Source organism: Carettochelys insculpta, chromosome 25, assembly GCF_033958435.1.
Source record: "Carettochelys insculpta isolate YL-2023 chromosome 25, ASM3395843v1, whole genome shotgun sequence".
Taxonomy (NCBI): Eukaryota; Metazoa; Chordata; order Testudines; family Carettochelyidae; genus Carettochelys; species Carettochelys insculpta.
This window is the reverse complement of record NC_134161.1, coordinates 12969494-13099837: the sequence shown is the minus strand read 5'-3', so window position 1 is coordinate 13099837 and position 130344 is coordinate 12969494. Positions and strand designations below refer to the sequence as shown.

Here is a 130344-nt window from a genome sequence, read left to right as displayed (position 1 = left end):
ATCAGCCTGAGAGTGAGCACGTTCCAGGAATGCTCTACCTACTTATCTCTCACACATTCTGGTTTTACATCCATTTAGAACAACTGCAACAGGAGTTTGATTCACCACTGCCTTGCATGTTGCGTTGCCATTTAGACCTCTGCAAAGCAGGAGTGAAGCTTTCCCATGCCAATGTGGTAGCATTACATGAAGACCCCACTGCACCAGGGCTGCTAGAACAGTTTTTATTGCGGGGGTGCTGAGAGTTGTTGAACCATACTGGAAACCCTGTATATAATGGAAACCACTTTAAGCTAGAGAGTGCTGCAGTACCTCCTGCACCCCTAGTTCTAGCACATATGTGCTTGCACACTTTGAGCCTAAGCCTCCTCTCGACAACGCCCTTGAAAATGGGGATGTGGCAAACATGGAAATGCTATGAATTAATCAGACAATGCTGTAATTATGAATTTTACAGATGACTTGCTCAGTGAGGCAAATATACTATGTAACTGCATTGGATTATTAGGCTTTCCTATATGATGAATATATTGATCGAGCTCAGGGGTGAGCAAAGTGGGGGAGTATCTTGGGAAGGGTCAAGAAATTTCTTAAGGGGGTGAAGGGTGATTGGCTGCTTGGTCTCAGATTCATCCATCTCATTAAAGATATTGAACTGTGTACTGTTTTTATGTCTAGGTATTCATATGTATATGCTGATTAATAATGGTTTTACATTCTACACACTTACTTTCTAACACTTGTCAAAAGGGTTTTTTTTTTTGTATGCACATAACCAATGTTTCCATCAGTTTGGGTTACATTAGAGCGGGTTGGGGGGGACCCTGCTTATTGCAGGGACAAAAAGGCAGGCCCGACATAAAAAGTTTGCTTACCCCAATAATAGGAAGGTGTTGGCAACACAAGCACATAGTTGAAAGACAATGGGGAAAGTTGTTAGTTTTAGGGTTCTATATCCTGTATCCAATAAAGGAACAAGCTATATTTTGCCACTGTGGGGAGGAAGAGGTCACAGCAACACCAGATACTCAAAAGAGCACACTGGAGAGCGAAGAGCAGGGACCGGAGGATGCCATTCTTGGTGAGAACAGATTGAGTTGAAAGAGAAACCAGGGTCCAGAAATAAAGTCTGAAGAGCAACTCAGGCTTTGTGGCTTCCAGGGAATGGTGAGCCTTAGGGAAAGACAGGCACACATGTAGCTGTCCACCAATGAGACTGCTATGGTTGTGTTGATCCCTGGATATAAGAGAGACAAGGTAATATCTTCTATAGCTCCAATTTCTATGGGTGGAATGTATCCCCCAAAACCCAAATATGAGGGTTTAAGACCTGTTTTCTATGAAATGCTTTTGTTCTGAATAATTAAGTACCGCTGCTCCCAGAGGAAACAGAACTGCAGGTACTGAACCTCAGTCAGTAGCCAGGCTGACAGTGGAATGCAAAAGATCTTACCTCAGTATGGGATCTTCCACCCAAAGCCCACTGAAAAAGGCTATACACCATTAAACAAAGACACTTGGTAGTGTGTGGCTTGAGTTACAGAATAAAGCAGTGCCTGAAAGATACATGCATGGCAAGTGGATGAAACATGCTAGTTAGAAGGCCATAACAACGAGAAAATAAAAATCCTAGGAGAAAGAAAAAGGTACATCTTCAGGTGATGTTATATATCAGCCAGAGTGTTATTGATGTGTGGGGACTCATGAAGGAAAGCTCAGATAGGAGAATCTGTAGATAAGTTTCTCATGACAATAGTAGCTATGGGAGAAGGCTAATGAAGTTTAGCTCTATCACCCATAATGAGAGGCAGGTTCAACTCTGGTGGTCAGATAAACTGAAATATATCCAGTGTTCCCTGTCAGCTGTGTGCTTGTGCAGCTGCTCAGGAGGGATTCAGATTCCCAGCAGCTGACAGAAGTCTGCACAGCTAGGTTTTTGGTTTCTATTGGTGGTGCACATCACACCAGCCTCAGTGCACATAAATTTTATTTCATACATGTATGGAAAAGATTAGTGTGCATATTGGCTATAACCTGTGCCAACAGTGGCACAGATTTCTGCTCTGCTGGGATAAACATGTTCCAGCTAAGTACTGTGGCAGTGGTAGAAGTGCTGCAATGGGGTGAGTGACTTGCAAATAGACAAGTGAGACTTGTCACAACTGAACTGACCAGAGGAGCACTTTGAGCAGTAGCCCACAGCCAGCTGGCTACTTCCGTGACAAAGGAACAAAATTCCAGTAGAGTAGCATTTGCATCTGTCCTTGTTTGTACCTACACAGGTTGGCAGCAGGCTATTACATTCATTACAGAAACAGTGCCCTGTCACTGCATGATGAAACAGCCATTGACAAAATTACTGTTTGCTTTACACACTATAGAGTGGGAAAAAAAGACACCTGGCAGGCTGAACCAGGCACTTACAAACATCTAGCAAAGGGCAGCTTCAGTCCCAGATGGTACAATGCATGTGACTGCAGGTGATGAGTTGTGCTGTTATAAGATGAGGCACAGGAAATGACAATGGATAACAACTGTGGGCGAGAGCCTCAGTGGGTGTAAGTGAGCTTGCTTCCACTGAAGTCAACAGAGCTGTGTTATTTTACACCATCTGAGGACCTGACCCTGTTCTTCTAGGTACTCCATTCTGTACGTGGTAGGGAGGAGCGTGCATTAGCTAAGCCTTGATTCAGCAAACTTTTTTCCTCCCCTGAGCAGACCCTTGCATTCATGTGAGGAATGACAACTCATGGGTGTAAGCAGCTGTGGGATCAGAAGTTCAGTTTTCTGTGGAAAGCAAAGTGCACTTACACAGAGAACTCCATGATGGTGATTAGAACCCTCAGCTGGAGTAACTCAACCCACTGTAGCACTTGCCTGAACTCTGCCAGCTCCATTGGAATGGCCCTCTGACCCTACGCAGTTCAGCAGGACCTGCCAATTGCATCACCCCTTCTGCTGCATTTTTTCAAGTCACATTTTTAGTTCTGTTTTCCCAGCCCTCACTGATTCATTTGCTCAGTCTTTGGCAGCTGGTTAGGACTGAAGCAAAGTGAAGTCATTAGCTTAACATGCACGCAGATGCCAAGCTGCACAGGTTTTAGCAGTGTGACATGGTTGCTTGGTATTTACCACGCAGTCATATGGGGACATGACCGGGGAATGCAGTAATTCATATGTCTCTGTCAGCTTCAGCCCCTCCAAGGGAGCCAGCCTGGTTGGGAAACAGGCAGGTCAGTGTGGTTTTTGCTCATCCTCCCCTGCCCCCACCATGTTGTTCTTTCCACACAAACTTGCTCTCTACGAGAAAGACTTCAGATGACTTGATTTTTGTTCTTTCAAGTTCGCTTTCTTGTTCTTGGAGACTCCTGAAATGGCCCTCTGCCACAAAGGCCCCTTGGTGCCAGTTGCCAAAGGGGCACACCTGCTCTCACACAAGCATGCCTCTGGCACCTGTATGCCACCACATCACTGGTCCCAAAGTTGTGTTCAGTAAGCAGGGAGGGGGTAGAGAAAGTCAGACCCTTAAGAAGCAATCCAACAGTGATGAAACCAGCAGGGGTGTCCAGAAATGTAATAGTGCTTTTGTGGCAGGCTGCCTGTCCTTCACTCCTAGGTGACCCATGGTGGTGCAGAAAAGCAATGGTTCTACAGTTATTCTCAGTAGTTCTCCTTTGACAAGGGGACCTTTTCCCAGGGAGGCTGTGTCAAGCAGCACATGATCTAGGAACACATCAAACAAAAGGATCTTCTGCTCCTCCTGGTCTCCTCATTCACTTGGCACTTGCATACTTACTTTCTGGCCAGTCAACTCCTGCTCAAACCACTGGCCTTTCCTAGGAGTCCTTTCCCCAGGATGGGTCAATCTACCCAGAGGCAACTTTCTTCCTGAGTCCACCACAAGAGCCATCTTCTCTCCTGCTACACTTTCACTACCAGGCCAAACACAGGAAACAACTCCTCTCATTTCCTGGCCAACACTCCCAGCCTTTTATAGCAATCACCCACTTTTCCCCAGCTGGGCCTGATAATTCAATAGCACCACCTGATAACTGAATGGATCAGGATTAGCTGGCTGGGGAGGTTGACCTGATCTGCCACAGGTGAGGGAGAGCCAAACTCCCCAGGAGGTCAGCCAGCATCAGTGTTCCCTGTAAGCTGAGAACGTGGTTGGCTGTCTAGGAGACATTCAAATGCTGCCCAGCTGATTAGCAGAGCCTCCACAGCCGCTAACAGCTGTCAGCCTGTGTTTCTATTGGTGGGGCAGATCAGCACATGCCTTGTTGCACATAACAAAATTTATTCCAGCCAGGGCTGGAAAAAATTAGAGGGAACACTGGCCAGCATGCGACAGTTCTCTAAATATTACTCAAAACTCCCACTGCATTAACAGGGAATGATCTCCTTTCTCTGAACTATCCTATTTCCATCTTGTAGCAGGGCTCTCATTTGTGTTTCATTTCCACAGGATGGTTAAAGAAAGCCCATGGGAAAAACAATCATTTTCTATAGAACTTTTCCATAGAGGCTGAACCTTACTTTGGTCTTATTTTATAACTTTTTGAGACTAATTTTGAGCTCCTTTAATTTGTACATCTGAAGTAACGGCCCTGAAGTTGAAATCAACAGAATTTCACGGGTATGAATTGGACTGTGAGAAGGAGAACTACACTCCATTTTTTCAAAGGCACTGAAGTAGCGTCACAACCAAAATCCTGTTGACCTTCAGAGGAACTTAGGTTCCTCAGGGCCTGAGTCCTGCATGTCTCACCCAGGGGCCCATGGCCCCTAGAGGGTGATGAGCAGGTTTCAGAGGCATCCCCCAAAAGAAACCAGAAGGCTGGGTGGTTGTTAGACTTGCAGGGCAGAGCCCAGTGCAGCGAGACAGAGCCTGAGCCCTGCTGCCCGCCACTGAAGCCCAGCCAATATGAACACTGACCTTGACAAGTGTTTGTGCCTGTCACAGCCACCTCCATGGCTTGACAGAATTGCTGTTGCCCCGCCAGTTTCACGCTGCGTCTATAAAACTAAAATAACACTCAGGTTTTTTTTTTTTTTTTTTTTGTCCATATAGTCTCCTTTTTATATAGACTTCGGGGTATAACTAGCCATTAAATACAGCTTTTAATCTACTGGGTAGGAGAGTTGTGGAACAGCTGGGCCATGGTTTTTTTATAGCATGTTATGGGCAGGGACTCAGAAAGAACAAAACTGAGTTCTCCTCCCTGATTTAGTCCCCACGTGGAAGTGAGACACAGGTGCTTTAGAAAGTGTTACCCTCAGACTCAGAGGCCTGGAGCCACACAGGAGCCAGGTGGGGCCATGGCTCCGTAGGGAGCTGGTGGCAGCCAGAGTGTGAATGGGGCTTGATGTGGCATGGGAGAGAGATGCAAACAGCAAGAGGCAATCAAGGGTAAATTTTCTCCCACCCCCGCCACAGTGAAGGGCTTCATACACAGTCTGTCTCCACCAATATTCCCTTTAAATCTTTTCTTTCCCTGTGCAGATTTTTTTCCCCCACCAATGTGTGGAATAATTTTTTGTGCTGTAGGGCTCTGCTAACCAACTGGGTGGCATTTCAACCTCTTCTGAGTGGCTGCACAAGTACACAGCTTACAAGGGACACTGGTTCTCACCCATAGTGCCTTACATCCCCGGCAGCATGCTCAAGCAGAAAGAGGGGCTCGCCACGGGAACACCTCCTCCAGCAGGCAAAGGAACCCTATTGGGTCTGTCTTCTCCCTCTTTGTGGAACACACTGGTGCCCAGGCAGAAGACAGGTGTTTGGAAGTTTAGAGCAAGGCAGCACTACTTGTGGGTAGAGGCAGAAACATAGGTCCCAAGAGAATTTTTCACCCTGAATAGTAGAACTGGAAGGGACCTCGAGAGGTTATCAAATCCAGGCCCTGCCCTCATAGCAGAGCCAAACTCCATCTAGCGCATCCCTGACAGGTGTTTGTCTAACCTGCTCTTACAAATCTCCAACAATGGCGATCTAACAACCTCCCTAGGCACTTTAGTCCAGCACTTAACCACACCGATGGGAAGTTTTTCCTAATGTCCAATATAAACTTCCCTTTTCTGCCATGAAAGGCCATTGCTTCTAGTCCCAATGTAACTGCCCACAGGCAGATTCCAGCCCGGGACCTCTGGAACTTAGTGCATGACTCACTACGGTTTGGACTAAAAGTCAGCTCTTTCTCAGACAAGGCTGTCAAAGAGACTCATTCTTTCTCTCTGTAAGTGGCCGAGGTGCCACTAATGGAACAGTGAACCACACCCCATACATGCATGGGGGTACATTAACATCAGAGGTTAAGTGGAGTAATTTTTTCCCTCCTCCTTGCAGCAACCTTTTACGTGGGTGAAAGCTGTTATCATGTCACAGAATCACAGAATCATAGGGCTGGAAGGGACCTCAGGAGGTCATCTAGTCTATGTCCCCTCTTGGTCTTCTCTTTTCCACACTACACAAATCCAGTTCTTTCAGTCTTGCCCTGTTTCCTAGACCTTGAATCACTCTTGTTGCTCTTCTCTGGACCCTCTTCAATTTCTCCACCTCTTTCCTGAAATGTGGTGCCCAGAACTGGACACAGTACTCCAGCTGAGGCCTAATCAGCACAGACCAGAATGTTAGCTGGCAGCTGAGTGGGAGTTTTGTGAGTTGCTGTGATGCCTCCAACTGGGGTTTAGGTGGCTAAATATCTTTGCAGCTCTGTGTCAGAGTCCCATATGACAGTTATGATATGGGCTGTTGATGCTTTGGTACCTTGCCCTTGGGGCAATCATATATTCTTGTGCAAAACTCTACTGGCAGTGTAAGGCGGTAGAGAATTCTGACCTGGTAACATTTTACGTCATGTTCCAGTCCCTTTGCACGCAAGCGATTATTTGTCATTTAAATTATTTCTTTGCAGATCCAACCAGCCTGTGTTGTGCACTGCCAGAAAGCCTCCACCTTGCCTTGCCAAGTGGACCGACCCAGCAGGCAGATACCCAACTTTCCAGGATGCTGGTTTCAAATGCGTAGAGATTGTGCTGGACTTTACCTACCCTCCCTATGTAGTTGGCAGGAATGCTAATAACTTATCTTCCCGCAGAGCCTTTATCGGGAGTCACTGCGCTCACAGTGTAAAGATGTGAGAACTTTTGCCTTCAGTTTCCCTGAAAGTGTGGTGCAACTCTCGGGCCAGTTATCAAAGCTGTCTTGTGTCACTTTTAGCAGCTTGTCACCCTTCACTCGGCTTCCTGTGGAATGTGTGTGGCTTTGGCTCAGAGCAAACATTCCGCACTGCAAAGCCAGGCAGCTGATTTGTTTTTCCAGGGTGATGGGTAAGAAGGTGGGTTTGACTGGGCTGCATCAGCCACTTCACTCGTGGTGACACTTAAAGCCTTCACCCCCCAGCTATGTCATTCTGGTTTCCTCTCCATGCGAAAGACACTTAGGTGTATCTGTTGGCCCTTACCACACCGGGTGTGCTGTGATTGCATTTCTGACATCAAGGATTGGAGCTGATGACTAATTTTTCTCAAGCAGAACATGGATAAGCCAGAGCTGTGATTGATTGATCGCTGCACGCTGAGATCTCTTTTCCCCTCCTGGGCTATTTCCTTCCGCAGCAATCCAGTTCTTCCAACCTGCCAACATTTCTCATACTGGAAATATTTTTGACCTTGGGTGTTTGGAGCTGCGTTTTTAGGGAAAGAGCTTTCGTATGCTTACAGGGCTTATTCCACCAGGATGTCACTGTTGCACCTGCTATGTGTCCTGGGGCTGCTTCTTCCTCAGAGAATTTGCAATGCATGCAAAACTTTCTCCCCACTTCCCTATATTTTCCCCTAGGGCCTAGAAGATCTCAAAGCACACTATAGAATATGCACTGAGCTTAAGAACTCTTGACACATTTTGTGTTATGTCCTGCTTTTCACAGATAGGGAAACTAAAGGGCAGAGGGGTTGAGCGTTGCCCTTTGCGAGGAGCCCTTTTGGCTCAAAATCTCACGCTGTACCCCAAGAGGACATTGCCGGTCCCTGGATTGTTCACTGGGCCCAAGAAATTGGAATGTGTCACTCCTGTTCTGGTAGGGGATGGTGGGCTCATCTCATAAATTAGTCTCATGAGCAGCCACTTGTAGTCAATGTGACATTGTCCATTAACTTCAATGAGTCTTGGATGTGCAGCTTTTCCCACTTCAATTCAGGTTCTCTGGCATATTTGGGTCCTGTACATCACCTCCTACCCAGGAACCAAGTCAAATCCTGCGCATACGACACACAGCACAAGCTGTTTCCCTGCCATGCTTATTCAACCTCATTAATCTGGGTAGTTCCCAAGGGAAACCCTTTTGCTGTTACCCTCAAAGGATTGCTGTCTTTTCCTTGATTTAGCCCTAAAGCTCTTAAGGCTGCATCATGGTTCTCTGAGTTACCTCCTCTCTCCTGCCCATATTAATCTTTAAAGGGCCATTAACTAACTTTAACTCAAGTCCACTGACTTGGTTGCTCAGCAACTGCCATTGTTTTTCTCCAGGTCTGTTTTATTTGGTTTTATCGCATGCGTTACCTGGCAGGTTGTTTCCGTGAAGGATGCTCCGAAAACGTAACTGACTAATCCAAAGGGAACACAATTCAGGTACCAGTGCCCTGCTGCAAAAGCCACTCTGCAGCTATGAATGCACTTGATAGTGCCTAAGGGCCTGATCCTGAGAACGCTGAGGGCCTCAGCTGCCATTGAGTCACAGGATCGGGGCCGTAGTTGGCATTCAATAAAGCAAAAATAAGAGGTAAAAGTCAGGGAAACCCAGGATGAATTGTTGAATGGTTTGGAAGTGGGGGGTGGGTGGGTGGGAAGGAGTGTGTAAAAATCCTATCAGAAGAGGGTGACTGGCATTTAATCCCTGTTAGGAATGGCCTCCATCCACAAGAGCTCTTTGTTGGGCTCTCAGGCTGTTCTTGGGAGACACGATCTCCTTGAGAGTGAGCTTGTGGGAATGAAAGAGCCACTTGCCTGAGGACTGTCCAATTGCCATGGAGTTCTGATTGGCTTTCAAGGAAGCAAGGGTGAGAACGAACTATGTTTGGCTCAGGCCAATTGCTCTCAATTGCTACGTGGTGAGAACAGCTCCTGCAAGAGAGGCCCATGGCTCAGCTGCCACAGACTTCGCTGCTGCCCCTTGCAGCATTGCTTGCCCTGAATAGGATTCACTCAGGGTATTAAGTGTCGCCAAAAAAAGGTCCTTCCTCTATCTCTGAAATTCAGCAGCACTAAACTGACCAATACTTGGTCCATGCCCATGCCCAGAGCTAAGCCACTTTTTATTTGAAAAAAGAACAAACAAACAAACAAACAAACCGGGCTTTTAAATGAGCTGGAAGACAGGACCCAGCTGCACAGGGGGTGAGAGAAGTTGTCTAAAATTAATGCTAACAGATGGTTATTAATAGGGCTTTGCACATTTCCGTGCCTATTAACACAGTGAGATGTTGCAGCATCTGCTCCCATGCACTGTCCGTGGTGGTGGATTAACCCTCTCTCTTCGCCAGGGCTGCAGTCAAAAAGAGCAGAACTATTTGCCCAGTCTGTTATGGAGAAGGAAGAAAAAGCAATTGCGCCCATACGCCAGCCCTCGCTAGGACTGCAGTCACACAGTTCCGCGATGAGGCACCACTTCTGGCACACCCAGAAAAGCCCAGCCAGGAGCAGGGGGGGCCCAGAACAATGCGCTATGCAGAGTCCCCAGCTGTTGAATCCAAGGGCCAGCTCATGGGCTAATCCCAGGCACTGGGTGTTTTGTGGCTAACTTCAGTGGAGTCGGGTTTGGGCCTTACGTGATTGATGAACATCCCAGGGGTGATAAGGGAAGCTGTGCCCCATTCTCCTTACAGCCCCAGCCCCAGCCCCACTGGGGTAATGCAACTGTCAGCCCGCCATTCACTGCAGACTTTGGGCTCTGATACAAGGAGCCAACACTGGAATCACTTCCTTCACTCAGCTGCTCCTGAGCCTTTGCTGCATTTTGGCTGGCCTATGCTGCTTTGATGGGCCCAAGAACTGAAGCAGCCTTTTCAGGAGTCATTCCCCATGCTGGGCAGCTTCCTTGAAGGGTACAGATGCATTGTAGTAACCCCTGTGCCATCCACTCCACCAGCCATGGGACATGTGTGGGGGAAGGCAGTGTGTCCCATGAGGGCCCCATCAGTATTTAACTTGAACCAAGGTGCAAATGGGCACCAGGGTTAAGCCTAACATGGCTTAAAGCAACCTTTCAGCCCCATTCTCACAGAATCCTAGGGCTGGAAGGCACCTCAGGAGGTCATCTAGTCCAGCCCCCTGCTTCAAGTAGGATCAACCCCCACTAAGTCATCCCAGCCAGGACCTTGTCAAGTTGGACTTGAAAACCTCAGGGGATGGAGAATCCATCACCTCTCTAGGCAACGCATTCCAATGCTTCATCACCCGCCTGGTGAAGTAGTTTTTCCTAATATCTAACCTACACCCCTCCCTCTTCAACTTCAGACCATTACTCCTTGTTCTGCCATCTGACACCACTGAGAACAGTTTCTCACCCTCCTTTTTAGCACTCCCCTTCAGGAAGTTGAAGGCTGCTATTAAATTACCCCTAAGTCTTCTCTTCTGTAAACTAAACAAGCCCAAATCCCTCAACCTCTCCTCATAGGTCTTGTGCTCCAGCCCCTTACTAATTTTTGTTGCCCTCCGCTGAACCTGCTCCAGCAAATCCACATCCTTTTATACTGGGGGGCCAAAAGCTGGACACAATATCTCAGATGTGGCCTCACCAGTGCCAAATAGAGGGGAACAACCACTTCTCTAGATCTGCTCAAAATGCCCCTGCTAATGCACCCTAGTATGCCGTTAGCCTTCTTGGCTACAAGGGGACACTGTTTACTCATATTCTCCTGAGCTGCACTGGCCCAACGGCAAAAGAGACCCAACAACCCCTATCCTCACCAGTGGTCCTTCTAATTTTTCCATCCACGGGCAGGATAATTTTTTATGTGCACCAAAGCCTGCACAGATGTGCACCACCAATAGAACCATAGGGCTGTGCCCTGCTGATCATCTGGTGGCTCCTGGACAGCTGTCCAAGTGCTCAGCTTACAGGGAACACTGGCCTCCACCCCATCCAGCCCGTCTCTGCACAGGAGCTTTGTTGGCCAAGAAGCTAGAGCCGAGAAGGATGCAAAGACAGAAGCCGTTTCACAGGTGCTCACTCTGCTTTGGGAGCAGAATTTTCTATTCAAATTCACTTTTGTATTTCAATCCCAAGGCTTTGTGTCTTACCAGCCAAGTTCTAAGCTTGCAGTGAACAGAGTTTTCAGGAAGGCTATGTTTGAATGTACTGTATGTGCTGGTTTTATTTTACCTTCCAGGGATGGCACGTCAACTGTCCTTATGACTGGGCTCTGGGTATAAACAGAACAACAGATGAGCAATCAGGTCATACAAAGAAGATAAACTGTAGCCTCTGTAGGATGCACAGTTGTGCTTTTGCAGAAGGCTTCTGGTGACAGCACTGACTATAGAAACGAAGCTGGTGTGAACCAACCATGGAATCAGGAAAATCCAAGTTGAATGCAAGTTGAGTAACGAGTCAATTTCTGCTCAGAGACAGTGGTGTAAAGCAACAGCAACTCCACTGAAGTCAGTGGATTTAGTGTTTAATGCTCCTAGGATAAATTCAGAAGGGATCTATATGATGGAAGGGCAGATATTATGCATTGCCAAGTCAATAGGAATCTAAGGCATGAAAATTAAGTATGTGCTTACTTTAAGTCCGCACTGAAGAGATTTGTTGACACGGAGATGGAAAAAGTAACCAAAAAGTTACTAACATAAAAGTGCAGCTGCTTAGGGGGTGGGGCATACTTAAGTACAAGTCACTGTTTTCCCTGGGGAAAGCTACTTGAGTAGAAGTACACACACACACATTCTCTCTCTCTCTCGGGGTACTTTTCCCACCTCTGCTTAAGGGAATGTAGGAGTGCCACTAACTTTTGCTTTGAGGAAGGCAGATGATCTATATTCTATGAAGTGAGATACCCTCTAAACTCAGGGCAGTGGTCCCTACTGTTTGCCACCTAATACGTGCCAGACTTTAGCAGCTACATTTTTGTTTTTTATGACAATAAAGACCAAATTCTGCTCTCATTGACACCCATATAAATACAGAGTAATCCACTTCAGGAACAGAGTTAAATGAAGAACCCAGTGGTCCTGGTATTTTAACCAATAGACATTATTTCTTCTCATGTCATATAAGTCATGGAGTTTTGTAGTGCCTACTAACACAGTCTGAGCAACCTATAAAATGTAAAACTTCAAAATTTCTCACTGATTTTTGATGGCCTTCTATTGGAATGTTTTGTTTCATTATTTTAAAACCCAGAGAGACGTTTCTGAAAAGTTATGGGCTTATCTACCCTCCCACAGAAGAGCGACCTGCACAGGATCATCTTCCAGAGCTGTCAGAGTAACAGCTGAGCTCTGTACTCCTCAGAAGATGTGAGGAGTAAGGAAGGTTGAAGGGAGAGAAACTCATGTCAACTTTCCCCTTTTAAGACAGACAAGTTAGCTGAACAGATATGTCGATTTTATCTATGCAAGTGGCATAGCTAAATCACATATCTGCGGTTGAATTCCACATCTAGTATAGACATAGCCTATGTGGAGGGAAAAAAGGAAAGGAAAAAGGGGGATCAGAAATAAGGCTTCTTTGTGGGACATATAAAACTCACAGAGGAAAGTATTGCTGAAACCAAATCTATCTAGTGAAAAACAAAACGGACAGTGTGGCTATTTCCAGGAAGTCCTTTATTAAAAGCTAAAGGCTAGCATTACGATTATCCATTACCAAAAGGTTAACAAAACAAAACCCAGGATAAAACAGGAAAATATTCTGTGGTTTAAATAAAATTAGAATGTTTATTGCTACTGGCTTGTTAGGATTACAAAGCTTGATTGGAAATCGCGTCCTGATTTGCACACCAAAGAGCAGTGAGACACCAGTTGTGTAATTAAGCAGTTAGAAAGATTAGTGCGATTCCCTCCCCTACAACACCACTGTGGGTGTAGGATGGGGAGAGGGGGAAACACAGCAGCATGTTTAAACACAAATGGTTACCCCTCCCTTTCAGACAGCGACTGTACAAAACAAAAATTCATAATAAATATCTTACATAAGAGGCTCAGTACACTGCTACAATCCTTCACTGAAGGGAAACATATATACATATTTCTCTCTATATATATCCTGTATATAACTTATTTGATGTACATCCCCATGATTGCTACATGTTCTAAGAGAAGGATAGGTCAGGAATTCCAAAATAATCAGCATCAATGAAATGTATGCATGTCTGCAGTGAAATGCCTGGGATCAGAACATGCCACAAAGATGTTCTGATCCTGATCCAGATTTTGTGCTGAGAGTGAATTTCTAGTATCTACAGTCACTGGGAACGTGAGAACAAGAAACCAAAAAGGTCTGCTTAAAATAGACTGAATTGCCACGGGCATGAATGGAGAACTGGCAGGTTTCCTGCCCTTGTCACCTGGAAGTGAGTTTTACTTCTCCGTGGTCATCACTAGACCTCACGTGTTAGCATCACGCTATTAACCCTCAGTAGCACGAATGCAGCTGCTGTAAAGAATTCCCACTTCAAGCGTAGAGATATGGGCCTGTGCCGAATAAAGTATAAGACAGCAGAGTGCGAAGGCTTGCTACAGTCACACTGCAGTATCAAGGACCAATAGAGCACACCTCGACAGCATGGTTTTGACCATTTTACAGCCCACTGATGCATTCTCCCCTTCAGTGGCATGATCCAGTGAAATACTTAATCTCCCACTTAACTTTAAACTCATTGATGTCTCGGGGACTACTCCCATGTTTAAAGCTGGATGTATTATTCAGGACCTTGTGAAATTGTGGCCAAATTGTCCTCTTAGACACTACTAGGATTAAGGGGAATACAAGTGGAGCTAGAAAGCAATAGGGAGATCATTGAAAATATCATACTGATTGGGATTGGTCGGTAACAGGGAACTTGCATGTGCAAGAAGTTTTAGCTAAAGAACTTCACCATGAACATATGCAGATGGAGGAGGCCTATTTGCTTGCTTAACTTCATAGTTAGCATGTGTTTTCCTTCACACATTCTTGGGGAAAGCAGAGTTGAAAATGCTGGCCAGAGTGGTCATACTGGGGAACTGTGGGACACCTCCAGGAGGCCACGAATGTCAACTTTCACAGGGCTGTGTCTGTGCTACCCAAAAGTCAATCATGCAAGGTTGAATTTAGCATTACTCCTTGTGAAAAACAGAAATACTGAAATTGACCTTAACACCCCTTAAAGCCTGCGGAACAGGCTTGGTTGTATGGATTCATTGTTAAGAAAATCAGCCTAATGTGCCTAACTTTGACCTAAATTCCTAGTGTAGACCAGGCCTATGACTTCAATGTTTGACTTATCTCAGACAGGTGCAACAACTTTGGAGAAAAGACACACCATTGCTTTTGAGTTAAACACATGCACACGTGAAGGAGACTGTAGCAAAGCAAGAAAGCACAGCTTCAGCACTCAACTATGGGTTGAAGCGTGCGACAGCGTTTAAATACCTGGAGCTAGAGTGGTGCGTATTCATTAGAGAGGGGCCTGACCTGCACCCCAAACTCTGGGGAAATCCGGCATTGGCTTCACACTCTGCAGCTGTCCATTTTTTCCATCAAGGGGCCTACTAGAAATTCCTGATCTCCAACCCCGTGAATTTTTTGGAAGCCTGGATCCCGCTGTGCACCCTCTGGCTTAGGTTCACTTGTTTTATACACCACGTGACATAATGCAGAAGGACGCTATTGAGTTCACACCCTGCTCCGCACACGATTTTCAGATCACAAAGTCCCATGTCTGAAAGAATTTCCCGAGATGTTTGCGAGAGGGCAAACTTGAAATTCAGTGGTTTGATTAAAGGAAAGAATCAGATCAGCAGGGATTTTCTAGTCTCTCCAGCCAACTTCCAGGATAAGAATAAGTTCAGTTGGCTTCTGTGGGAGTTATCCATATCCTGCTGGAAGAAGATCAGGGCTTGAATGTCCTTCTTACTCCACCTTCACGTAAGAGTTCAAAGTTCAAACCGCTCTCTGTAAGGAAGTATCAGCGTTCTTAAACTATGTTCCACAGAACACTGGTGTTCCGTCAGCAACTCACAGGTGCGCCGTGAGTGTTGGATGCTTTTTTGATGTCACGCACTGATGGTACATATTTTCTGTTATTAAAATCAGATACAATGTCACTTCTTCATTGCTTTGATACCTTATTAAATTACTTCATTTCGGTGTTGCTGCTTATGTTGCTGTTTGGTTTTTTTTGGTCTGACAAAAATTTTGTAAAGAAAATGTTCATAGGTGTTCTGCATAAAACACATTCCTGTTTGGCGTTCCATGGTCTCAAAAAGTTTAAGAAACACTGATCCAGATCCAAACACCAATCTTGACTAGGCCACACATTCTGATGTGGATTTTGAACCCCTAAATCATGAGCTTTCAGAGCTGGGATTTTCATTCAGCCCCGTATTAAGACACTGGTTGAGGTATTCAAAAGCAACCAGAGGATTGGGCCACCCAGCTTCTACCTAGGTCTCTAGATTATGCAAAAGAATTATTTTAGCACTTCCCCTGTTCCTTACATTAAATACACAGCAGCCATCGGGCAGACTTTTCTTATTTTCGGGATGAACAAAAACAGGCTGCTCTTTCACTGTCCCTCCTCCATTCCAAGGTGGGTCAATCCTCTTTCCTCTTTCTTTGGTATGTCTGTTTAATGGGGCCTTAGGCAAGGATCTCCCATTTATGCAGACCAAGCTAGCGAACTGTTAACATTAGTCTTTGCAGTGAGTGGGTAAAGGCCAGGGAGCCCCTTAGCAGCAGCACATGTAGCATCATTTGTTTGAAAAAATCACTGACCACAGGAAAAAGGGTGACCCTATCACGGATGTCGTCTTAGGACCCTGCCCCTAACGAAGTCCCAGAGCACATTCTACCCTGAGTGCTAGCCCCAGGAAGAGCAGCTAGTCAAAGATGCAGGACTCAGTTTCTGGAATAACGTTAACTGTAGCCCCAGTTTCTCTGAGGTCAGAAAGCACAAAGCCAGGCATAGAATCCAGGATTTCTGCCTCCTAGTAACCTGCTCTGCCCACTGTTCTGAAAGGGAAACACTGCCATGCCCCTCCGTAGAGTACAGACTTTGGTTTAGCGAGGAAAGCCTAGAAGTGAATACAAGGAAAAGAGAGTCACTAGGTCTGAGAACGCCCCCTCCTTACCGAGTAGTTTTCAACGATCGTAGGCTCTTATTCAGAAGGAGGGTCATGCAACCCTGCTTAAGAGCCACACGAGAAGCTTAAAGAAACAGACAGACATTTGGAGACCCTCTTAGTTCTCTGTGGTTTGTTGCAAACAATTCCATGGAAGCTGCACACAAGAGAGAGACAAGCTGAGCGCCTCAAAGAGGTGAAACATGTTTAAGCGTCCCCAAGGTAGCGAAAAGGGAATGTCTGGGTAAGATGAGCCTCCCCTGTTGAGAAATGTAAAAATTGGAAATTTTTTCCTGCAGAAGCACAAAGAAGCTTCTGGTCAGTCTCACTGCACAAGTAGCAAAGGGAGTTTGCTTCAAAAAGTCAACGTTCAAAGACTGGCCAGGCTTCTGCACTAGGGACAGATAATTGGGTAGAAGAGAAAAGATCGGGCCATGTTACTCAGCTCTTGCAGCAGCTGGAGAATAAAAACTCTAGTCTTGGGAGAAGATGTTTTAGATGTAGTCAGGACTGGTCAGGTGGGGGACAATACCAGGGCAAAGTGATGGCATCATGAAAGGACATGTGAAAAGGCCTGAACCAGAACTTCACAAGCCTCCTCAAATATTGTGGGGCTCAGAATCCAGATGCAGACCTGACTTTAGCAAATGCACCATGTCTTCAGTAGGGGTTGACCCAAACCCCATCGGTCTCGAGTTTCGGGGAGGCTTGGACTCTAGATCAGTGTCTTCTCTGATATTTTCCATCCATGGGCAGAATCAGTTTTGTTATGTGCACCACTGATAGAAACACATGTTGCCAGCGGTGCGCACTCTGTGAATCAGCTGGGCAGCACTCGAATCTCTCCTGGGTGGCTGCCCAAGTGCTCAAATTACAGGGAACACTGCCCTAGACCCAAGTTTGTGGATTACCTGCAGAACTAAACATGCAGCTGATAAATTACTCAATTGACAGAAAACCAAGGAGGGCCTCTCGGCAAGGAAACACTAGCTCGCACCCAAGTGGAGAGAGAACATAACTGAGATGCAGCATCCCTTATACTATGTAATACACGCGACTCTTCACTTCCAAAGCACTGCACTAACCTTAGCTAATCCCCAGGACAGCCTCATTTTACAGAGGGGGAATCTGAGGTTCAGTGACTCACCTAAGGCTGCCTACAGGCATTTGTGCCCTTTAGACTTGGCCCCTGCTCACAACCCTCTGCCTCCTGTGACAGGTCCCTGGCTGCCTGTGCAGGCTAACACGGAGAGCCGGCAGAGCCATTCACCTCTGCATGCACAATGCTGGATTTGACTTCACAGGCTGACTCTTCACTGGGCATCTGTGCATGACTGAGGGGCCCACTTTGACCCCTTTCCCTCCATTTGTCAAGTGGCTGGCTGGCTAGATGTAACCAGCTGGCCCTGAACAAGTCCCCTGGCGCCAAAAACCCCAAACTTTGGGATAAAGAGGGCTGAAATCCGAGCCACAACCTACATCCAAAGTTTTGCGAAGGGGCCCAGCTTCAGTCGGGCTGAACCAAAGCCCCCGCTCTGAACACCGCTGAAATCAAGAGCAGGCACAGGGGCCAGATTGTGCAGACTAAGCCCCTCTGCACTAATGAACCCTACTGGAATTTACCAAATTAGTAGAAGGTCGTGTTTAAAGCTTCTGGTCCCGTCCATCTTTTCTGTAGAGCAGGGGCGTTCTAGCTGTGTAATGGCAGTGAGATCAGGCCCTTCACCCCAGACAGGTTGCAGAAAATACCTGCATCAAATTCAGGGCTGCTGGAATGATTTGTGTGGGGGCTGGGTGGTGCTGAGAGGCACTGAACTAAACTATGAACCCTGGATGCCATGGAAACCACTCGGCGTTGGGGCGAGGGAGCGCAGCACCGCCAGCGCCCCGAGTTCCAGCACCGAGGGTTGAACTTCTGAATTAGGAAGCCACCCCACTAACCTACCCCTCAGCCTCCTTGCTGAGGCATCTCCGAGGTGACAGATGGTGTCTCCTGAAGGAGACTTGGGGGGTGTGGCTGAAACTCAGGTTGTCTTTTTTGGAAATGGCCTAGAAGAGGATTGAACCTTAAATTGAAGTTCATCTGCTATTGGCCAGTCCAAATAAATCACATGACTCCTCCTGTCCCCCATGCTATCCCCCCCACCTTCCTTTGAGGTAGATGGCTTTGGGCGGGGGATGAAACCAGTAATGAGCAGTTGTTGCGTAACCTCTGTTGGCCTTCCAGGCAGGTCTGCCCCACGAGGCCTACTCAGGTCAGTTAGTGCACATCCACCCTTGAACCCTACACCCTGCTTGACTGGCCAAGCTGGTCTGGACTGGTTAGTAGCAGGCTGCGTTACACGTCTCTGGTGCACCAGCTGAGGCGTGGCTCAGCATTCTTGCAGCATGCACATGGTGGTGGCTGCCTGGGGCGGGGGAGCGCTGCATTTCTCGCGGTCTACAATCTTCCCCGCGTAGTCAATGCAAGTGGCACTCCGCGTCTGTGCTCCCTCGCCGCAAGTTCGGGAGCATGGCGACCAGGGGCCCAGCCGCCATATGGGGCACGGGAGGTCACTGCAGGGCTTGATGTCCTCAGGCTTCAGAGCTTTGTCACAGGTGGCAGAGGCCTGGCCCTCCACATCCCGGCACTCCACCGTTCGCCTCTGCCAGCCAGAGCCACAGGTTTTGGAGCAGGCAGACCAGTCTCCCATAACCCACTGCGAGGTCACCATGGGCTGGATGACATTGGCTGACTTCCTCTCCTTGACCTTCTGCTTGCTAAAGGGCACCTCCTTGGGGATGAAGAAAGAATACTTCACCTTGGGTGGGAAGACCTCACTGGAGACAGTCAACAGCTGGACAGTGAGAGATTCTGGAAGCTGCTGGAAGCTCTGAAGCCGCTCCAGCGTCGTCAGAGAGCCACTGTACTTCAGGATAGTCCCCTTCAGCAGGATGTCTTGCTCCATGGCTGAAATGGCAAAGTCTCCATTCAGGAGGTACCTGCCGTCCAGGGTTCTCAGAGCCAGGTAGTTTCCATCGTGACGGACCCCCCGGTGGCTGCGTTGTTTGATATCAATGTTGGTAGCTCCAGCAGGGATGGTGACGATGTCATTATAGCCATACCTGCGCAAAGCCAGAGGAGATGGTTGTCATCCCAAAACGACAAGCAAACCAAATTAGCACAGGGATGGGACATGGGGTCAGGGCCAGATAAAAGGTAAGTGGGAGACTTTTTCTGAACGAGAGGTGTAAATAAGCAGTACAATCCATCCCTTGTTTATTTTGATAGGAAATTGCCTGTATGTTACACAGTCCCTAACTTTTTACATTGCAGTGGAGCTTCAGAGTTTTGTACTGGAAGCTGGCGTCTGCGCTGGTGCCTCAACATGGGCACAGACACAAACCTTTGAAGGTATGAGGCAGCGGGGGCTTTTGGTATCTGGGAGGTCTCCGTGACAGTTTAGAACTGGAGGGTAAGAATGCTTGTTGGATGCTTCTGCTAAGATAACCAGCAGTTAAGCAGTTAGCGATATTGGTGTTTATATTGCCCTCATTAGGTTTCTGAGTTAATATCTCCTGTGAGATGAATGGGGAAATTCACACTTCTTTTTTTTTTGCAGTCTTTTTCCCAGCTGCCTGCAGATGCAGGCAGAAACCTCTGCATTGGCTGCACTTGGCTCAGGTTTGCAAGGTTTTCAGCCCAACCATAAGAGCTAGAAATGGAATCAGATTCTGGAGCACCAAGTTTCTGCTGGGGTGGATTCCAGAGCAAACTGTGTTGCTGTAGAAACATGGAGTATGCAGGGGAGGTAGGGGCTGCAGTGCGAGCACTGAGTCATGGCTGTGGAATTAAAGGCTTTTAAATCAGGGACTGTCTTTCTGCCTTGTTCGTTGTGTGCTCTGAGCAAACAATTACGACAATTTCTGACAGGTGTGAGGCAGCACACTAGACTCCAGCATCTGGTACAAGTCAGCACCTGTAGCTGACAGGAAGATTTACACACAGCGTTTCAAGGGCTTGTGCTGTGGCTGGCCATTATGTGTAGAGTATTTTGGAACAAAGCCATAGGGTCAAATACTGCTCCCAGACCAAAGTCACGCTCACATCCTGAACTGTGATCTTAATAGGATCTCTTGTACAGTGGACTCTTTCATATCCAGCAGCCCCAGGACCAGGAGGTTGCTGGATAGTCAAATACTCTGGATGACAGAGAGGAATACGTAGCAATGCAAAACACGAAAGAAAAACAGGATTCAATATTAAGAAACAAAAATGTATGCAGAGCATTGTATTTGCCAACAGTAGTACTGTACACTGTCAACTTATCCTGTATTTGCTGCATGTATTTGCATTTACTTTCACTATACTGTACTTACGGAAAACTTAATTCAAATTTACTTATGGTTAAAATGCCAGCTATTTGAGAGTTCCAGATGATAGAATGCTGGGTATGAAAGAGTTTACTATATATTAAATCCTCTGGGCTGTCGTTACCACATTAATCTCTCTTTAGCAAACCACAAACAATTTATTGGTGAATGGACGTTCCATTCATTGCACTCCCTGGAAGGAAACCATTTAGGGAATCTAATTTAATCTTCCCTCCCCGAGTAATCTCTTCACATGGAATTTGATATCTCAGCCCTTTGTTACTCTCTTTCCAAGAAGCCTTTTATATCAGCTTCTGATGGCTAGCATTGCTCTGCTTGAAGTGTAACCCTTCAACACAAAGGGACAACTCTCCAGCTGGTGTCATTTGCCACAGATCTGCTGAGGTCACAGAATCACAGGGCTGGAAGGGACCTCAGGAGGTCATCTAGTCTAGCCCTCTGCTTCAAGGATGATCAACCCCCAAGAAGTCATCCCAGCCAGGACCTTGTCCAGCCGGGACTTAAAAACCTCAAGAGATGGAGAATCCACCACCTCTCTAGGCAACGGATTCCAATGCTTCACCACCTGCCTGGTGAAGAAGTTTTTCCTAATATCTAACCTACACCTCTCCCTCTTCAACTTCAGACCATTACTCCTTGTTCTGCCATCTGACACCACTGAGAACAGTTTCTCACCCTCCTTTTTAGAGCTCCCCTTCAGGAAGTTGAAGGCTGCTATTAAATCACCCCTAAGTCTTCTCTTCTGTAAACTAAACAAGCCCAAATCCCTCAGCCTATCCTCATAGGTCTTGTGCTCCAGCCCCTTAATGATTTTTGTTGCCCTCTGCTGAACGTGCTCCAGCAAATCCACATCCTTTTTATACTGGGGGGCCAAAAGCTGGACACCATGTCCCAGATGTGGCCCCACCAGTGCCGAATAGAGGGGAACAACCACTTCTCTAGATCTGCTCAAAATGCCCCTGCTAATGCACCCAAGTATGCCGTTAGCCTTCTTGGCTACAAGGGCACACAGTTTACTCATATCCAGCCTTTTATCCGCCATAACCCCTCGGTCCCTTTCCATCGTACTGCTGCTGAGCCAGTCGGTCCCCAGCCCGTAACAATGCTTGGGATTCTTCCACCCCAGGTGCAGGACTCTACACTTCTCCGTATTGAACCACATCAGATTTCTTTTGGCCCAGTCCTCCAATTTATCCAGGTCACTCTGGATTCTCTCTCTACCCTCCAACGTATCTACCTCTCCCCCTAGTTTTGTGTCATCTGCAAACTTGCTGAGGGTACAATCCAGTCCCTCATCCAGGTCATCAATAAAGATGTTGAATAACACCGGCCTCAGAACAGAGCCTTGCGGCACTCTGCTTGAAACAGATCGCCATCCAGATATTGAGCCATTGACCACTACCCGTTGGGCCCGACCATCAAGCCAGCTTTCTATCCATCTTATTGTCCAAGGATCCGATCCATATTTCCTTAACTTATGGATAAGAATGTTGTGGGAGACCATGTCAAAAGCCTTGCTGAAGTCAAGGTATATCACATCCACTATGTCAGTGGCGCTATGCTGATTTAGGTCTCGACAATAAATCTCACCCATGTTTCGGGTCTCTGAACCATTTCTGTTGGACTTATACTCTCAGAATAAGTACCGCGTGGGTCTTGTGGTAGTTCTATGCACGTGGGTTAAATTCAGCCTTTTGCTTAGGTTGTAAAAACCTCGACACACGGACTCATTTTTTTTCTTTTTTTAAATTTGTGCTTGGTCGGGCACCGAGCACAGCATAGCAGCACCAAATGACATTTAACGCAACAGGCATTGCTTGGGTTACATAGTGTTGCGCAGAGACAAACTTTGCAAAAGTTTTGTGGAATTTGGGGCAAAGATAAACATCAGAGGAGCACTTGGCTGGATTCTGAGCTCATTTACGCTAGTCTAAATCTAGGTTAACGCTATGGAAGCCAACAGAGTTTCATCAGATTTATAGTGGGGCAAACCAGATCAGAATCTTCCTGCCTGACAGGCAGTTTAGATTCTCACCTTCTCTGCCTGGCTGCGGGGGAATTGTTTCAATAAACTTTCAGGTTTTCATGATATTTTTAAACAGTTGACATTCAGAGGTATTATTTTTTAAAGAAAACAAGAAGGGTTTTCCTGGTGTTGCTGCCACTACAATGCAGCACTTGGACAGTACAGAAAGCGTTAACGAGTAAGAGACAAAACGTGAGACTGTCCGGTCTGGGTTTGCCATCCAAGCCGATTCAAGAGTACAAATTCAAACAAATGGGGAAGAATAGCCAAGATCAGTGTTTCTTAAACTATGCTCCCTGGAACACCAATGTTTTGTGGATGGCTCGCAGGAGTGCGTGAGTGTTTGGAAAAAACCACACTGATGGTCTATATTTTCCGTTATTAAAACTAGATACAGCAGTGAAGAAGTAACACTGTGTTACCTGATTAAATGACTTTTTTTTAGAAAACATATGTTATTTCATTTTTATGGTGTGACAACAATTTTTGGAAGAAGATTTTCACAGGTCTTCCGCATAAAAAATATTATTGTTTGTGTTGCGTGGTCTCCAAAGCTTGAGAAACACTGGCTTAGATGTTTAAAATTACTTCCCATTTCATAACCTGACTTGCTGCTAGTTGTGTGGGTAAAGAACTATGCTTTTAGTAACGTGTCCATGGGGATTCTTCCCTCAGCGATAGCCTGTGTGAATGCTTTAACTTCAGAGAGGCTGCAGAGCGAGGAATGGGTTCCACAGGCTGAATTCTGAGCTGCTGTACATTAAGGGAGTTCCACCAAAGTCCTATCTCTGGGTTGCCCCTGGGAAAAAGTGACTATGTATTGTAATTAAACTCCTTTTCTCTCTGGGCTTGAGCCTGCTCCCATAGAAGTGAGGTAGCACACCTGTCCGGGGTAGACCCTGAAAGGAGCTGAGTGAGGATCAGCTCCATAATGAGGTGAAAGCAACTTCCCTACGAACAGTCCCAAGAGAGACAAACCTCTCTCACTCTGTGCCCCTCTTATGCTATGACGACCACCTGTTGCCGCCCGGGATTCCAGGAGATGGCTTAGACCTCCAGACTTACTTGGACCTGTTGAGTGAGCCGGATATTTTCCTGCATGTGGAACCATTGCCACCGCACACGCCGCACTTGTCCAGCTTCTTGGAGGAACCAATGACGTGGTCGCAGCCAGCCTTGATGCACTGACCATGGACACAGATGGAGAGGCTCTCGGGCCCACACAATGTCCCGTCGATCACCTGGGCCATAAGGAGCAGACAACAATGAGACAGTTCCGTGACCCCGGCTGGAGCATTTCACTCACTTACAGTCCAGGCAAGGACAAGAGGAATAATTAAAGACAAGTGGCTTACTTTGGCCTCAAATACTTTGAATTCACTCCTCCCTTTGGCTCGGCAAAAGAGCTTGCAGCGGTCCCGGGGGGACACCCCTGAGTACTTGGGGACCCATTCCAGCAGCTTCCCATCCAAGTCAGTGAAGTTGTAGCTGTTGTACTTTTCGCACTGCTGCTCTCTAAAGCTCTTCCCTGAAAGGAAAGGAAAACATGACCCCGCAGCTCCCAGGCAGTCGCTCCCCTGCAAACAGTGTTCCCTGTAAGCTGAGTGTGTGGGCGGCCTCCCAGGAGAGCATCAGATGCCACCCATCTGATTAGCAGAGCACCCACCAGCAGCAGCATGTGTTTTTATTGGTGGTGCACATCTGCCCATGCCTTGGTGCACACAAAAATTATTCCACCCTGGATGGCAAAAATTAGAGGGACTGCTGTCCGCAACCCAAGAGCGGCAAATCATTTGCCTGAAATCTTACAACGGGCACTTGGTCCATGAGCCACCCTTGCTGCTTGGCCATGCATGCCCCCTGCGAGTGGCACTGCTCGCCCCTGGGGCTGGGTGGACCCCCCTTCCAGAAGGCTGTAGCCGATTACCCTGCCAGTGGCTTTTGGGGCAAGGGTGACTGGCTGAACAGGCTGGCTGGTGGCCCTTGGGGAAAGGTGGTTTTGGGGAAAAGGCTTACTGGTACACTTGGGATGGGAAGCCATGTGCTGCAGGCACCCAGAAGCCGGGTGATGGATGTGCTGGTTGCCTCAGCATCAGACAGAGCCCTCCCTTGTCTCCCTAACATTCCGCCACACACTGCCCGGCAGGCAGATCTCTGCAGACAGGCTGCAGCCCTCCCTAATGCCTCGTAAATTACATCGATAGCTGCACAATGGCTCCTTTCATGTCCAGCTGAGCTCCCCCGCTGGGAAACCTGGCCGTTCTCGCCGGAGCATCTGCAGCCAGGGCCAGGGCATTGTGCAGAGGGAGGTGTGGTTTGCAAAGAGACAGTTACCGTCTGGGGGGCATTCCTCTGTGCGGCATGACTGATATTTGGCTCTCTGACCCTCGCAGTATTTTCCTCCGTGCTGAGGTGCTGGGTCATTGCAGCCGCGGTACGAGAAGTGCACTCCTCCTCCACATGTCCTGGAGCAGGCTCCCCATGGGCTCCAGGGGCCCCAGTTCCCATCTACCACCAGCTGCAAAACATCATGGAAGGCCCTCATTAAAGCAATGAAATAAAATCAGTAATAACCTTTAGCTCTTACCTAGTGCCTTTCAGCAGTAGATCTCAAAGCGCCTAACAAGGCAGCTCAGTATCATTATCCTGTGATGGGGTTCGGGGTCCCCCAAGCTCTGCACTGGTCCGCAGGCAGGAGTGACTCTCACTCAGCAGGAGAACAGCGGGTTTATTAGCCGACAGGACGCAGCATTGTATGGAGGAGTCAGTACAGCCCGCAGAGACAGCCAGTCAAATCCATGTTGGGGAGAGGAGGCCCCGAGGGGCCGCCAGAGCTGGGGCCATGCCCCCTCCTTGGTCTTGCTCTCTCTCAGCCCAGACTAACTGCTTCCCAAATCCCAGTTCCAATTCAAACCCCTCAGGCTCCACCTCCCCCTTTGTCTCCAGTACCCCCACCCTCTGTGAGCCACTCACACACACACACACAGGTATCCCCCACTGCATCACATATCCTCTCAGGGAAACTGAGGCACAGGGGAGGGGAGGGACTTGCCCAAGCATTAGGCCATTGACCACACTGGGAATGAAGTGAGGTCTCCTGAGTCCCAGTCTGGTGCACTGCCCACTAGAGCTGTTCAGACTGAGGCTTGCCAGCAGCCTAATGGACACAAGGAGAAATATTTCCAAGGTACACATGGCAGCTAGGAGCCCAGCTGCCAATAGGCGTTAGGCTTCAACTGCTGTTTGTGCCCCTTTGCCCCACTGGAATGAGTGGGAGCTGGGCACACAAGTCTCCAGGTTGACTTTGCAAATTTCAGCCTTAAGCTTGACACCCAGGTCACCTCCCTCACCGCTTCACCAGCAGTTATGCCAGGCGGGGGGGCATCGCTTGTGGCTCTGGATGGGGGTGTGTGTTAAATTTTTCACAGCCAGTGGTAGGGCTGGTGCAGGGAAAAGTTCTCACCTCCAGAGCCCTTGCCAGCTCACCACAGCCCAGCTTTGTGGTGCTACTGAACCACAACATTCCACGCCAGAAGAAAAGCCAGTGGTCTGCTGTAACAGCAGCCCCTGACTGGACATGGAGCAGGCCAGGGACTAACATCAGGGCCTGAACCAGAGGCCTGGACCACCCCTAGAGCTGGACAGAGAATAGAAGCGGCAACTCCTGTCCTTCAGGCAGCTGTCATTATACCTTTCAACCTCACACAGGATCAGGGCCTGGCTCTCAGAGGGGATGAGCACCTAGTGACATCAGGGGCCAAAGTCCTGGCCCCACGGGTGTCACTGTGCGTTCTGCTGAAGGCCAGGATTTCATCCCATGGGAGCTGGGAGAGAGGCAGGGACAGTAAGTCTTGGCCAGGCTTTGAGTTTGTTTTGCAATAGGGATTGACCTGCGGATGGGGGTGGGCTGTTAATGAGCCTAGGGGTTACATTACAACCTGTTTGTCCATCAGTCAGTGTAATGTAACAGGGGCCGCACTGGTAGGTTTCATTTCTAAATAGGGAAATGTGGCAAAAAGGCATTTGACAAAACCCGATGGAGGTAGAAATATTTTATAAAAGACACGCAGCCAAGCCATGCCGTCAGATTGTGGTTTAAACATGTCCTGTGGGGATTGCAACCCAAACCTTGCAGCATCGCAGGAGAACCAGACTGGAAACAAACCGATGGTGCCCAAGTGAAATCTTTACTTCCCTTGTGCTAGCCGACTGAAGTGCAGGGAACAAACAGTGAGCAGCAAGAGGGAAACACAATTTTGACTGCTTGCGTGGTGACTGGTTCCCAGACCCTGTGCTCAGGAGCAAGGTCAGGAAGCTGGAGGAATCCCACCAGAAGAAAACTCTTGTGAATTGTGATTCAGTCTCGTGATTTTTATCCTGACATTGATCCTGTTTTGTAAATATGACGGGTAAGTAAAGGACTAAAGCACCGGTAAAATGACCTCCTAACGGTGACTGAGGGCTCTGATCTACCAGAACACTTATGCACATGCTTATCTTTAACAACCATCAACTTTAATGAACCGATTCTTGTGCTTACAGTGAAGCGTGTGTTTCAATACTTTGCTGGCCTGGGGCCTGAATCGGAAGTAGCTGATCTCCAGGTACATTCCCAGCAGGGCAAGAGAATGACTCAAGGGCACAATGACAGTCTGCTCAGTCTAGTTCAGACTAGCAGAACCCCTGAAGAAATCAGTGCAGGGTTAATCAAGGAGCTGGCCTGGTCCAGCCCAGGCAGCAATAAAAACTACTGCAGGGTAAAATGTGACCAAAAATAGACTCACAAGCAAATCAGACCAAATAAAAAGATATGGGCCCTTCCTGGATGCCGGTTAAAATGGACTCAGATAAACCCCTGGCCCTCCAATTTCGTCCTATGAGGAGCTTCGTTTATAAATCGCTGGACATGCAAGAGTCCAGTTCTAATTGGCATAATCCTGAACCACAGACTGGACTGCAGGATCCACCAGTTAACACTCACATCTAGACTATTTGCTCAGCTTGTCTCTTTCTTGGGAGCAGGGCAGGAATTGTTTGGTGTTTGAGTTCGTTGCTCTTGGACGTAGGCAATGAGGAAGCAGGGTCTGAACAAGAGGCTGGGAGTCAGGACTTCTAGGTTTTATTCCCGTCTCTGCTAGAGACTTCTCAAGGGGCCTTGTGCAAGTTTCTTTGTCTCCCTACCTCAGTTTTCCCATCTGGGTTGATGACACTTCCCTTGCCCTCAGGGGGAATCATGAAGGTTAAGCAGTGTATGTAAGAGCAAAGTACTGATGCTACTTGGATTTCAAGCTATTTGTGACAGACGCTGTGTTTGTACAGCACCTAGCACAGTGAGGTTGTGGGTCACAACTAGGGCTCCTAGTGCTACCATAAGATACATAATAAAAAAACAACAATGGTAATATGGCCTTCAAGGCTGCGCAACACCTAAACCTCACCTCCTTTTTAGAGAGAATGGCTGATAAGAAGATCACGGCAGACACCAGAGGACACAGCTCATCAGCCTCATTCTTGCAGAACAGCCCTTTCTCCCAGGTGGAGATAGATTGGCTGATGGGAGAAAGATGTTCTGTTACCTGGGGCTTCCTTGTGTCTCGTGCCACACAGCTGCCATCCCAGCACAGCCTGCCGGCTCCACAGGGGGTACCGTCTGCCCACGGCAAGCTGCCATTTTTGGTGTGACACAGGGGCTCCTTGGTGTCCATTCTACACCACAGCTGCGCACAGATGTCCTCGTCCGTGGTGTTGGGGCAGTGCCGGAACTCTTTGCCGAAGATCTGCTGGCACTGGCGGTCCAGGTCGTACAGGGCGAGTTGGCCTGGAAGGTCTGTGGGGAGCGCGATGGGTTCGGCCGGGGCATCAAGCAGACAGTCACCTGGTCAGAGAAGAGAGCAAAGCAAAGTGAGGCTGGAAGAAGAGCTGACTGTTCGCCGAAACCATGTCCCTGGGCTCCATTCTCCTGCTGTCTGGCAGGGCTAATTCTACTACCCTGACATTGTCACTGATCAGTGGGCATCGAGTTTATGCCATCAGCATCCTCCGGTGAAGCAATTCCTCAGCAGCCACTGGCTGTGTGAACCTGCCCCAGCCCCGCTTGTTCCCTAGCATGGCCCCTGCAGTGCGGGCTGTTAAAGAGAGGTGAGCACTGAGGAAAGCGCATGGGGAACGCTCCAGCCCACGGTGTTTGCGGCGGAGAGTTTACAGGCTGAGCAGGTGGGTAAAAGACTGACACGAGAGCCTGCAGGCCTCTGACCTTCTCAGGCTTTGCCTGGCTAGGATATCAACTAGGGCCCACGGCGTCCCTTTCCCAGCTTGTCTGTTCAAACTTGCCGTGGCACTTGGCCTGGCCAAGGCTCCGTTAGAGATGGCGTCAGTGCACCCAGCTGAAGAGGAAGCAGGGTTATCAGCAGGGCATTGTTGCCAATGGCTTATAGGTGCCTACAGATGCAGGGAAGCTCACAGTGGATTTTCACAAGCACCTCAGCAGGTTAGTGGCATAAATACGTCTGAAAGTCTGCCCCCAGGTGACCCATCCTGGCAGGAGACCCAGGGTTTGGAGCAACCACTGGGTACTGAACTGATTCCTACCATGGCCCCCATCCAGAAACTCTGTGAGGTACATGGCGCTGCAGGGGGACCAGGGCAAGGTCTTGTTCAAGTGCACGAAGAGGGGAGCCATCATGTGGTGCTTTCCAAGGGGCCCAAAGAGCCGCTCGCAGGTCTTGGAGTCATCGTGGGGCATGCTTAGCACGTGTCCTGGGAGAGGAGAGAGCCTGAAAGTTAGCACACCATCTCCCTCCCCCGCCATCCTCAGCAGCCTACCTCTTCTGCGAATGCACCCTGACTGGCCTGCGAATCTTCCCACCCTTCGCAGGCTGACAGCCTCGCTGCGGGTTGAACCTTAAATGGGGAATGCCCACTGGCACGCACAGGGATCCCATGGGGAGCACCTCCCCTACGACAGGTGTAAGCCAGGTGTGAGCAAAACCTGGCGTGTCCAGAAAAGGGGATGTCCAGTGAGATGCAAGGGGGAGATCCCATGACCTGCAGCTCAGCCCATTAGCTTAGAGTTCCCCTGTATTTGCTTGTGTCTGCAAGGCTGCTCTCCCAGTAGCGATGGATCCAAACATCACATCCCACACGGCGGAGTGTGATCCATCAGGCTCAGTAACAAAGCCTATCAATACCGCCTTCCTCCCGCGTGTTTGAATTACAACACACGAGATCGGCTCCCACGGGACAGAGTTGTAAAAATAAACACACGCCAGTGAAAAAGGGAAAGGGCCTTGGACTCCTTGGGCCAGAGCCTCGCCACGTGAAAATCGTCAGAGCTTGACTGAAGAGGGAAAAGAGGACATTCGGTGTCATCATCTTGTTCTCCCTGCTTAGGTGTGCTGCCCCTGCCTCACACTGGCTCTGCCTTGTCTATTTAGCTGACGAGCTCTGTGGGACAGGGCCACAACTGGGCCACGATCTTGACTGGCCCTTCGACGCTAATGCAGTAAACATGATTTAGAACAGCGGTGGGAAAAGTACCCACAAAGTTACTTGAGTAAAAGCACAGCTGCTTGGGGGATGGGGCGTGTGTGCTTAAGTACAAGTCACTGGTGTCCCTTTGGAAAACTTCTTGAGTAAAAGTCCACATTCCCCCACCCCCACCCCCACTCACATCTTGATTCTCACTCTAGTATCCAGTTGCAAAAGCAGCTCCACTTTAATCCAAGTAACTCTGGGGGTACTTTTCCCACCTCTGATTTATAAAAACAATTGCAGTCGATGGAGCTACACCAACTTACGATGGAGTGGTGCTGGTTTACACCAGGGGAGGTGCTAGCCCTCCCAGCTAAACTGACCCCCCAACTCAAGAGAGACTCCAGTGCCGAGACGCTGGAGCTACAAAGGCCCTGCCATGGATTCTGCCGTGGTGGCCAGGCTGGCTGCCCCGGAGTACATGCTGTACAAAATGAGTCACCTAGCTCGTGAGCCAGGGTGTAGGCAGCCTGCAGACCCTCATCTTCAATCACGGAGCAGCTTTTGTTGGGGTCGCACATGGTGCCGATGTCAGCCACGCCCAGGGTGTCACAGCTCTGGTGCCCACAGAAGTCCTGTGTTGGAAAATGGTGCCAGGTGAAATGGAGTAAAAGAGAGCTTGGGTCCCTATGCACTTGCTTCCTCACTTTGCGACACAGACTCGTAGCCTGTTGACATTTGTAGGGATCACGTAACAGGCCTGAGGCCTACTCTAACTTCTAATTTGCCCTCCATGTCAGCCTGTGTCTTCCTGCATAGGTTGTTGAAAGACCGGTCTACATCTCTCTTCTCGTGCCAGCAGGTGGTACTAAATGGTAGGGTGCATCTAGACTACATAGAAGATTGACTGGGTCAGGGCCGATCTTCTGGAGTTTGATTTTGCGTGCCTGGTAGAGACGTGCAAAATCAAACTGTCTGGGGTTGGCAGTCGACTCCTATATGCCTCATTATCGTGACCTCCTTCTGTGAAGATGGCCAGGTAAGTCGATTGCAGATAAGTCGATTCTAGCTACACAATACCTGCAACTGACTTACCTGTCTAGCGTAAACCAAGCCTTAGATTCAAATCTACCAAACACTCTCCTGCTCGAGGCCAAGACAAAATACACTTCTCGATCTTTGCTGTCTATACATCCTATGGTTCTGTGATTGGAAAACAAAGAAGGCAAGATGAGGGCTATTGACTGACTGCTTTGAGGTTACTGGAGCAGCTGGCTCTCTGAAATTCCCTGCTATGGGATTGGCATGACAGGGGGTTTCCAAGCAGTTTTCACCTCTTCCTTTTCTCTAATGTTCTGATTCTCTAATGTTTGCTGGGCACTGGATGATGGACCAGAAAGAAAATACTTCCTGGAGAGGAGAGATAGACTCACGGGTGTGTGTGGAGTGGGAATAAGGAGACCTAGTGAAAAATTTTCAGTTGTGTCTTGGGATCCCTGTGATAGGTTGGACAACATCATGTCAGCTCTCCCTATCACTGACATGGGGATAATAGTCTGCATTCTCTTTACAAGATAACAGCTGTGGGGCAGGTGCCATCTCTGAGTAGGGTATGTACAGCACCTAGCACTCTTAGAACATTGGACCAGAGGAGTAGAATTCTGCCCCCTCCTCATCTCCCTCTATGCTCCAGTCCACACCCAGGGTAAATCCCAAGAAGATTCTGGTCCCTCAGCAGCTGAGGCTACAGACCTGTCTGGTCAGCAGGACAGCAGTGTCATAGTGTTCCGGGTGACGGTCACTAGCAGGGTTAAAGCTCTGTTGCCAGTTGCAGAAGTTGCGCAGGGTGAGCCCTCCATTATCGGACACTTCTGGCCCAGCCTTCTCATCTTCCACCACCAGCACCTTCACCACCACCAAGCTGACCGAGTTCTTCAGGCTGGGGTGCTTGTAGATCTGCGCAGCCACTGACATCAGGGTCAGAATGTGGTTCTGAAAGGAGACAGGCAACCAAAGGGATAAACCTCACTGAAGAAAGGCTCAGGGCTTAAAGCTTACAGTGTGAACCCTGCCACTTTCCCTTCCCCCTCAGGGACACCAGTGAGGGTTCTGCTGAATCATGGGCACTAGGGTGGAGCAACGTCACCCTCATGCAGGGCCAATTGGAGGGGCCAGGAGCCCACATGGCCTGGGCCTCAGATTCAAAGGGGGCCTCAAATTCAGACTCTTATTAAATTGGGGGCATTTGAGAAGTTTTGCAACTTGTTTTTATGCACAGTCCTCAGGAATTAGTGCGTTTACACAGCAAAAGGCTAGGCAGGCTTTGGCTAAACAAACATCTGGCTGCATTCTGCCCTCTCTTTTTTTAGTGCCTTATTTGGTACTCATCTTGCTTTCTTTCCGTCTCTCTTTTTAATGGCTTAGGGGCTCAAAAGCTGGAAGTGGCCCCAGGCCTGTCTGGACTTCTGAGAAGTTCTGCCTTCACAGTCACTTCCTCACCATCTAAAGTATGCTGGGGACTTAGCTCCATCCCCAATACTACCCAGGGGCAGAATCTGCCATTGTCCTGCACCTTGGGCCTGAAATGCTTACACTTACTGGTGTAAATGACACACCAAGGTTCAAGAGAGGGAAAAGCAGATCCTCTAGACATACGTGTAGATCAGCCTATGACCGTATTGCCTTTGGTTTGGCTTGGAGCACTGCTGATCTGCTGTACAGCAAACACCACACTGCTGTCTGCAGGGGCTCAGGAGAAGGGTGTTGATGGCAGGAGGGGTTATGTTTGTGTGTTCTCATTGGCCGCATGAGCCACACCCTCATTTTCTAACCCCAGCGCGCTGAAGCCAGGAGCCAACCCTGGGACCCACTTCCACTACGTATTTTCCATCTCAGTGCTGTGTTTATAACCCCCACGGATCCGTCTGACACCAAAGCCTGCGGCTCCAAACTACAGGCCTCTGCTTGGGGACGTACAGCAAGAACATTAACTAGCTGCAGTAACAGGTTGTTAACCTCTGTGTCAGCGGTGGGCGACTTGTGGCCCATGGGCTGCATGAGGCACACTGGGGTTCCCCCTGGCTATCCCCCAACACCCGCACCAGTTGGTGGCTGTCCAAGCTCTGCAAGGAGCAGGGACAGAGTGTGACTCAGCAGATGCGTTGTGCTCTGAAAGGGCTGGGGAGGCGTAAGTGTGGGGCCCCGGCACAGAAGAGGCGCATGGGGGGAGCGGGACAGAAAGGGGGTACATGGGCCACATGCAGCCTACTGAGATGGAGGAGGGCCATTCCTGCCGCCCGCTTACTAATGGTGGTTGCCCATCGGTGCTCCATGTGGACCTGCCCCTACAGGAGGCGTGACATGTGCTCCATAAGCAGGGCAAAGACACATCCAGCAATGCAGATGCTGTACGACTGCAGCAGGTAAATCAATGTACTTCTGTCCATTTCAGTGAAAAACACCCATTTTCACTAGCTGAGAATCTGGCCCCCCAGGCCTCACTCTGCTGCTGGCCTTTATACTCAGCTCCAAATATGTGCTCTTTAAACATGTTCTCCACTCCTGAAGGGTGGTCGGCACTCCTGGCCCCCGGATGCGAGTGCCGCAGGAAATAGCTGAGTTCCTTCCAGCAAGCACCGAGTGCTGCTGCTTCAGTCCAAGCCGCATGTGGGCGTTATACGCCGGTGTTATTATTTGTGAATGGGATTTGTTCCTATAGCACTTGTACAAGCTGCCAAGTGTTCACTCTGGAGTTCCTTCTGCTTGGGCGAACAGGAGAGCCAGAGGTTACTTAATACGTCAAACACTCCAGCAACGTTTAGGTCGATGTAAACATCTTATCAGTGCGTTGAAATTCCTCCTCTCTTTGGCACCGTCTCACGTAATCAGATTCATGAGAAAAAAATGCAGTCATTACACAACAGCCTGAGCCCTGGGAAAGAGACCTCTGGTGGCTCCTGCGTCTCTCCCCCACGCACATGCCATCTCACCTCCGCGACTTTAGCATAATGATCGAATTAGGTGAGATTGAGACTGAAGCCCTGAGTTCTGCCCTCTCTTACACCAGCACCCATCCAGAGCCGCTCTGAAGTCAGCGGAGCTGCTGCAGATTTACACCAGCACCTGAGACCAGAATTTGGCACTGCGAGTTTAACAGCCTCAGCTCTGAGTGCTTGGGCGACCGCCCAGGAGAGAGTCAGGTGCTACCCAGCTGGTTAGCAGAGCACCCACAGAGGGCAGCGTGTATTTCGACTGGTGGTGCACATGCCTTGGTGCATTTAAAATCGTTAACACCTATGGATGGAAAACATTAGAGGTTTGTAGTACAGAATGCATCAAGAGCTTTGCCTCAGGGGAGAACAAACAGCTTGCAAGGCTCACAGCCTTTCCTGGGCCAGTGGTTTGCATGGGATTAGCCTAAGCACCATTTGCTTAGAAAAACAGTAAGACTCACCAACACACACACGTAAATCAGTGGGCGTGATGGGAATCTTGCTTGCATCCCGGCATCCAGCGGCTCAGAGGTCTTGTCACTACCCAGAGCCTTTGCTGCCCTTTGCAATGTCCATATGTAAATAATGTAGCCAATGAGTTTCATCACTCAGGATTGCAAGGCCCTTCACAAAGGCCATGTCTATGCTACAAAAATAACTTTGAAGTAACAGATTTCGAAGTTAAGCGTCTACGTGCACCCTACTTTGAAGTAGGGCACTACTCCATTTCTGGGAATGGAGTAAAGATGTCGAAGTTGGGCTCCCTTACTTCCAATTTAACTTCAAAGTAAGGGAAAATGTGTGTAGACTCTCTGCTGGCTACTTCAAAATAGCTGTTAACATCAAAGTTAGTTCCTAGTGTAGACAGACCCAGACTGTGTGGGGAGGTCAGCCAATGCTGATAATGCAGCCACTTCTGGGGTGGAACGAGAGTGCTGTTTAACAGCCACAGTTCCCAATACCTAAGGACATGAAGCAAAGAATACCACAACCAACTGAAACCTCAAGGGTGGCAAGATTTGGGAGGTGGAATTTAATTAACTAAATGGAAATTTGGCTGACACGCTGGAGTCAGCAGATCCCTATTCGTATGAGAAGTGCCACTCCTAATTAGCGAAATGTGGGCAGGAGCATGGACGCATGTCTCATCTGAAAACCTGGTTCATTGGGGCCCTCTTGAACCACTACTATATAAGCAAGATGTTCCTTTAGCCATTCGGCAACATTTAGTTTATCACAGATTAGCCATGTGAACATGTGCCTAATTTTAGTCAAATTCATTCCATAACGTTACAGCAGATACCAGAATGAGTGAGGGGCACGTTCCCTAGCCTTGTTTATTCAGACTGGCCCGAGTTCCGTAACGTGCCATGCACTCAAGCACACAGCAGATTTAGCAAAAAATTCGGCGTCAAAGTGAGGAACAGGCACTCAGCCGCGCCAGTGTTCCCAGCAAGTTGAGCGCTTCCATGGCCACCCAGGAAGATTCTGGTGCCGCCCAGCTGATTTGCAGAACACCCGCAGCTGCTGGCAGCTTCTATTGATGGTGCACATCTGCACATGCCTTGGAGCACGTTACAAAATTTATTCTACTCATGGATAGAAAAAATTAGAGGGAGCACTAGTCTGCAGTGACCTACTGTCATTGTTCCAGGTGAAATATGGGAATTCTTTATCTCTGCCTCAAGGTAAAGTCAAAGCGGACACCCGAACAAAGCTGTGGAATAATGGATCAGAAAGAGGCATGGATATTTCACAATCTGGGGTTGAAGTTGGCATAACATTTCTTAATTTAAAGCAGAAAGCTCCCGAAAGCACTTCAATGCGTATGCGAACCACCCAGGGGTTCAGAACACCCACCACTGAAATGCAGCCGTCTCTGAGGTGCAACATGGTAGCTGCTCAGTAAAATACTGCAGTGATTTGAGAGCTGCAGTAACAAGGGAGACTGGAAGCACAATGAGAATTTTGAAGGGTCTAAAAATAATTACTTCTATGAAATATGGCCCAGACATCTCAGTTCCTGCAAACAGGGCTAAGAGATCTTTTCCGAGTTCAAAGGCCCAGGATATGGGAGCATAGTGTGCTGGGGTAGGCTGTGTGGAAGAAGGCTAGAGTTAAGTTCTCATTTCCTCCCTGTATCTGCAAACACAGGACAGAACTGGAAGGCGAAGATGGGAAGGGAACTGAACAAACAGCTATTTAGTGAAGATTAAAAGGTCAAATTCACTTGTTCCACCATCTGGTGTCTATTTATACCCATGCTCAGCCTTTGCAGCCACACATACAGTTTCGGCATGCAAGCAAAGGTTTCAGCTGGCCTGGGTTAGGAATCTAGCTGCTCTTGGGGAAAAAAGGAAGCCACCTGCATAAAGTCCATTTGGCTGCCAGAGCCAGTGCAAAAACCCACTGCAGTCGGAGGGAGTCCACAGAGGCTGATCGCTGCATTTTCTCAGTTGAAAGCTACATTTGGAGTTGTTGGAGCCTGCTTATCTGCCTCCCTTTCCATCACCTCTAACCCTTCCAGTCTCAGTGTTAATGAAGAAATCCAAGGTGAGGTTTAGCTTCTCTTGATCATTAGCGCTCCATGAATTCCCCTTCACGGTGTCTAAGAGGGAGGCAGTGTTAGATTCAGAACATGGGTGGGATCAACCTTCAGGGATGAGATCTCATGAGGTTAAAGTCTTGTGAGCCAATCGTTGCCCTCTGGGATGGCTTTTGGGGATCGGGAGCATTCTTGTGAGATTTCCACCAGCTTGCTCAAAATCCTGCTCTCATGGTTTCACTCACATCTTTAACAAAAGCCACACAGCTGGTCCTTTCTGAACCTGGCTCTGACGGAGAATTAAATCTGGAGGGGCAGGTCCCAACCTGGCAAGATGAATTTGGATCACTATCAAATTCTCAGGGGAAAGAGAGAGGGCTCTTCCCTCCCCCAGGGCATTGGTTCAGTAGCCTGGCTGGACAGGTGCAGCAAGATTTGGCCCATACCACGATACAGAGAACACTGCAAAGTTGAAAGTTTCATGCTGCCCAGCAGTGGTTGTGGAGCTGTGACCACCCACTCACTGCAACTGAGAGCAAAACAAATTCCATCCAAGCCACTCAAAGGAGAAAGAGACTGAATTGTATTCAGCGATGCTCACTTGAAAACACACCAGACTTAAGATGTTACATGGTGCCTCGGTTCCCCTGTGGGAATGAAGTTTCTTTAGATTCCTACTGATGTGCTTGGAGGTCTCTGGCTGACATACTGCAGACGCATAGATACAGATTATTACTAGCTATAACTTTTATACTTGGGTAGTATTAACAACGCCTGCTCAGCTGAGGTACAAAGCACACAAACTGCCTTTCCAGTGAGGAATGCAAGTGACTTATTGGTCATGTCAGCAGCTCTGCAGCTGACTCACGTGAAAAGCACAAACCATTACAGATCATGAGATTGCTACCAGGGTACAGCACGCCACGGGGGAAGGAGCTGAGATGCGAGATAACAATGCAAGTGGGTGTAGTTAATTTGTTCACATGTCAGGGTTTCATCTGACTAAGAATTCTTGCAAAACTCCTCTGCACACATATCTGCAAAATCTTCTAAGTATTATTTGCGGGTAAGAGTAAAAAGCTGAGTAACGCCATGCGCACTCATCTCCTGTAAAGTTGTGGGAGGTCATGCACACACTGCACCTGATTTGTTATGGCTGGGTTATTTTTACAGGACACATCCTCTCCAATCCATTTGGTTATTGTAGGACCTACGCTCTGAGCTGCTGTCGGAGGGCTGCTTTTTAGGCCAAACAGCCAAACTCCAGTTTATAATCACAGGGTTTACTGGCAATGATTCTTCTTCTAAGATGACAGCATTGGATGGGAAATAAGCACGGGGAATTGGGTCTCCAAAGAGAAAATGGGAAGAACACAGACGGCTGGTTTTTAGTGCTGACAAACCTGGAAAGAACCTTTAAAAGCCGAGTGTAGCATCTTCCCCCCCAGGAGTAAGCGACAATGTGCAATTATGCAGAGAGGAATTTGTATGGAACTTGCTCCCCACCATTTGTCCCTACTGCTGTGAAGCAAAAGTTGCTTCCTGCTGCTGTTGGTGCATTAACTGTTTGGCCTGTTTCTCAGTTAGTTGTGGCACTGCAGTGGAGCTCCGTGGCAGATGGCTCAGCTCCTGCTCTGCAGCACTGAGGGCTGGCAGGAACCAAGAGGACATTCCAGCCCAGCTGGAATCCCTGGTGGGTGGGGAACCGGGCAGCCTCCTCTATGTTTAACAAAGTCCCTGGGAGCTCCTGCCAGGGCCTTGGCACCTGGCTCTCACACAGCACCTCCTTTGGTGGTTTGATGGCCAGGCCTGGAATTTCCTGGTACAAAGCCAGGCCATGCTCAGTCAGTAGTGAGCGGCGTGTGGGGAGAAGGAAAGTGAACCCTGGTCAGGGCTCCTCTTTGCTGCTCTGCTCATATTCCTCTCAGCCCTCTTGGTCCTGCACATGCTTTCCCATTTCCCTGTCCTCCCCCTCAGCTCTGTCTCTCTGCCCTCCTCGTCCTCTTTTCCCTCATTCCACAGAATCACAGAAGCCTAGAATTGGAAGGAACCTCAAGACAACATCAAGTCCAGTTTCCTGCCCTCATGGCAGGACCTCGCACCACCAAGCTCATCCCTGTTAGATATTCATCTAACCGGCTCTTAAATATCTCCAGTGATGGAGATTCTACAACCCCCTCAGGTAATTTATTCCAGTGTTTAACTACCCGAGAGTTAGGCAGTTGTTCCTAATGTCCAACTTAAACCTCCCTCACTGAAAATTAAGCCCATTGCTTCTCATCCTAGACTCAGAGGCTAAGGAGAATAATTTTTCTCCTTCCTCCTCGTAATACCCTTGAGGTACTTGAAAGCTGCTGTCACATCCCCTGCCAGCCTTCTCCTTTCCAAACAAACCCAGTTTTTTCAGTCTTCCCTCATAGGTCATATTTTCTAGACCTGTAATCATTTTCGTTGCTCTTCTCTGGACCCCCTCCAATTTCTCCCTTTCCTTTCCTATTCTCGCTCTCCTTCCCCTTCCCGTCTCTCCTTGCTGAATGTTGCACACTTAAGGAGCTGAGGAGGCTGGTAGTGTACTCTCTTCACATGGGGCCCAACTATAACCTGACCAAATGCCCTTGGTGAAGTGGCACATTTCTGTACAGGTAGACCGGAAATCCAACCTGCTTTCCTTCTCCTTTGAGATGACAGCATTTCAGTTCCCATGGCCCTCTCCTGATCAAGCCGACTCACTATGCAGCCCAGCAAGGTGGGCAAATATCATTACACCCATTTCACAAATGGGCAAACTGAGGCACAGCAGGGTTGAAGTTACTTGTCGCAGCTTGATGGTGACAGAAGTAGGAACAGAACCCAGGTGTTCCGTCTCCATAGTTCTTTGCTCTCACTACAGGTTGAGCCTCTCTAGTCCTGCACTCTTGGGACCTGACCTGTGCCAGACAAGAGAATTTGCCGAACCGTGGGAGGTCTACATTGTCTAGCAGCATTACCAACACTTCCACTGCTTACTGAGCTCTGAGAAGACATTAAGGGGTAAATTACAACTATATAACTGCAGACAACACAGAGCCAGGACTGGTGGCGGGAAACAAACTTTACAGGATTGCGGGAAACTTGGCCACACACATGATCAATGGTCATCTGGCTAATTAAAATCATGCTGGATTACGGATGCTGCCGGACAAGAGTTCTGGAGTAGAGAGGTTCAACCTATACACTAACCAAGGAAACCCGACACCTTGTCCTACCTTCTAACCTGCGAGACACACCACATCGCTGAGATGAAGCAATGTCTCTTTTCCGATGGCACTTTAGACAGGACCACAGTCATGTTTATTTCGTCTTTTGCCCTCACGGTGATTGTTCCAGGCTAGGCTGTTTTCTCAGCATGTGGGAGTAATGGCACACATCCTGAAGCCTGAGACTCAGAGTAACAACAACGAGGGCTTCCAGTGTGCCTTTCATACCAAAGTGCTTTATAATCCACGCTCCCTTTGCCAGCAGCCAGCACAGGGGTCAGCTGTGGCAGATGTTTAACATTATGCTGCAATTCAGGGAGGGGAGAGGGGAAGAATCCCACATCTAGTGGGGAGAAATTGGGGTGTGTGTGCAAAATGTATTGGCTCCCTCGGGTTGCCAAAGTTACCCCACTTCCATTCGCAGCATAAATACCACCCAGAGTGAAAAGGCCAATGCAGTGAAGTACTCAACCACCCGCTTCTTCTGCTCTTTGCTTTCCTCTAGGGCGGGCAATGAAAAGCAGCCGGAAACAGCCTGTGTTAACTGAACCTCCCAGGTTGCAGAATACCCGCTTTATCCAGCTTGACTCTGCAATTAGATAAGGAGAACTGGCTCCTTTTGTCAAGGGATTAATTGAACCCTATTGTGCAAACTGTGAAAAATCCTGCCATCAGCACCAGAGAGACAGATCTTAGCTCCATCTGAATCACATCTGGAGCCGTTCGCTGTCCCAGCCAGAGAGCACAGCATGGCAGGGAAGCAAATACTCCTCTTTGGAGTGATGCAACACATCCCCTGCACCAGAAAGGTGTCCAGGGGTGACATCTGCAAAGCCACCTAGGGGTTCAGACATCAAGATCCCATTGGAATCAGTGGAATCTCATTCCCCAGGGAGACAGGAAATTTCACCCTAAACTTTAGGGGACACAGACAGTTCAGCAGAGCCACTTGGTAGAGGGGCACTGCTAGAGGCAACTCTACCAGCAAAATCTGGTTGGCTTTAGCTCCCCTGCACGGTCATTTTGAAGGTTGCTTTTCATATCTAGAAAGCTGTGTCCAACCTGTCTGCAACAGATGGGACTTTTGATTGTGACCTGATGCAATAAAGCCTTGTTCCGCAAACTGGGACAGCAGTTTAGCTACAAGCTATTCTCAAACAAACTTGATGATGACAGCCCCCTAATGTGGCTTTTGTGAAGGCCCTGAGCGTATGGAAAAAATTGTACAGTTAGGGCAGATCTCAGGACTTATTCAGCACAACTGATTTTATGGGGAGTCTTGTGATAGTTGGTACTTTTTCTAGCTGCTGGAGTCAGGGGATTCCAAGCAAGTCCCAGTGTTCTTTGATAAGAACAAAGGAAGTGTCTAGTCCTCATTATTAAAGAGAAATGCTTGGAGAAATCACCCCAGTATACCCTGAAAGCTCAGACACCAGATGGCAAAGAAAACGGGCCCAATTTGAAATCTCATTATTTTGGAAGCCTTGAGGATTTGGTAATGCTAGACCCAAAATCCTTACTCCAACCAAGCCAGCTGAGCTCCCTCTGAATCAAATGTTCCCATTAATTTTTCCATCCATATGCAAAATAAATTGTATTATGTGCACCACTGCATGTGTGGCTGTGCCCCACCAGTAAAAACACCCGCTGCCAGCTGTGGGCACTCTGCTCATCAGCTGGGTGGCATTTGCATCTCTCCTGGGTGGCCACCCAAGTGTTCAGCTTACAGGGAACCCTGCTCCCAAGCATGCTGATGATCTGAGCCCTGGCCTCATCACTACAAGCTGTACTACCTTACATAAGTGAAAGAGGCCAGCATTTTCAAACACACCTTTTGCATGGGGGGGCGGGGGGTCTCACGCCATTTCCCTTAAGCCTAATTTTCGGACACCCCGTCAAAGTGAGTGGGCATTGTGAGCGCTCAGCATCTCTGAATGAGGCCCTAGTCCTTTCCAAGCCTCTGTTTCTTCTACTGTTAAATAAAGGCCTCTCTTGTGCTAGTGATGTTTACCCACCCTTGCAAAGTGCTGGGGGATCTCTAGAGGAGACATGCAGAGCAGCGTGTGCCCAGTGCAGGTACTTCTGAATCCATCCCTGTAGGATCAAGTCTCCATTTGTCACTGTTAAGACCCTCCTGCGAGGCCTGAGCACTTCCAGAGAGCTGCTAAGCCCTGCTGAGATGAGCATGTTCAGGAGGTGCTCAGCACCTCTCAGGAACAAGCCCATAGCTGCAACGGCAAGTGCCCTGGGAATAATTTGAGCCAGAGACATGACGAAAAGTAGATAGCCAAAGGGCCTGGTTCTGCAGTTGCCTCTCTCATGGACATCACCGTTATTCCTGATTTACACCAGTGTGAAGTGGGAGCAGAGTCAGACCCATGCTGTTTGAGTTGGGCTACCTTGTGGAAGGGTGGAGCAAATGGAACAGAATGAATAAAACCAAATAATTTATAGATGTCCTTAATGGCAGTATAAAATGGATTGCAACTTAGGCGTTCTGACTCTCCTCTTATGCATACCCAAGGCCTGACCTGTTTTAGCTACGTAAGAAAATAGCTCGTACTGTAAACAATGCTTTCGGCCTTTAATAAATATTTGGGAATTAAGTGTTGTTACAGGAAGAAAAGTAACTATGTAAATATGATCCCCTCTGGTTCAAGATTTCTGCTCCCCCCCGTACATCTTCCAGTCAGATGTGCTGCTCCCACACAAACAAGTTTGCCTTCCCATTCTCTCCGCAATGCCAGTTGTGCTTTGGGAGCGTGAGCTGGATTCTGATCTGTCTCACGCATCACTCGGTGAGTTTCAGCTGCGGAACTCTCGTTGCTGATCGCGTAAGAAGCTGAACTATTTCAGGTGTACTGGACCATTTTGGGCATTTTTAATAACTGACCTGGCCTGTGTATGCTCAGCACTAGAACTGACTGGGATTTTTTTTCCAAAGGTTGATATATATCTATATCTATATCTATCTATCTATATATATATTCTAAGTATTGTTGAGTGAGGGGGAAAAAAAAAGAATATCAATCTGTCTTCATCCTCCCTCAAATAAACTATTTGGGAACAAGGAGACTGCCTTTCCCTCCCTGTTTTGGGATGAAGCAGAGAAATCAGTAGGAAGGGGAAGAGGGTGGGGCAGGATGAGTAACTGAGTGAGGATCGCTGAGTCACGCTCTACCCCAGATGTGCTCTGAGTTATAGTTTTCAATCCCAAAGAGCTCCTCCGAAATCTGTGGGCTCCATTGTGGCTCCAGAAAAGACAATGAGCCAGACTCCAGCCTCAGCTGCAGAAAAGGGAGTTATTCCCTATCCATCCTGAGAATCCTGGGTGCTTATATACCATTCCCGCTACTTGGGAACTTCCAATACCCGATGGTACTCTCAGGCCTAAATGGCCGGGGATCTCTTGGCTGACAAGAGTCTGTTTACATGGCCCTCTGGTGTGGCATCATATTCCTTTTAACCAGAGTAACTGGTGCTGGATTTGTCCCACAGACACAGCTTTGGCATGCTGGTGTCACTCAGAGCTGGCCCGTGATTTCTCCAGTGCGTAAACCCACCAGGACTGTTATTTGATTTCAACCATAAACAGCTATGCAAAGCTTCAGTAACCAGCCGGGGACAAATCCTGAGAATTATTGGTGTTTTCAAGCCACTTGGTGCCCATCTGAAAGCAGAAATTAGGACATGGAAGATGCAAAATCTCATTATTACTACTCTAGCCTGCATCGACGGTCCCTCTAAGGGCGGGGACTGGGAGTGCAATGGTGGGATGACATTCTTGTCCAAGACCAAATGTTTTGACATTGACACAGCTTCTTGCAATCTGAACTCTCCCTGACTTTGCCTGATGAGGTTTGGAGTAAACCAGTTAGGACCAGTGTTCACTGTAAACTGAGAACTTGGGCAGCTGCCCAGGAGAGAGTCAGATGCCATGCACCTGATTAGCAGAGCTCCCACAGCCACCCACCATTGGTAGCGCATATTTCTATTGGTGGTTCACATACACACATGCATTGGTGCACTTAACAAACTTTATTCTACCCATGCATGCGTAAAAATTAGAGGGACCCTGATAAGAACTTTAGGAGCTGGGTCACAATGTTGCATCGAACAGGACTTGTTCTACTGCTATCTTTGGGGGCATGGACTTTGCCCATCAGTACAGCACAGAGCACCCTACTGGAGTTCGAGAAATAACCAGTGTTGCTGAGCACACTCACGTGCCTGAGAAGCCAGGGGGAGCTGGAGTGCTCAGACTTCTTCGAATTCAGCCCCAGCTGATGAGAACAGGAATGAGAATGTGAGGACAAAGCTGCTCATATACAGACCCAACCTTAACACTCTGGCTGCTGCTTGCTTGGGTCAAAATGCATCACCTGGTTCACCTGTCCCGTATCCCATTGCTTCAATCTGAACTCAGTACATAGAACTACTTCCCCTCTCCTGTCTCTTGCCCATCCTCCATTCAGTCTCACATACACTCCAGTATATGCGTCTACACACACACACACTGCTTGTGGAGCATTCACCATTTGGTATCAAATGCTGCTGGCCTGCAAATTTCAGTGCGTAACTTGCTGGTGCCAGTCTCCTGCACTGTCTGTCACTCTGGTGGATGAAAGCATGAGTGGATCATTCCAAACACACTCCAGCCTTCAGGGCCAGATCCACCCTCCACTGCAGAAGACATGCCACCAAAACATTAGCAAACCTCTGCACAAGCAAACAGCAAGGTAATGGACTGAGTGGCGTGGATTCCATTCCGTGCCAGACTGACTGGGATGTAGTCGCCACTTGAGGTGTGGTATAGTTTCTCCCTATACTGGGTCAAGTCATGTCCCTTGTGCCTCACTTTACCCACCTGTAAAAAATGGGGAGAGGACTACTGATCCCCTTCGCAAAAAAAGCTAGAAGCTCTTTAGAGAAAAAGCGCTGCAAGCCCTACGGATTGTTGATAAGATGCTAATGGAAGTTACAGAGGGATTCCATGGGGTGCATTGAGATCTGCTGGTCGATTTCATGCTTACACTTGTACAGCTGCCGATGGTGCACTGGATGTTTGGGAAGATGAGTAGGTGTTGGGTTTGTGCAGAGATTAAAGGCTCCGGGTTTTATGAAAGTGACAGTGCAGGTGGGAGGGACCCAGACAGCCCTGGAGACATGCTGTGCGAAGAGGGCAGGCTCGGCAGGGCATCAGCCCCAAGCTGCAAGAGGAGAGGGGAATTCAACCTCCAATTCAGTCCTTGGCCTCTCCCTTCAGACTGAACATGGGTGGGGGAGGAAGGGAGAGGCAAACGGTGCCACTGGTTTGGTGCTGTGGACCTGGGCCAAGGAAACCTCTTCTAACATCTCCCAGGGCCGAAGCCTGAGGCATGCATGCATTCATGTGCAGCGAGGAGCTGCACTAGCTGTTAGCAGGTGGCTAACCCCAAGCAGGCCAGTGCATTACTCACCGGCTAAATTGCCAAGAGGGAATTCAGTTAATCCCCTTGCTTTGCACTTTCTCCAGCAAGCCAAGAGAGGAAGATACCACTTCCTTCCCACCCCTCCAAACCCTGTCCTCAGAACCAAAAGCACAGTCTCCTGGGTCAGGCGCACCCATCAGTCTAGGGGCCAGAGACACTTTCTCCACCTCTCTTCACCACAGCGCTGCTCCCTTCCTGGACTAGCTCTGTAGCCACCTATCCCTCACTGTGCTCTTTGTGAGGGTCTCATCTCCCACACAGTGGGCAGCTGGTGTCACCTGCCTGGATGGCCTCATTCCGCCACCGCCCCAAAGCAACGCTGCAAGCCTTTAGCACTGCCGGGTGAATAAATGACCCCATAGCTAGTACCACTCCTGGCTTGGTTAAGGTCCAGGGCCAATTCATTGCTAGCGGATCTATGCAGCTGCTCAGAACAATCTCACGCGTCCTCCTCTCAGGCTGAAACTGAACCATTTGTCTGCTCAACTGCAACAAACTTTCTGAAAGTGTCATCAAACCCCATTCAGCTGCCTTCCAACGGCTCGGCTGGGAAAAATACCAGTGGCCCGATTGGAACACCCCAAAGCACCATTCTCTGCGTGCAGCCACCGCTTAGCACTAGCTGAGTTTTAAACGTGGCACACTGGGGAACAGTCACTAGCAGGGTGGGCGGGGGCTGAGAGCCACTGAACAAGCTACAACCACCGCACCTCAGCGAGGGAGGTACGAGCTGAGAAAAGCCCATGCTCACTACAGGCGTGACAGCCCCCAGTTACAGATGCTGGAGATCAACTGGGCATCACCAGGCGTGGAAACGGGCGCCCAGGGGAGGAGTCCCTGTTCTGTTTATTCCCCAGGGAGAGCTGATCCTCACAACACAGGACACTTTGGTCTGACCCAGTGTCAGCCTTTAAGAGTCGCCTCTTCAGCTGCATAAGCGCCACCGGCTCGCCCCCACTGAGGCTCTGGAAGCACCTTGGGAACATGACTCAACGGGCCTTAAAAGCCAGGGGAAGTCCCGCGGCACCTGCTGCAGGAGCAGGTTTGGAGCATAAGCTCCGGTGGGCCAAGGCCGCTTGGGCAGAACATCTGGTAGCCTCGCAGGTGCCAGGGGACGTCTCGCTGTTGGTGCGGACACAGACCCACACGGGGACCCCTCGGGTGCTGAACTGGCCTCGTGGCAGCAGCACAGGGGGCCGGGCAGAAAGCCGCACGCGTGGCCGGGGGGCGAGCGGACCGCGCTGTGGTGGCTCCCAGGAATCTATCGCTGCTGCGGGGCAAGAGAGGCGCAGGCAGGGCCGTTTCGCTGTGTCTCGACCTGTGCCCCGCGGAACACTGGTGTGCCCCGACCACCCCCAGGCGTGCCTCGGCGGCAGCACCGACCCGGCACCTGACGGCGCCTCTCGCTGCTGCGGCTAACGGGGGCACAGGGCGAGCCGAGCCCGGCTGGGACCCCGCGCACGCCGCACGCCGCTCCTTGTGTCGGCGGTCCCGGCCCGGGGCGGAGGTTTCGCTGCACCGCCCCGTGGGACCCCGGGGCTCCCTCCGCACCTGCCGCCCGCTGCGGGTGTCGGAGCCAGGACCCAGCGCTCCCCCCTTCCCCCTGCAGGAGGGAGCGGGGCGCGGCTGCGGCTGCTCCCCCCGGGCGCCAGCCCCTGTCCGGGGGCGACGCTGCCCCTCCAGCCCCCGCCCGGGCACACGCGCCCCCTTACCTTCAGCTCCGCCCCGTAGAAGCGGACCATGGAGGCGTCCGCCACCAGCAGCGTCTCCACGAAGCGGGCCTCGGACACGAAGCGCCGGGCGCGGCCGCCGGCGGACTCGCCGCCCACCCCGGCCCCTGCCCCGGGCCCCCGCCCCCGCCTCTGCAGCAGGTGCGGCCGGCGCAGGGGCTGGCCGGGCCCGGGGGCCGCGGGCTGCACCACGTACTCGTCCCCGTCCAGCAGGAAGGCGCCGCGGAGGCCCCCGCACAGGCTGACGGCCGCCAGCGAGCCGCGCCGCGCGTTCACCGTGCCCGAGTAGAAGCAGCGCCGCAGCCCCGCGCCGGCCCCCGCGGCCCGCGCCCCGCCCAGGTGCTGGATCTTCAGCCCGGGGGCCAGGAAGCTGGCGTCGGGCTCCAGCCGCAGCACGAAGCGGCGCCCGAAGGCGGAGAGGCCGATGGAGACCCGCTCCCCGCCGCGCGCAGGCGGGAGCCGCACCGGCACCACCTCCTGGGTGTCCCCCGGGGGGCCGGGCCGCACCGGCCCGAGCAGCAGCAGCAGCAGCAGCAGGAGCCAGGCAGGGGCCGGCCCCGCTCGGGGCAAGGACATGGGGCCGGCGGGGGGAGCCCGGCCCGGGGAGAAGCCGGAGGGCGCGATGGGCCCCGCCTGCTCTCAGGGGCAGGAAGCGACCGAGGGCGGCGGGTGCCGCCGCAGCCGGGCCGGGGTCTCGAACCCGCGGAGCGCTGCAGCCAGTCCGTGCGCGCGGCGCACCTCGTTCCTTCCCTCGCTCCCTCCCGCGCGCAGCGCCTCGCAGCCCCCAGCCGGGCGCCGCTATTTATACGTTCTGCCCCCGGCTTTGCCGCACGAGGCTTATTTCGGAGCTCGCGCTGCGCCGCTGCCCCCTCCCCCGGGAGCCGGCGCAGGGACAAGGGGGGGAAGTTTGGGAGGGGAGCGGAGGCCAATCAGGAGCCAGCAGGACCCGCCTCTCCTGGGGAAGTGTCAGCGCCAGCGCGTTCTCCCCTCCACTCGCCCCGGGTTAACCCCTTCGGCCCGCAGGGGGCTCGAGGCGAGGCGAGGCGAGAGAGGTACCGCTCTCCTGCCCAGCTCGCCCCAGCGCGCAGCGTTCCCCGAGAGAGACTGTGGCGCATAAGCGGCGCTGGGTGGAGCATCTGACAAAGCGGCTCTCTGCCCACCAAAGCTGATGCTGCAAAAATCTGTTAGTCCGTCAGGTGCCACAAGACTGCTTGTTGTTCTCGGAGCTGCAGACGAAGCCGGCTACCTCTGTGGTCCAGAGGGCACCCCGCCAGCTCACCTCCGTAGCACAGGAACGCAACCTGAGTGGGTAGAGGCAGCTACAGGCACCCTGCCGCTCAGGGGCCTCCTCTTTTTTGAAAGGTAACCCCAATGCTCCTGATAGCCAGACCAGAGCCAGGCCTTGGGGGCTGCATCCACACCCATCAATGCCAGGGAGACCCCCATAGGGCCCACTGAGGCCAGATTCGCACCCTTCCCTTGAAGGTGGCGTTTTCCTCGGGGCTGAAGGCAAGCCTCCTGCTGTAGTCCCCCATACCTCTGCGTGGGCCAGCCCCACTTCACCCTGTGGTCCAGCAGCAAATGCTGGCCCCCAGGGAGTGGCAGCTCTGACCAGAACATCAGACAGCAGGAGCCCAAGGAGCCAAACAAAACATCAGGCTTTTCTGACTAGCTGGTAAAACAGATTCCTGGGCACACCTAAGAGAATAAAATGACCCAAACTCCCTTATTCCTCCTCCTGTCTTGTTGGGGGTGGTGGTCATTGTCCCCCTTCATTTCTCCATCTAGGGGCAGAATCCATTTTCTTATGTGCACCACCACTAGAAACATGCTGCCAGCTGTGGGTGCTCTGCTAATCAGCTGGGAAGCCCCTGAATCTTTTCTGGGCGGCCGCTCAAGTGCTCAGCTTAGAGGAAACCCCAGGATAGGATAATTTCTAGGATAACTTCTCTCTCTCACAATTGAGAAATACCCATCCACGGTGGCTGGATGCAGGAGCATCTTTCCGGGGTATGGAACTCTTAGCTCTGAAAGCTGCAGAGCCAAGTCAGTCATCTCCAGGTATTTGCTCCGTAAGCAGCATGCAAAACGCAGGGATTCACAGAAAGCAAATGCTCTTAGCTGGGAAAGTTTGTAGAACCAGGGAGCAGCTGCTGTAAAAGCCAGGAGGAAATCAGTCATCCCCTGAATGGATTAGAGTCCTTTCCCTCTACACCCTCTTTGCCACCTTGCTCCAAGACAGGAGAACTTTGCCTCTCTTCCCATCCTGTGCAACAGCAGCTTTCATGCTCCTTCTGCAACCAGCCCACACTGACCCGGTTTGCAAAGTGCCTCATCAATGCTCATGAGCATCAGTGGAATGGCAGGTGCTCAGGACTGGGACCAGATGTCCCCCCTGCCCCCACCCGCAGGATCAGCCCCTCTAACCTGTGCTTAAAAGCCCGAGTACTTGAAGTATTGGAAAGGCTAAAGCAGCTCTGAGGCTGTAAAATCAGTTTTATGGCTAAGACTTGGGAGAAGGGGCAGGATCTCTGTTTAAAGGCTCTTTGCAGCCCAAACCTCTGAATGAGTATTTACATCTGCCCCTCTCTAGGATTGTACCTATTTAAAAAATAACCACATCACTACCTATATAGCCAACACAGAGCAGTGTCTGTAAATAGCAGAGTGCTACCCAGGGGCCAAGTTTCTAGTTACCGCTTGCCTTTGTGGAGGGAGCTTGCAGCTATGAGAACAGGATGGGGATCCTGCTGTCTCAGTAGCCAATGTGCTCGGTTTACAAATAACTCCCCCCCCCATGCTGGCTCACCCTAGGATCTGACAGTGGAAATGGGGCCCCAGCCATCAGCATCTGTAATAAAGAGACTGTTGCTGAATCTCAGCTGCGAACCCCATTGCTTATGACCTGTGACCCGTGTTTCCTGTATGGTGAGTGCTTGGGCGCACCAGATATTCAGGTGCCACCCAGCTGATTAGCAGAGTGCCCACAGCAAGCTGGCAGTAGGTGTTTCAACTGGTGGTGCCCATCTACACATGCTTTGGTGCACATAAAATTTATTCTGGCCGTGGAGGGAACCCTGTCTGGGAGTGAGAACAGATTCCACTGCACTTTTGCTGTGCCAGGGACAGAGAACTAAGACATACACTGTATTTAGTTTGTAATTAAAGCCTGTAGGCTTCACATGGCTCGGCGGTATTAGGAGCCATTTTTACATAGTGGCTTTTCCTGGAAGAACATCAGTTCAAGAATCTCTGAAGGCTGGGCACAGTGGTAGAAAGTGAACACATGTGGCCACTCAGGAGAAAGTCAAGTGATGCCCAGCTGATTAGCAGAGTACCCACAGCTGGACTTTTTGCTTCCATGGGTGGTGCACATGCCTCAGTGCACTGAAGAAAAGTTAATCTGCACCTGGATGGAAAAAATCCACGTGTGGAAAAGATTAGCAGGAACATTGCTTCACATCACTATTTTTTGGAGTTACTTTAAGAAAACGTCACACCTAGAGCACAACCCTTCTGCAGTGCCTTTCATCCACAAACAGCACCCGCTCACTCTTGCCTTACAATCCCGTTCTGTGAGGTGGCTATTACCACGTCCCTTTTAGAGATAGGGAAACTGAGGCACGGGTGATGCCACTTGGGCAGGGTCATGCCCTCACTGCCCTAGCATTCATCTGCAGACTGAACAGAAACAAATTTGGCTCGGGTTTGGTAGAAGGGAGTTTGGGAATAACATAATATAAATTATGCCCCCCCAGTAAAATTGACTATGGCAGTAATGTCTACGCAAAGCACAAGGGACACATCTGTTCAACAGGATGCAGCTCATTTTTCATTCTCCTCTTCCCTAGCACACCACTGGTGACCTATGAGGCCACATTTATGTCTTAGATTTTAGGCAGCCCTGGTTTTCATTAGTGGTTTTGTCTGCAAACAGTAGCTCGTCGTTTCCTGTAGCAGCCACAAGCCTCCCAGGACCTGAATTCCAAGGAGCACTGGGAGATAACAACCAAACCTGGTTTTCGCCTCTGGGTTTAGGCATTGACCTTTCATGGATCTGAGGAGCCAATGAGAAAAGAACCCACTGAACTCTCTGGAGCATTTGCTTCTCTTTGTAACCCTGTCTGATCCACTTTCCCAACCACCAGTCCACACATCAGAGGAGAACTGGGGGTTAGCATTCAATGCTGTTCTCACTGAAGTCAATAGCAAAGTTCCCTTTGATTTCAGTGGTGGCAGGGTTAGAGCCAGGGATCCCTGTAAGATGAGCACTTGGGTGACTGACCAGCAAAGATTCAGATGCTGCCTGGCTGATTAGCAGAGCACCCACAGCTGCTCACAGCTGGCAGCCTGTGCCTCTATTGATGATAGACATCTGCACGTGCCTTGGTGCATGTAACAAAATGTATTCTGCCCATGGATGGAAAACAGAGGGAATACTGGTTACAGCCCTAATTTCCCTGGGGCGAGGGACCATTTAAAACCATCTTGCTATTACTCACTGTCAGTCGAAAGACCCTTTGATCAAACTGTGTTCCCTTCCTCACTTCAAATACCCGATTATCGCTGCACTGAGCCAGGAAACTAAGAAACACCAGGGAGGCCACTCTTCCTAAGGCGCTGGCTCCTGAGAGAGTTTTCTACCCAGGACTGGGTCCATTTCACATTCTCCCGTGATTGTGTAGCCATGAAAAGCCTCCAATAGCTACTGATCACTTTCACCTCTCGCCTATGAAATATCACGTTGAGTCACCCGCCTGGTTGGGAGATTCTCTTTTTTTGGCAGCACCGATGCACGACATTTGTGACTTTGTTTAATTTGCACTCAGTCCTCTTCATTCCCTGTGCTGTCTCATGAGAGCATCCTGAATAAAGCAGTGCACAGGTCATACCACTCCAAAGACAGCCACTAGATGTCAGTGCTGCTTGTTCTCTATTTTACTAGGGCAGCTAATGAACTCCCAGCAAGGGGAATATTCAGTGTCTTGGGTTCTCTCATCACACAGATTGTTGTAAAAGGGATTGTGGTGGTGTGCGTGCATGCCTGTGTTTGTCAGTTGAGGTCACTATTGATCCATCCACAGTTAGACGTGGATCAGCTGGTTGCAATCCAGGTTAAGTTACCTTCCCCTGAGAATTTCACTGATTTAAACACAGAGGGGTAATACTTCCCAAAGACTGGGAAGTGTGTTCTCCATTCTATTCTCCGTTGGCAGCTGTCAGAGTATAGTCCATTCATGTAACTATGTCAGTTTCCATAAAAAAAAGATAGCAGAAAGATCAGCTCCAGGACAGTTTGAACAGGGGGGACAATTTGAACAGGCCTACCACTGTAAATATTAGCTCTGGCTGCCTTGAACCATGTGAGGTTGTGTGTGTTGAATCCAAAGTTTTCATTCAAGCCTGTTGCTGAGCATGAAGTTTGCAAGTGAGGAAGAGACAGCGAATGCTTTGTGTATACAAGGCCTGACTCTTAGCACAGTGGCACTGGGGTAAGCCCAGAGGACCTCAACTGAAGCTATCAGAGTAACAGAATTTGGCCCAACCTCTGTAAATAGTTTATTTCTTGAGACTGAAATAATACATTTGATTTGTTTTTCCTTTTAAACAAAACCCAATGGGTGGGAACAAATCCTTAAGAAAAGCACCTGCAATTCCAAGTAAGTGGACTCTTTCTCAAGAAATTATTTTCTAGTGATCTCAGTGAAAAACCTCAGTGATCACAAAGCTCTGAAACTATGATTTGGGTGAATATTTATAGCCGAGCATTTTCTTTAGCTAACTTGTGAAAGAGTGCTGTCATAACCCTAAGAGGGGCTTGGCACCCGTACAGGCAGTATTAAATGGGTGAGTATCAAATACCAATATATATCATTGTATGATATCATCCATATACAGTAAGGCTGCATCTGCACTAGTAAGTTTTTGGAAAATCCAGCCCTTTTTTGAAAGAGCACATGAAGCATCTACAGACAAAATGTTGTACAAAATGTAGTCTTTCGAGCTGAAACTGAAAGAATGCAGCTCTTCTTCTGGAAGACCTCTTCTGCTTCTGGATCAGAAGGAGTGCCTCCTTTCAAAAGCTTCCTTAAAACAGAAAACACTACACCTGTAGGTGCTCTGTGGGCCCTTTTTCCAAAAGAGCAGTCCTCATGGCACTGGATTTTCTGATCCCTGGCCCTTTCCTTCAAAAGAGCGGGGGCCGTGTGGATGCTCTCTATGTAACAAGCTGCTAGATCTTTCAATCTGCTTTTTTGTGTGTGGATGTGCTATTTGGAAAAAGAAAATCTCCTGGAAGAAGAGATCTGTCGAAGGACTGCTGAAGTGTAGATGCAGCCTAAGTATATTCAATACTCAGTCTTGTAAACGTGGCCACCAGAGGTCACCCTTGATTTATAAGTGCTGTTAATTTAGTCCATATACTCTAATCACATAAAACCCTGCACTACCATGAAAAAATAAAAATCCTGATTTCTCTTCACTAAAATGTTTTGCTCTATTTCTATAGAAACCAGTTTAGAGACTTGAAATTTAAGTTTGTTAGTTTCTAAAAGTACCTTTGTCAGGAATGCCAGAGCTAAGGATGACTCTTCCCCCCAGAGGGTAGTCTTGACCGACTGCAATTTCAGATCATTTTCACACCCATGGTCCAGTCAGTGGTACCCTGACACACTGCTATGTGAGCAAGCTCTAAGGAGGAGAGAAAGACCAGCTAAACCCATGATGTCCAACCAGTAACCACATAGCAAACCAGCCACATTATTCTGAAATATACACTTATTTGTCAAGCCAACTAGCCTGACAGCCACTTGTGGCTAGTGTGTTGGACACCACGGAACTAAACAATAGTCCCATCATTCCAGCTCAGTTAATCACTGAAGAGGACACATGCGAAGAAAACATTTGATGAATCTTGCGGTTTCAGCACCGGCCAGCACCTCTGGAAACATGGGCTCAAGTCCCACTACTGCAACCTTTGGCAAATGAGTTTAATTGTTGTGTCTCAGTTTCCCCTCTATGAAATGGGAAAAATTCCTTTTTGCTGCCTTTTGTTGTCAGGCTTGCCTGATTAGACCACAAATTATTTGTATTATGGCAGTGCCTTATGACCCCATTGCACTTAGCTCTACGCACACCGAATAAGAGGATGCAAGCTCTTTTGGGAGGAGCTATAGTGTGTCTGGCACAACAGGTTCCCCTTTTGGAGCACTCTTCATGCCTATAAGTTACACCGATACATTCCTACATATCTGGACACAAAGATACAACCTGCATTTGCCCTCAGAACACCCCTAGGAGCAGAGATGTGCTAAAGTCCATTTTTCTAAGGGGAAACTCGCTAAAAATCTGCTTTACCACCCTGGGCCTCCATTTCTCCAGTCTGTAAAATGGGGTTAATAATAGTGCCCTCCTTTGGGGTGCACTCTGAGCTCTGTGAATGAACTGAGTTAAGTCCCATCCTTAGGGGAGTGGGAGGGGTGTGGCTGGGCTGCTAGCTAAGGATGTAGGACATCTGGTTCAAGTCCCCACTCTATGCTTCACTTTTCATCTCTTCCCTAGCAGGGGAAGTCAGTCTATTCATAATGTGGAGATAAACAGCATTGCCATGCACCATTGGGGTGTAGTGAGGCTAAATTCATGAAAAATTTGGAGGTGCTCCTCTAGTACCCTGGTGACAGGTAAGTAGTGTTGACAGATTAAATCTAGCTATCACTTCCTCCCATACTTCCCCAGTGCTACTTTCTGCATAAGCAGCTGTTGCAGGGATTGTGCATGTTTCTGGAGGGAAAAAGAGGTGGGCTGTATGCAGCCAGATGGGTGGGATCTCTGATACAAGCATTTACAGAAGAGGTATGGTTAATTTTCCATGAGATCTGGGTTCTTTCCTGGCTCTGCCACAGGCTTCCTGGGTGATTCTGAACAAGTTCAAGGCCACTGTCACTCAGTTGTCCTTGGCTTCCTAGGACCACATGGTGGCTTGAATGCTATGGAAAAGCATCCTAATCCCTGTGCTAACTATAATGGTTTATAAGCCGACTAGAAAAATGATTTGCATAAAGAAATTTGCTCAGGTCGTGTGTGTTTTTGCTATTGAGTTTCATAATACCCATGACAGGTATTCAGGTTTATTCCAGAACTGTAAACTTGGGGCAACCTTTGGCACTTTTGCAAAGCTACTGAGCTGGGAGTTTGTGAGCATTCACATGTTTGATTTTGTTTTGAACCTGCCCTGCACTCTACACCTCTTCCCAGTCAGGACACCCTGCAGAAGGCTTATTTGTGTGGCATGACCCCTCCATAAAAACAAGTCCACACTGCTTAAGGTGCAAGACTTACAGCCCATTAGGGCTCCAGGGCAGAGCCCACCCTGTGGATGCATTTTACATGCATGCATGATATGCTGCAGCTGCTTTGTTGGGAGGTATGTGTAACTGGCTTTATGGGACCAAGGGAAAGGCAGCTGGGGTGTAATGGTCTGGGATGGCAGTCTGGAGGGAACGTGGGCAAGAGTGGCAGAGAAATCAGCTGGGCTACTTTACATGCACTAACCCTTCCATTACCTTTGGATCTGAACTTCCTACACTGCACCATATTTATCATACTACCCTGGGAGGCAGGGAGTGCTGGTAGTCTGCAAATGGGAAACTGAGGCACAGAGCTTGTGTGGCTCCACCAAGGACTCAAAGCTTGTGACAGAACCAGGGATGGACAGGGGCCTCTGGAGCCCCTGGCTAGAGCCTTAGGAGACTTTGCCTCTCTGGAAAGCGTTGGACCAGAGGAGTCAGAATGGAAAAGCACCTACCTACCAAGGGTACCAGTTGAATTGGAAGGACAGTTCACCCATGAATGGCTCTTCTCATCACCAAAGGAGTTTGCCAACCAAGCCTACTGGAGAATCTAAACGTGGTGTGCCCGCACACTGAAACTGGATGCTTTGCTGAAGCTCAGTTGACCTACATGCAGCCCTCACCCTTGAAAGCTGGGCTTGGGGGTGTGGTAAGAACTGAACTGTAGGTTGCAAAGTGTTTCCAGCTGGAAGACCAGGCAGGGCAGGAGTGACAGAAGAGGACCTCTATGCAGTGCTGTAGCCTTGTCCATCCCAAGATACTAGGGATAGGGTGGGTGAGAGAAATTCCTTCTCTCACCAACAGAAGTTGGTCCAAGACAGCAGCTTGAGCTGCATGGCGTTCTGCTTCCTAAGTAGGAAACGTGCCTGGAGCAGCACAGCTCAATGCCCCTTTGAGCAAGGTTTAGCATCACTGGTTAACACATTTCAAGGCTCCATTCAGGGAGAAGTGGTTAGAGAATCATAGGGAAGGAAGAGACTCAGGAAGTCATCAAGTCCAACGCCCTGCTTAAAGCAGGGCCAACCCCCACTTCATCATCCCAGTCAGGACTTTGTCAAGCCAGGACTTAACCTGTGAGGCTGGAGATCCACCACCTCCCTAGGTAACCCATTCTCAGCCTTCACAGCTGCCTATAGAAATGCCCCCCCACCACATATCCAGATTTGGCCTCCCCCACTGGACCTTGAGACCTTTGCTCCTTGTTCTGTCATTTGTCTCTACAGAGACCAGCCTCTTTGGATCACTCCATCAGGTAGCTGAAGACTGATCAAAGCCCCCCACCTCTTCTGCAGGCTAAATAAACCCAAATCCCTCAGACTCTCCTCAAGTCATGTGCTCCAGCCCCCTGATAATTTTTGCTGTCCTCCACTGGACTCTCCCCCACATCTTTTCTACAACTGGGGGCCCCCCGGAAGTGGATGCAATACTCCAGCTGTCATCTCCACAGCGCCAAATAGAGGGGAATAGTCATTTCCTTAGATCTGCAGGCACTGTTCCTAACATACCCCAATATGCTGCTAGCTTTCTTGACTACCCCAATATGCTGCTAGCCTTCTTGACTACAAGGGCATTGTGGTAGCTGTACTTGGACAGTCACAGAGCCCCACAGAAATAAGGCACCATGCAAGTCAGGGACCAGAGCATGGGGCACAGAAAGTCAGTTTAAAAAACACACACACACACACACACACACACACACAGCTACTTTGCTTGTCCATACAAAGGGGACCCAGAAGGGGAACTGGCTGCCTTAAGACTTTGGTACACCAGAGAATTCTGGCATGGCTGTGACTTCACCAGTGCAAACTCCAGCTGTAGATGTGCTACATGCCAAGTGTGACTAATATTCATGCAATTTTCCCCCACTTTTTACACCAGTGGGGTGCATTGGCACTAGGGGTTTGCACTGGTGCAGCTACAAGTGTGTGAAGATTCTCCCCCCCCCCCCCAAAAAAAAAAAAAGAGTCAAAGACAGGCCCTGAAAGGTACATTGCCCATGTTTAAGCCACAAGTGAGTAAGGCTTACTTGCTAACTAGGAATAAGGTGGCTTCTGCAGGTTTGTCATCTGGGCACTGCGCAGTGATTACACTTACACTCTATTCTCCAGATGTTTTTCTGCAGCTTTCTTATACAGCCAGATAGTTTCAGGGTATGCATAGGTCTCTCCCTCAACTGCAGCATCCAAGCACCTCACAGTCAGTGTACTAAGACACTCAAGAGCAGGACAGTGCTGTTACTGCCATGGCACAGGGAGACTGAGCACGAAATTGCTCCAAGTTTCCCATGCTCTAGGCTAGTCACCTAACTGCCACACCAGCATTATTTGGCAACTGTCATCCTCCCACCCCCTGGAATTCCAGCAGGGATGGGTTTGGCTGTTGTACACAACATCCTCCAGGCATTCAGATCTCCATCACCCATTTCCTCCAGTGATCCAGCCAGATTTTCCACATCAGTCTTGGGTGACAGGGGATGGATCACTGATTATTACCTGGGCTGTTCATCCCTCTGAAGCTGCTGACATTGGCCACATGGACCTTTGGTCTGGCCCAACATGGCCATTCTTATATATTCCCCAAAAGCAGCCTAATAGCTTTAGTCGACTCGTCCTCCGTCTCTGGAGAGGGTTACTCCTTACTGAGCAGGTGGTCTGGACTGAACTCCCAGCTCACACAGCAGGGAAAGCAGTTTGTTCTGTTGGGCTGCAGTCCAGCTCCTGGTGCAACCAGCGTGACAAGCAGTGCAATAACAAAGCCAGCATTTCCTCCCTAGAACCATTCCCCACTCCTTCCAGCTCTGAGCTCTCAACAGGGTATTTTAAACTTCTTTTGGAACTGCAACATATAGGAGACATGCTGGACAAGTCTGACTTTGCAACATGAAAGAGAGACAAAACAAAGACTCTCTGCCTTTGGAAATGCATGCAAAGAAAGCAGAGTGAGCTGGGACAGCATCTGGATCCAGAGCAGATTTCAAAGTCCACATTAGGCTGGGATTTCGTATTTAAATCAGGGATGGGGTGTATCTTTGGGTCCAGTGCTGCTCAGATCTCATTACTTGTTCTTGGGAGAGAGTATAGCCTCCTCTCAATCTCATCTGCAAAGCTTCCGAGTCTGGGTACAGGCTGAATCTCTCTAACCTGCAACTCTCTCATCCAGCAAGACTTTAGTTAGCCAGATGGTCACTTGCCAAGTGTGCACCCAGGTTTCCCCACAATCCCATAACATTTTTTTCCAGCCACCAGTCAAAGCTCTCAGTGTTCTGTGCTGTTACTTAGCTACAATTTACCCCTAAAGTGTTTTTTAAGAGCCCAGCAAGCATCAGAAACGTTGGTAATGCTGCTGGACACTGACCCCCTAGGGTCAGGCAAATTGTCTCATCCAACACCAGTCAGGTCCCACAGTGCCTAATTGCAAAGGTTGAACCTCTCTAATCTATTTTAAGTAGTAACATTCCCACTTCAATGGGAGTCAGCCCTGAATTGTGAGAATGGAATTTCTGAAGTGTAAAGCAGCAAAATCCATGCAATACAGTCAAGAGGGCCACCTCTCTCCCCAGTTTCTTGTCTTAGCTGATTCAGATTCCAATATAAAGGGGAACAGTGTTTGCAGTTCACCTAACCACCAAGCATTAGATGCCATTTCAATGTCTGTTTACTGCACCTCCCCACAGAGCCAGTCCCTTGCTTCCAGGCCTGCCTGTCCTGGTTCCTCCCTCACACCTCAGCAGAAGCTGCCTATGACTTAAAAGCCCCCCACACCTCTAGCCCACCCTCCAAACTACTTTGCCCAGTACCCATCATCTACTGGCCACTCACCTTCAGATTTCCTGCATTTTCTCCCACTGACAACTCACTGCTGTTTCTAATGCTCCAGGCCTAAAAGCAACTTTCACCCAACTTCTTCCTCACCTCAGCTCTAGCACAAGCTCAGGCCTTTTATACGGGCCCCAGTGCCCTCTCTGGAGCCCAGTTGGGCAGCAGCTGACCAGTCACAGGTGCAACAGAGCCCAGTTTCTCTTAAAAGGCTAGCTGTCCCATTGATGCCAATTGGGGAAGTGCTCACTGTTTTTTCACACGCAGCTCCTGTCTGAATCCTGACAAACCTGCTACATCTAATACAGCACTTTGATAGTATTTATCCTTGAAGGGCAGCATTTGAAGGCTCTTCCAAAAGCCTGTGTCTTATCAATACTCATAATCACCATGAAATGCACCTAGGGGTAATATTTAGGGAACAATGGAACCACACTTTTCCATCCACATGCTGATTTTTTTCATTCACACGTAGAATAAATATTTTATGTGCACCACTGGCAGGAACTGAAAACCTAGCTGTGGGTGCTCTGCCAATCAGCGTTTGAATCTCCCTGAGCGTCTGCATGAGTGTACAGCTTACAGGGAGTGCTGCTTAGAACTATGCTTTGTGTGTTGGAGTAAAACTTAGTGGCCATCATCAAAAGGAACTGCAAACAATCAAACCTATTTGGAGGTAAATAGAATATTACTGCAGATGGTGATCACCCTATCTGTGAATAAAGATGGATTTGGTATATCACATGGTGAAGAAAGACACCCTGCAGCCCTTCATGGAGGACTCCTCTTACTGAGCAGGGCTGTGTCATGAAAGAGTGGGCGCCCTGGCTCTGTGGGGCTAGCAAGCACTGCAAAAGAATAAACTTTGGGGCATGTGTGGGAGGTCTACTCTGCTAACTAGGAAGGGTGACTGATAGGAAGCACAGGCCCTAGTTTGCATTATATGATTTTGTGATGAGTGTACCTATGTGTTTCCAGCATGTATGCTGGTCTATGTTTGAATTTCTCTTCCTTCTGAAATGAAATGCCCTGGGGTTTCACCAGGACAGAACATGCCTGCTGTGTGTGGGACAAGAGCAGGAGGCTGAGGGAAAAGTGGTAAGCTGAGGCATACTGCTCCTTTGGGAACAGAGGATCTGGGGGATTTCTGTGGGAGTCTCAGGCTGAGGGGCTGGATACCACATGAGACACATTGAATGGGCTCAGAGGTTAGGCTGCATCTATTGTTACCCCACAGGGCTGGATCAGAGAGGAGTCCTTAAGCAGCTGATGAGTTGGCATTGTGTTAGAGCCAGGGCACAGCTGGCACAGGCAAGATCGTCAGACTGCAGGCAGGTGGCAGCTCAGTGACTCTCAGCCCTGAGAAGTCACCTACTGGAGAAGGTGGTGGCGGGGGGAAGCTGTTTAAACTAAAGGCACAAGAACAAATGAAGTAAACTGGCCATGGAAAAACTGAGACTGGATATTAGGAGCTAGTTTCTAACACCTCAGTGGGAGTATTGTGTCCAGTTCTGGGCACCACATTTCAGGAAAGATGTGGAGAAACTGGAGAAGGTCCCAAGAAGAGCAACAACGTCTAAAGAACACGAGCTATGAGGGAAGACTGAAACAACTGGGCTTGTTTAGTTTAGAGAAGAGAAGACTGAGAGGAGACATGACAGTGTTGTCAAGTACCTCAAAGAGTGTTACAAGGAGGAGGGAGAAAAATTGTTCTCCTCGGCCTCTGAGGATAGGACAAGGAGCAATGAACTTAAAAACAGCAGCAAGGTGGGGGTTTTGGTTGGACATTAGGAAAAACTTCCAAACTGTCTAGGTGGTATGGCAAAGGCCTCTCTTTCCCAGACCACCATTTGATCAGTCTCTCGCCCCTTTCCCCCGGGGGCCGTGGTTTTGCATGGTGCCACTGTGGTAGACAGCCTAGCTGCTCCTCCTGGGAGTCCCTCTCTGCTGTCTCTCTAAGCGGGAGGTGGTCTGACTGCCACTCTGGCTTCTGCTCTGCTCTGCATCTCTCCTACAACTTTCCTTCCACCAGTGGAGGGTTTTTTAAAGGCCTTCATCCAGCCAGCAATAGAGTCAGCTGGCCCCAGTTGGCCTGAGCCATCTCCCTTCCAGCTGCTTGTAACTGCCCTGCTGCCCTGTGCTTGGATTTAGTAGGTCTTTCTCCCCTTGTGGGCTGCCTTTTTCTTACTCTGCTGGAGGCCTCTGGCCTGAACCTGCCACAGTGGTTAAACACTGGAGTAAATTGCCTCGGGAGGTTGTGGAATGTCCATCACTGGAGATATTTAAGAGTGTTAGGTAGACACCTATCAGGGATGGTCTAAAAGGTGTTTCATCGTGCCGCAAGGACAGGGGACTGGACTCAATGAGCTTTCGAGGTCTGTTCCAGTTCTAGTGTTCTATGATTCTCCCAGAGCAGGGCTCAGAGGCAGCTTCCCAAAGGAAGCAGTCAGCAAAGAAATTGAGCTAGCTTTCAGATGGATCTCGCTATGTTTACGGGCGAGGTTTCATGGCAGAGTTGCCTGGGACAGCAGGAGACGGGACTCTGTGACCAAAGAGATTCTCCCCCACAAACATTCCCGTAAAATGGGCTCAGTAGAAGTCCAGCCAGGGCTGTTGGGATGCCGTGGTCAGAAACCAGTGCTGGACACTAGCTCAGTCCATCCCACATTTTACACACAGAGAAAATCCAGGTTGGGAGTTGAGTCACACATTAAAAGAACAGGCTTTTACTTTCTGTAACCACGTGGATAAACAGAGCGGGAGGGTTAGATTAGAACACCAGCAACAAAAAGGACAAGTTCAAAACAAGGTGCTCTGCTTGGGAGTGTTGAGTCGTGGGTTTTCTGACTGGTGTGGATCGCCAGTCACAGAGCCATGGCACGAGAGAACTGGGTTGGGGTGTTGCCTCTCCATTCCTGCTGTCAGAGGCTGGGATCATGTAGTGGGATGATTCCCTGTGTGTCAAGGGGAGGAAGGACAATGTGATGAAAAGGCTGATTTTTAAAGGGTGGTGGGTACCCCCCTGGTTTCTGTTCTCTGGATGACTCACACTCCATCATTGGCACTGAATTACGGATCAAAGGCCTTGGAATCCAGCTCAAGTGGGATTTAGCTGGTCGCTCGCACTGGCCCTCTGCACCAGAGTTCCTTGTAAGTGTTCCACCCAGAAGAGACGCAACTGCCGCACAGCTGATGTGCCCAGCACCCACAGCTGGCAGCGTGTGTTTCTGTTGGTGGCACACGTCCACACATGCCTTGGTACATACAATGAAATTTATTCTGCCCAGGGATGGAAAAAGACAGAGGGAACATTGCTCTGCACTGGTGTGAATTTCACCCATGGTGATTTCTGTTTCCAGATGGGATGTGTGATGTTAGGCTCCTGAGAAGGTTCATCCCTTCAAATACCAGGGGAAGAGCCAGCGACGTGGAGAGCATCCCCTCTCCCTCATCCAGCGTGGGTGTCAGACTGGGAGATCTGACCTGAATGATTAAATGGTCGTGTGGGAAAGAGAGGCCCTTGCCTCACCGCTTTGACAGTTTGGAAGTTCTTCCTAATGTCCAACCTAAGCCCCCGCCTTGCTGCTGTTTTTAAGTTCATTGCTTCTTGTCCTGTCCTCAGAGGCCAAGTCTGCCCAATGGAGCTGATTGTTGTTTATATTGCACTCATCCTTACCGGTGTTAGCCAGGTCAGGGCTTTGTTGTGCGGTATGCTGCACAGCACCGAACTGCTAAGCTCCAGAGCCCAAAGGCTTGTTTCAGTCCATCATACTGAGAGGCATCCAGTGCCATGTTCAGATCTGAATTCAGATTCCGAGCATCCCCCAACTTTGAGAGCATTTGGACCTGGGGGTTGGTTCTGGCTCACCTCTACAGCACTGGGTCCCTGGTGCTGGCTTGAGTTGCTTGTACTTAAGTCTGGTCTTTTTCCTCTTGCACATTCATTATCTGCATTTGTGAATCCATCTCACAACACGTCACAGGGTGAGATCCTCTGAGGAGTTCCCTCCTCTGTTCCTTACATTCTGACCACAGGGTGTAAAAAAGAAACTTTGGATTGGAACCCAAGTTGGCCAGGCTCTCAGCATGAAGGAGGGACTCTGCTTAGCTGGGTTAACGCCTCCGAGCAGTTCAGAAGGTCTGACATGAGACATGCGGTATGAATTCCCAGCTGAACCCAAGCGAGCCACTGTTGTATTTTGGCTGGTGTTCAAACGGAATTGGATTCATTAAAGTCCCTGAGTTCATTAGCAAAATGTATGGGCTCACTGAGACTGATATTTGAATCACAAATTCAGCTTTACGGTAGTTTAGAGGGTGACCTGATGGGGAATCCAGCCAGTGGTCGAATCCTGGGGCTAGGACAGGCAGGACTGCCAGCTGCCTCACTCTCTGTCTCCCTTAGGCAGCACTGTTGGTTTATGTTTTGGAAATGCATAAAATTCTTCTGCTGCTGTCATGTCCCTGCCATATCCTTTAAGTCACATCAAAACCACCGTGTCTCCACAGCCATCTTAATTTACCATTAAATCAACTTGGGGGAGGAAAAACAAGCCTTTGCTTTGAATATGTGACTTCTGCATAAACTGCTAACTGTAGAGCATTATTTAAATGCATGTGTCTAATTCAAGCATAAAATGTGTGGAGAACAGAAAAGCCAAAGATGGAAAATAAAACAAAACCAAACAAAAAACCCTCAAACCATTTGGTCACCTTGTGAATCTTTCCCGATTACCAGTCCTTTGGCATCTGACAAAGACACTGCAGGCCCAGATTCTCAAAGGATCAGTGGAAGTTAGGAGCTAAAATACATTTGAGGCTCTGGGCCCATTGGCACTAACACACACAGAACCAGAGACACCCAAAGAAACATTGCCTCTCTGGAAGCCCTTCCCACCTGAGTGAGGGTTTCAGGATCAGTCCCAAACTGACTAGGTTACACATGGAATGTCAAAGCCTCAGCAGGTGGTAACTTTAGTGGAGTTTTGTCTGATCTACACAGGTTTGTGATGTGACTCACTTTCTATACATCCATTTTCACATGTAGGTGCTCAGATGTACAGACATAACCACAGGTTTACACCCACAGACCTTTGTCACAGATACACTCCAGGAATAGCATGTGCCCTTACACCACGGACACACAGAGCCTCGCCCACCCAGAGATATCGCAGTCCCATCCACATAAACACATCATATGCACTTACACACCCAGCGATGGGTATATACACATCCACACATGTGTGCACACAACAGCCCCCCAGCTACCGTTCCATACATCTACTGATGCTCCTCCCATGCAGAATGGCCCAGAAGCAAGTAAATAACTTTAAGCATGCAAGCAGGGTTATTAAAGTCCAGGAGACTACACATGTGCTTAAGCACCTTGTTGAATCAAAGCCAATGTGCTCCTTACTGCAATAGCTTAATTATTACTCCCAAAGACTCCAGACAGGATCCTCTAGCTCTTCCATCCATGAGTGGACTAAATTTTGTTATGTGCACTGAGGCATGTGTGGATGTGCACTACACAGAGAAAAACTTGTGGATGCTGTGGGTGCTCTGCTAATCAGCTTGGTGGCACGTGGATCTCTTGTGGGTGGTCACCCAAAGGCTTGGCTTACAGAGAATATGGAGCAGGGCCCCATTGTGCTGGTGCTGTACAGCACAGAGTAAGAAACAGGTCTTGCTCCAAAAGACTGCAGCTTGATGCAAGTAGAGAAGCAATAAACATGAGTAACAATAGGAGGGAAATAGGGAATGAGGTACTGGAATTACAACACCAGACGAATAGCCTAAGGATTGCAGTCTCCTCCTTATATTGGGACATACCCAGAAAATATGTGTGCTAAAGGGCTTGTCTGGGGTGGTTACGGTCCGAGGCTGAGATCTGCAAAACGGCGCAGGGAGTTTAGCAACACGTCTCCCAAGCAATTAAACCCTGCTTTGAAGATCTCTGCAGTCTTCATCATGGGCCAAATTCTGCCACCTTGATTATCAGGCTAAAGTTCCCAAACTGCTTTCCACGGAACGCTGGTATTGCACATGATGTGAATAGGTGTTCTGTGAAAAAATGTTGATGCCAGCAATATGTTTTAGAAGGAAAAATTAAATATGAAATTATAAGTGAAGCAAAATACTAAGGTATTTGAATGGTGTTTAGATTGTAGGTATATTAATATTTACAATACATTCAGAATAGTATATTATTATGCGACTCATATGGAAACAGAGTAGATTCAGATTGTTTTGGAACAAGACAAGTTCGGAGAAACCACATGATGCTGCACCTATATAAGGATCCAACTCTCCAGCATCATTCCTCATATTAAGTGGATTTGTGATCAAAAGATGCCAAAACACTCTGTCCATTAAAAACCTGTCAAATGTTATTTATTTTTATTTTCCAGTTGTTTGCTGTAAAAACACAAAATTTAAAAATATTTTTCCATACCTAATTTGTTTTGCATTTTTTTTCTTAAAAATGTTTTTAAGCTTTAGGGAAGAAGAGTCCTTTTTTGAACAATATTGTCCTTTCAATTTTTGTACAAAAGAATGACGCTAACTATCCTTCTTTCGGTTGTTATACTGATGTTTTGTTTTGGGTTTGTATTTTATTTTTAATTTTTATATTTAATGATAGGGTTGCTAACCATCCTCCAGCAGAAGGACTTTAGCTGTCTATTCAGATTCAGTTATCTATTCCTCTTGTTATTTTTTCTCTTTGTAAAATAAAAGACACCTAAAAAAACTAACTCTTTCAAATGAACTTTTGATCATTATGTGCAGCAATTTCTCAGCATGAAATCCTCTGTCGTGCCAAACCAATCCCAACCAGCATGTATGTGTTCCGTCAACATATTCCAAGGCTAAGAGTGCTCCATGGCCAAATTAGGTTGGGAAATGCTGGGCTAAAGTGTCACTGGGACAGCACATAATGCATCAGAGTAGGAGGGAATAAGAGGGAATAAGAGCCCCTTTTATGCCCCATGGAGGCAACCCAGACCTTGAACCTGAATATCTGAGAGTAAACAGGGCCAAATGCTAAGGTAAGGTAAGATTTCCCAGCACTCTGCATTCAATGTACCAGGCTGTTTTGAAAAACAAACAACAATCCATATAGATAAAGCCATACCTATCTCATAGAACTGGAAGGGACCCTCAGAGGTCATGAAGTCCAACCCCCTTGCCCCACATTCCCAAAGGTTCCCCTCCAGGATTTAGCTCACATCCCTGGGCTGAGCTGGCCAACGTTCAAAGCACTGAGCTATCCCTCCCTCCGAACGCAGATTACACCTCTCAAAACTGGGACTTCCTGGTCCAGACACATTCTTGGTCCTGTGATGGGGGAGGGAAAGGCTAGGCAGGAAATTGGTTTCCTGTCTGGCAAGAATTTTCCAATTTTTGTTCAAAAAGATTTTCTTGTCCAAAATTGGGCCAAAAAAAATCCAAATCTTGAAAATGTTCGTGAGCCAACAATTTATTTATTTATTTACAATTGGGGCCAATTAAATGAGGGAGGATTTGATCACAAACTTCAACTAGCTGAAGCTGGGGATCCAAAGAGGACAGAGCCAGGCACCACTCTGTGGTGGCAGATGACAGGACAAGGAACAATGATCTCAAGTTTTTTCTAATTTCACTAGGAGGGTGGTGAAGCACTGGACTCTTCATCCTAAGAAGTTCTTCAGTCCCAGCTCGACAAAGCTTAGGCTGGAATGACTTAGTGAAGGTTGGTCCTGCTTTGAGCAGGGGGTTGGACTTGATGACCTCCTGAGATCTCTTCTAACCCTTTGAGTCTAAGAAATCTTTCACTCTGGTCCCTTCGAAAGATCTAAATTTGATTCTGCCTCTTAGCTTTTCCTTAACTTGTTTTGTTTGTTTGTTTGTAGAAACGAAATTTCAGAGAAGACAACAGTTGGTTTGGAGCGCAAACCCCAAAGAGTTTCCTTTTGACCACCTTCAAAGCTAATTGTTTTTCAATAGCACTGTAAGTCAGGGATTTTCTCCAAACCAAATTGTGTAACAGGTCCAGCTGTCCATCTATAGGACAGTTTGGAGAGGCCACCCTGGGCCCCATGCTCTGGGGGGCACCCTGCAGGGCCCAGAGTGGCCTGGGGGGTTACTTGGGGGCCTGGAGCTGGCAGCAGGGGTCAGGCCATCTCTGCATTCAGCAGCAGTGGTGAGAAGTGAGGGAAGCGGAATGACCCAGATGGTGTACTTCACTTCTCCCTGCCATCTCCCAGCCAGGTCACTCCCCCAGACAATGTGTCTGGGATCTGGACTCAGCAGAGTGCTTTGGGCCACGGCTGGGACCCTCCACTGAAGTGAGTGCAGTGGGGGCCCGATGCCAGGAATCACTCACACCACTTCCCTCCAGGAGGCTGGAGGGAAGAGGTGGAACTGGGGCCAACTAGGGATCAGAAGAACTGGGATGGGACAGGGCTTGGGAGAAGGGATAGACTGGGAGCAGGTTAAGGATGGGAAGAAGGTCCTGGGCTGGAGAGAGGGGGTGCCTTGGGCCCTATACCCATGCAGGGAGGTGCTGGTGACAGATCACTTGGGTTCCCTGTTCTGTTCATCCCTGCTGGGGCACCTGGTATTGGCCACCACCAGAAGACAAGATCCTGGCTTTGATGGACCTTTGGTCTGACGCAGTATGGCCCTTCTGATGTTCTTTCCTCTTTCCCCAGCAACAGTCTGGGCTTTGACATATTGATGTTTTTCAGTGGAAAAAAAATTGTGGCCAAACTTGGTGCCAGTTGACCCTGTGATTCTATGAGCCAACTTTCCTTTGTTGGGGGTTCCTTGGGGTGACAGTTACATGCCTTGTCCTTGTGAAGAAAGCTACCCCACTGATTTCATCAGGACCACTACCAGTTTCAGGCCTAACTCAGCCAGAGCAGGGAAAGAAAGATCAGGCACTGGTAAGCAGAACTGCAGATAACACTAATTTTAAAGTAGTAACAGAGAGAAAGCCGTGCTAGTCTATATACTATCAAAACAAAAAAGCAGTAAAAGAGCATTTTAAAGACTAACAAAATAATTTATTAGGTGCGTTGATCTGAAGAAGTGGGTCTGTCCCACAAAAGCTCATCACCTAATACATTATTTTGCTAGTCTTTAAAGTGCTACGTGACTGCTTTTTTGTTTGACCAATTTTAAAGGAAATCTCGGAACGGCAACGTCTAGGACAGAAAGGTTGCTGGTTTTAAAGAACCTCTTCTTGCAACCTGCAGTGGGCACTGAAGCTTAAAAGCTTCTCAGCAGGTTAAAGCTGGCACTAACTGGGAGAAGGCAGACAAAGCAGTGATAGGCATCCTTTTTCGGACCATCGAGTGCAGCGGTTCCCAGCCTGGGGTCCATGGGCCCCAGGGGTCCATGAACAAAATAAAAGATAAATAACAATGATCACAGAAAATAAGTTTTAAACGAATTGCAAAGTTACAATCGATTGCTATTTTTAAGTTACGTATCATCCAACTATGTTATGAATTGTGGTTGGAAAATCTCTGCTGTGGTTTCCTTTTTCGTTTCATCAAGCGTCCAGAGCTGCTAGAATTGGCTCTAATGGGGGTCTGTGAATGGTTTGGGGATAGTTGGGGGTCCACAAACAGTTTGGGGGGTGATTGGGAGTCTGTAAATGGTTTGTGGGTGAATGGGGGGGTCCATGAATGGTTTGGGAGCGACTGGGGTCTGCAGATGGTTTGGGGGTGATTTGGGAATCGGCAGATGGTTTGGGGGTTATTGGGGGGACTGTGAATGGTTTGGTGGTTATTGAGGGGTCCGTGAATGGTTTGGAGGTGATCGTGTGTCCGTGAATGGTTTGGGGGTTATTGAGGGGTCCGTGAATGGTTTGGGGGGTGCCGTGAATGGATTGGAGTGATGGGGGCCCCTCGAGCGCATGTCCTAGCTAGTCCTTTTCCGGAGCATGCCCTCGGCAGCTGGCACCTCTTCTGGGGCTGCCAGCGCTCGGGGGCGGGTGCAGCGGCCCCGAACACACACAGCAACAGGCCGGCCAAGGCTTTTACAAGCTCCGCCGCCCCCAGCAGAACGCCCCACGCCGCCGAAGCGGCCCCCGAGCGGCGCGGCAGGGGAGGCGCCGGGGAGCAGCGAGCGAGCGGGACACCCGCCGCTGCGCAGCGCGCCGCTCGGGCGCTTTAAAACCCGCCGCCCGCCGCGGGGCTCTCGCGTCTGGAGCGCTGCAAGTGGCTGAGGGCAGGTCCAATAAGCGCCCTGCGCACCTCCCTCCCCGCAGACTCGCTCACGGACCTGGCGCGCGGGCCGGCGAGGTATATAAAGCCCCGGGCGCGCAGATGCGCTGGGAAAGCCGGTAGCGGGGGGCCCCGGGCAGCGCAGCGCAGCCGAGCTGAGCCGAGCCGCGAGTGACGCGCGGCGCCATGCGACTGCTGCGGGGCATCCTCGGGCTGTGCCTGGCGGCCCTGGCCGCGCTCGGCTCCCCGCTGGAGAGCCAGCTGGTGACCCCGCTCCGCTTGGACCCGGACCTCAACGGCCGCCAGTACTTCCGCCGGGGCCCGGAGGAGCCGGCCGGCCCGCAGGGGGTGATCTTCCAGATCAGCGCTTTCCAGGAGGACTTCTACCTGCACCTGGCGCCCGACGCGCACTTCATCGCGCCCGCCTTCGCCGTGCAGTACCTGGGCGCAGCGCGCGGCGCGGCCAAGGAGCGCCCGGACCTGCGGCGCTGCTTCTACTCGGGCGACGTCAACTCGGACCGGGAGTCCTTCGCGGCGCTGAGCCTCTGCGGGGGGCTGCAGGGGGCGTTCGGCTACCGGGGGGCTGAGTATTTCATCCGCCCGCTGCGCAACGGCACGGCCGGCGGGGCGCTGCGCAACAGCCAGGGGGAGCACCTCCTGGAGCGCCGCCGCGCGCCCAGCCGCGCCGGAGCCGCCACCTCCAGGTGCGGCGTGGGCTCGGGCTTGAACCCGGCCGTCCTGCACGCCCTGGAGCGGTACAAGGGCTCCCGGGAGCAGCGCAAGAAGCAGCCCAACGAGCCCCGGGCGCCCAGGAAGAGCGGCCGCTCCAAGCGCTTCGTCTCCGTCCCGCGCTACGTGGAGACGCTGGTGGTGGCCGACGAGTCCATGGTGAAGTTCCACGGCGCGGACCTGAAGCACTACCTGCTGACGCTCATGGCCACGGCCGCCCGGCTCTACCAGCACCCCAGCATCCTCAACCCCATCCACATCGTGGTGGTCAAGTTCCTGCTCATCGGCCAGGACGACAAGGGGCCCAAGGTGACGGGCAACGCGGCGCTCACCCTGCGCAACTTCTGCGCCTGGCAGAAGAAGTGGAACAAAGGGAGCGACAAGCACCCGGAGTACTGGGACACCGCCATCCTCTTCACCAAGCAGGTGGGGCCGGGGGCGGCGGGGGCCGCAGCGCCCAGCTGGGGGGAGGTGGCGAAGGGGAGAGCCGGGGGGCCCGAGCAGAGGCAGGCCATGCGCAAAAGCGCAGCCTGGATGCTGCCAGGGCAGCCGGACTTCCCTGCTGGTTGCACCTGCCGCTCATGCCCGGTCCCTTTCGCTCTGGAGCGGCGGGCGCGCCTGGCGGCCAGTAGGAGGCGCGCTAACGATGACCTGGAAAGCAGCTCCGGGGAGTCCCGCTGAGCGCTGCCTGTGGAGCCAGTGGGTGCTGGGACAGTGCGTAAGGAGGGGTGCCCAGAGCCACTGAATCAAACTGCAGACCCTGGGCAGGATGGAAGCCCCTTCCGCTCCCCGCGTGCCAGCACCCTAGCCCGAGTCGCACATCCACAGGCCGGGAGAGCACTGAATCGCATCCCTCCCTGCACAGCCCCTGAGGGGTTTCTTCCAGTGCCTGTACGTCGGGGGTGGGCCGGTCAGGAGCAGGGGGTGGGCAGAGACTCGAACTGGAGGGACAGGGCAGCTTCTGCCAATGGCCTGGCATGCAGGGAACGCCTTCTGAACAAGTGCCCAGAAAGATCCCGCTCGCCGATGGAGCGAGGCCAGGAAACCGTGCAGGGTAAATAACTTTTCCAGGATCCAGAAACCTGGAGGTTCCAGTTTGTCTGATAAAGTCCCTTCAGGAAGGAAACGCCCCACCCCGCAGTACTAGCATCTCTCACAGCTGCTGATTCTGGGCTGCAGAACAGCAGCTGCACAGTACCATTGTCACACAGGGGCTCCCAAGAGGGCACTGGAATTTGCTGCTCTTTGCACCCTGTCTGAGTCCAGCCTGAGAAGCAGAGCATGTGTCCGGCCTTGTTTTTCCGAGCCGTTCTCAGCGGGGGCTAGCTGGATAGCTCAGCTCTGGAGCTGGTGCTGCGCACTGCACCTGCCAAAGCAAGAGCCTCTCCCAGCTTTGCGCTTCCTCTGACTCATTCTCCTGAAGAGCCCCATGAGAACCCGGAACTCGCTCTCCTCCCTTCTCCATTCGGTGGTTCTGAGTGCATTTACTGCTGGTGAAGGGCTCAGAGCTCAGCAGGCGAGAGTTTCCTCTCTCTCCCCAGAACAAGGGTGTGGAGATGGCTTCCCCAGAGCACCTCTGCTGGTGTGGTCTGGAGGGAGACCTCCCCAGGCTCAGATCTGATCTGTTTCCAGCTCTTTCTTTTTGCCCCTTTCAGTCCTTGGACTCAGGTCATGCTGCTGCCAGTGGCGCCAATCAGTGCTGTTTGGGAGAGTTACTTTGCCATGCAATGGGGTCGAGACTCTCAGCTCACTTCTCGTGGTCTTCTAAACAGCCACCAGATGGGAACAAGTGGCTTTCAGTCACTGCCTGCCTGGACTGGATGCAAACAGATGGCAGGCTTGAAATTTCCTTGGGAAAGCTCTGCCACACACCACCAGCCTTTGGGCCCCTGACTGGCCTGGATCCCTGGTAGGAATCCCACTTCTACCCATGGGAAGTGCTTGCATACACCGTGTTAGAGGTTTGCCCCTTGAAATACTTGGAATATTTCACTCCAACTCATTAAAGCACTTTGGGGTTTGCATTGCCTTTCCCTCTGCTGCTGGTTGCTGGCTCACAGCACATTGCTGCTCCTGTGTCTGTTGAAGCTTTCTCCTTTCTGCTATGCTGATGAGTGCTACTGATGGATTCAGCCTCCAGTTACCTGCCTGGTCTTCAGGTGATGCGATGCCAGACTGATGCAGGCTAGAGTGTACTTCCAGCTCTCCCTCTGCAGTGGGTGGTGTCCACTGGGTATAAACCAGGACAAAATCTGGCCCAGTGGACCACATCCTCCTCCTCTGGAAAGCAGTGGAAACTCTGCCACAGACCTGGGTTGGAACAGGCGTCAGTGACTGACACAGTGGGGCTGTAGATATTAATGCAGTGAGATGCTCCGTGCTGAATTGGGAAGTCACTGATGGAAGGTGTCAGGCTAGTCAAGAGAGAGGCAGTGGCTACAGCCACACAATATCCTGGCAATCAGCTAGGGTGGGTTGGCCAATGGGAAAAGCACATAGAATAAATGACTGCAAGTCTTGAATTTACTGGTCTCTACCTTCTCCTACCTCATTCTCTTTGTGCTGGGGGTTTAGATCTCACGGCGAGTCGGTAACCTCATCGGAAGCTGTGGGGGCATTTGTGTGACTTGTGTCCCTGTAAGGCACCCAGGAAGGAAAAGATATTGATCACAGCAAGACTTAATGATCAACATGATCTGAGTCCCCCAACCTGTGATAACCTCTAATCAGCTCTGAATGGTGGCAGCCTAACCAGTGACTGTTTCAGTGATGGAAACTCAGATCCGCAGACCATGTCCTTTAGCTGGGTGTAAATCTTTTTAAAGGGGAACACAGACATAGAGCATGAGCCGAAGCCCACCGAACTCAGTCAGCTGGGCTTTGCTTCAGGCCCAGTCTGGTTTACGGTTGGTGCAAGAACAGGCACAGGCTGACCCTGTCCCCTAATGGGACAGGTTCACCCTTGACCTAAACCTACTGAGGTCAGTGGAGTTACACAAGGGATGAGTTTAGCCTTAAATCTGCATGTGCTGCCACCCTGGCTGCATTTTTTTCACACATGACAAAACCACCCATTCCTGAAACCCCAACACAAGCTCAAGGAAAGATCACATGATCAGCGGAGACATCTGCCTTTCCCGAACTCGGCCCTCTGTGGTCCCCTGGTACCCGAGGGTCTATCTCCCTGCCAAGACGCTCTTGCACAAACCCTTAACTTTTATATCGTTTAAAGGCCAATTGATGGGCAGTTTCCAGTTGTAGTCAGCAAGTCACTGATAGATGGAATTTTTCTTCCTTGCCTTGGCAGCTGATGCTCCTGCTCAGCCTGGTTCTCTGTGATGTAAGTCGCTCTGGGTTCCAGATATGCCCTTAGTGAATTCATTTGGCAGATCCAGCCAAGTCGAGTTGGTCAAACAAGCGTGAGCTTGATCTTAGCTGGATGATTGAACAGGGGGTTCTTGGTGTATAGAGCATTAAGGTGCACTTGTGCAGCACCTGCTGAGTACAGAATGGTTCTGCCAGCTGTGGCTGGTTGCTTGGCTGCATTGACAACCGCCTTGAAACTGAGCTGCTGCACCTTTGCCCGGACTGACATTGGCCAACCATGACCAAGGGCATGGAACATGGTCTGCCCTGGTTCTTGGAACATGCACTGCCCTGTTGGCAAAAGGACAGCTTTGCCAAACAGCTGCTCTCATTACTGCCATGCACCAGAGGTGGGGGAGGGTATAGAATTCCCTTACCCACAGACTCCAGTGTGAGGAGCTTAGAAACCACACAGCTGATGGTGGAAAGCCCTTGCAGCTTTGTGTCAGGCTGACCCAGTTGTGTGTGGCCGACACACCTGCTGCAAGGTTACCTGTAGCCAGTCTGCAAAGCATCTCCAGAAATTGACCAGGGAAGACACGTTAGGAATCCCTGGGAAGGCAGCCAGGCTAGGAAGGAGAATGGTTGAATACTCCTGAGTTGCTCTAGTGTGGATAAGGAGGAATCTGAGTCTCACCTGGGATTTTGGAGCCCACAGAAGATGGGACTACAGTTACCATGCTTGGCTGGTGTGAGGTGCTGGCTCAGGCCCCACATGGAAATGGTGGCATCTCAGTGAGCCTGCCAAGCTGCGGCTGTGACATCTCACACAGGCTGTTCTCAGGCACGCACACAGTGGTGGGGGACAAAAGGGGTGGGGTAGAAAGAAGTGGATAAATACCCCTTCTTAGAAGGTGAACACCTTCTGGTACAGAGCCACCCCCTCTGAAGGGAGGCAGAGGAGGAATTCATCTTCTATGCTCTAACACATGCTCTGTTCTGGAGCTATTGCATGAAGACAGTGCCACACCTCTGCTGCCCTGTCCATCATCTCACAGCGTCTAGGCTCCCTGGCAATGCTCTGGTCCGTTTTGGAGAGGAGTGTGGTAGCCGCATCTGTTTCACTTTCCACTAAGGCAGCTTAGCGAGGTCAGAGAACGGTCTGGAGGTTGGAGCAGGGAAGCACAGGCTCTCTTGCCACGCTCTGCCCATGACTCCGTCACCCCAGATGAGTTACTTCCTCTCTCACAGCTTCCTTGTGAAGCAGCTGGGAAAGATGACATTCCAGTGAAGTTGCATTCCTGATGTCCTCGGATGAGAGGGCTACATTGAAGCAAAGTATTACCACCTTGGAAAGGAGCAGTGGACATTGCCAGATCAGCAGAGCTGTGTGTGGATCAGGCAGGGAGCCAGCAAATCCTTTCCTGGTACAAGTAGAATGTTCAGCATAGCCAAGACAAAGTGAAATAATGAGCCTGAGTTATCTGGGAACATTCTGCAAATCCCATTGGACGCAGCAGCTGGAATGGGGCTGTTTCCACCTTCCACCCTTTCCCACCATAGCCAGAGCTGCGAGGATTTGAAATGGGTGACAATTGCGTATGCAGTTAGCATTTTCCTGGCTTCCAGGGGGCTGGGAAAAGTCTAATCCAGGCTGGGATGCTGTCTAAAGTTCTGGTGGAGTCATGTTGCATGATTTAAGGCTGGAATCTCTGATTCTCTGGCCTTGCCCGATGTGGAAGGGCAGATTCGATGTGCCTAAAGGATCTTTTAGCTTTAATTGGTGAAAATTCAGACAGGAAAGGAGACTGGTTTGGGGAAGGAATAAGGTTTGTTTGCCTCTCGCATGAGGTTCTTCCTGCTTCTGCTCCCTTTCTGTGGTGTCCATAAATTGCCTTTGCTATCGTACATAGCTCCTGCATTTTCCCCATGTGCTAATAACAAACTGCCCTTCTGCAAAATCTTCCTGCGCTCAGGGATAAGCTTCACCTAGCCACACATTTTGGGCTTGATCTCCTGTCCTGCACCTGTGCACAATGGGTGCAAAACACTGCTAGGCCAGGAGTGTCCCCTCGGTTACACCAATGGTGCAATTTCACACCCACATTGCACGAGTGTGAATGTTGACAAGAATGGCCAGAGAGAAGCTGGCTCTTTGCACTGCATACTCAAGCTTGCTCCTTTGTTCTTCTCATATCTTCCCCCCTATCCTCCCTTCCTCCTCGCTTTCTGTAGTCGTGTCTCCCACCCCCCACAGAGGCGATGCTGGCCTATTGTTATGTCTGGGGGCTCCTAGAATATTCTCTAATGGCAGTTTCTGGAATCTTTTTGCTCTTATGATTTCTCATTGCAGCTCCCCTCCCTCTGTGCCCCTTCCCTGACCTTTCTGAGTCAGTTGTGGGAGATACCTGGCCGTCTGGTGGGCTGGAGGAGGGATTCTTGGAGGGACACATCAGGTGGGGCGGGGCAGCTAGTTGGCATTTCAGAGGGCCGTGGCAGGAGGAGGCTGAAGTTCAGATTTGAACCCAGGCCCGCAAGTTAGAGGAGGGCTGGGTGAGAGCTGCTTGTTAATCTGTCCCTGCTGTCAGTGGACAAGGTTCACAGCTGTAAGTGGGTCAGTGTGTCAGTGCAGGTGTTCGGCAGGGAGCCAAGAGTGCTTTCAGCCAGCAAGGAGGCAGGAACTCTTAAAAGAGCAACGAGCAAGGAAACGCCCCCAGCCAGCTTCTGCCTGGTGTGTCCCCACACATCTCTCCCAGCCTGGCTCTGGCTGGGGCAGCTGTGCTGGGACCAAGCAGACCTGCCTAAGTTACAGCCCTGAGCAGCCAGGCGCGAAGAGTTTTTATAGCGGGAGGTGCTAAGTGCGAGTGTACCCAAATGTGGACCCTGTGTGTGATGGAAATAACTTCAAGCCAGGGCCTACGGCCTGGATCTCAGTCCCAGGGAGAGCAGAACCCTGGATGAGCCAAGAACTGGGAATAACTGGACCTTGGGCAGTGCTGACACCTTCACAGAAGGCCGAGAAGGGGCCCAGCCTTTGCCTTTGCCTGGGCGACTTGTAACATCAGCCCTTTCTTGTACTGATACCACGACATCTCTGCCCTCACTGGTACTTTCCAGAGGGAGAGTTCCAGGCACTCTGCAAATGAGGCAATTAAACTGCAGAGAGGGGGAAATGGATTAAAAAGGGTCGCACAGCACATCTGTGTCTCCTGACCCTCAGGCGAGTGCCTCATCAATTGGATGCTGTTGGTCAGCCTTCACAATCGTGCACATTTCCCCTATACTCATCTGGCTCCTGTAAGGATAATACTTGGCTCATAGCCAGAACACTGCTAGGAAGTAGAAAAGTGCTTTTATTCCCATTTTTGCACATATGGAAACTGAGGCCCAGAACAGTTATGTGACACAAGACGTCAGAGGCAGAGCAGGGATTGCAACCTAGGTCTCCAGTTAGTGCCCCAGCCATTGGCCCATTGGCCCAGGAGTCATGTTGATCAGCACCTCAGTTACACACAGATTCATACCTCCTTCAGTCTGGGCACAGAAATGCTCCCAGGAAATGAGCCTGGGGCTTCCTCTTGCCAGGTCTGGACACCTTGGAATTCAGAGGGCATGATTCTGATCTCAGGTACCCCAGTTCCATGCAGGTGTGGCTCTATTGATTCTAGTGGGGTTATGCCTGATTTGCACCCATATGAGTGACAGCTGTCAGGCTCTGTAGTCTTAAGGTTGCTCACTGTTTACCCCGGGCAAGATTTAAAAAAAAAATGAAAATCCAGAAGGAGTGAGATGGAAAGTTAAAGGGTGTAAAAGAGGAGCAAAACCACAACAATCCAACCAGCTCAGCAACACACAGTCCTGGTTTATCTAAACCAGATTAGATTGGACTGAGCTAAGCACCCTCCCTCCTCCTGGGAAAGCCAGGTCAGCAGCCCTGCTGTCTAGCACTAAATAGATCTGAGCAGGGCTCCCCTTCTGCAGGAGATGAACCAGTCAGCTCTGGAGGAGAGTTACCTGAATCTTGCAGGGGGCAGGCTAGGACTCCAGGGTTTTATTTGCAGCTGTACCTCTGACTATCCCAGATCATTTACCTACCTGGGCTCCACTGTAAAGTGAGGTTACTAATGCTGGAGGGAATTACATTTATCCCCCTGCTGGTTTGGTAAAGTGCTTTGAGATCGGGTGCTGTGCATGCCTGACGCCCTGAATGCCAGGAAGCGGCCAGGTGTTGCGATGCATCGCTGTGATGCCTGCCTGGGTGGTCACACTGCTGATCTCCCAGAGCCCGGGACATGCGCAAGGGCAGTGTAGTGTCAGCCTAAGGAGTGGGAATCGATCTACAGGATACAGGAAGCTGGCCATCCCAGCAAAGGCATGGGCATGCCTCCCTTTGCAGTCAGCGACCAGGAGCTCTTGAAGGGAGGTGTTGCCTGTGGCAGGGATACTCTTGGCTTCAGGCCTGTGGAATCCAACAGGGCCTCATTGCCAAGGACCGACTCACCACAGCACTGCAAGCCACTGTGACAGGCGGGGAGGAGGCTGGCTGGGTTCCCTCACCCCCAGCGGCACATAGGCCTCCAGAACCTAGGGGTGGCCCTTGCTCTCCTGAATTCCTAAGCAGCCTGAAGGGCTATCTTGGGGATGGATTTGCTGAGTGCCCTCATGTAACCTTCCTGTCAGGGGAAGACAGAGTTCCCTCAAGAGGTGTGAGCTACAGCCCTCAGGAGTTCCAGGGAAGAAAGCGGTGGAGATAAGCCACCAGCTTTCTCCCTCCCGCTTTTGGCTTTAAGCTTCAAAGAGCAAATAAATCAGACCAGGCTTCCCCTCCTCCGCTCTGCCCCTGCATTTTAAGGGTCAAGACCTTCTGCCTCCTCCCCACCCATTCCTGGGGCTGTCACTCAACTCTGCCGATGCCCCCAAACCAGCGTTCCCTGCAAGGTGAGCGCTTGGGTGGCCATCCAGGAAAGAGTCAAATGCCGCCCAACTGATTGGTAGAGTGGATGCAGTGCCCGCAGCTGGCAGCCTGCATTTCTACCGTCGATGCACATCTGCACGCGTCCCGGTGGCTTTGTGATGCCGGTATGTTCTCACGAGGGACCAGGGTGAGCCCCTCATGTTCATTTCATGTGCCGATCAGTCCAGGTTTGTCCATCCAGGTCTTCAACTGGAAAAGGCCACTACAGGATCCTGCTGTGCCAACTGCATGCTGGGTATTTTGCTGTGGGACTCTCATTCCCACTGGCTCATGACTCATTTCTATGAGTTTCTTTGAAACTTTTTCACATCATTTACTCCTTTATATTGTGCAAAGTTACCTCCTCCATCGACTAATTTTGACCAAGAGGGAGGTGCACGCTTGCTGCAGAGATAGGTAGATAAACGTCATCCTTATTCTACAGAAAGTGAGTGTGTCTCAGGTTGTATGGTGAGTCCATGGCAAATGCAGAGAAACAGCCCCGCAGAAGCCCTGATTTCCCATCTCCCATTCACGCCAAGGAGTGATGCTCCATCCCACGTCCTTGGTGGACCATCGGATTGGATTTTTCCCAGGTGGTTCTTAGTCTGTTCTCTCTCATCTTCCTCCCTGGTTCCTGCTCAGATTTGGATGGCAAGCTCCCTAGCACATCCCCAGTGTAAGCCGTGCTCACCAGGTGCTCGCTTCTTTCCCAGGCAAAGGCCAGCCCTTTCCCAACAGATCACTACCTGGATGTTTTGAAGGGTACCATGAGTTCTCAGCCACAGGGCTGCTATTAGAGCTGTGGAGCCTAATAGACCCGTGGGCCTCTGAAGTTGCTGAGGTTGGTATTTATCCATGGATGAGCCTTGGATTCTTGTTGGGACTTTAGTCTGGAGACCAGCTCAGCCGCTCTTGTGCAGTTTCATAGTGTAAAAAAAACCATGCAGGTCAGAGCAATGGTCAGGCCTGCTGACGGGTGGGGCACAGAATGGCAATCGCATAGGGGCTCAGCCTTTCCAAGGGGTTTGGAGCTCCTGGCTGCTGCTGTGGCAGTGGCTGGAGGCCCCAGCCCCTTTGAGAAGCTGTGGGAGTGTCATTCTGCTGTTCCACATGGCTTCTGAGAGCTGAGCACAGCCCAGCGCCATGTGCTGGGTGGCGCCAAGGGCTAACTACCTTTGCTCCCGCCCCTTCCACCTTAGGCTCTGCCCCTTCCAAGGCATGGCGGTGTCCAACCCGCCACCTGTGTCTCCAGGCCCACCGTGGCTCTCAGCCCCACTGCCAGTTGTCCATCTCGCCCAGTCTCCTGTCTTCTGACAGTGGCTAATGCCAGATGCATCAGAGGAAATGAGCAGAACAAGCAACCACGGAGTGATCCATCCTGTCATCCAGTCACAGCAGCTGGCACCCAGAGGCTCAGGGGCACACCAAGCATGGGGGGGCTCCCTGCCCATCTTGGCTAATAGCCATTGATAGACCCTATCCTTCACGAACTCATCCAGTTCCTATTTGCTGTTGCTGGCAACCCAAGGCCCCAACGACTGTTCCCTGATTCCGTCTGTATTTAAGGTGGGAGAGATTCCCTCCCCGTCACTGCAGCCTGCCCTCCCAGCACACCCTCTCCTGGATCCCTGCAGCTTCCAGCCTGATCTCAGGAGATGATAGAGGGGTGACAAATGAGGCTCAGCGCTTCACAGGCAAATGAAATAAGACAGCGTGTAAATTCCAAGGAGCTACTTCTCTTCCCAGTCTGTCCCTGGGGGGTGCACTTCAAAGGCAATGGCTGCACAGCCAGGGGCCAGTCCAGTGCTGCTTACAAGGGAAGAGCTCCACAGAGCTGTCAAGTGGAATCTGATAGCAGAGTCCTGGAGTGAGGCTAGCACTGGAAAGGGCACCCTGGTTAGATCTCCTGAATGCCTCTCTCGTGTGAGCTCTGGAGAAAGAAGAGCGTGGGGCTAAAGGAAGAAGGACACTTTGTACTTACCCAGCAATACCACTGTCTGTTTGTACAGTGACTTTTATCTGATTGGGTGGCTTGTATTACAGTAGCAACTCTTGGCCACAACAGAGATCTAGGCCTTGTTGTGCTGGGCCCTGTTGTAGACATAGAGTGACTCACAGTCCTTGAGCCTCTCTTCAGAGAGTTACCATCGACATCAAACAGACAAAGGTGAGGAGAAAGGAAGTGTGGTTTTGCCTATTTTATAGGTGAGAAACTGTGCCAGCAAGATACCAAGCAACTTGCCCAAGGTTATGCAGAGAGCCTGTGGCAGAGACTGGAACTGATCCTGATCTCACAGAAGAAACAATGATTCAAGCCCCATGCAGCCCTGCTTGAGGCTTCGGCCTTCAGTGGCTGTCCTTATTGTCTTCCTCAGGGGTGTCTGTGTGGTCACATGGGAGTGAGGGGGACAAGTATCTGACCTACTCCTCCCAGTCTGGGAAAGGATCACAAGGAGAGCACTTAGTTGCCTCCAGTGTTTCCAGCTGGGAGAGAAATCTTCCCTCTGTGGGAACATCACCCAGGGGCTGTTTGGGAGGCTCCGGACTTTGCCAGCCGTGAAGAACCTTTGGGCAGCACCTCATTAGAGCAGAAGCAGGTTCCTCCGTGAAAGGCTGGTCTGGCTTTGAGAGAGAAACCCCTGGTTCTTCTCTTCCCAGCCAAGGACGTTCTATCCATCATGTCCTGAAAGGTTGCTTCAGTTCTTTCTGCCTCAGGTGCTAGGCAGCCTCCCAGGGGTGTGACAGCATCAGGAATCAAACCCCACTCTCCTGAGCCCCATGTGAGCCCCTTAACTACTGGACCACCCTGCCTAATGGTTACAGTCTCACAATTGCATCCTTCGTTTCCAGCATGGCTCCCCAGCCACTTCTGTGCTTTCTGCCTCTGCCCCTTTCATGGTTGTTTCCTCTGAAAGTTTGTCCTTTGGTGGGACTCAAAGAGACAGCACCAGCTGGTAGTGAGATCCTGGATGTAGGTCCCAAGACACCCGGCTTCCATTTCTGATCCTGCCACTGGTTTACTGTTCCTGTCCGACTCTGTGCCTCAGTCTCCCCATCTCTAAAATGGGGATGGTGATATTTACCCTTTTAGAGTCTCAGAGGGGTGGCCATGTTAGTCCGTAGCATCACAAATAACAAGCAGTCCTGTACTACCTCAGAGACTAAGAAATTTATTAGGTCACGAAAGCTCCTGACCCATGTAAGCTCATGACCTAACACATTTGTTAGTCTATAAGGTGGTACAGGACTGGTTGTTACCTCATAGAACTGTGCTTTGAGATCTTCAGATGTGCTGTGCAAAGTCTGACTATCATGATCAGGGTTCAATCCGCTGGATAAAGAGGCAGCTGTTCCCTGCAAGCTTCACAGAGTGCCATCTCCTCCCCTGGAGGATGAATCGGGCTGTTCCCTGGCTTGTGTGTGTTAGCTCCATTGGGGGGCACAGACAAACTGCAATGAGCTGTGACGGCTGAGAGTGGCAAATAGCTTGTTTAGGGGAGGGGAGTTTAAGGCATGTGTGAGGAAGGCAGGTTGGTCTGGCGGTTAAAGCGCTAGCCAAGGAGACAACAGGCCTAACTTTAATTCCTGGCTTTGGGACCAGCTTCCTGGGTCAAAGCACGATTTGCTTACAACTCTGCATCTCTCAGTTCTTCAGGACCCCATCTGAGGCCCTCTGAAATGGGCCTGATATTCAGAGGCCAGGCTCTCAGCACTCCTCAGATCTTGTTTAAGGTGTCCTGGGTGCTCAGAGTCAGCAATCATTTTTGAAAATCTTGGTGCGTGTGTCAGTTTCCCCAGCTGGCCCAGTCTCCCCCAGTCTTTGTCTGCCTGGAGTATTTAGACTTTAAGTGATTTGAGTTAGGAGCTAAATCTGCCTCTGTGTTTGTAAAAATGCCTGCAAAATGGGGTCCTGATCTCAGCTGGGGCCTCTAGAAGCTACGGTAATACACATAATCAATAACCAGAATGAAAACATGTGTATGTGCTGGGCCTATAATTATAAGCATGTGCGCAGAACATTTTGATGATGTTTTGCCTGTTCGGCTGCACTACATTGAAAAAATAAATCCCACTTTGCAGAAGCCAATCCTGAGAGCGAGCAGAAAATCTGCAACAGAGGGCATCTGGCTGGGACCAGTCTTCTTTTGTTTCACTCAGCCAGACTAGTGCTGGACAATCCTGGGTAGTTCCATGATTTTTGGTTCAGATCATCTCTCTGCTGCCTGGCTCCTCTGAACCCCGCAGGCCTGTGGGATTTGCAGAAATATGTTGGGGAACTTGTCTCCTGTGCCGAGGAAATACTCTTTGTTCTTCAGTGCTCCTGGACCCATCCCAAACTCAGACAGGCTGGAGCCTCTAGGAAGCTGGCAGGGCAGAGGGGAAGGTATTTTTTTTTTCTTAAAGCCCTTAAAAGGTCAGTTTCAGTTTGAAGGGCAGCCAGTTCTTGTTACCTCACGCTGCCGGCCGGCTTGCGGCGCAGAGCTGGCGTGGGGCACGATCCATGGCCTGTCAATGGGAGTCTTTCCGATAGACTTTGGACCAGACCCATCAACGTCTCCTAGCCAAACAGGGGTGAGACACTGACCAGTTTCCTTCCCATTGACTTCAGGAGGGCTTAGGACAGGGCCTGTTGTCCTTCTGAAACAAAAAGAAGACAGGCAGCCTCCCACGTTCCCCGCAAGCTGAGCACTTGGATTCAGGGGCTGCCCAGCTGATTAGCAGAGTGCTCACCACCAGCAGCGTGTGTTTCTGTTGGTGGTGCACATTCACACATGCCTGGGTGCACACAACAAAATGCATTCCGCCCACGGACAGGAAAAGTTAGAGGGAGCCATGGGAGCTATCCTGATGATTAGGTTGGGCCCCTCCCTGGCTACAGGGGCCTTAGAAGTCAGGACTCCACGTCACGGAAGACACAGGGAGATGTTATATTTAAGGCATCCCTGGTGCCAGCGTTCCTTCCAACCGTGTCATTTCATTGCACAGGACAGCCCAAGGCTGTGTGTATTTTAGGTCAGGCTTTTGCCAGTGAGCCACAAAGGTTTCCTGGCTCCCATTCAGTGTAAACAGGGCTGCCTGGTCCTTGTCCTGATGTCTCCTATTGGACTTGTTTTCTGGGGGTAAGTTAGTGCAACAAGAAAAGCCCCACACTGGCGTCTGGAGCAGGGGCCGGGGGGCCCTACGTCTCACAGGCTGCAGCATTGGTGCTAGTCTGGGCCCACCACTAACTGGGCCAGTTTGCCCTCTTCTTGCATTCCCTGCAGGACTTGTGTGGTGCCACCACCTGCGACACCCTGGGGATGGCCGACGTGGGCACCATGTGCGACCCCAAGCGCAGCTGCTCCGTCATCGAGGATGACGGGCTGCCCTCTGCCTTCACCACGGCTCACGAGCTGGGTAAGGAACGGCGATTCGAGGGGCAGTGCATGCCTGTCTCCTACCAGGGCTGCTCCCTCATTTGTTCACAGTGGGGCTTTGGGGTGAAGAGATTCTGCCCCCCCGCCCAAGGTTGCCATGAGGCATGGAGGTTTTTAAGTCCTGGCTTGACGAATCCTTGGCTGGGATGATTTAGTTGGGGTTGGCTGGTCCTGTTTTCACCAGGGGGTTGGATTCTATCAACTTCTGAGGTGGCTTCCAACCCTATGACTCTATGTGACATGGCCAAGGCCCCTCAGGAACGCTGTGGCAGAGCCAACACAAAACCCAGGAGTCCTTGTTCCTAAGCCCCTCTGATGGCAGCACTTCTGCATTTTCTTGCAGTTGGCTGACTCTCTGCTCCTCCGCTCTACAATGCTGGCGTCACTGGGGTACTGTGCTAGTATCTGATCTCCTGGGCAAGCCAATCATTCCCTGTACTCTCATGCCTCCGCCTCGCCTACTGGCTCTCACACAGCTGCCAGACCACTTCTGGCTTTAACAGCAAGCACCTCCATCCATCATTCTGTGGCTTAAGAAGCTGCCACTTTACCCAAACCCACAGCGGAGACGTGGAACTTGGAGCTGTGGTTGCCACCTGGGATTAAAAAACCCATATCCCAAACCTGCTAATGTTTATGGCTTCATATTTAGGAGAGGAGGGAGGGGTAACAAAGCCTGAGAGGTTTAAAATAACCCTGAATTCCAGCCGCAGGAAGTTGAGACAATAGCCAAGTGTCCGGAACAGCTTTCTGGGGAAACTCCACCTTGGGGCGAGAAAGTGAGAGGCACCGGCTTTCTTCCCCACGCTTCTAGGAGGGGACAGTTGGAAAACAGCTGTTGGGAAAGCAAGCCAGTGGGCCAGTGCTGGGGAGAGGGGGGCCAGCTCTGTTCTGTCATTGTTATTGCTACTCTAGCTCAGTTTCCAGGATTCGGGTGTGCTGAAGTAATACACCCAGGCTGGCAGGCATAGGGCATACACCTAAATCCTGAGACACTTGCAGTCGCTAGCGGGTTGAGCAATAAATTCTCTCTCTCTCTCTGTCTCTCCAGTTTTCTTTCTTTCCTTCCTCTCAGAAGAGCCCAGAATCCATACGCAAAGCAGATGGTGTGAGTTTTGGCCAGCCAAGTGCTGGCTCAGTACCCACTGGCACGCTTACTTACATGTGTTAGAACTTGTCTGTCTTAAGGGCGATCTGATTTAGACATGAAAGATGGAGCTTGCAGAACCTGGTGGGGGCAGAGGGGACAGGCTGGGGGATGGAACACCCAGAGCATTCACCACTGGGCTGCAGGCATTTCAGAGCCATTAGTCTCATAAGCAGGAAGGATTTCTTCTGCCTTGGTTAGAATGGCCAAGGACTGGCACGATGTGACTCACTAGCATCTGGGAAGAACACACAGGGTGGAGGGGAGTGATGGCAGCTGCAAGGCCGGAGGCATTTGTTGTTACAACAGGGTCCGTACAGGTGCAATGGTTCACCAAAGCAAAGTACAGCTCCGTGGCATTATCTACTGCAGGGCCTGTGCCAGTGGTCGCTTGTGTTGTCTGCTAGGGTCCTAGGGGACAAGCCAGATGCACGTTGGAGCTTCCTGCTCTGACACCCTCCCCAGGACCAGTGGAGGTCCCCTGCCACAAGCCCCCCAGCCTGCCATCAGATCCACTTTGAGCTCTGTCCAGCCACCCTGCCGCCAGCCCTGGTTGGGCTGCCTGCCACTGGCCCCAGCTCATCTGGGAGCTGGGCTGTCGTGGCCCTGGCTCCCCTTCCAGGCAGCCCTAGCACAGCTCTGGCTCCTTTGCTGTGGGTGTCATAGCCCCAATTCCCAGCACTGCCAGGTTCTGAGCTTCCCGCCTTTCTCCTTCCTGAATCCCAGGCTCCAGGGCTCTCTGGCCTGGGAATATCCATGGTCCTGCCAGACTACAGATGTTGCCAGACCAGCGATTCCCCATTTAGGGAGGAGCAACTTGTATCTATACATCCAGACTAAACTCACTATCCCTGTACAGGAGCCTGGGATAGATCAGAGCCTCCTGGTCCAGAAATCGAAGTTGCCTTGTGACAAAAGGATGACCTTGTGCTACAGGCACAGGCCTCCCAGCTTCTTCCCCTGGCTCTGCCATAGGCTTCCTAGACAAGTCACGTGACTTCTGGGTGCCACAGGCTCCTCAGCTGTAAAATGGGGAGAATGAGCTTGTCTTGCCGATCTCCGTGGGTGAAAAGTGTAGCACGAGAGCCGGTGGTGACCGAAGTCGCTTCTCGCTCTACCAGGACACGTGTTCAACATGCCCCATGACAACGTGAAGGTCTGTGAGGAAGTCTTCGGCAGGCTGAAGACCAACCACATGATGTCCCCCACCCTCATACAGATTGACCGCACCAACCCCTGGTCGGCCTGCAGTGCCACCATCATCACCGACTTCCTGGACAGCGGGCACGGTGAGCTGGGAAAGGGGACGTGGCTGCTGGTGCTGAGCGTGGCTCATTGCTCTTGGTTTCTAAGGGGCTATAAAGGCATGTGGACCTGATACAACAGGATCCCTGCCTGGAGTGGGACTGCAGCTGGCAAGGGGTGGGACACAACGTGTGGTGACGCTGTGGGGAGGAGAAGAGGGTACGATCATGGGGGACTGAGCCCCAGGTGAGGGAACAGCTCGTAGGCAGGCCAAGGCCTGAGAGTGGGGAGATGGCAAGAGGCCCTGGGCTTGTTTTGCCCCAAATTTCCTACTGTCCCACAATCAGTGGCCACAACAGGAGGTCTAGTGTATAGCCAGCGTGCCAGGCTGTGAATTCCCATCGCCAGCTCAGAGCTGCTCTGCACGTCGCAGCGCTGCTGGCAAAGGCCCTCCTGCAGATGCCAGGCCAGGCGGTTAACATGGGGCAGCAGTGGGTGCTGTTGGAGCCCATTGTGGGGGCTGCAGGGGCACACTGCCCCAAGGAAGCCGCCATTTCCCCAAAGAGCAGATTTTCCAATGGTGAGGAGACCCATGTCATGTGCCAGGGGACGGGAAAGAGGCCGTGAGAGTGACTGCCAGGTGTGCTCTGGGGGCGGGAAGGGCTGTGGCTGGAGGTTATGGTGGACCCCAGACTCGCTCTGCAGTCAAGCATCACCCTGATGTGAGTTTGGAGGGGACGGCAGTGAAGCCAGGCATTGGGGCGGGCAGTTGCTACCTACTCCTGCAACAGGACCCACGTGGTATCCATGGTGAGATCCGCTCCATGCCAGTGCTCTGGGTCCATGCAGCCCAGGCTTCTACCTTGCCTTCTCCCAGCTGCAGGTGGCTGGCCCCATTTGTTTCACAGTGGGTCCCACAGCTCAGGAGCTGCAGTGTGAAAAATCAGAGCCCCTCCATTTGCTGGGGTGTGGGGGTGGGGAGGGAGGAAGCCTCTGCACACCACTCTCCAGACATCTGCAGCCTGGAAGCCGCCACAAAGCTGAGCTGGGACTTCCCTCAGCTCCGCAGGCTCCAGCGCCGCTCTCCCTTTCTAAACAGTTTACTGTTGAGAAGCCATAAATCATAGAAACTGCGTTCAGGCCGGGGCCCAGCAGCAGCAGAGGGCAGGTCAGCTTGGGCCCTGGCTGCCTTGGACTCATTGCTTTCTTACTTTCAGCCTGACTAAACCAAAGCCAGGTGAGAGCAGAGGGTCCATCAGCCTCTGCTCACCTACATCCCCTTTCTGTGCATGTGCCATCACTACTGTGCTCATTGCTGTGGGGGCCACAGGACATAAGAGCTATGTGCAACTTGCCAGCACGGTTATGTCTTGACCCAAGGGGGTTGGGTGGGATTTTTCAAGGGCATTCAGCTTTAATGGGAGAGATGCACCTAACTCCCCTAGATGGCAGACATTCAGTAGTTCCATCTGAGTGTGAGGGGAGGCTGGCCACTGGCTATGTGATGGAGCTGCGAGCCAGTGCCAGTTGCATTGGTAGCTTTTGTTTGGACATCTGTCCCCAGAGGGGCTGGATGGAAACCACAGAAATTATAAATGCAGTTGATTAGAAAATTCAAACAGGCCTTGTTAAGAGCGAAGACAATCCAGCTGTCGCTTTACTCACTGGCCTCCTGCTGCAGTGAGTTCCACAAGTTATAAGGTGCCAGGCAGCTGGTCTGCACACACCAGCCACGGCATCTGCTTTGCATACTCTCCAGGGACTGGGTGCAGCAGTGCTGAGTATTGAGTCAGGCCAGTCGAATAGCATCACCCGTTTCATATTTCTTTCACTGCCCTGCAGGGGACTGCCTGTTGGATCAGCCCGTCAAACCCATCTCGCTGCCAGAGGACCTCCCTGGGACCAGCTACAACCTCAACCAGCAGTGCGAACTGGCCTTTGGCCTCGGCTCCAAGCCCTGCCCTTACATGCAGTACTGCACTAAGCTCTGGTGCACGGGGAAAGCCCGCGGCCAGATTGTTTGCCAGACGCGCCACTTCCCCTGGGCCGACGGCACCGGCTGCGGGGAGGGGAGGTTCTGTCTCAAGGGTGCGTGTGTCGAGAAGCACAACATCAGTAAGTACAGGGTGAGTACCTGACCGCTCCCTGCGGGGGGATGCAAGTGGGGAGGGCGGGGATGGGTGCTATTCATCATCGTCCTGTAAGCCAGTGACGGCGACTTTCTCCGGGGCCTAGGGCCTGAATTCAGTTATATGCAGGGCTCATCCAGGCTGGATAACCCCAGCATACCCTTCATGGAGCAGAGTATCACGGAGCCAGCACTTGGCGGGTGCACAGTGGGGCTCATCTCCCCTCTGGCCATCCAGGACACTGGCTGCAACGGTGTCTGTTGCTTTAACACCTAGCCATTAATAAGCAAACTCCCCGACCTGTGGCAAACCGAGCACTCAGCTGCCGGTCACTTCCAAGCACGGCCAGGAGTCTGCACCAGGGTTCCCGCTGATGTTTTCCATCCACAGGTGGAATAAATTTTGTTGTGTGCATTGAAGCATGTGCAGAGGTGCACCACCAAGAGAAACACCTGCTCCTGGGCAGGGTTCCCTCTAATTTTTTCCATCTAGAGTGGAATAAATTTTGTTATGTGCACCAAGACATGTGGAGATGTGCACTATGCTGTGGATGTGGGTGTGGTGGGTGCTCTGCTATTCAGCTGGGCAGTACCTGAGTCTCTCCTGGGCAGCAGCCCAAGCACTCAGCTTACTGGGAACCCTGCTCAGCATATGAGACTGGAAACCCCCCAATTCCCATCTGAGTCCCCAGCGGGTGTCTCAGCAGCAAGTGCCCTGGGTGGGGCTGGGAGGGAATGGAGGAGGGGAAGGAAAGAATGATTATCCTTTGCAAAGGACTAGAGGCTCTGGTTGCTGGGGCTGAGGCAAGACTGTGCCCCAAATGTTGCTCTAAAGAAGCTCTGTTCTCATCCTGGTGCCTGGCAGGTGTTGTCTCAGGGTGCCAGTTGTCCATGGCCTGGTGGCCACGGCAGGCAGAGTTCCTTGCGCTCGATGCTGGGTGACGCCACCCAAGACTGATTCCCTGCACCCAACTATCACAGGCCTGGCTGCTTGTGGGAAGAAGTGGTTGCAGGGCAAAGCTGTTTGCCTCTAAAGACCCTCTCTCCCGGCAGGTGGATGGCAGCTGGGGGAAATGGGCACCGTACGGCCAGTGTTCACGGACCTGCAGTGGGGGAGTCCAGCTGGCCAAGCGGGAGTGCAACAGCCCAGCGCCTGCCAATGGAGGGAAATACTGCGAAGGTGTCCGGGTCAAGTACCGCTCCTGTAACCTGGACCCTTGTTCTGAGTCAGGTGAGGCTTCCCCTTGTTCTGAGGCAGGGAGGGCAAAGACCTGCAGCGGCGCTAGTTTCTGATTGGGGGTTAAAACTAGTTTGTTCTAAGAAAGGACCAATGGACACGGGGCTTTTCCGAGATGCACATCACCCATCCCAAGCAGCGGCCTGCTGCCCTGCTCAGCCCCTTTGCTGTTGATTCTCTGTTTGGCCAATGGTGCCATGATCTTACTGAAATTAGCGGCAGATGGGGGTTTTGGAAATGTGAGCCACAAATCCTATGGCGCTTTGGGTCAGGGGACGCCAGAAGTTTGTCAGCCTTTTTGCTGCGTGTGCAGATCTTTCTTGTCTGCAGCTCAAGTTGGACATCTGAGTAGATGCCAGAGTTCTGGTGCTCAAGGGTTAGCTCACCATCTTAATACTTATGGGGAGACACATTCCTGGACAAGTAATGAACCCTCTCTGGCCTCAGTCCCCCATTTGTAAAATGGGCACACTAGCACTGCCTACCTTGCAAGATTTGTGAATAAAACCACTCAAGATTGTGAGGTGCCCAGGCATTGAGGGAATGCTAAATAGAGAGATGTTCAGCAGGTTGAGTGTGTGGTCAGTCCTGTTGAGCAGTGGCCCAGCTTCCTGAGGCTGCGAAAATGAGCAGGAGAATGGATGGAAGCTGGCAGTTGTAAGGGACTTTCATGCCAGAAGCAAAGAAAACATCCCTGAATATCAAACTGAAGTAGGTTTTGGTTTAAGGGGAGGCTGGGGCTTGTAGGAAAGCCCAGTTTGTCTCATCCCTGTTGGAAAGGGTACTCCCATTCCTTCTCTGCTCTGTTCCTATTCAGTCCAGTTGAGCAGGCAATACCATAAAACTCTGTTCCTCTGGTATGTCTGCCCTGGCCAACAGTCAAATGCCCACCAAAACTGGTTAATGGGGGCAGAAAGGAAAAGTTAAGCACACCTGAAAAGAAGTGGCTGAGGTTTTACGTTTGCCCATGTTGATTAGGAGGTGATATATGCATCTTCACCGCTACAGCGGGACACATCAGACCTAACTCCACCTGGAGCATCAAACAAACAAAACGTCATGAGAGAATGAAGCTCAGACAGATGACTGCAACTGTTGTGTTATCTTTGCTTGGCAGAGCCAAAGTTAGAGCGTGCGAAAAATATACAGAAACTGTTGTTTTATTGGGGGGAAAGTGCAAAATAACTTCTCAAAATCCAATTTTTGGAACATTTTGTGCACTTTAAGTTGGCACAAATACAAGCAAGTTTTCTTTGCCAAAAAATTCAACATTTCCCATGTGCTGTCACCACAGCAACCACTGCCAAGCCTACAAGTTTAGGGACAATTTCATGACAGACAGTGGGGCCTGGAGCTCTCTGACCATCCAGCTGAGCACAACCACGTACAGCAGTGCGAAGTAGGGATGAGCCATCAGCACTACTCCATTGAAGCTAATGGAGCATGGCCAGTTTACCCTTGCTGAGAACCTGACCTGGCGGTGGTAGTGGAGTGGAATACTTGTGCACGGTGCAGGTGGAAGTGACTACATAGCTGGCAGGGCAGGGCGTGTGGTGCTAGTGTGTGCGTAAGAGAGATTATACATGCATTATGGATGAAGGTCACTCTGTATGGCCCACCATGCTGTGCTCTTCTGGGACAAGGCAGATCACTAAGCTCAGGACAAAGCAGGTGAGATCTGGGCTCAGAGCACTGGCAGCTGCAGGGATCTGGCTATGAATCCACCTTGCACGGGAGGACAGGTGAATCCAGAGTTTGAGAACCATTAGAAAATGCTGTACAACTTTCCTCTTTGCGACAGCCAGGTCCCATAAGTGACACTGACAACAAACTATCACTTTCCATTTCCAAACATAAGAATGGCCACACTGGGTCAGACCAAAGGTCCATCTAACTCAGGAGCCCGTCTGCTGACAGTGGCCAATGCCAGATGACCTAGAGGTAGTGAGCAGAACCAGGTAGTCATCAAGTAATCCACCCCCTATCACTCACTCCCAACTTTTGGCAAACAGAAGCTAGGGACACCATTCCTGCCCATCCTGGCTAACACCCATTGATGGACTTATCCTCCAAGAATTTATCCATCTCTTTTTTGAATCCTGTTAAAGTTCTGGTCTTCACAACATCCTCTGGCAAGGAGTTCCACAGGTTGACTGTGTGTTGTGTGAAGAAATATTTCCTTCTGTTTGTTTTAAACCTGCTACTTATTAATTTCAGTTGGTGCCCCCTAGTTCTTGTGCTGTGGGAACAAGTCAATAACTCCTTCTTCTTTACTTTTTCCAACCAGCCATGATTTTATAGACCTCTATCATATCCTCTCTCAGTCTCCTCTTTTCTAAGCTGAAAAGTCCCCATTTTTTTCATTTCTCCTGTTCTAACCCCCTAATCATTTGCGCCCCTTTTCTCATCTTCTTCCAATGCCCAGATATCTTTTTTGATAAACCCCTATTGAACCCTCCACAAACACCATCCTCCAGGCAGTTTTGACTTGCAAATGGTGCCAACAGTTCCATGCAAACCCCTTTGAACATGACTACTGTTCCTGATGATATGTGCAAGCTGCCCGGATGCTGTGGTGATGGGCAGTGGTCTGAAAGCCTTAAGGGCATGTCTGTACTGCCGAGTAATTCTGGAATAGCTTATTCCGGAGTTATTATTCCAAAATAAGCTATTCTGGACAAATGCGTCTACATGACCGGGAAGCCCCCAAAGAAACAAAACTTATTCTGAAATAGTGTGTCTATACACAATAGACCCTATTTTGGATTCGAGCCCCTGTAAACAGTGCTTCCAGGGGCTCCAATCTGAAATACTAGGTCTACACAACAGTGTTATTTCAGAATAAGCTATTTCGGAATAGTTTATTTCAAAATAGCCCTTACTCCCTGTCCATATAGCCCATATTGCAAAGTATCTGTTTCAGAAGAGATGCTATTCCTACCAGAATGAGGCTTACAGAATTTGAAATAAGCCGTCTGCTATTTCGAAATAACGGTTTTGCTGTGCAGACGCTCGCAGTTTTTTTTGGCATAGTGGCCGTTATTCCAAAATGGCTTTGATGTGCAGATACACCCTTAGAGAGCTCTCTAAAATCCCTAACACTCCTGCACAGCATGAGACCAATACCCTGAAGCCCCTCTGTGCTTGGCCTTCTCGCAGGACTCTCCAGAAGGGCATTGAGAGCTCTGGCTTTTCAAGAAGAGTAACTGAAAGGGCAGATTTGTGTCGCTCAGGTGTGGATCCCTTTGGAAAGGCCTGGTCAGTTAACAGTTCCTTCTCCTTCTCACTGGCAGGGCCCAGCTCCAATGCCAGCCACTTCAGCTTTCTCCCAGCATATGCCTCAGCTAATGCGCTGGTGGGCAGGCGGGGGGAGTTGCCTAATTCATCACAGCTGGGCTTAGCCATACTCATGGACCCCAGCCACAACTTCTGCGCTGAGGGGCTGCTGCTGTGTAGTTCCCTCTGCACAGGAGAGAATGTTAACTCCTTGCTCACCATCTCCTGGATACGGTCACTGTATCCCTCCTAATAACTGAACCGCCCGGTGTCCTATTGGAAGTTTTATTGCACTCTGCTCAGATGCCTTGCAAGGAGTGTCTAATATGGAGACAAAATAAACAAACACAGTCTGGAAAATCCATGGTATGCCCACAGCTTGAATAATGCATGCCATTCTGGCAGCCCCACCTCAAAAAAGATATATTCGAACTGGAAAAGTTACCAGCAAGGGCCATTAGAAGATTAAGAGGAAGAAACTGCTTCCATATGAGGAGCGATTAGCAAGATTGGGACTTTAGCTTAGAAGAGAGACAACAAAGGGGGCCTACAAAATCATGACTCATGCACAGAAGTGGTATTCACTCCTTCAGGTAGCACAGCTTGCAGTGTGTGTGAAATTAATAGGCAGTGGGATTAAAAGAAACACAAGGAATTACATCTTTGCACAAAGCACCATCAACCTGTGGAACTCCTTGCCAGGGGATATTATGAAAGCCAAAACCAAAACTGGGTTCTAAAAAGAATAAGTTGATAGAGGATAGGTCCATCAATGGCTGTTAGCCAGGGCAGTCAGGGATGTAACTCCTGGGTGTTCCTAACCTCTGAGTGTCAGAAGCTCTGATGTAACAGCCGGGCAGATGGATTGCTCAATTGCCCTGTTCTGTCCTTTCCCTCTGAAGCACTGGCATTGGCGGCTGTCAGCAGACAGGATGCTGGGCTAGATGGACCATATGGTTGTTTTTATGTCTTAATGTGTTGCTTTGAGCAAGTCACTGTTGTTATCCCTGTAAGCTGAGTGCTTGGGTGTCTGCCCAGGAGAAAGTCTGATTAGCAGAATGCCCACAGCTGCCCACAGCCAGCAGCTTGTGATTCTATTGGTGGCACATATCTGCACATGTTGGTGCACATAACAAAATCTATTCCACACCTGGATGGAAAAAATTAGAGGGAAAGTTGGTCACTGTCCAACTCAGTACCTCGCCAGTTCCCAATCTATGCCATTTATTCTCCTTTGAGAGCCTTGGGGGTGGGGGTCTTTATAATCTTTTATGACAAACCCTGTTCTCATTTCTGACAGACCACAATAATATCAGGTGGCCGCTCCCACCTTACTGCATATGGCCTGCAATATGAGGCAACGCTTGCCAAGAAGTGCGCCATGCATGCAGGCTTACAGTCTCACTGGTTTCATTTTTCCCTGGGGGTAAAAAGGAAACAATTGTTTCAAGCAACTGTTGTAGGATGTTACCTCTGGAACAGACACTGTGTTATTTCACGTATACAAAATGGGAAGTGACTGCCTAGGAAGGAGTACTGCAGAAAGGGACTCAGGGGTCATAATGGATTATAAACTAAATATGAGTCAGTGTGATGTTGTTGCAAAAAAGGCAAACATGATTCTGGGATGCATTAACAGGAGTGTTGTGAGCAAGACACTCGAAATAATTCTTCCACTCTCCTCTATGCTGGTTAGGGCTCAGCTGGAGAGTTGTGTCCCATTCTGGGCATCACATTTCAAAAAAAGATGAGAAATTGAAGAGGTCTGGAGAAGAGCAACAAAAATGCTGAAGGGTCTAGAGAACATAACCAATGAGGGAAGGCTGAAAGAACTGGGTTAGTTTAGTTTGGAAGAGAGAAGACTGAGAAGGGACATGATAGTTTTCAAGTAACTAAAAGGGCATTACAAGGAGAAGGGAGAAAAAACTGTTCTCCTTGGCTTCTGAGGATAGCACAAGAAGCAATGAACTTAAATTGCAGCAAGGGCGGCTTAGTTTAGACATTAGGAAAAACTTCCTAATTGTTAGGTTGGTTAAACACTGGTATAAATTGCTTATGGACGTTGTGGAATCTGCATCATTAGAGATATTGGAGAGCAGGTGAGATAAACATCTGCCAAGAATGGTCTAGCTCAGAGTTAAACTTTTTGAGACCCCAGAACACCAAACGAGAATATGTTTTATGCAGAACACCAATGAAAATTTTGTTCAAAAAATTGTTGTCAGACCAAAACAAAAACAACTCCCCCAAACAGCAACATATACAGCAAAAAAGTAATGCAATGAGGTATCATGGTAATGTAAATTAACATTGGATCTGGTTTTAATAACAGAAAATATACACATGCGTCGCATATCATTGCTAGTTGTTAGTTGTTGCCACGGCACACCTGCGAGTTGTTTACGGACCACCAGTGTTCCATGGAAAATAGTTTAAGAAACACTGGTCTAGATGGTGCTTAGTCCTGCCATGAGGGCAGGGGACTGGACTTGATGACTTCTCAAGGTCCCTTCCAGTGCTACTATTCTACAATTCTATTAGCAAGTGTAGCTTGCATGCCACTGATACTGCACCTCCCCAAACCACTTTTCCTTATATCATCACTTCATCAGAGCGTGCCCTGACTATCCAGAGTCAGACAAGTTTCCTCTGAGTCTAGGTTCAGTTCATTTGGGCAGTAAATCCAGGGAGTGCTATAGTCTGGAAGACGCGGACAATTCTAAATAGTCCATCTGAGGACCAAGTTGGACCAGCTGTACCTTTGGAACTAGAGCATAGGTACCCGGGTGTAGCTCAGGGGTGATATCACTTCTGTCACTCGAACAGAACTGGCATAAAACCAGTTACAGGGAGGGGAGAGTCTGGCTCTGGATGCCACAGTGCATTACTTTGCGGCTGATCCCTCCCAGCTGAGGTGAAACACCCACACTTTCTTTGTCTCCTTCCAGGGCACGGAAAGAGCTTCCGCGAGGAGCAGTGTGAGGCTTTCAATGGCTACAACCACAGCACCAACCGCCTCACGGCCACCGTCTCGTGGGTCCCAAAGTACTCGGGAGTCTCGCCTCGGGATAAATGCAAGCTCATCTGCAGAGCTAATGGCACGGGTTACTTCTACGTGTTGGCGCCTAAGGTGAGCAGGAGACAAGGGGAGTATGGGGGAATGTGGGGGCTGCTGCAAATGAAATAGGGTGAGGAGCTATAGGGGAACGTGAGGGCAGCGGGAAACGAACGAACAGGAAGGTGTTTCTGACCAGCGGTCGATACTGTTAGAATTCACTGCCCAGAAGCTGAGGGAATCACATCAGGAGACCTGAAGATTGACCTGTTCAGGGTCAATCTTCTGGGGTTCGATTTCAAACTCCTCACTGTACTCTCCCGTCAACCTTCCTCAGTGAGGATGGCCAGGTAAGTCGACTGCAAATAAGTCGATTCTAGCTAGAATTGCGTTTCTGCAATTGTCTTACCAGACTAGCGTAGACCAAGCCTGGGATTCAAGAAAAATGAGCCTTTTCTGGGGCTATCAGTGCTGTCATGAGGCATGAAGGAGAATAGATGAGAGGCCATATGCCAGATCAGCTGGTGTAAATCAATGGAGCCATGCTAATTTACGCCATCTGTGGATCTGGCCCCATGCCCGGACCTGTGTTTATATAGCATCCCACATTGCATGCCTATGGCACTAATACAGGAATAAAGGATAACAACTAGACCCTCCCCTCTGGGGATTTTGGCTCACATACACGGGGCAGGGCTGAGTGCCAGATTATGGACTGGGAATGTGGTGTGCATATGACACCAACGAAGGGTTAATTGGCTCTCAGTGGCTGCTTGCTTGTGAGGTGCTCCCCTCAGCAATGTGAGGAAAGAGGGAGAGATGTGGCAGCCAGCAGTTAAAGGGCACCTTTCTCAAAGGCACAGCCCAGCAGGGAGGCATGTCAGGCTCTCCTCTGTACTGGGCTGCTCTGCCAGCTAAGGATGGAGAAGCTGCACCTAAGACTAGGTAGCCCCAGAGGGGCACCCAGAGGTTCCTTCTTGGAATGCTGGTGGAACACGTCCTTGGGGGACAACTCTCTTCATCTGAGCATAATGTGACTCCAGGGGTGTGCTCTCCCTTCTCCCCGTGGGGCATCTGCAGGTCGTGGACGGCACTCCCTGTGCACCCGACTCCACCTCGGTTTGCGTCCAGGGCAAATGCATCAAAGCAGGATGCGATGGCAAGCTGGGCTCCAAGAAGAAGTTTGACAAGTGCAGCGTGTGTGGAGGAGACAACAAGAGCTGTAAGAAAGTCTCGGGCTTGTTCACCAAACCCATGTGAGTGCCGGCGGAGCCTGCTGCTTTCCCCAGGTTGCCTATAAAAGAGGTGTCAAAATCCACAGGACAGGAGGGACTAAGGGTGGTGCTAGGGATGGGAGATCTGCCTTTAGCTTCATCAGCTGGACCTGAATCTTGGGAACATAGGGTTCCCAGGCTCTCGCGCTGGGGGTGAGCTATGTAAAGATGACTCTCAAATGGAAATGCAAGGTGGCCCATGGGTCATCCCAGACCAGCAAGCCTTTCAGCTGTAGGTGTCGGAATCAGACTGGGCCAAGACTGGGTGTGATTGGATGGTTTCATGGTGACATTCCAGTGGACTGTGTGAAATTAATGACCGCTGTCAGCCTGATTCCCAGTGGACAGGTGTCTACATCAGAAGGCCTCAGCACCATGGGTGTCTGCCTTAATAGCTGTCTCCATAGACGGGCTGAGGACGGAGGCGACCATGGAAAATGAACTCCCCCCTCGTCACTAGAGCTGACCATTTCAGGTCAGGGTTGAGGCCCATGGGGGGACAGTGTGTGGGGAAGACTTACCCTGAGGCTGTCTGTCCAGACTCCCATGTGGGGATTTTTCCGGTCTGGGAGAGTCTCTGGGACAGAATTATAGTGCTGCTGTCGGGCTGCAGTGGGTACTCTGGGTCAGGAATGAGACACACTGGCAGAGCTGTGGGTCCACCTGTTGGTCTAGCAGGGGGCGTTCCAGGCAAGGGGAAAGACTCTGGCTGAGCCGGGAGGGAGAAGTTTGGGAAGTCTCATGCACAGAGCTGAACGAAAAGCCAGTGAGGCCGGTGACTCTAACACAACCTGCTGTGTGTCTTGTCTGTTCTTCTCATCCAGGCATGGCTACAACTTCGTGGTGGTCATCCCAGCGGGAGCCTCCAGCATTGACATCAGGCAGCGGGGCTACAAGGGCCTAATCAGTGATGACAACTACCTGGCTCTGAAGAATGGCCAAGGCAAGTACCTGCTGAACGGGCACTTCATCGTCTCGGCTGTGGAGAGGGACCTGATGGTGAAGGGCAGCGTGCTGAGGTACAGTGGGACGGGCACGGCCGTGGAAAGCCTCCAGGCCTTCAAGCCCATCCAGGAGCCACTGACCGTGGAGGTGCTGTCGGTGGGGAAGATGACCCCGCCCCGCGTGCGCTACTCCTTCTATCTGCCCAAGGAGAGCAAGGACGACAAGTCCTCCTACCGGAAAGACAGCAAGAGCCCGCCCGTGCTCAACAACAGCATTCTGAGCCTGTCCAATCGCTTAGACCCGGGCAGGCCCAATTACAAACGTGTGTCCTACAAGTGGGCGGCGGCTGGTTGGGAGGCCTGTTCCGTCACCTGCGGCAACGGGCTGCAGAAGCGTGCCGTGCACTGCCGTGACTCCTACGGCCAGCTGGCCTCCGCCTGTGACACCGCCCTGCGGCCCATCGACGTCAGGATATGCGGCAACCCCTGCCCCACGTGGGAGGTGAGCCCCTGGTCCCCCTGTTCCAAAACCTGTGGCCGGGGCTTCAAGAGGCGCATGTTGAAATGCACAGTGTGGGCTGGCCAGCTCCTGCCTCGGGATCGCTGCAACCTCAGGAAGAAGCCTCAGGAGCTGGACTTCTGCACCTTGAGGCCGTGCTGACCTGAGCGGTGCTGCTTCTGAAGAAGGCCAGGTGTCTCTCTGGCTGGAGATATGTGGCTGAAGGCTGAACAGCAGCTGGGGGCAGGGCGAGGGGGAGTGGTCTGAGGCAAGGGGTGTGTTACATAGGGAATATCAGCAGACAAAGGACTTGTATGCAAGGAAAGAGGGCCCACCCATGAGAGGGGCCCAGCGTGGTGTTATAAAACAGGTTGCTCAGTGATGGAGTAGAAATAGACATCTACCTCAAACTGTCCAGGCTCCCTCCCCTTCCCAAGGATGCTATGGGTGTGAGCGGGAAGGACAGGCACGAGGGCAGGATCGGTCTCTGGGGACTGCTTTCCAGGATCAACCAACACACCCAGGGCAACAAGACTGCCTTTCTATCTCGCCATGGCCAGCCTCCCTCCAGGCTTCAAACGGGTCCCCCCTCCCCGCGAAGATGGGACCAAAAGGAATTACCATTGCCAGGACGACAAACCGTCCTGCTTAACGACCAGGGCAATAAAGTGCTGGGGTCTAATAGGAACTCATGCCTTTGTGACTTGCTAGCAGTGACTCCACAGCCTGGATAGCATTGCAATGCAGGGCTGAACACCGGCCATCTATCGGTGGCTTCTGTTTTTTATGCGTATGGACCCAACAATGTAGATTCTTATGGTGCTTATTTTTATTCTCCTTCCTCGTGGTTGACGCCACCCCTGTGTACCTGGGGTAATTTTGTCATTTCCATTAGCTCCTCTCAGAAGACTATGCCTCTTTCTATGGTGCTTTGGAAGGGTGCATGGGGGGGGGGGCAGTGGATCCCTAAGACAATGGGGGCATGTATTTTAACTAGACCTCTTTAAGCCAGATACCTTTTACACGTAGGCCCCTTTTTGCTGTGCTAATAGCGTAAAGGGGTCTTAAAACAGGCATGAACGGCAGTCCCTCATCCCCTGCCCAAAGCTTAAAGGTAAGAATGTGGTGGTACCTACAGGAGGCACTGCACACTCGTCCCCCACCAGGTGCTTTGTGACCAAAGAACAAGCACGGTGTGCACTACTGCCACAGGCAGTAAACACGGAGTCTTTTTTCCAAACTGGTGCTCTGGGCAAGTTGCGCTATGCCCAGTATTCGCACGACCTTCGCCCCCTTCCCCTACCCTCTTTGTTCAGGGTTATTTTGCAAAAATTCTGGGTGCTGAAGTATAAAGGAAAGAGGGACAAATTCTCCTCCCAGCAGATGATTGGGTGGGTCAGTCTGGCCTTAAGATCTACGCCATGTGCCCTGCTTTTATGGGCCTGTTAACCCTATAGTTGTGGAGTGTGATGATAGCTTGTGCGGACGTACGTGAGCTCACTTTAATCTAGCGATTGCAGGTCCTGGAGCAGTGATGCTGCAGTAATAGGTGCTCCAGTCCAGGCTACCTCTCACCAGAGGCTCAGGGAAGCTTGGCCAGCCCCTGCCAATGCACATGCCTCCCACAGTTTCATTTCTCCAGGAGCCAGGCTGCAGGTGGTTTAGGTATATGAACTCAAGCAACAACTGTGTCCCGTGATGGCAGCATAGACGGCCCCTAAGTCTGCAAGTGTTCCTGCCAGCATCAAGGGCTTAAAACGAAGCATGTGCCTTGCTGAATCAGGCCCCCCCGGGGCCCGATTTCCCCACCTGCTCTCTGCAGAGCATGCTACTTGCTGGTTTCTTGCAAGGCTGTTTGAGATCCTAGCATGGAAGACACCTAGGCAGGGGAATGTTGTTTTTTATTACTGGCCCTTGGCTGGGTTGTAACTCAGGCACCCAGCTGAAGACCTGCTGCCTTCAGAGCGGCAGCTGGCTCTAGGTGCCCCTCCCCCACTTTAAAGCACACGAGTAACTCCTATGTTGCTTAGTGGTGGGATAATTGTCAATCACCCCCCTTCTCGTATCCTCCCTTTGGCTCCATCCTGGCTTTTCTTACCTTCATGCCCCTCCCAATAGGCTGGGGGCAGGGCCTTGGCAGTGAGGGGCTGAGGCCCATCCACTTCCCAGCATCCAAGTAGTACTCTCATGCCCTGCTTCCAGCCAGCCCACTGACTACATTGGGACAGGATGCTGTTCTTAAGTGAGTTGCCCTCAGGCACCCACCACAGAGCATCCAAGTGTCCTGTCTGAGCGCCCTGCCTCTTGAAGGGCACCGAGTCTGTCTTGTAGGCTGCAACGAGCACCTGCCTGCAAGATTGGGATGTTCAGTCATGCATTAGTCTCCAACCCCCGCACCCAATGTTATCTGGTTGATTCCCTCTGACAGTGGGATGCCGGTAATGTAGGAATCTCCTGGGAGCCCAAAGATCTCCCACCCCAACTAGAAGGTCTACAGAATTCTGCTTTGTTATATTTCATCACAGTGGGCACAAACCACACGTAATGCTGGATTTCAGTTTGGCTCTAGGGACTATTGCACTGGGATTATAGATCATCCTTCAACTGTACAATTCCTTTCTGGTAGATTTAGTGCTTCTGGGTTGGAGCATCCTCTGGTGTAAACCAGTAAAGATCTGTTGACTTAATTACTCCACTGACTTTGATGGAGTTACACCAAATTACACCACCTAAGCAACTGCCCCTTAAACTCTCTCTCACCCATGGTCCTTCCCAGCTGCTGTGCAGAAGGGGGGACAGGGTGTGTTGTTACCTAGTTACAGTGGTGATTCAACATGGCATCTCCTCCTGTTTAAGAGCCGTGGTTAATATCCCTGCAAAAATGACCCTCCTCTGCAGAACAAGTCAGCTTTTGAATGTTCATTTTGCTTTTCTTCTCAGTGCTTAGTGATTAATTAGCACTGATAAGAGTGCCAGGTTTCTCCAGTTCTGTAATCTCTCCTGATACAAAATTAATGTCAGTACAGGGGAGAGAGAACTTGGACTGATTAGTTACTAGTTACAGAAGGGAAATAATGTGTTTTAGTTGTGGGAGGATCAGAAAAGAGGAAACAGAATCACATTGGACAAGTTGATCAAAGAGTTCTGCACTAGATCAGACTGGATCAGACCCTAGACTATAGTTTCGGTACATAACACCTCTAATTTACCACTTTTCCTGTTTCAAATCCTCCCGCTCCCTTTAAGAAATATACCCTACATTTATTGGTGGGGTTGCTGTGTCTGGCATAGCTGAACCCTACTGCTGTTTGTTGTGTAGGTGGACCCGAGTGTCTGCCCTTTATGTCCTTCCATAAAGAAGATTTGGTTCCCAACACCATCAGTTGTGGCAGTTGTGGGGGAGGTGAGGTGGGGTTTGTGTTGTGTTTTTTTTAGGGGTTCTTTTGCAAAATGTATGGCAGAAGGACAGAAGTGCCTACTGTACTGGATGCTTTGTGTATACCATGTATACTGTACATCAGTCTCTGCTGTTTGTGCATTGTTAGCAAACCTGAAATAAAGTGGTATTTAAAATTCCATCTGATTATTTGGAGGGTGTAGGTCATTGTAGTCTGTTTACTTGGGAGCAGGATCTGGCTATGTGCTGAACTTAATCCATCTAGGGTTAAACTTTTATTCCATACGGTCGTAATCTTCACACACATTAACTGGTCAAAATACATCTTAAGGAGCTTGAAGTTTCCAGGGAGGAGACTATATATATCAACTAGCTAGCTTAGCTCACTGACCTGTAGACTGGCAGAAATAGATTTTAAAACATATAATTTCAGATACATTAATGTTTAAATGTTGTAAAGATGTTTAAAATAATCAATGTACATTTCAATAGCTGTGCAACATGATGGGTTCTAAGCTCGTTTTTTTTAAATATTTTTATATTTTTAAATGATCAAGGTAGCAGGAAATTAAGTGGTGAAGGGTCAGACAATGGGCAGTCAGGCAATTATTTGACAATGGATGCTGAGATTCAAAAAGTTAGAGCTTTATAACTGTTAAAAAAGTGGAGTTTACAATGGAGCACGTCTGTGGCCAGGCTGATATTCTAGATATTTGTACCCTCCACTATCTGCCAAAAAGATGGGGAAAAGGATGAGACGTGGCTGCAGGCTGACTTATTTCAATATGCCAGAAACCTTTCCTGATGCCACACACAACAAAAAGCCCTTTTACCTTGGGTAGATGGCCAGCGACTGAGGTTCTACTAGCCAATGTAGAATCACTTGTTTCAATGGTCCGTTCTGTGGTTTTGGGTCAAACGCAGCTCATCAGCTGACCTGAAGGTTCTCTTGCCCCAACCAGGCCACAGATCCATTCTGTTCTAGTTCTAACAACTGCATTAATGCCTATTCAGAGCTGGCCCAGTGGGCCCTGGCAAGCTACATTCAGCTGGAGCGCAGGGCCCATGGCAATCGCCTTGCTCTAAGGCCAGGCCTGAGCCAATTCTTTGCACGCTTGCCCGTTCTTTTTTCAGTGACTCCACCAGGGCTAATGGGACTCTGTATTTTGGTAGTCTTACTGGGTGTACGTGGTTTCCCTCCCCCCACTGCCTTCAGCTTGGTTTGTAGATGTCCACCTCCTTGAAGGAGGGTTTTATATTCTGGGCCGATAGTGACAGTCTTGCTGAGGATATTCCAGGTTTGCACTGTGATTAAACCTATGGCTTTTGCTGCCTTGCTGCCCAGCAGTAGGTGGTACTTTTGTGGGTGAGCTACCATATTTGCTAAGCAATAAGCTTGCTTATCTACAGCCAGTGTTTTGCCAGTTGACCTCAGAACATTTGTGTTGTGCATCATGAGCACTCCGTCTCCACTCTAATATTGCCACTTATCACTGCTGCTAGGATCTCACGGGCTGGCTCCACAAGCTAGCCGGAATAGCTGTGTCACTTTCCAACCACGTGCCCGCAGACAGACTTCACAATGCCTCTCCTGCAACCCGTGCACCTCCACTCAAGTTCCATGCAAGTTGCTGTAAGCTGCCTGTTCCTTAGGTCCCGTCTGTGCTCATGAATCCCAACAGGGCAGCTGAATGCCTGGCAGCCTCTGCCTGAAGTGCACTGAGATCTACTAAAGTCATATTGCAGACAACATCCTCTATTCTTTTTCCTCAATCCTTCCAGGAACTGTTGTTTTGCCCTTCCTGGAGCAGCTGTAGTGCTGGGATATAAAATGGGTCCTGGTCTTCACATTCCTTGCACCATTGTCCACAGTCCACTGGACCATGGAATCTGCAGTCTTAGTCCATCTGCTTCCACCCTGTTTCTGTTAGCCACTGCCTGCATTCTTGTTCTGCTGTTATGGTTTCGATCCTTTCTCTGGACGGTTCAGGTGCCTGCAACTAGCAAATGTATTTCTCTAGGGTGAGTGGTTGCTCTCCATAGTCCCTTTTGTAGGCTTCAATCATGCATCCTACATGTCCCCCATCTTTAAAAAGAAATCAGTGTGTCTCCAGGAGTACATCTGGGAGCCAGAGTTCTCAGTTCTGTAAATATTAGCATCCACTCCCTCTTCTGCTTCTTGGGTTCCAGTAAAGATGACAAAAACAAAATTAAAGTCCAATCTCTCTGCCTAGGGTCACAGCACTCAAATACACTTATCAGTTGTTTATGTCTTGTGTGTTATTTCTGGCAATAATACCTCTTTTAATTATTGCCCTTTGCCCTAGTGAGAAAGCTTTTTTAAACTGTATCTTGGTTTTTCTCACATTTTAGCCTTATAGTCAGCTTCCTATCCAGACTCAGGTCTTGCTTCCATGCTGTGCAAAGTTTTTGGGAGAGGAATCTAGCATTCCCTGTGATCTCAGTCCCTCCATGCTGCCTGCCTGCTCTGTTTGCCTCATTCTTGCTCTCCGTGGGTCTCACTAGACTGATCTTTTGCACTCGTGCACTGGGCGTTGCATTGTTGAACTTCAGCTAACCTGACACATCACAAAAATAACTACTCCCGGTGATGCTGCAACTGTAATTAACATTCCAACCATGTGCTCACAGACATACTTCACAGTGCCTCTTCCAAACTCATCCCTCCTGCAACCTGTGCTCCTTCGCTCAAGTTCCACGCACGTTACTATAAGCTGCATGTCCCTCAGGTCCAGACTGTACTTACATTACACCCATTACTACTCAATTTAGACTCACACTGCTTTCCATATTCATTTATACTGGCACAATTCCATTGACATTATGGGACTTATTCCCCTGGAAATAAATTAGCTGTGAATCTCGCCCACTGAACATACCTGGGTCTAACTGAAGGAATTTCCACACTGAGGGGCTAGAAGATGGCTGCTTTTATTGCTGTAAGGAAGGTGTATATTAGAAAACCAGCATAATACTATAAGTGACCCTTTTTACATTTCCTTGAGGCACCTTGTGGACTATCTTATTGACGAGTGCTTAAAGCAATCTAGATATATTGAGGTCTGAAGACATCTGACTCAAAGGGATGCTAAGTTATACTGCTTCATGCTTCATTTCTTCATGAACGCACCTCCAGATTTACATGGGTGCCCAGAAGAACAGGGTTTGGCTCATTAACAATGTTGCTGGGTGCTTAAAAAACATTAGATATCCCTTCCGTTGCTGGCAGAATGATTCCAGCACACCCTTGATGAGTCAGTTCCCACTCTCTAAGTCATATCAGTACCAGCATGAGATAAGCCCCAATTCCTTCCGTGTAGCAGGACATGTCTATTCAGAGATGATTAATGCCCCAGCTGGCTCTCAGCAGGGGACAGTTTGTCCTTTTCTTTATTTTATCCCAATCAAAGAAAATTACAGCTTGATTGTCATATTGCAATTGCTTGGTGAGTTTTGAGGGCATCCCAAAAACTTTGGAGGTGAACTTCATTTACGTAAGCAAAGTAATTGCTCTCCCCTCCCCGCATCTAAGTTATCTGTTGGAAGTGATTGACAGTTTGTTCCTCTTTCCACACATCTGCCTAAAAATTCTGCTAACATTTGTCATGGTATTGCAAAAGATCCATTAACAAGCAGCTTTATAAGAACTCATAGAAGATATAGGTTAGAAAGAGCCTCAGCAGATCACCTTGTTCACCCTCCCCTGCCCAAAGCAGGATCAACTCTAACTAAATCATCTCAGCCAGGACTTTGTCAATCTGGGACTTAAAAGCCTCTCAGGACAGAGATTCCACCACCTTCCCAAGTAACCCATTCCAACACTTTACCACCCTTGTAATGAAATAGTTCTTCCTAATATCCAATCTAGATCTATCCCACTGTAACTTGAGACCATTGCTCCTTGTTTTGTCATCTGGCTCCACTGAGAATTGCCTGGCTCCATTCTCTTTGGAAGCCCCCTCGCCCTCATCTTCAAGCATTTGAAGGCTAGCTAATTCACCCTTATTTCTTCTTTTCTGCAGACAAATTACGCCCTTAGCCTTGACTCAAAGTCGCACGCCCTTGCTCCCTCACCACTTTTATTGCCTTCTGCTCGATTCTCTCCTATTTGTCCACATCCTTTCTGTAATGGGGGCCCCAGAATTGAATACAATACACCAGATGTGGTCTCATCATTGCAGAATACAAGGGAATAATCACGCTCCTCAGTCTGCTGGCAGTGCTCCAACTAATGCAGCCCAGTAAGCCTTTTAACCGTCTTGGCAACAAGGGCACACTGCTGACTCATATCCAACTTTTCATCCACTGAAATCTCCAGGTTATTTTCTGCACAGCTGCTGCTAAGTTAGTCAGTCCACAGCCTGTAGCGTTATGTGGGATTCTTCTATCTCAAGTGTAGGACTCTGCAACTGTCCTTGTGGAACCTCTTCAGAATGCTTGTAGCCCAATCCCCGTTAGTCTAGGTCACTCTGGATCTAATCCCTATCCTCCAGCAGATCTGCCTCTCTCCCAAGCGTAGTGCCAGCTGCAAACTCCCTGAGGGTGCAATCCATCCCAGCATTCAGAAGATGTTGAATAAACCCAGCCCCAGGACCAACCCATGGGGCAATCTGGTTGGTACTGGCTACCAGCAATACATGGAGCCATTGATCTGCTGAGCCTGATGATTTAGCCAGCTGTCTATCCACCTTATAATCCATTTATCAAGGCCATATTTCTTCAACTTTTTGGTAAGAATACTATGGGAGACCCTACCAAAAGCTTTCCTAATGTCAAGGTATATCACATTCACCACTTTCCACATGTCCCCAGAGCCAATTAACTCATCATACAAGGCAATTAACTTGCATCCGAGGGTGCTGAGAGAGTTCATTTTGGTGAATTCATATTAATTATTCCCAATGACCTTCCTCTCCTCCAAGTGTTTCAAAATGGATTCCCTGAGGACCTGCTCACAGTTTTTCCAGGTACTTAGGTGAGGCTGGCCAGTCTGTTGTTCCCCAGATTCTCCTTTTTCACAGAATCACAGAATCATAGGGCTGGAAGGGACCTCAGGAGGTCATCTAGTCCAGCCCCCTGCTTCAAGTAGGAACAACCCCCACTAAGTCATCCCAGCCAGGACCTTGTCAAGCCAGGACTTAAAAACCTTGAGGGATGGAGAATCCACCACCTCTCTAGGCAACACATTCCAATGCTTCATCACCCTCTGGGTGAAGTAGTTTTTCCTAATATCTAACCTACACCTCTCCCTCTTCAACTTCAGACCATTACTCCTTGTTCTGCCACCTGACACCACTGAGAACAGTTTCTCACCTTCCTCTATAGAGCTCCTCTTCAGGAAGTTGAAGGCTGCTATTAAATCACCCCTAAGTCTTCTCTTCTGCAAACTAAACAAGCCCAAATCCCTCAGCCTATCCTCATAGGTCTTGTGCTCCAGCCCCTTAATCAGTTTTGTTGCCCGCCTTTTTAAAAGATGGGCAGTACATTTGCCTTTCCCCACAACCTGATTGTCTGAGAGCTCCCCCAATTGCTACGAGCTTTCAAAGATAATGGCCAATGGCTTTGCAGTCACATCAGCCAACTTTCTCGAGTTGTCTACTTATGCATGTCCAGTTTTTTAACCAGTCCTTTACCTGTTCTTTCACCACTGAGGGCTGCTCACCTCCTACCCATACGATCCTGCCCAGGGCAGTAGTTTGGGAGCTGACCTTGTCTGTGAAGACTGATGCAAAAATAGCATTGAGTACATCAGCTTTTTTACACATCTTCTGTCAGTGGGGTGCTGTCCCCATTCAGTAAAAGTCCTATGCTTTATGTGATCATCATCTTGTTTCTAACATACCTGCAGAAACCCTTCTCGTTATCCTTCACATCTCCTGCTAGATGCAACTCCAGTTGTGCTTTGGCCTTCCTGATTGCACTGGAAATCTATCTCCAGGTGAAAGAATAAAGGAAACCACCACCACCACAATTTGAAACGGCAGCTCAAAGAAAAGCGATTAGAGTCTATCTTTGGTCAACTCAACATTTGTTTGCTTGGTGCCAGTCTGGAAATATCACTTAGGGAAAACTACACAATTGTTTAATATATCTGAGAAATATACTAGAAAGGACATGACATGAATCACGTGTGTGACACGGAACAGCCATATGAAACAAACTGACCAGGAACAGGATATTAGCTTGGAACAAACAGCATTTTAAAAAGTACATAATTACTGGCAGAGGAAAAAGTTCTTCCTGACAAGCAAAATTCTCACCACGTTCTTTATCTGAACCTCAGAATGAAGCCCTGAACATTCCAGCAAAGGGGTATGGTGTCAGTTCTGTGATGGGGTGGTGGGATGGTGGTCCATCAATGACTGTCAGACACTACAGTCAGGGATGCAACCACATGCTCTGGGTGCCTCTAAGCCTCTGACTTTCAGAAGCTGAACTGAATGACAAGACAGAGTTGGATGATCACTTGACATTCACCCTGTTCTCCTCATTCATTTTAAGGTATCTGGAACTGGACACTATTGGAAGACCAGATATTGGCTAAGTGGATAATTGCTCTGACCCAGTATAGCTGATTTTATGAGATAGGTTGAGCTCAAAATGATCAGGTAGGTACCTAAATCCATACAGAGTTTAACTCCACTCTCCTGCAAAAGCACCGAAGGGTCCTGTGGCACCTTATAGACTATAAGGTGCCACAGGACCCTTCATTGCTGTTACAGATCCAGACTAACACGGCTACCCCTCCGATACTTGTCTCCTGCAAAAGGGACTACTTAAGCAAAGTACTGAATGCTGAAGGCCAGATCTACAGCATTTGTATTTCACGAAACTCCATTGACTTCAGCAGAGTTATCCTAACTGATACCAGCTGAGACCCTGACCTGGAAGACAAAAGTCCATTGTGAGTTTAACTTTAGAGTGCTCAGCACCTTGCAGATTTGAGCCTCGTGGCTCTATGACTCTCATCAACTGTTACCCCAGTGAGAAAAATCTCATGCAACCACACTGAATCTGATTTACACTGGAGTACAGGCACCAATGTAAAGCATGTGACTTCCATGTGGTCAGAGTGGGGTTAATGGATATCAGCTTCTGGGTTTCTCACAGTGAACTGTTTCCTTTCCTATTCTTAGGGTCTTCCTGACAATACGGTTAAGTCTGTTTTTTATCTGCTTCTGGAGGATGAAAACATCCATACAAATCTAATACAGTTCAAGTAAGCCACTTTAAATTCTGAATGTCGGTTAATTTGGATTAACTTCCTTGAATGTCCCCAAGTAGACAAGACTATACTATCACCAGGTCCCTGGGAGAGAAGTACAGACACATTAGTCACCTAGCAGACATGCTCATTTGTATCCACAGCCCAGCCTCGCGTCTCAGTTTACAGCCGTGATGTCCAACTAGTTTTCTGAAGCAGGAGTCACTGCAATGGCGACTCCTGTAGCAAATTAGCCTCATTATTCTGAAAATATATTTCTTTTTCAACACTCAACCAGCCATATGTGGCTCATGGCTAGCATGTAGGACACCCTGGATTTACAAGGTCCCTACTCTCAATATTCCTACTTCCTCAGATAGGCTAGGAGCCCCCATCATTTATGAAAAAGGGAATGGGTAATCATTTCAACTCAGTGTCCTCTACCCACCATCACCTCAGCCTTTGGCTACGTTAACAAAAGCACTCAGGAGCCATCCCAAGGCAAGCCTTGTTCCAGCTCTATAGCCATGGTATCTCAAAGAGTGTCTTACGGCAGTTCAGCACACTGCACAGCAGTGAAACCCAGGGCTGGGTTGTCATCGGACATCTCTCAAAGTATGGCTTCTTTTAGGGAGAGTGAGGTTTAGGAAGAGATGTGGAGTCACTCTGCTTTCCAAAGGACATGAGATGAAGCATCTCCATGTCAACAGAGGGGAGACCACCTTTTAGGTGTTTGAAAATTGTTATTCTCTCCCCTCTCAGTCTTCTCTTTCCCAGAAGAAACAAATCCATTGTTTCCAGTTTTTCCTCATAGCTCATGTTTTTTGGCTCTTTAGTTATTTTTGGTGCACTTCTCTGGACTTCTGCCAATTTCTCCACTTCTTTCCTGAAAGGTGGTACCCAGAACTGGACACAATGCTCCAGTTGAGGCCTAATCAGTGCAGAGCAGAGCAGAGCAGAAGAATTTCTTATTTAAGGCACTCCTGGTGATACATCCCAGAATGAAGTTACCTTTTTTTTGCAATAGTGTTACACAGTCGACTCCTGTTTAGCTTGTGGTCCACTATCCTTTCTGCAGTACTTCATCCTAGTCAGTCATTTTCTGTTTTGTATGCATGCAACTGATTGCTCCTTCCTAGACAGAGTACTTTGCTTTTGTCATTATTAACTCTCATCCTATGTATATCAGACCATTTCTGCAGTTTCTCCAGATCATTTTGAATTATAATTCTATCCTCCAAAGCACTTGCAACGCCTTCCAGGGTGGTATTATCCACAATGTTATACATGTATTCTCTATGCCATTACTTACATCACTGATCAAGATATTGAACAAAACCAGACCTGATGCCAGAGGGACCCCACTCATTATGCCCTCTCACTCATGCCATGTGAACCATTGATAACTACTCTCTGGGAACAGTTTTCCAACCAATCATGCACCCACCTCATAGTAGCCCCCATCTCCATTATGTACATTTTACCTATTCTACGTCTCCCTCCTCATCATAACTACCTGCAGTATTGTTTGTAGCATGGCTAAGCAGGTCTGCGCAGCAGCCTAGAAGATAGTGGAACAAGTGACTCCTATTTAACTAGCAATCGTGGTTACTAACCTTTCTGCAAGAAAGGAGTGGTACAAATATAAAGTCCTTATCAAAAAATGAACTGTAGAACCTCTTGTTCCTTACCAAGGTCACCTTTGGGCTTTGTTAACAGTTCTGATGGGGTACTGGCTATAAAGGTATTCCTAAATGTTTCCCTGCTGAGCACATTAATTTAAACATTTCTGAGTTTTAATTCCCCTACGTGCTCTGTTCTATTAGCACCCCTACACATGCCAGCAGCAGGGCCAAGGAGTGCAGGCTGCTTTCAAACACTTGGCATTAATAAAAGCACAATAGCACCTTGTAAATCACATTGGGCCACATTTTGTGCAGGAGTTGGTTTCATAAAAGACCTATTCACCACCAAGCAGGAATTATTGCTGCTTTAATAATAACCAACTCCGCGCTGTCACCTTCTCCCGAATTTTATGAAGGACTTCGGTACTGTGCTGAGTGCATGGCTGTAGGAACAGCCCAATGGCCTCCTCGCCAGGGTAGCTAAAAAGATGATTTTTTTAAATATAGAAAAAAAATCAGATTTTTAAATTTTAAATTGGATTTTTTGATATGTTTTCAACCAATAAAATACTAAATTTCTCATTTACAAAAAAACAGTTACAATTTAATCTCCTCACAGATGTGCTGCACATACAGTTACCATCTCATAAGGGTTCCCCTGGAGCCCTAGACAAGTGATCTAACCTTTCTGGCCTTGAAACACATGTTGCAAAGAAGAGGGGTCAGGTGATCTGGGTGGGATTTTGAAATAAGTCCAGTGCTCTCGGCATCTGTGAAAGAAAGGCTAAAAAATCCATCAGTCGGCCTACTGGCATCCCACTTGAACACTGGTATCCTACTCAGGGGTCAAGGAACCGTTGGTTCTCGGGCGGGAGTCCCCAGGCCTTTGTCTGTAAACACCAGACCACCATGGCTCTGGACCCTGAGCTTGCCCCTCCAGAGCAGGAAGAGGCAGTATTGTTATGCACTGTGTGGATAAACAGATCTTTAGGCTTTTGGACTGTCCGTGTACTGCAAATCATGAGCAATAACTTTGCTAAGTGATTTAATATGCAGCCCTGATTGGGCCAGAAAGCAACATCCGACTTCCTCCCTGGCACTAATCAACTCATTTTTCATTCTCTATTCATTCCTTATGTAACTCCTTTCAAGTCAATGGCCTGGAGATGGCTTGATGTGTGCACATTAATTAGATTCTAATCAAAATTAGATTCTGCTCCTGGGATTAAAGGGAATTTTGTCTTTCTTTGCTCTAAATGGAAATAAAAGGACCTGAGGGTGGAAAAGGGTGGGGGGAAGAGAAAACACTATTAAATGGATGTTAAGGGAGATAAATGTTTGTAAGCAATGTTGAAAGTCCTCCTGATATTTCTTTCTGGTCAGAGGATTTAGTTCCGATTGTGATGTGGCTTCAGATCAACTTGTTGAGCCTGGATTCCTGTCTTCTTGTTTTGTTTTTTGGCCAAGAGGCAAAAACAAACAGACATAGATTGAATTAATGGACCTAATTCATAACATGTGGTTTGGAACGCAGCTCCCTCATGTAATCAAGCTGTGTAAGAGGAACCGGTGCTCTTAGAGAGTAATGGCTAACATCAGACACACAAAGTACAGGCGGTCGTGTGGGTCCAGAAAAGCCAAACAAAGATGGCAGCATGCAATGGAGGAGGACACTAAGAACAAGACACATGTTGGCCCGTGACGTGGTAAACTGACTTTCTGCTCCGATGATTGAAGTCAGCTGATCCACTCAAGGCCTCTTGGAATGTTTTGCTGGAATCATTTGGTTGATTGCATGACTTCTACCACTGACCACTGAATTAACTTGCTGGCTCCATCATTGGCTTGTTGTACAATCTATTTTTTTATTGTAGCCACTGCTGGGGACAGCTCTTCAGAAAATAGAGTGAGGACTAAATTGATGACAATTCTGTCTGCTTAGTAAGGATGACGTGCCTTTGAGGGAGGTGAAGCTCCCTGGCTCCGCACAGTGGGAGGTGCTAGGTAATCCAGGTGATATGAAGGAGGGGGCTGCAGGATATCTGTTGAGTGGACCAGAGGTGTGAGCCTCCCTGAGTGAAGCCAAGCTGAAAATCCTGTACAGAATGGACTGATACGGAGACTGGTAGACAGTCCTTTCTAGGGCTCCACTGAGATTCAGTGGATCAGCATTAAATGTCGTCCGAATCCACTCAAGATGCACAGCAGCTGGGATGTCCAATAAACCCCCCAACAACATCCATTACTGGAGATATTTAAGAACAGGTTGGCTAAATATCTAGCAGGGATGGTGCTTGGTACTGCCGTGAGGACAGGGAACTGGACTTCATGACCTTTTGAGGTTCCTTCCAGTTCTAGCGCAATATGAGTTTGTGATTTGCAGCAGAATCCCTGGACAACTCCTGCTTCTGTTGTCTTAGGGTGCAGTTAGACTTTTGAGAAAAAATATGAGAGTTCATTCAAGGCCAGCTTGGAATGATGCAACAGATAGCAGATGAGACTGACTTAGCTCAGACATAGCACTTCTATCCAAGCACTTTACAAAGGCTTTTCAAAAACCCCATTTTAAAAATGGAGGCATGGTAAAGAAATGAAACAGCCTGAGATTATCCAGAAGGTCAAAGGCAGAAAAAGGAATTAGAACCAAGCATCATTCCAGTGTGCTGCACACTGAGCCATGCTACCTCCCAAACACATGGAGGACAAACCATGATCAAAATCTTGAAATTCATCCTCAGTCAATACTCCGACCGATATCCCAGGAAGCTGTGCAATGGCAAAGTTCATAGAATCCTAGGGCTGGAAGGGACCTCAGGAGGTCATCAAGTCCAGCCCCCTGCCTGAAGCAGGATCAACTGCAACTAAATCAACCCAGCCAGGGCTAAGTCAAGACAGGACTTAAAGCGTCTATGGATGGAGATTCCACCACCTCTCTAGGTAATGCATTCCAGGGCCTCCTTCATCACCCTCCTAGTGAAATAGTTTTTCCTGCTATCCAGACGAGATCTCCCCCACTGTAACTTGAGACAATTGTTCCTTGTTCTGCCATCCATCACGACTGAGAACAGCTCTTCCCCATCCTCTTTAGAAACCCCCTTCAGGAAGTTGAAGGGTGCTAGCAAATTGCCCCTCACTCTTCTCTTCTGCAAACTCAGTAAGCCCAAATCCCTCAGCCTCTCCTCATAGGCCTTGTGCTCCAGCCCCCAGAGTTGTGGCCATGCTGACTGGTTCTAAGACTGAACTTATCAAGACAGAGCAGAGACTAGCAAGGCCCAATGATAGAGTTTCCTTGGCTGACTGCAGGCTTCTCTAACTCTCTTCATGCCCCATTGTGTGCTCTTCACAGGCCTCAAGATTTGAGTATAGCCCAAAGAGAGGTTCTCAGTGCAGGAAAGTCCTTTGTTTATCCTAAGCCAGTTTTGACTGTCTAGCCCTGACAAAATGTCCCTGGACATGTACCTGATAAACATGAGGTCTAAATCAAGAAAGGAAGAACTTTGTGGCATATTTTACATTACCAGGAGGTGGGCAAGGAATAGCTTTTAAAGCCTCTAAGTGCTGCTGACTTGCAATTTGTAGGATTGCAGGAGATACTGATCAGTGAAGGGGTGGAGCTCGCTGGACTTCTTAAAGAATCTGACTCTCTCACCAAGAAGCTGATCAGGTTAATCCTTCAGATTTATGCAGTATTACAAAACTGGTGCCCCTCTGCCTATTGACACGTGGGGACGGCGGGGCGGGGGTTGGAAAAGGAGATGATTTCTTAGAGATGTGATTTTATAATCTTCAGCAACACACTAATAAAATATTTTAAAGCAAATTATAAACCAAGGTCCTTTAGGCTAACACAGTAAATTCAGAAACTGACAGTATATCCAGGGGTTGGCAAATGTCTATTAAATATCTTCATTACCACTTGAATGGCTCATTCACAGGTTCGATGTTCTGCTAGGAGGTCAGGCAGGATTTTTTACCTTTAAGCTAATAAGATTCTCCTGGGAGGAAGCAGAACCGCAGAACAGGGGTAGAAAGAGGTGATACAGTGGACATTAAGACCCCGATGTGCCCTATGCTTTCAGTCGCCCTATGCTGATGTTAGAACTGCCCAATTATACAATGTGAAGAGGGTCAGATTTGTCCAGCCAATTGTCACCCTGAGAGTGGGCCTAAACAGGCTGGTATCAAATGTGATTTCAGCTCCTTGTAGATAGGCTCTATTGTACCAGTCCTGTCTGCTGGAGCATCATGCTAAGGTATCCATCACACACTTTGCTGGTAAAAAAAGCCAATTCTCAAAGAAAGGGCAGCAAAAGGAGGAAGATCATGCCTCTGAGATCTGTGTCAGCATCTCTAACGAAGGGTAGAAAAATGAGCTGAGTAAATCAGGCAGCTGTTGAGGATTATAACCCTTAACTCAGCATATCCTTTGGAAATTGGAGCTGGGGGGCCGGGGGTGGGGGGGAAATCAGGCAGCACTTTCCATTGGAGTACCACAAGGACACCACTTTTGGATTTGGCGTAATGAACATCAGGTGCTGTCAGGACACCAGCCCAGCCTGATGAAATTATGGAGGGTAATTTAATTTCACTTGATTATTTTTCTGTCTTTTTCTTGTAAATGAATTTAGCACTGCTGACAGGGGCCAGCTCAGCTGCCCTGGAACCTGACGGTCTCTATTTTGGAGTCTCCTAGCTCAGAAGATTATCGTTATAACCATAGCACCTAGTGACTATGGGTACTTCTATGCCACAGAACTGCAGTGACTGGTCTTTAAAGTAGGGACACTGTCTAGGGGCTGCCAAGATTAGCAAGATCTCCCCACACCCTTGGGTCATGATAAATTCAGCCCGAGGTTGCACTGTTCCCTAGTGGATTGAGACCCTTAAAATCTAAATTCTTATCCCACCTCTGCCACAAGTCTCATATTTGATCTTGGGCAAATCCCTTGATTGCTCTCTGCCACTGTCTCTCTAAACTGGGGATGAAACACCTCCCACCATGAGGGTGACACCCATTTGCCATGGGGAGGTGCTCAGAGCCTGTAATGAGGAAGGGCCATCCCAGCATGTCACGTGCTTTAGAGTCTACTCCCTGAACAGGAGCGCAGGAAGACCCAGCTCCATCTCCCACAAAACACAGCCAGGGTCTGGCTCTTATAATCCGTTGCTGGTCCTCTGGGCTGCTCACTCACTTTGCTGGGATCTGTCACAGAGCTGCAGTCACCCATCCTTTCACGCTGGAATTACCACGCTCCACGCAGCTTTGCCTGGCCCTTTGCTGAGACACCGACTCAGGAGAGCTTCTCGCCCTCCTTTGTCTCGCCTGGGGTTAATCACCTGCCTTCGAAGAAGTAACTGACCCATCCGTTAACACTTCCTGGGCTGCCACAGTGTGACCGGGGGGTGGAGGTGGTAAATAGATCACACATTAGGGCATATGTCAAGATAGTGGGTCCAAGTTGTTGCTGCCCTGCAATCTGGGCCATTTACCCTGCCTCCAAATGGGCGTAAAATACTGACCAGGTAGCCTTGTGCGCTCCAGAATAAAGGGAAGCACAGTCATTTAAAACGCCAGGGCAAGTAGAGTTTGTCTTGAGCAGAGGAGCAGAATTAGGCTCATAACAATCTAACATTAGTCCCACTGCCCTCACTGGACAACGCTCCTAGTCCTTGGCCAAATAGACATCATCAGCTGCTGGTTTTTGGAGGCTTTCCTGGCTTGCTTTGCTGGTCATTCTGAGGTTCTGAAATATCTGGGGGTCACCACTCTTCTCATTGTACTGGTATAGGAACTGAGACAGAAAGAAGTGGAGTGTTCACTCTGAAGCCACACCCTGAACCCGTGCCAGAGCCTGCTAGGGACCCAGGAGTCCTGACAAGGGGAATGTGGGATCTGAACTAGTGAATCACACTGCACCCTTCAAATGAGACATTTAAGTGGGTAGTGAAGGAGCCAGTGTTTGCCAACATTGGGCCTATTTTCATAGGCAATTTATTTGTCTTTCTCAAAATCAAAGCCCTCACCCAAGCTGTTCTCTGATATGCTTGTGCTGGAGGGACTCGGCTGACTCAACAATCATTTCTCCCTCTACATTCCACATTCCTTGGATGCCAATGCAGCCCCAAAACGCCAAATCTCAAAGCTCCAGCCATTCCTGAGGGCAGCTGGTAAGCCAGGCCAAGATTAAGTGTGGCCACATAAATGCAAATGGGAAAACCACTTCAAGGGCACCTTTAAAGTGGAGCTGAGCTGTCTGTTGCATGTGACTGGAGTAGTAACAACTCCAGACCTGTAAGGCATCACATAAGCCATTCCAACCACTCATTTCCAAGAGATGGTGACCTGAACAAAATCAAAGGGCTCTCAGCTAGTAGAACAGGGCCCTGTGCTGGGATGTAGCCCCAGTGCTCAACCCCTGGCCTGCTACAGTCTTCAGCAGCACTTCCAGGCCAGGAAAACATATCTCTGTCAGGTGGCAGGTGTTGATTTTCGACATTGACATAGGTTTGCCCCTGCTGATCATTGTTCCCAACTCTTGGTTCCTGAGCTGAGATAACAGAGGCTTTTGTACATCTCTTAAACCTAACAGTTTTCCTAGGTCAGCAAATCTACCTATCCATCCGTCAGTCCCCATAACCACCTATCTACCTATGCCCACAACCCTTCCTCTATTCTTCTACCTAGGATTTTCTAAGGCTGTCATAGTATCTCAGCACTCATGGGAGGGAGACTGGGACAGAGGACAGAAAGTCTGCTAGTACATTCCAAATATTTGTTTTACTGAAACTCAGTGCTTCAATCAATTACGTTTCCTGATGAGCCCAAGAGGCAGGGTTCTGCTCCTGTCCCTGTATGTGGGTTTCCAGCATTGGACCCCTTACCTCTGCATTTCTCCCCTGCCTCCACAGCCACGGCCCGGCTCCCAGCCACAGCTCTGTGGAGCTGGGGAACTTGGACAGAAGTAAAGGAAAAGGCTAGCACTCCCACCGTAAAAACGTTCCAATGCCACTGCCTGGTAAGGTTACAAAGAGGGTCCACCACTGTGTATGTGAGGGAGGCTGGGGCAGCCTCCCTGAGTGGAAGTCGCACCCTAAATTCCCATCACCATGTCTGTAAGAATGTGAGGAACATACGCAGGGTTACTACAGGACAGTAGAACTCACATGTAACATAATAAGGTAAACACCCCCCTGATTCATCACACAGTCCATTGCGGGGTGTCTGTGAAAGACATCGTGGGATATTTCCAACTGACCAAGACACTGCAGACGAAGGGGGCTCAAGCTCTCACAGTGCCTTGTGAGACTCCCATAGGCCCTAGAACAACTCCCCTGGTGCTGGTACCATTCTAAGCTGTTTAGTGCTATGGAAGCTGGGAGCAATATTTGGCCTAAATTCTCTGGGTTTTAAGCTTCTGAGGAGATACTGGAGCTCTGCCAGAAAATAAGCACTGACCCTGGTACCTGTTCATGTGCCCAGGTACTCCACAGGGAACTAGTAGTCTAATTCAGATGGACATGGGTGGTGACTTGTCAAATAGAAGATGGAGATGGGAAAGGAGATGTTGGAAAGGGGTGGAACATGGGTGCAGGTTCACAGTAGCCCTGTGTGATGTTGCACTCAGTATGGCCATGAAGAGTAACTTCTACAGCTGAAGTCCTAGGGGCAGTTGTCGGGGCAGAGAGTTGAGTGCTACTTTGCTGACTCCATAACTTTCATCTGTTTCCATGACACTTTCTTTCCAGGAGGTCTCTCTTTTCCCTCCTTCCTGTAGTCTAGTTGGAATCGGATGGGGTTGGTACTGCTTTTAGCAGGGATTGGACTTGATGGAACTCTTGGGAGAACCTCGCCCAGGACAATCCCCAGTGGAGAGCGGTCATCTGTGGGGGCAGGGCGGGGGAATTTAAGAGGTCCCAACACAGTGCAGACGAGGAGAGGCAGAGAAGAAGAAAAGAGTGGCAAAAACTGCCCCTGTCCCTCCAACAGCTATCAGCACCTGCCCTTTCTGTGACGAGATCAGGAGCTCCAGAACTGTGCTGGGCAGCCATCAATGGACTCACCAACAGGAGGGTGACAGGAAGACATCTTGCTCATTCTTGAGAGACTGCCAAGAGAGGACTTGATGGCCTCCTGAGGTCTCTTCCAACCCTATGATTCTAGGAATGTGAAGACAAGGACACCCAGAAGGAGACAGCCTCTTGACAACAGAGATAACATTTCACTGTTCCAAGCACATGATTGGAGAGTTCCTATGCAGCATGGACGTGTTGAGCTGCACACTACACAACTCCCCTGGGAAGGGAGATAATTTTGCACGGCCCTTTATTGAGCAGGGGCAGCCGAATGATAAACTGTGAAGGCCAAGTCAAGTATTCGAGACCTTATCCCCATGTAGTGGTGGGTTGTGCTCATTTATCACCTGGCATTCATTTGTTTCTCTCTGTGGAGAAGTGCCCATATGGCCTAAGGACACCCCAGTTTGCGGGTCTCAGTAGCAGCCTGACAAAGACTGAATGGGCATTGGAGACAAGGTGCCTGTCTTAGTGCTTAAGAGGATCATAGAATCAGAGAGTCCTGGAGTTGGAAGAGACCTCAGGAGGTCATTGAGTCCAGCCCCCTGCCCAAAGGATCCTAGCAGGTGAGGTGTGTTTGTGGGGCAAGGTGGCATGAGAGAAGCTTGCACTGCTCAGCGTTTGCTGCATCTGCAACAGAGGACCCCAGTCTAGCACCAGGCACCACGGTCACCTGTAGGCACCCTTAGGTCCAGCCCCTTGGCCAGCGTCAATCAGTTTAGCTCCATCGGAGTCAAAGCGTCTGTGTCAAATTACACTAAGGATCTGACCCTACCCTTCTTTTCTCATCCTAAAATCCCCTTTGGGGCCCAGTTCTGCTCTTGGTTCCTGTCTTGCGACTGAGCAGCCATCACTGGGGCTAGGTGAATATCAGCAAGGAGAGAATCAGGCCCGGTGCATTTGCTCTGGGAGGTGATGCTGGGAGGCTGCTGCCAAAGCTAGATGAACACCCTGGATCTTGGCTGGCTGGGTCCCGTTCCAAGCTTTCATGTGAGAAAGATGAAGTGCGACTTCCTGTCCTCTTGGGGGCCCGAGCCAATGTTGGGCTGGGGTTATCTCCCCAGGCAGGGGAGTGTTTGCTGAGAAACTCAAAGTGCTTCCTTTTCATCACCACTCTTTTCAAAGGGAGCTGTATGCTGATGGGGCAGGATGTGTCAGAATGACACTTCCCCCTCTCCATCCTGCAGCTTCCTCTTTGCGGGTCAGCAGGATGTCCTGGGATGGGTTCGCTCCTGCGCCAGCTGAGGCCAGTTTCAGAGTGTGGCCCCAGCTCTTTGAAGCTGTAGGAGAAAGCAAAGTCTAACCTAGGCATAGGCCAGTCATGCTGAAGGCTTCAGGACCACTTGTGTGCACCTCAGGCACTGAAGGGGAGCACCGGGAACAAAGGGACCATAGGGAGTGGGGGCAAAAAGCTGCTAGTTTGCAGCTAGTTTATTCAGAGCAAGAGGAATAACAGAAGCACCCTGCCTGTCTGGGCCTGTGCAGCTACTAGGTGAGGCTGTAAGCTATTGTGAAGAGAGGTCTCTCTGGCGGCAAAGGATGGGCAGGATTCTCTTGTATTCAAGATCAGTGGCTGGGCTGTTCTCTGGTCTACATTGCCCTTCAGCAACCCCTCTTCCCTTGCCTCACTGTAATTCCCTATCAGCCCCACTGAGATGCTTGTTTGTTCATGTAAATTTGTTCCAAGCAAAATGCACCTCTGTCTACAACCACAGAGAGGGGTTGTCTTGAAGACACCAGGTGCACTTCTGCCATCGAGTTCTGGGAAAATTTGTCAGTCCTCCTGGCTAGCCCCCTTCCGCAGTACATTGAGCTCTGCCTGTGCCCCTCACTCCTTACTGACAGCACCCCTTTCTTCTAGCCCTAAGCCTCTCCTCTCCACCACCACAGCACAGCCAGTGCATCTCAGCCTCATCCTGCAACATCCTCCATGGACCTGACACTAACAAACCTCTTCTGCCTCATAGAAGCCTGACTATTCAAGCTCTTGGTCGCATCTGCTGAGGCATGCTAGTCCATCCAGCCCCAGGCCTCAGCTCACCACATTTCTGCCAATGTGCCTCTATTCTTCTGCTCTGAACACAGCTTTTCCAGGGCAAAAACAGTGAGAAGTTGCATCTGTTGGGTTGTTGTTGTTGCTGCATTTGATGAAGTGGGTCTTTGCCCACGAAAGCTTATGCTCCAAAAAATCTGCTAGTCTATAAGGTGCCACGGGACTGCTTGTTGTTTTTGCAGATACAGACTAACACGGCGACCCCTCAGATTCTTTTCCAGGGCAGACATTTTCCAGGCAGGCTAAGCTATGTATTGGCTATATAACAGGAGGGAAACATTTATGAGGACTCAGACCCAAGCCCTGGCCAACTGAGTTCTTTGGATGTGTTTTTTAAAGGACATTTTGTTTAAATGAAGACAAAGAGAGACATCAATGACATTCATGGGTCTTCCACTGAGAAAGACCCACTGTACCTCCCCTGGTAGGCCATAAGGCCCCTATTATGCTGCTGATCCCCAAGCAGACCTCCTCTGATTTTATACTCGTGATCTGATGTGCAAACGTACACAATTTGTACATTGTGCAAGACATTTCCAATGACATATCAGGTCACTTGGACCTTGTACAGTGTAAATGAAGCCTTTACAGTTGGCATTGGCTCAGGAAATCAATGGGGTATTGTCTGGAAAGAATGCCATGCAGTCTATGGTGACATGGGGTGATAGCACAGAGGTCGAATGGCATGGATGACTCCAGTAACTTTCACATGTGCTTATTAATACTATTCATGATGGGTGAATTCTAACCTCCAACACACAAGTCCTAACTTACTAAGCACTACAATAACCTCATAATTTTCTTATGTTCTTAAACTATAGCAGGATTTAAAAAAGAGCTAGATAAATTCATGGAGGTTAGGTCCCTTAATGGCTATTAGCCAGGGTGGGTAAGGAATGGTGTCCCTAGCCTCTCTTTGTCAGAGGCTGGAGATGGATGGCAGGAGAGAGATCATTAGCTGTTTGGTTCACTCCCTCTGGGGCACTTGGTATTGGCTAGATGGACCTTTGGTCTGACCCAGCGTGGCCGTTCTTATGTTCTGATACCTGTGGAGTAACTAAGGCATAAAACAGCAGAAGGATCACTTCACCCAGCATAGAAAAGCAGTTTCACTGGATTGGAACATGGCAAGCGTAAAAGGATTTCATTGGATGAGATGCAGCTGACCTTGATCACGGACTCTACAGCACTGAGAGCAGCTCTGCTGTCTCCTTAGACAGGATTTCCCAAGGCTCTGCCCTTAACTCTGAGGCAGTCCTTAAAGCAGAAGCAGGCAAGATGCAGCCCATGGGCAAGATCTGGCCCACCTCGCCTTTTAATCTGGCCAGTGGCCTGCTCCTGTTTTGGAAGGTGACACTCTGCTGCCCCTGCCCCCAGAAAAGTGTCTCAGTTCCTATTGGCCAACCAATGGGACGTGAGAAATTTTGCTGGGGTCTGGGGCGGTACAGTGCAATTTCTCAGGTCTCATTGGTTGGTTTCTAGACAATAGGGGCTGAGAGATTTTGCTGGGGGTGGGGGCAGTTTGCAGAGCCCTCCCACCACAGCATGAAGAGACACATGGAGTAGCCAGGGGGCTGGGGCTGCTGGCAGGGAGGGAAGTCTGCATGAGAGTGCTGCTGGCCAGACGCTTCTTAAATAAGCTGCTCCCAGCCACAGCATCTTTCCGGCCCCACACCCCAACTCCCTCCCAGACCCTGCCCCCTCTCCTGCATTCCTGCCCCAGGCCAGAATCCTCTCCTGCACACCTCCCCCTTCCTGACCTTGCAGCCCAATTGCCTGCCCCAGGTCACAACCCCCTCCTTCAGCCAAACCCCCTTTCAGACCCTGCACCTATCCTGCACACCAGCCCCCTACCCCAAGCTCCCTTCTGCACACCACCTCCAGCCCTGGCCCTGCACCTGCTCCATAGTAAAGTGCAGCCCTTGACCACATACCAAAATCTTCAAGTGGTACCCTATCAACATTATTGACCACGCCTGCCTTAACGTATCCTAACAGGCGATGCAGTTAGCAATTTGCAGTCTGATTGGTTAGCCCTGTTCATACGGCTGTACTATGGATGTAGACTCGTAATGAACCAGGTCACTGTAACAGCCCTGCTAGGAGAGTCGTCATAACCAATGGCCAATGCTTTGAAGTCCTATCTAAACAATCACAGGTTAGGGTTAACCCAGCAATGCCTTGGTGCTTAGGGACTACAGTGAGAAGCAGGACGGAAAATCCACAGATTGCTAGTCATTGGCACTGATACTCATGTGCTCCATATTATGTAGTTAATAAATAAGGCACCAGTAGACAATGCTCAATCATTCATCATAGCTTCTGGGTTTTGTAGAACCTATAAAACTTGTTGCATCCACACATATGTGCACCTCATCGCATCAGCGCTACCTAGATAAATGCTTCTATTACAATAATGTCCACAGGCCCTAGTCAGGATTAGCATTCCATTGTGCTGGTCTGTCTGCAAAGGCGCCTGAAAATGACCCCATCCTGAAGAACTTGCTCCATATGTGGATCAGATAAAGCCACTTGTCTTTGCATTGTTTCTTGACAGATGGCAGAACAGGGAGCAATGGTCTCAAGTTACAGAGCGGGAGGTCTAAGTTGGATATTAGGAAAAACTGTTTCACTAGGAGAGTGGTGAAGCATTGGAATGGGTTATCTAGAGAGGTGGTGGAATTGCCATCCCGAGAGGTTTTTAAGTTCCAGTTTGACAGAGTCCTAGCTGGAATGATTTAGTTAGGGTTGGTCCTGCTTTGACCAGAGGTCTGGACTTGATGACCTCCGGAGGTTTCTTCCAGCCCTAGGGTCTATGATTCTAAGTTACTCCAGAGAGGAAGAGTAAAAAAATAAACAAGCCCAAGCACGAAACAAGGCATCTTTTCATCATTAATGTGGTTATCTTATTCACTATTTCCTGTCTGTGCGTTCCACATCACGGTACCATAACAAGTAACTCCTGCTTGTTTGTGACCTTAGTGTTTTGTTTGTTCAAGAGAAAGAGGGAGAAAAACAAATAAGAGGAAAAATGATTATCTCCATCATCTTCCAGAATACTATGAAACCACAGAGGATAAAGCAGCCAATCATCACATAGTTTATTTTATTTTGCATATATGTTCTACCTCTACTGGCTAAAGAGCCTGTGGCAATGGCTTGGTTTTGTCTTACACACAAAAAGAAAAAAATTAAGTGTCACAGCTGTGATGACCTGGTAGTAAAACAATGACATCGTAGCCCTGGAATAACATCATAGCTTGTTCTCATCCTCTGGCTGGAAATGGGAATTCCAGGGTTAGGAAGCTAGCCAGGGTTTCTGGTGTTGTCATATGATTTGAGGCTGGGAATCAGTGGGAAAGGGAGGAAAAGATTCAGGACTCCTGGTTTCCCATCCTGACTCTGCCACTAATGATTCCATTGGCCAAGAACTTGGTCTGTGCCTCCATTTCCCACAGCTCTAAAATGAGGGTCACAAGGGATTTGGCGGCATTGCCAAGATTAACTAATTCATGCCTTGCAAGCCTAAGAGGGAAGGAAGAGTAGAAGAGCAAAGGAGATTTATTATGATTGCTGTTATCTTTTCCCCCAGAATCTCACTGTTGGGATTGTTACCCTGGAATTCAATTTTGCCCTTGTTTTTTTTAAGCTATGAAGTAGATACATTCTCAGTGAGCTAGGGGTGAGGGCGTAAATTGTACTACACTCTAGGGAAATCCACTCAGCAGTGGGATTAGGGTGGATTCTCTGGGAAGCAATCTCTGAAGTCCTTCCACAGGTTGTGCAGGCATACAGAGGGGCTATCCCTGGAGCAGTACCCCTGTTCATTAGCCCCAGTAGGATATTTGTACCAGGCAGTAAAGGAGAGCAGATTGCAGGTATTGATTATTTTGTTTTAGGGGCATTTCTGGCCTTCCTGGGGCTTTTCATCTTAGAAAAGAGAAAACCAAGAGAAATATGATAGAGGTCTATAAAACCATGACTGGTGCTGAGAAAGTGAATAAGGAACATTATTTACTTGTTCCCATAACACAAGAACTAGGGGTCACCAAATGAAATTAATAAGTAGCAGATTTAAAACAAACAGAAGGAAGTATTTGCTCACTCAGCACACAGTCAGCCCTGTGGCACTCCTCACCAGAGGAGGTTGTGAAGACAAGGATGTTAAGAGGGTTCAGAAAAGAGCTAGATAAATACATGGAGGTTGGGTCCATCAATGGCTATTAGCCAGGATGGGTAGGAATGGTGTCCCTCACCTCTGTTTGTCAGAGGCTGGGAGCTGGGTGACGGGAGAGATCACTTGATTCCCTGTTCTGTTCATTCCTGTGGGGCACCTGGCATTGGCCACTGTCAGAAGACAGGATACTGGGTTAGATGGACCTTTGCTCTGACTCAGGATGGACAGTCTTACTTTTTTCCTATTTAGCCCCATGCTGTTGCATTTAAACCAAAGGTTTCCACCATCTGACTCATGTATCCTGACTGGTGCAGAGTGGGAGTCGTGGTGCTAGCTGGCTTTATCCCACCAGAGGGATGTAATGTCCCAAACACAAGAGGACCATTTTCTGTAAGAGCAGGCAATGTGGAGGGAAGAAAATCTCACCCGAAAGAGAAGACATTCTAATTGATTCGAAGACCTATCAAAAAAAAGAGAGAACCCTCCCCCACACACACACTCCTGGGAAGGGAGAGACATTGAGTGACTCTGCCTGAAAGTCCCATTTATTTCCCAAGCTGCAATCAGCCCAAAGACTTGCAAATAACCTGGCTGAGAGAACTCGGGCTGGACAATGTCCCTATCTCTGTGGTGCATGACGAGGGGAGAGTCAAGTCTAGTGAGCACTGGACGTCCGGCCTCTTGCTCATCAGGATGCTCTAGCCTGAGAGGAACTGTCAGATTAAAAAAAAAGCTCAGCAAACTGCTCGAGGCAGGAATGTGTTTTTGGACACAGCAGGCACCTGGCTTGCCAGGAAAAACGACATTGTCCCTGGGGAGACGCTGCACTTCACGTAATTAGCTCACATTGGCAGGAGATGCTGCCAGTTTCAAGGCAGGCAGAGTGGTCAGAGCAGTGCCTGCCAAGCAGCTGCAGGATATGAAAGCTGAGGGGAAAGCAGGGAAGGAGATGGTTGTGGGAGCCTAGTTCAGCCCTTCCAGGCTTCCCTTATCCCCTGGGGTCACCACCATCCCTTCCTGCTCTGTGCCCTGGTGTAAGGAGTGCCATGAGACACGGGGAGCAGGTGTAGGACTGGAGGCAGGAAACTGTTTATAAGGCTTAGGAAAAGCTGAGGTTTCTGGCAGGTTCTTGGAGTCATTCCGTTTGGCCCAGGGCTCTGCTGTGTAAACTGTGGGATTAGAGTCAAACACGAAACCCACACAGTCTAATGGCAGAGCTGTCAACTGGCCGCAGGCATCGCTTTTCTCTTTGCCAGGGTCCCCAAAGCGGGAATTTGGAGGTAAGGGAATGCAAGGGAGAAAGACAAGACAGGGAGACAGGTTAAAGGGGGGTGAAAATATTAGCCCTTCCCCCTCCTGACAGACAACAGAAGCAGAGTTACCGGCACTTCCCCAGGGTCAGGAAAAGTTGAGGTGGGCCCTGTCATTCAGCTCTGGCCACGGGTTCCAAACCCCCACTCCCAAAGGCGACCCTGCGACATGAGGCGTGACTGCAGCACTTGTAGACTTACTGCAGGTAGCGCTAGGTTGAGTAACAGCAGCAGCAAAGCTACAGCAGCTGGGCCAGCCACCTTGTTCTTCTGCTAGGCAGTCACTCGATAACGAGGAGGACGTCTTCATGTCACCCTCCTATTTGTGAGTCCGTTGATGGCTGACCAGCCTGGCGCTGCAGCCGCAGGTCTTACCACAGAAGGGGCAGGTGCTGGTAGCCGTTAGAGGGACATGGGGCAGCTTTTGCTGATCTTCTCTTCTCTGCCTCTCCTCGTCTGCACTGTGGTGGGATTGCTCAAACTGTGTCACCCCCTCCTGGATTACTGCTGTCCCCTGGGCACAGTCCTGGGCAAGCTTCTCCCCAGTGTCAACACCGATGCTGCACTCTTCTCACGTGTGACTTGCGCATGTCCTTACGTCCCTTCCACTGGCCCCCAGCACTCCTCTGTCCTTCTTCCAACTCGGAAACCAGAATCTGGTTTGGGAGGCGCTGACCAGACACCCAGATCACGTGACCAGTCCAGTGAAGTTGCCGTTGAATGATAATGGCCTCAGTGCTGCTCATGTTCGAATCCTCCAGGACTCCGGTGTTTGTGCGCCCATCCTCTCAAGAGATATTTAGGGTTCTCCTGAGGCAGCATTGATGATAGCCACCACGGCACATGCCCAGTGTCCCAGGTGGATTCCTGCAGCTTGCACTTCCACTGCTTCACCAACAGGTTAGTTGAGCTAGCTTGATCAGAACTCGCTCAGGTATGGCTCCACCTGCTGCAACCCCACCTCCAGTTGCAATGGAGATATAGCCTGATTAAGATTAAGGGGGACTGGGATCTGGGTGCTCTACTGAGCCCTCGGGTGATGGACGGACCAGTTGGCAATGCAGCCTGCGGTTGCTGGCCTTGCTTCATTTGCATTGGAGAGTTTCCCGTCAAAGCTGGTATTGGCAGATGATCCAAGAGGGAGAAAGCAGACAGAAAATAAGTAGCGCATCAAGGAAAGAACCTTGCAGGAGTTTACAAAGGAATGTCTTGGCCCACAGGAGAAGCCACTGTCACAGACTGAGAAAAGGCAATTGCTAGATAGGAAGGAATGGTTCAATTGAGCAAGTCTGCACTAGGACAAAGAAAATGAGAGGAGGACCATCAGGAGAAAGGAAGGGCTCCCTGACTGTCCCATGGAAAAGGCTCCATGCTGCAGCCTAAGAACAACCAGAGTTCACACAGCCAAGCGAGAGGATGCAGAGGGGGGAGGGATAGAGAGATACTATGAAGGTCCTTTGATGAGATATTTAGGGGAAGGGCAATAGGTAGTGAAAGCGAAAGGCTCAGCAGAAAGTGAAGAGATGGAGCCTTGCTGTCCAATAGATAGGGCTGGGATGTAGAAGGTCACTGTTCTGCCACTATGTGCTGCCCCCTTGTCAAGTCACTTGCTTCTCTGGGCTTCTGTTTCCCCTCGTAGCCTTTGTCTTTCTTGTCAGTGGAGATTGCCCCAAAGAGCTGACCATCTATGTCAGCAAAACGGGTGAATGGAATATTATTGTCCCCAGTGATGGGCAAGGGGGCCAAAATGATGGTTTCCATGTGACCTTGGGCAAGCCACTTAGTTTCTCTGTGCCTTGGTTTCCCATCTATAGCACAAATAGTAATAGTATTACACTGCCCTGCCTTGTAGAGTAAAAAAATAAATGCAGTAAGGCTTGTATGGAGCTCAGATAGCACAGAAATATAAGTTCCATGACGGAGCTTGTGACTTCCCCAAGAGCACCAGCAAGTCAGTAGAAAAGCGCTCTAACAGGGGCATTGTCCTTTCTCTCAGTCTGGTGGGAACTTGCACCTGCCTCCCAGGCCAGTTCCTCAACTACAATCCCACCCTTCTTCCTGCCACCACAAAATTACAGACAGGGCGAGTGTGTTGGGACACACGGTCTTTTCTGAGGGGCAAACTCTAACCACTCACTGCAACCCATTAGCTTTACACTGGCCTCCTCGTTCCAGAGTGCAAGAGGGTTGCAGGAACGTATCTATTTATAGCATGCCCTTAACAGTGCTGTCAGCGCACCAGAGTGAGAGCACGCATTTGTCCTTAATTCCCCTTCCCTGTACCTCTCTCTCCACATCTGCCAAGGGAGATATTTTTCGTACGACGAATTTTTTCTCTTTTAAGAGGCATTTTGATTTTCAAGATTTCAATCTTGTACCGAGCTGACCTCCTGCGTTTTATGGCCAGTTTGGTTTAGATTAGCTGACTCATTGTTTATCCTCTGCGAGGCTGGGCTCTCAGAGAAATTTCATGTGCACAAGCTTTGGTGCTGCCAGATGGCTGAGGACTACATGGTAATGATGTGTTAGTGGTGTCTTCTGGGGTGCAAGAGAAACACCCTAGTTTCCTGTAGGGTATGCCTACGGGATCTCATTCATGCTGCAGAGGCTTCCAAGACACAATGAGTAAGAGGTGCTGTTCCAATTTCTCCTCCAGCCCACAAACTTTGCTGTTGCTAGTTATTAGTGTGGAGATCCTGGGGACTGGAGTCAGACCTGAACAGAGGGGACTTGTGTACCACCTAGATGATGAGCATACCTAGCAAGATCTAATTCTGGGAAGCCAATGGCAACAGATAGGGGCAACTAGTAGCCCCCTCCCTGCCTTTTCTCCACTCACTTCCCCTGCTCCTGTCCCACCCGTCCACCAGAGTTAGGAGGCACACACTGCTCTAGGGATGCACTGCTCTGAGGGAGGGGTGGGACCACCCCCACACTATCTGGAAGCGGTGGGGAGCTGATGCTGAGTTTGGGGAAACGGTGCAAATTCTGGGGGTGCATGTGGCCCCTGTGCACCCACGCACTTACTGGGTGCGGTTCACTGTCCCATTTAGTGGCACTTAGACCACTTACGGAGAGAGAGACTGAGTCATCTCTACAGCCTTAGCTGGGAGCCAGCTGGCTTTTAGCTCAATCTGTGGAGGCTCCTGCACTGAGGTCACATCCCCCTCTTGGCGGTTACACCCCACCCCCATGCGTTGCCCCAGCAACACAGCTACAAAAATCAATTTTCTTATCATCGTTAGAGTAGACGCTGGATCAAAACTCACATTGTTTCCAGTGGTGGAGGATCAGGATTTTAATCTAGTACAGAACTACGCTATTGAGGCCTCGAGGAAAATGTGTTTCATTATTTCTCATGAGCCCCAAAGAAATGATTGGTCTGTTGTTGTTGTTGTTGTTGTTTTGGGGGGTTGTTTGTCTGTTTTTTGCCACCTGACAATCCTTAATCTCATCAATGTCTTCAAAACTTTCCTCATACCCAGATGGGAGATTGGTTATTATTCCTTAGCAAGGTGATTGCCAGAGGTAGACAAAGGCTTGCAAGATCTATAGACTCGATGTTGTGCATCACAAGACCTGCTGCATACCAAAAGCCAAGGCATTGTAACTGGATGAGCAGACTGTGATAAATTCCCCATCTCTCCCATAGCAGAGATGGCCACAGACACCAGAAATATTTGGCCCATTAGAGATCTTATAGTATGAGGAGCTCAGAA

General features: G+C 49.5%; 2 protein-coding genes across 3 annotated transcripts; one reads left to right on the top strand and one right to left on the bottom strand.

The window, feature by feature from the left end:
- Nucleotides 1–12814: 12814 nt before the first annotated feature.
- ADAMTS8 (ADAM metallopeptidase with thrombospondin type 1 motif 8) lies at nucleotides 12815–53653 on the bottom strand. 2 transcript variants are annotated; one of them, XM_074977133.1, is made up of 9 exons: nucleotides 47157–53653; nucleotides 31953–32192; nucleotides 30703–30835; nucleotides 29319–29486; nucleotides 28307–28605; nucleotides 25065–25248; nucleotides 24086–24258; nucleotides 23796–23971; nucleotides 12815–19435 (listed from the first exon to the last, which is right to left on the bottom strand). In XM_074977133.1, the coding sequence occupies exons 1-9, from the start codon at nucleotides 47748–47750 to the stop codon at nucleotides 18703–18705; spliced, it is 2700 nt and encodes an 899-aa protein (XP_074833234.1). In that variant the 5' UTR covers nucleotides 47751–53653; the 3' UTR covers nucleotides 12815–18702. The 2 variants fall into 2 exon arrangements, with proteins under 2 accessions (XP_074833234.1, XP_074833235.1); XM_074977134.1 differs by lacking the exon at nucleotides 29319–29486.
- Nucleotides 53654–68785: 15132 nt separating this feature from the next.
- On the top strand, nucleotides 68786–102320 carry ADAMTS15 (ADAM metallopeptidase with thrombospondin type 1 motif 15). Its single transcript, XM_074976671.1, has 8 exons — nucleotides 68786–70706; nucleotides 83808–83940; nucleotides 86229–86396; nucleotides 88195–88478; nucleotides 89534–89711; nucleotides 95942–96123; nucleotides 97129–97304; nucleotides 98147–102320. Exons 1-8 carry the CDS (start codon nucleotides 69738–69740, stop codon nucleotides 98925–98927), a joined length of 2871 nt encoding a protein of 956 aa, XP_074832772.1. The 5' UTR covers nucleotides 68786–69737; the 3' UTR covers nucleotides 98928–102320.
- Nucleotides 102321–130344: the final 28024 nt, after the last annotated feature.

Excerpts from the sequence above, each read along its gene's own strand:
- ADAMTS15 (XM_074976671.1), top strand. The coding sequence starts at position 69,738 with ATGCGACTGCTGCGGGGCATCCTCGGGCTGTGCCTGGCGGCCCTGGCC. Across the intron at positions 70,707-83,807 it reads CCATCCTCTTCACCAAGCAG|GACTTGTGTGGTGCCACCAC; the intron begins GTGGGGCCGGGG and ends CATTCCCTGCAG. Across the intron at positions 89,712-95,941 it reads GGACCCTTGTTCTGAGTCAG|GGCACGGAAAGAGCTTCCGC; the intron begins GTGAGGCTTCCC and ends GTCTCCTTCCAG.
- ADAMTS8 (XM_074977133.1), bottom strand. The coding sequence starts at position 47,750 with ATGTCCTTGCCCCGAGCGGGGCCGGCCCCTGCCTGGCTCCTGCTGCTG. Across the intron at positions 24,259-25,064 it reads AGAGGAATGCCCCCCAGACG|GGAAGAGCTTTAGAGAGCAG; the intron begins GTAACTGTCTCT and ends CTTTCCTTTCAG. Across the intron at positions 23,972-24,085 it reads TCAAAGTATTTGAGGCCAAA|GTGATCGACGGGACATTGTG; the intron begins GTAAGCCACTTG and ends CTTATGGCCCAG.